General features: G+C 42.5%; 3 protein-coding genes across 6 annotated transcripts in view; 1 reads left to right on the plus strand and 2 right to left on the minus strand.

The window, feature by feature from the left end:
• The window catches only part of lmnb2 (lamin B2), a 22516-nt gene extending 15335 nt beyond the window's left edge, over window positions 1–7181 (minus strand). Inside the window, exon 1 of the mRNA XM_078198073.1 lies at window positions 6711–7181. Within this exon, the coding sequence (XP_078054199.1) occupies window positions 6711–7060 (350 nt within the window). The 5' untranslated portion in view covers window positions 7061–7181. The remainder of the gene's footprint in view (window positions 1–6710) is intronic.
• Window positions 7182–10416: 3235 nt separating this feature from the next.
• On the plus strand, window positions 10417–42915 carry LOC144479428 (large ribosomal subunit protein eL36). 3 transcript variants are annotated; one of them, XM_078198080.1, is made up of 4 exons: window positions 10417–10514; window positions 33962–34056; window positions 41273–41407; window positions 42786–42915. In XM_078198080.1, the coding sequence occupies exons 2-4, from the start codon at window positions 33964–33966 to the stop codon at window positions 42873–42875; spliced, it is 318 nt and encodes a 105-aa protein (XP_078054206.1). In that variant the 5' UTR covers window positions 10417–10514; window positions 33962–33963; the 3' UTR covers window positions 42876–42915. The 3 variants fall into 3 exon arrangements, with proteins under 3 accessions (XP_078054206.1, XP_078054204.1, XP_078054205.1); XM_078198078.1 differs by lacking the exon at window positions 10417–10514 and adding an exon at window positions 30637–30689; XM_078198079.1 differs by lacking the exon at window positions 10417–10514 and adding an exon at window positions 30661–31076.
• Window positions 42916–43034: 119 nt separating this feature from the next.
• lonp1 (lon peptidase 1, mitochondrial) lies at window positions 43035–89891 on the minus strand. 2 transcript variants are annotated; one of them, XM_078198077.1, is made up of 19 exons: window positions 89385–89500; window positions 87969–88185; window positions 87476–87564; window positions 86142–86261; window positions 85015–85252; window positions 83244–83305; window positions 81469–81598; window positions 77190–77273; window positions 73533–73753; window positions 65961–66099; window positions 64688–64866; window positions 59853–59940; window positions 59459–59581; window positions 57705–57821; window positions 56993–57133; window positions 56035–56200; window positions 54376–54584; window positions 53370–53534; window positions 43035–47053 (listed from the first exon to the last, which is right to left on the minus strand). In XM_078198077.1, the coding sequence occupies exons 3-19, from the start codon at window positions 87544–87546 to the stop codon at window positions 46904–46906; spliced, it is 2403 nt and encodes an 800-aa protein (XP_078054203.1). In that variant the 5' UTR covers window positions 87547–87564; window positions 87969–88185; window positions 89385–89500; the 3' UTR covers window positions 43035–46903. The 2 variants fall into 2 exon arrangements, with proteins under 2 accessions (XP_078054203.1, XP_078054201.1); XM_078198075.1 differs by lacking the exon at window positions 87969–88185 and having other exon boundaries at window positions 89385–89891.
• Window positions 89892–144179: the final 54288 nt, after the last annotated feature.

The raw sequence follows: 144179 nt of genomic DNA on the forward strand, positions 1-144179 counted from the left end.
TTAGATTTTTAATTCCACATTTTTATTGAATTCAAATTTCTGTCTGCTGTGGGATTTGAACCCAGGTCCCCAGATTGGATTGCTAGTCCAGTAACACCACGACCACCCCAAAGTCTTCCCATTTCAAGCTTGGCCATCTGCAGAAGAGTCCTCACATCACTCCAACAACCACCATCTTTTACCAAGCTAACTGCACAATTACCGATTACAAGTGATTCCAACAGCAATGTCTGACAAATGTGTTGTCTGCCTTAACAGTGGTATCCCATTTTATAATGAGAGAATTTATTAGTTTCAGTACTACAAACATCACGAAAGATGTAACCACATCCCTGTATACAAATCCTTCCTAGAGGAAAATTTTCTAGTAATCCATTTGAACAGAAAAAAGTGTAAATCAAGAAACAAGACAGGTTCATTGCATTTTCTATAAGGTTTCCTTGATTAGATATGACTAAGGAGACACAAGTGTTGGGCATGTGTAGGACTTAAAGATTACAACATATTTTTCATTTCCCACCTTTGTCTACTAAAGGCCATCTCCTCAAAAGTAATACTTCAAGGCCACTTTAAGAGGCTCAGTGTCCCAATATGGGTTAAATTTGTGGCAGACAGAACATATCCAAACAGTTCTCCTCCCGCCTGAGAAATTCATGGCTTGATTGTAAGATGGGCTGAAGGAAGCCCTTCTAATGTACACCTATATCTTCCAAACGGTAAATGGAAGTTGCTGCAGAGATGGAGCCTACAGCCTAGCTGAAAAGTGAAAGTCAGCAGAAACAAACTGGCAACAGCTGTTAGGCAGACTACATACAAGTGCATACATTCATATATCCTTGATTTGGCACCCACCATGAATGGACCAGAGAAGCAAACAGTTGCCACTGACATTCTATCCACGTCCCATGAGATACCCATGTCCAAGTTTGCAAAACACATTTTATGAGCAATGCTATTAATCATGACATTCCCAAGAATGATGTGGAGATGCCGGCGTTGGACTGGGGTAAACACAGTAAGAAGTCTAACACCAGGTTAAAGTCCAACAGGTTTATTTGGTAGCAAACGCCACTAGCTTTCAGAGCGTGCTGCTCCTTCGTCAGGTGGAATGGGAGATCTGCCCCAACAGGTTTATTTGGTAGCAGATCTCCCACTCCACCCGACGAAGGAGCAGCACGCTCCGAAAGCTAGTGGCGTTTGCTACCAAATAAACCTGTTGGACATCTTACTGTTTTCCCAAGAATGCCAGATAGCCACAATGCCTGTGCCAGTTTTCTAATTATCAACCACTGGTTTGCAATTGGACTTGGGGGGGGGGGAGAATTTTAAGGCCAATGCAGCTCAAATGGGCAAAGTAACAAACCACCTTCCCTTCAAATTACGCTACCATGGTTCAATCTTTTCATCAACTTGCAGGGAGTAGGAGCTCACATTACTCATTTTATGCATATCTATAGCATCATTTCTCAGGTTTTCTTACTGTGCCCATAAGACAACCCCCCCCCACACACACAAAACCATTACATATACGAGATAATTGGTCAAATAAGTTATACATTTGTATTGCTGACTGAAAAATACACAGTGGAATAGAGTTATGAATTATTAAACAATGCTTTATGGCAATTTCCATTCCCCAGGATTACGTTCATTCACAACTTCCACCCCCAAAGTATTGGGTCCAGAGATTAGCTCTTTATATATTAGCCAAATTTGTTTGGAAAAAACCCAGAAGAAATATACTTTGTGGTTTTAATTAAGTCTTCGAAGTTTGTGGTATGGGATAGCCAAGGGCAGCTATTGCATAACTTAAGGGTTAGGGTTTTGCAGTGCAGGCATTTGTTACTGTTGGGCATTGTAAAAATTCATAAGCTGATATATTCAGTCACTACTTTTAAAAACTATTGACAATAGCTGTGGTCAACAGCTATGTCCAAACAAGATTTTAAATTCGATTAAATTATAAACCGAGAATCAGAAATAAACAGATCAGTCAGCATCTGGAAAAAGAAAATGCAGATTGACGTTTTCAGCTATGCACCCTTGGGTTTCAATAACGAGTAGAAACGCAAAATATCACGATTTACTTTGTTGAACAGTGCAGAGTGAGTTGCCTATTTCTATTATAGTCCGTTTTTACTTCAACATCCACTCTAAGGGATCAATCCGTCTGCACAGGTTTCAGGAAAAAACAAAGCAATCGGTAAAGATAATACTTGCAATTAAATCGCGAACATGTTGGAATAAAAGTGAAATTTGATATTAGAAACCAGTGGGATTTGAATCACGCTGCGGCCGCCCTCCCCATTCAAATCGTCCATTAAAATTAACGCGCTTTAGAAAGGATCCACCTTTCAGGGACGCAACTAACGGCAGGAAGCCAATGCAGGTCTTCGATGGCTATCTACCAAAGCCCGGAGAGAAAAAAAACAAGCACACAAATTTGAACGAACTAAACATGCTTCTGATTTCAATTGGAGTAGCTAAAAAAAAGTTCAGTTGCAGTCCTTTAAAAAATGCTTGCCACGATTGAATGCACGGTTAACAACTGAAAAGATACAAAATTATTTGAGACACTCCTTTTCCTCCTGAAGAATAGCCAAAAAAAGCCGGAAACGCCATGTTGAGTTCAGTTTCATTGCGTTTCCTGTTATAGCGTGATCTCCCCAACATCAAAGTCACGAATGCAAATTAAGTTTACGCTGCTGCATTGAAGCAGATTGAAGACATTATATTTGTATCTATTATTCGATGGATTGCATCAATATTTCAGATTTTCGAATTGATTTCGAATGAGAAGCAGGAAGACGTTGCGTTGTTTTTTGAATTTTATCCACGAGTCTTGTATACGCTGCACACGACTTTTCAGAAATATTAAAAACTGGGTCCGTTAAGAGGAGCAGATTTTTTCCAAGGACATCGCGATATCCGGAAAGGACTGCGATTATGATCGAACCCTAGTGAAATCCTAATGACTTATCAAATCGACCAGTCTTAGGTACATGTAAGTGAACTCAAACACGTTCTAATTACTCTCCATATGTATTGTTCCCAGCCAGCATGGAAATATTGGGCGTGATCATTCACTACTACTGAACGTTAGATCTGGAACACAAAAGGATTAAGGCGCCGATATCAAGACCACTACCAGTACAGCGCTAGGGGGCGGGAGAAAGGAAGGCAGATCAAATCAAGTGAAATTTACAGCAGTCATCCAGATGTGTTCCAAAAAAAATTAATAAAAAACATGCAGTTTTTGTTGAATCTGAAATCAAGGAAACGTCATCTCATCTCTCTGTGGAATAACCATTCACATTTACAGTTCAAATCTGAATCCTATCAAACTCGGCCAGAGTAAACAGATGTGCATCGACAATGGAGCCTCAAAATGGCGATTTTCATAATGTCTGACAGATCAGCAAGGATAGGTCAGAAAATTAAAAGATGCTGAGCTGGTTCAGTATGTCGTTACAGTACCATACAAACAAGGTTGGTTCTCCATTGGTAATGAAATAAAGCACTTTAGGTTTCGTCAATTTTCAACTGAGAGAGAAATGTCTGTCCAGCAACTCCCATGTTTACATCTGCCTTGTTTCAGCAGTAGTACCATTTTCACAAGCTTGCAACTTGCTGTTAAAATAAGGGAGAGACAGCAATGCAACAGAATTCCCAACTTGCAACCAGGGTGGTCACTTCTCCATTTAGAAGGCCAAGGGAGAGACAGCAATGCAAGTGCAGGAAACCAGTAAAATCTCCTGTCAAATGCAGAAACAAATGTGAAAGGATTTCCCAATTGCAGCCAAAATGGCCATATATCCATTGGGAAGTAAAAGTAGTAGGTACTGATCATTACTTGTTTAAGCAAAAAGAATCAGATTCAACCACAGCATACATTTTTGTGACACTGCTAACAATGCGACACATTTAATGAATCTCTATTTTTTTCCTCACACCCCAAGTCCAGCGTCCATTTTCATAACCTTCCAGGCACATGTTGCTGATGGAAATGATGAAGCAGACCAAAACATATTGACTTTGAAACTGATCTACATTTTAAAAAATGAACCACGACACTTGCATAGCGTTAGATTTTGACAGTCTAATGAAAGAGTTATTGATAATGAATTATACTTTAGGTTTCCTAATTTTTTAATGTCCAAGATGGCTAGAACTGCTCCAATTTCAGACACAACCAGCCAAAATGGTTCTTCGAACCGGATCTTCCCAGATGGCAAGACCAAGAAACAAAATGCAGAATCACAGACAAGAATAATCGTCCTTAAAGCATATTGGAAAGAATGGCATTGTCTCTGATAGTAATCACATGATTCAAGTGTACAGAAGCACCTCTGTCAAAGTGAGAATTGATTTTATGGGTTAGGATATAGTTGGCGTACAGATGCTTAATCAGACAAGAGTAGGTACAAAAACGTTCCCACCTGACTACACATTTCAAATCAGAAACTCATTTTTGGATACAAATCCCAAATGTTAAAATGCAGTGAAACCCAGAACATTACAGTAAGATATGAGATATTTGAACGAACCTGAACTGGCATGGGATTAGATTTTAAAATTTCTCTGAAAGTCCCACCACCACCACCCACATGGTCAAAACTGATTCATTTAAACCATCTCCCATATTCATTAACTTTAATTGTGCTGAAATACAAAAAGGAAATTGGATATTGAAAAGCTAACAGATTGCATGTGGGAAACAAAATTCACTAGGTAGAACAATTTATGTCGTCTGCAGGTTCTACAGCATCAGCTGCTGCCTTCACAGCTTGACAACACTCACTGTCTAAGCTAACCAAAGAATAGACATTTCACTAAGAAGGCTCTTGCACTGAAGTCTTAATTCCCATCTTTATACAAAATAAAAGGGCTGCACGAATTTTTTTAAAGAATCATTCATTTCAATTTGTCTTAACTCTTAAAAGTCAGCTGACATGGGGTCAAAGGTAATTGCATCACAAAGCAGTGACCAGCACTTGAATCTTTCACTGATTAGGAGAAGAAAAAAAGGCAAAAAGCACCATAAACCATTCACCAACACGCATTGAAATAGAAATACAGAATTGTGCAAATATTTTATAGCACTACTATTACATTCCGGACATAACTGCCATATCCTCATTGAGAGTACACCATATGATGCTGTACACCTCACCCTCCAGTCCCAAAAAAAACCCGATAATTACATTCATGTGGCTCCAATTTCATGCAGATCATACTGTTGTACAGAAAAGGGCTTACAAATTCTGATAAGTAGGGTTAGACCAGACAACATATACTCAAACAACAACCACTATTGCCATATTAATACTGTCAAATCTCTAGCAAGCTGATATATTTCTAATGACCCTAATTCTTTATATGTAACTTAGTATCATCAAGAGTGCATCAGGTAAAACATTGACCTTTGGTTCAGTTTTTTGACTCATTCATAAAATGCTGTGATAAAACATCTTTAATTCTTGACAGAATAATGAAGCTGCATGGAGCAAAGAAACCTACATTCTCAGGGTTAAGAACGAGGTGTGATCTCACTTGCTTGACACGTTAGACAGAGGCAATGTCCTTTGACTGGAGGCACTAAATCTAGGAGTTATAAACTCACAAGGACCAGCACTCACAAGGACCAGCCATTTTAAAAAAAAAATCATACAATAGGACAACACAGGAGGCCATTTGGCCCTAGTTGCACCACTCTCTCAAATAGAAAACCATTCATCCACAAATCTTTATCTACACCTGCATTTTCCCCAATTTCCTTTTGAAGGCTAGGTTGCATCTGTATCCACCACCCTTCTAAGCAATACATTCCAAATTCTGACTACTCATTGTGTATAAATGATCTTACCAATTCCCTTAAATCTGTACCTTTTCAAATGGGATTCTTCAGTCACAAGAATAAATAAAAGAGAACTACCTAAGGCTTTAGGACTAATAAGAAATCACTGCACTTATGGGTTGTAAATCAATTCAATACTCAAGGGCTGTTCAAATTCAGTTATTATACTTAAGACAGGAGATCAACAGATTTTGGTCACCATGGAACAAAGGAATATGGGGAAAGGGTGGGATTATGGAACTGAGGAAGATCACCATGATCTTATTACTCAAGAAACTGCTAGCCTATTTCTTATACTATCAAATACACATCACAGGGAAATGAACAATGTTTGTCAACGTTTAACGACAGTCAATACTACTTCAACAACAGTAATAATGACTTCAGAAAGATGGGGTATCAAAACATTCCTATAGCTTACACAATTAGCAGTTAAAAGGAAACTGACCAATACTGTTTCGTAAAATTATCAATTACACTAGTGTAACTAGTATAATCAATTAGTTATTACAATAAAAGTCAGGATTAGTTCAGAGATCTGTACACGGAGTGCGTTTCCTTTTAGGGAATGGGAAATTTCAAGTGTCAGTCATTAATGTTAATGGGTGACTTAAACATAAAAACTAAATTTTAAAAGGTTAAATAACCAATTACAAAATAGTGTAGGATTAAAAACACAAACAAATACACAAGAATTAACAAACTCAATTACCCTCTTCCCATAAAACAGTTGCACTGCAGATTGACAACTGAACGTCAATAAACGGTATGGGGAAAAACACGTGGATAGATGTAGTTTTACATCCACAGATAATTAGACAAGTTCGCGTTAAGGTTGCATGTTCTACTTTACTTTTTGCCGAGTTCGTCCAGCTCCGCCTTGCTCTTGCCCAGTTCGATCTGCAGCTTCGCCTTCTCCCGGGCCGTCTCGTCCAGCAGCTTCCGAGTGTCCGCCAGCTCCGTCTCGTACATCGCCTTGATGCCGGTCAGCTCACGGGTCGTTACCTCTTCCTTCTCGGAGATCTTGAGCTGCAGAACGCTATTCTCGCACTCCAGGGAGCGCACCTTGTCGATGTAGACGGCCAGGCGGTCATTGAGATTCTTCAGCTCTTCTTTCTCCTGGATTCGGGTGATTCGAGTCGGGCTCAGGGGCGTCTGGGCCGCGCTGGCCCGCGTATGCTTCTGGGCCGGAGTGGTCGACATGGCTGCCAAAAAACTTTCCTGTAATTATTGGTTTAATGATAGTTTAGTCCCGTACCGATCCGTGAAGAACCGCGCCGCCAAACCCCTTTTATTCAATGAAGTAGAAAATGGCGCCGATATCATGTGGCCTTCAAGCAGGGTCGGGGTGGGGGGGGGAGACACCCGTGTGCACTGCACGCCGGGAATCGTAGTCCTATCGATTTACCCCTTTAGGGCCATTTGCGAGGACATTGCCAACCGGCTTCCTCAGATCGCGACTCCGTGTTCTTGCCCCACGTCGTCGACGTCCATGAATTTTCCCCGTCAGTTGAAGTTTGTGTTCTGCGGCCACGGGGTCGAGGCCAGGTAGACTACAGATCCCAGAATGCTGGTCGCGGGGGCCCATCCCCCCCAGCCTGCTGCCAACCCCGGCGCTGAGTGGTCCAGGCGCCGGCGGTTAACCATCAATCATAGGTGACCCCGCCCCTTTCCGAACAGCCCGCGCCTCCAACCCAAAGCGCGATTTTCAAATTTTGGCGCGCGCCGAGAAACCGCAAACAGCTTGAGGGAGCTGTCTGGGGAATTCGAGCTGGAGGTGAGGTCATTATCAGATCCAGAAACCAACCCATTATTTCATAGCAAGGAGATTTAAATGTGTTTTTAAAAACTATCTTAAATTCACTCACTTCTAATTTCCCCTTTTAAAAATAATATAAATTGAATTAATCCCTGCCTAAACCGTTTTTTCACTTGTAAAATATGCTAAAGCTTATTTTTTTCCCCCCTGAAATATTATTCTTCCTTTTCTGTACAGGAGTAAACCCCAAATTCGCAGCCGACTGGTTATTTTATTATTGTAAGAAGTTTCACAACACTAGGTTTATTTTTAATCCGTTTTCCCTAGCTTGAACCAGAACGTCTGACTCCGAGGTGGAAACCCTCTGCAATCAACGGGCACTGTAGGCTTGGATTGTTTATATATGCTAGTAATGACATTGTTCACTCTTGATTTGTAATCTCGCATTTCCAAAATATATATTTTTTAATTATCTTGTGCTGCGCAGTCCATTAAACCAATAGCAGACTTTTATATCTGGAAATCAGCTGATCCCCCCCCCCCTACTGACTTGTTCAAATTTAAATCACCTAACTGTCTACATTGGCAGTGGGTCAGAAAAATTGAAAATACACAATTCAATCAAGGTAGAATGAGAAGGCAGTGAGGAATGTTGTACTGGTACACAAGTTAATCTTCCCTCTTAGCTTTCGCTACTCCACCCATCTTTCATTTTCCTATCTAATCCTTCTCTAATTCCTTCCCTCTTCGTCTTTGTACCCAGTTTCTCAACTCTTACCCTGTTCGTTCTATAAAGAAAACTGAAGTTAACCCATGTCCGTCTGATATCAAGAGACACCAGGGAAGGGAAATATACCTACCTGATATTTGTGGGAATTAGGTTCACAAAAACACATCCTTTCGCCCTCCACATACTAAAGTTCTGAAGTGTCATAAGGACGTGAAACGTTAGCTGTTTCTCCCTCCACAGGTGCTGTCAGACCTATTGAACTTTGTCAGCGTTTGCTGGTTGTATTTCAGATGTTCAGTATCCACAGCATTTTGCTTCTAAATTATAAATATCCTTGGTCCTTGGAGATATGGAATACAAAGTACTGGAAAAACTCAGCAGCTCGGGCAGCATCTAGTGAGAGAAACCAAGTTAACGTTGAGTCCTATAGAGAAATAACAACAAATACTGGAAATACTCAGCAGGACCCCAAGCATCAGATGCAAGGTCATCGACCTGATATGTTAACTCAGTTTCTCTCTGCGCAGATGCTGAGTATTTGATGCATTTTTATTTCTATTTCAGATTTGCAGTATCAGTAATTTTGCTTTTTTATTAGGCAAACGAGAAATACTTTGAACTACTTCCCAAGTATAGATATTTTGCAATCGCTAACAAAACAAACTCTGGTCTGGAATGGGGTGGGGTGGGTGGGGGACAAAATACTGCAGATGTTGGAACTCGACAAATAAAAGTAGATTGGGACCTCAATTTAAAATCTCAACTCGTGTGATTGGCACCTCCAACAATGTAGTACATTTGTACCACTGCTGAACCGGAGTGAGCACGCAAAATGCTCAAGTCTTGGAATATGATGTAAAATAATGGATTTTTACCTTTGTCAGTGCTTGTTCCACAACCCAAAGCTTTATACTCTAATCCGTTTTCCCTAGCTTGAACCAGAACGTCTGACTCCGAGGTGGAAATCCTCTGCGACCAACAGGCACTGTAGGCTTGGATTGTTTATAGATGCTAGTAATAACATTTTAATTGACTAAAATTAATTATTTTATTTGCACTATTCGTTCATTTATTAATGGTGTCCCAAAAATGTTGTGTTTGTTCTTGTGTGGTGGCACTTGGGCAATTTAGTGTCCAACGATAAGGGCCAAATGAAATCGACTCAGGTGAGAATGCAACTGCAAAGCATTCTGACACCTAATTGTTTAATTACTGTAGTCAGTAACGTTAAGCCAAAACACAGCTGTCATCTCAAGAAAGTGACAGAAACCACACGTTTACAACTGGTCATGTCTTTGTGTGGTGGGGGTGGGAATAAGAGATCCTTATCGACCACTGAGGAACTTTGAGTTTGAACAATCTTTTTTTTAATGAAATCTGTATAGTTCAAATAGACAAGTATGGTTTTACTTCTTGCTATTTCTACCTAATAGATTTTGTGTTTCTAAAGACTTGCTTACTCTTGTACTGTAATTTGGTTGGCTGACTGCATCAGTGTACAGAATGCATGCTGCGATATTATTTCTCTGGAAATACTTGGTAGAGTTTCAATAACTAAAATTAATTCCCTGCAAACCAGCAAGAAATAAGTCAAATTTGGGTATCCCTATTGAGTATTGATAGCTGGAGCACAGAATAGGCAATAAGGTTTGAACTTCAAACTTTGGCATATTTATTGTGTTATCCATGTCGTGAGTGATCCAGCAGCAGGAAAGAGCCCAGCTAAAAATGTTGGGGAGCAAAAATGAGTGTATATCTGAGTTGCAATTTAGCTGCCGCTTTCTCCATATATATTTTGGCCCCAGAATAGCACGGGCGAAGTTGTCCAAATATCAATTCAATTGTATTCTGGAATGGAAATGCAACTATGATGGGAAGAATCGACAGTGGCAAAAGTGGAATGAAAAGTGCCATGTGGCGTGGTTCAGTACGACAATAGCGAGTTTTGAAAAGGGTGTGACGGTAGAAAATATGAAATAGCGAAAAAAGTGCATCTGTAACTAGCATGACAACAGGATCATGTTGCCTATTATTTCCTGTGTTGATTTTGTGTTCAAACGTCAAGAATAGGTACTGGGGCCAGGTAGTGGAAGCTGTGCCGCTCTGGAACTCGGAAGGTTCGACTCTTCAGGTTAGGAGTGGAAAAATTGTGAGGAAGCAAAAAAAAGGTAAATTATTATGCCATTTATCATTTTGCGTTTTAAATTGCAATGTAATTTATCGCTCTGCTGCAACGAGGCTTTTTTAAATTAAATCCTGATTTGTTTTTATAGTGACCTTGCAGCATTCCAAAGTACAGTTGTAAGTTTCTCCTAAAAAGGGAATGCTTGCAAAATAGTTTCATCTATTTCCTTTTGTTTATAAAGTGAATTTGCGGCCCTCTGGTGGACAGAATCCAGACTTTTTTGACTATTCTGCGGTTCGGCTTTGAATGTAGCTAATTAGATTTGTCAATTTCTATATGAGTAACAATGAACATCCTAAAATGAAAACTTGTGAACACACTTAAATCCTTTATTTGTAGATTCTAGTTTTGGGGAAACTTCCTGTTGCAAACAAATCGGTTTACATTTTAACCGTAATTATTTTTTTGATGTGGTTATAATATTTCTTTTCTCAATCTTTTTCTTCCTCTCCTGAAGTTGCTGACCCATGTTTAAATAATGTCCCTCTGATATTTCCCCCAGTTATATGTTCAGTAATTTGACTTAGGATGCATCACACTCAAGTTTGATCCTATTTTCACTAAGCACATTTCCAGCACAAGTAACTGAATAATGACCAGGAGCAGAGGCCATGAATGCCAACCCCTGCACAAGGCAGGGCGAAGACAAATTCTAGTACCCTGATGCAAGCCTAATTCAGTAGTTCTCTAACTTCTAGCAGAATTAATGGGAATAATTACACAGCTTTTGATGAGACCCCTTGAGGTAATATCCAGTTCTAAGATGGAAGGCTTCAGGCTCCACAAGCAGCTGGTTCCTCTTGTTTTTAGACCCACAGCTGCTCTATATTCAGTTGCTTGGGGATCAAACATAGCCCAGGTCATGCAGCTTCCTGATTGAAGGTGGGGGCTTGAATGTGGAAAAGTACAGATACAACAAGCCTGCACACTGACATCCATAACCACTCAGTGCTATATTTAAATTCAGGTTGAGGCTGATCATCTTGGCAACAGAGATGAAACTTCTATAAACAAAAGCTGTTGCTAAGTAGGATCAGTAACTTTGAAGGATACTAAAAAGGGCCGTAAATAATGTTTGTAAAACTATTGTTTAGGATGTAAATTTCTAGTGCTATCAAATGTATTGAACTAGCTCCTGTGGTTACTCATTTTCCAAGTTTGTGGATGTAATTGAACTTGGAAATATAGTAACAATGAGGAGGAGAGAACAGCTTTCAGGAAAACGTGGACACTTTGGTGAAATCGGCAGACATGGCAGATGAAATTTAACATTTTGATTGCAAAAATGAGTAGACGCAATATAAATTAAATGGTACAATTTAAAGGTCGGGTGGTGAAGAACAAACAGACCTGAGAGTGGTTGGACCCATAAATCTGAAGGTGGCAGATCACATTGAGAAGGTTGTTTAAAAAGTGAGATCCTTGACTTGATTAATAGGAATGTGGAATTCAAAACAAAGATGTTATACAGAACCTTTTATAAAACACTGATTTAGGCCTCAGCTGGAGTATTATGCTCTATTCTAGACAGAACTCCAAGAAAAAACAGTCACCTGCACTGGATGGAATGGGATCCTACGTTATGCAGGGAGATAAGGGTGGAAATTGTGGGACAAAAACAGAAAATACTGGAAAGTCTCGGTAGGTCTGATAGCATCTGTGGAGAGACAACAGAGCTAACATTTCAAGTCTGGATGACCCTTCGTCAGAGGCATGGATTGCGGGGACTGACCACAATTTTCTAATTGGTATTTTAGAAAGTATTTTATCAAGACCTTAAAGAGGGTTAGGAGTAATTTACTAGAATGGTAAGGAGGAGGAACTTCAATTATTTGGAGAGACCTGGGGTGCTTAAGTTGTTCTCCTTCGACCAGAGAAAGTGAAGAAGAGATTCACCCTGTTGGGAATTTTTTATAGACCTCCAAAAAGTTCCAGAGATGTAGAGGAAAAGATTGCAAAGATGATTCTGGATAGGAGCGAAAGAAACAGGGTAGTTGTACTGGGGGACTTTAACTTTACAAATATTGACTGGAAAAGCTATAGTTCGAGTACTTTAGAGGGGTTGGTTTTTGTCCAATGTGTGCAGGAAGGCTTCCTGACGCAGTATGTAGATAGACCAACAAGAGGCGAGGCCACATTGGATTTGGTACTGGGTAATGAACCAGGCCAGGTGTTAGATTTGGAGGTAAGTGAGCACTTTGGTGACAGTGACCACAATTCGATTACGTTTACCTTAGCAATGGAAAAGGATAGGTATATACCAAAGGGCAAGAGTTATAGCTGGGGGAAAGGAAATTATGATGCGATGAGGCGAGATTTAGCTGGCATAGATTGGGGAAGGAAACTGCAGGGGATGGGCACAATTGTAATGTGGAACTTGTTCAAGGAACAGCTACTACACGTCCTTGATAAATATGTACCTGTCAGGCAGGGAGGAAGCAGACGTGTGAGGGAACCATGGTTTACTAAGGAGGTTGAATCTCTTGTGAAGAGGAAGAAGGAGACTTATGTTAAGATGAGACGTGAAGGCTCAGTTAGGGCACTTGAGAGTTACACGTTAGCCAGGAAGGACCCAAAGAAAGAGTTAAGAAGAGCCACGAGGGGACATGAGAAGTCGTTGGCAGGTAGGATCAAGGAAAACCCTAAAGCTTTCTGTAGGTATGTCAGGAGTAAAAGAATGACTAGGGTAAGATTAGGGCCAGTCAAGGACAGGAGTGGGAAGTTGTGCGTGGAGTCTGAAGAGATAGGAGAGGCACTAAATGAATATTTATGGATGAGCCAAAGGTAAGATTTAGAAAAGGGAAGGGGGTAAAGTAAGGAAAAAGAGTGGAGGGGAGGAAGAAAAATGAAGAAAGACAATAAAGAAATAAAAGGTAAAGAACAGTAAAAAAAATTAGATAAAATAGAATGAATAAACAAAGGGATCAAGGTGGGATAGAGCAAATCATCTGAAGTTGTTGAATTCAATGTTGAGACCGGAAGGCTGTAAAGTGCCTAGCCAGAGATGAGATGCTGTTCCTCCAGTTTGCATTGAGCTTCACTGGAACATTGCAGCAAGCCAAGGACAGACAAGGGAGCAGGATTGTGTGTTAAAATGGCAAGCAACTGGAAGGTCAGAGTCCTGATTGTGCACAGACCAAAGGTGCTCAGCAAAGCGATCGGCCAGTCTACGTTTGGTTTCTCCGATAAAGAGGAGGCCACATTGGGAGCAGCGAATGCAATACACCAAATTGAAAGAGGTTTAAGTGAAATACTGCTTAACCTGGAATGAATGTTTTGGACCTTGGATGGTGAGCATAGAAGAGGTAAAGGGACAGGTGTTACACCTTCTGCGATTGCATGGGAAGGTGCCATGAGTGACGGGAGTGGTGTTGGGTATAGTGGAGGAGTGGACTAGGTCATTCTGGAGGGAACGGTCTGTGTGGAACGCTGACAGGGAGCGAAGGGAAGATGTGTTTGGTGGTGGCATCACACTGGAGTTGGCAAAAATGGCGGAGGATTATGCTTTGCATGCAGAAGCTGGTGGGGTGAAATGTGAGAACAAGGGGGACTCTATCCTTGTTCTGGGAGAGACAACCCCCATCCCTCCCAGAACAAGGATAGTCCACTCCTCCACTATACCCAACACCTCTCCCGTCACTCATGGCACCTTCCCATGCAATTGCAGAAGGTGTAACACTTGTCCCTTTACCTCTTCCATGCTCACCATCCAAGGTCCAAAACATTCAATCCAGGTTAAGCAGTGTTTCACTTAAACCTTTCAATTTGGTGTATTGCATTCGCTGCTCCCAATGTGGTGGGCTCTATATTGGAGAAACCAAGCATAGACTGAGTGGTCGCTTTTCTGAGCACCTTCGGTCTGTGCACAATCAGGACCTTGACCTTCCAGTTGCTTGTCATTTTAGCACCCAATCCTGCTCTCATGCCCATATGTCTGTCCTTGGCTTGCTGCAATGTTATGATGTGGAGATGCCGGCATTGGACTGGGGTAAACACAGTAAGGAGTCTAACAACACCAGGTTAAAGTCCAACAGGTTTGGCTGGACTTGCAAAATCTCACTGCTGTCCTGTCTGGAGACAATACACATCTCTTTAACCTGTGCTTAATGCTCTCTCCACTCACATTGTCTGTACCTTTAAGACTTGATTAGCTGTAAAGACTTGCATTCCATTCATTATTCTGTAAATTGAGTTTGTGTCTTGATGTGCCTGTTTGCTGTTTGTTAGCAGATCTCCCACTCGCCTGACGAAGGAGCAGCGCTCCGAAAGCTAGTGGCATTTGCTACCAAATAAACCTGTTGGATTTTAACCTGGTGTTGTTAGACTCCTTGCTGCAATGTTCCAGTGAAGCTCAATGCAAACTGGAGGAACAGTATTTCATCTCCGGCTAGGCACTTTACAACCATCCGGTCTCAACATCGAATTCAACAACTTCAGATGATTTGCTCTATCCCACCTCGACCCCGTTGTTTTCTTTCTATTTTATTTAATTTTTTACTGTTTACCTTTTATTTCTTTATTGTCTTTCTTAATTTTTCTTCCCCCCCACACTCTTTTCCCTTACCTTTCCCTTACCTTTTCTTCCCCTTTGCTTCTCCTTTTCTAAATCTTACCTCTGTCCCATCCATTTCTATCCCCCCCCCCCCCCCCAAAATCTTCATTTTAGCTTCTCTGCCATTTGGCCATTCACACCCTTTATTCTCTCTGTGGACAGCTATTAGCTGGTTTCCCTGGTTTCTGTGGCTATGACTCATCTTTCATTCTCTCCCCCTGCAGTATAAATATCTCCCTCTTTCTATGCCTTTTAGCTTTGACAAAGGGTCATCTGGACTCAAATCGTCAGCTCTTTTCTCTCCTTGCAGGTGCTGCCAGACTTTTCCAGCATTTTCAGATTCCAGCATCCGCAGTAATTTGCTTTTATTAAACGTTGTTATGCAATGGGAGAAAGATAATTGGATGGAAGCTGATAACTACTGATCGACAGTCAAAATGAGGAGTCCCCCCCCCCGCCCCCCCCCCCCCCCCATTCCTATATGCTTTGGACACCTGGACAACTTACAACATGAACCTCAAAGCACTGGAGAATCACTCAAAACCAGCTAGCAAAGCAAAATATTAGGAAGGTAGATGGTATGTTACCTATTATTGTAAGATGGAGGGAGGAAGTCGTTGAAGAAGAAGAATGAAGTCTTGCTGCAATTGTATAGGACATTGGTGTGAACATATCTTGAGTACCGTGTACAGTTTTGATTTTCATTCCCAGGGAAAGATAGACTTGGCTTTGACTGGGTACAACAAAAGTTCTCATTGATTCCTGGGATGAGGAGAGATTGAGTTAAATGGGCCTATATTCTTTGAAGTTTAGAAGAATGAGATCTGATTCAAACATTTCACAGAAACATAAAGCCCTTTAAAAGCTTTTCAGGGGTAGATGCTGAGAGAGAGTTTTCCCTGACTGAAGAGTATAGAACCTGCGGTCATAGTCTCAGAATAAGAGATTGGCCATTTAGGACTAAGATGAGAAGAAATTTCTTTACACAGGATTGTGAATTTTTGGAACTCTACCCCAGTGGGCTGTGGATGCTCAGTATATTCAGCAGTGATAGAAATTTATATAGTAAAGAAAGTTAGCGATATGGGGATTAGACAGGAAATGTAGTTGAGGTAGAAGATCAGCCATAATTTAAATTATTTATGGAGCAGGCTGAAGGGGCCACATGGTCTACCTGTTCTCCTTTTCTTATCTACTTAAACTGTTACCAATGGTGTTGGTAACCAATGAAAACAGATTCAATGTGCTTGGCGGAAGAACAAGAGGTGATATGAGCAACATGTTGTCATCTCGAATGTACTGCCTGAAAACTGATTAGTTGTAATCTATCAAAATTCACTGGACTCTGGGGAGGTGCCAGCTGATTGGAAAACAGTTAATGTAACGTCACTGTTTAAAAAAGGAGGCAGACAAAAGGGAGGTAATTACAGGCCGGTTAGCTTAACATCCGTAGTTGGGAAAATGCTGGAATCTATCATAAAGGAAGAAATAGCAGGACACCTGGATAAGAATGGTTCAATCAAGCAGACGCAGCATGGATTCAGGAAGGGAAAGTCATGTTTGACTAATTTACTGGAGTTTTTTGAGGAGGTGACGAGTGCGGTTGACAGGGGGGAACCGGTGGATGTATTGTATTTGGATTTCCAGAAGGCTTTCGATAAGGTGCCTCTCAAAAGGTTACTGCAAAAGATAAAGGTGCATGGAGTTGGAGGGTAAAGTGTTAGCGTGGATTGAAGATTGGCTATCTAAAAAAAAACAGAGAGTAGGTATAAATGGGTGCTTTTCTGGTTGGCAATCCGTGACTAGTGGCGTGCCGCAGGGATCGGTGCTGGGACCTCAACTATTTACCATATACATAGATGATCTGGAGGAGGGCACCGAGTGTAGGGTAACAAAGTTTGCAGATAACATGAAGATGGGTGGGAAAGCAAATTGCGTGGAAGACACCGAGAGTCTGCGGAGAGATTTGGATAGGTTAAGTGAGTGAGCGAGGATCTGGCAGATGGAGTATAACGTTGGTAAGTGTGAGGTTATCCACTTTGGAAGGAATAATAGGAAAAGGGACTATTATTTAAATGGTGAAAAATTACAACATGCTACTGTACAGAGGGACCTAGGGGTCCTTGTGCATGAATCACAAAAACACAGTTTGCAGGTGCAGCAGGTGGTCAAGGCAAATGGAATGTTGGCCTTCATCGCGAGAGGGATGGAGTATAGAAGCAGGGAGGTCATGCTGCAACTGTACAAGGTGCTGGTGAGGCCGCACCTAGAGTACTGTATACAGTTTTGGTCCTTTTATTCAAGAAAGGATGTATTGGCTTTGGAAGGGGTGCAGAGAAGGTTCACTAGGTTGATTCCGGAGATGAGGGGGTTGGCTTATGAGGAGAAATTGAGCAGACTGGGCCTGTACTCTTTGGAGTTTAGAAGGTTATGGGGAGATCTTATAGAGACATATAAGATAATGAAGGGGCTAGACAAGGTAGAAACATTGAGATTGTTTCCACTTACAATGGAAACAAGAACTAGGGGGCATAGCCTCAAAATACGGGGGAGTCAATTTAGAACAGAGTTGAGGAGGAACTTCTTCTCCCAGAGTGTAGTGAATCTTTGGAATTCTCTGCCCAATGAAGCAGTAGAGGCTACCTCATTAAATGTGTTTAAGTCACAGTTAGATAGTTTTTTAGCCAATAAGGAAATTAAGGGTTATGGGGAGCGGGCGGGTATGTGGAACTGAACCCACTATCAGATCAGCCACTATCTTATTGAATGGCGGAGCAGGCTTGAGTGGCCAGATGACCTACTCCTGCTTCTATTTGTTATGTTCTTATGAAAAGGTGGTGGAAGCAAGTTCAATAGTAACTTTAAAAAATGAATCAGATAAACACTTAAAACTTAATAAAAGAAACAGGGCTCTGAGAAAGATGAGTGTGACTAACTGAATAGCTCTGCCAAATATTTGGTACTGGGATAATGAGCTGAATGGCTTCCTATTTTAAATCTTCCAATGATTATATGGGTTATGGGTTGCAATCATTATTGGGACTGTATCCTGACCAGAGAGAGGATGAAAACAAATATTTGAGGACATTTGAAAGCTTATTGAGTTCATGTAGTGAGGTTGAGCTGTACAAGTCAGGAATGGTTCCAACTTAAATCTCTGGTCTGTGTTGAATTAACTGATCTCAGCTGAGTTGATAGGAATTATAGTTGACCTTGGTGCTCCTGAGGTCTGAAGTAATAAATTTCCAAGGGTGCGCTGTCATGATTACTCACTACTGGAAAGGATATGTGTGTGTGTAAACAGCTGTGAGGGCAAGTTGGGGCTTGGCTGTGATTCATTCTTGAGTTGTAAAACTTGTCGACATTCCCTGGATAAACTCGAATATGAATAATGACCACTTGGGCGGGGTAGCATATGATTGTTAACTCTACAGAACTATACTGCAAGCAAGCAGTCAATACTTTCAGGAGAAAGTTATCAAGGGAGAAATTCTTTTTTAAAAAATGACTAACCGTATAGAAATCATAGAATCTCTACAGTGCAGAAGGAGGCCATTTGGCCTATTGAGTCTGCACTAAACACAGTCCCACCTGACTCTATTTCAGTAACCCCTCCTATTTGCTCTGCTAATCCCCCTGACACTAGGGTTAATTTAGCATAGCCAATCAACCTTACCTGCACATTTTTGGAGTGTGGGAGGAACCTGGAACACCTGGAGGAAACCCATAGAGACACTGAGAGATTGTGCAAACTCCACACAGATAGTGACCCGAGGCCGGAACTGAACCCGGGTCCCTGGTGCTGTGAGATAGCAGTGTTAACCACTGTGCCACCGGGTTTTATTTGGTTTAATTTCATCATACAGCATGGTTTAATCCACAATTATTTTCTTTTGCTTGCAATTGTATCTGTTTTCATTACATTTCAAAATCAATGTGAAGTAGCCTCTTCCAGTAAAGAAAACAAAAAGCTGCAGACTGAATAGCAATCCTACACTTGAATGTATCATATCGCTTTGAGTTTTATTCAGTTCCACATAGAGATTCTAAGTGACCAAAAAAAAAATTATTGCTAAGACATCCTTTAACACAAATACAGTTACAGCAAAATTAAAAGAGAAAGGCTTGAAGCAAACTATCACAGTTAACACTGCACATGCATTATCTCAACCTATAATAGTTTAAGAGAACAAACTAAACACAAATATAACACATTCTGGCCTACCTGCAGAGTTCAAACCTCCAGACTCATGGTACAGTGCTGGTAAGAAATAACAAATCCTTTACATTTCTGTCAATATACTCTACTGACAAAAAAAATCCCCAAGAATCTCTGAACCAAATCTAGTACAAATAAAAAGAAAAAAAGTGTTCTATCAGCAAGGGTTTAAAAGTTAAGGACAGCCCCAAGCTCTATATCCACATAGGCAGTAGTAGTAGAGTCTGATGCAAAAAGAGTTAATGAGGGACTGAGTACAGGTACCACCCACACAGTGCTGTAAGAAGACACATGATGTGGAGATGCCGGCGTTGGACTGGGGTAAACTCAGTAAGAAGTCTCACAACACCAGATTAAAGTCCAACAGGTTTATTTGGTAGCAAATGCCACTAGCTTTTGGAGCGCTGCTCTCCGAAAGCTAGTGGCATTTGCTACCAAATAAACCTGTTGGACTTTAATCTGGTGTTGTGAGACTTCTTACTGAGAAGACACATGAGCCAGGGTCAGTCTAGAGATAGAACATAGAACATAGAACATTACAGCGCAGAACAGGCCCTTCGGCCCACGATGTTGCACCGACCAGTTAAAAAAAAAAACTGTGACCCTCCAACCTAAACCAATTTCTTTTCGTCCATGAACCTATCTACGGATCTCTTAAACGCCCCCAAACTAGGCGCATTTACTACTGATGCTGGCAGGGCATTCCAATCCCTCACCACCCTCTGGGTAAAGAACCTACCCCTGACATCGGTTCTATAACTACCCCCCCTCAATTTAAAGCCATGCCCCCTCGTGCTGGATTTCTCCATCAGAGGAAAAAGGCTATCACTATCCACCCTATCTAAACCTCTAATCATCTTATATGTTTCAATAAGATCCCCTCTTAGCCGCCGCCTTTCCAGCGAAAACAATCCCAAATCCCTCAGCCTCTCCTCATAGGATCTCCCCTCCATACCAGGCAACATCCTGGTAAACCTCCTCTGCACCCTCTCCAAAGCCTCCACATCCTTCCTGTAATGTGGGGACCAGAACTGCACACAGTACTCCAAGTGCGGCCGCACCAGAGTTGTGTACAGTTGCAACATAACGCTACGACTCCTAAATTCAATCCCCCTACCAATAAACGCCAAGACACCATATGCCTTCTTAACAACCTTATCTACTTGATTCCCAACTTTCAGGGATCTATGCACACATACACCTAGATCCCTCTGCTCCTCCACACTATTCAAAGTCCTCCCGTTAGCCCTATACTCAACACAACTGTTATTCCTACCAAAGTGAATTACCTCACACTTCTCCGCATTAAACTCCATCCGCCACCTCTCGGCCCAACTTTGCAACCTGTCTAAGTCTTCCTGCAGACTACGACACCCTTCCTCACTGTCTACCACACCACCGACTTTGGTGTCATCAGCAAATTTGCTAATCCACCCAACTATACCCTCATCCAGATCATTAATAAATATTACAAACAGCAGTGGCCCCAAAACAGATCCCTGAGGTACACCACTTGTAACCGCACTCCATGATGAATATTTACTATCAACCACCACCCTCTGTTTCCTATCCGCTAGCCAATTCCTGATCCAATTTCCTAGATCACCCCCAATCCCATACATCTGCATTTTCTGCAGAAGCCTACCATGGTGAACCTTATCAAACGCCTTACTAAAATCCATATATACCACGTCCACTGCCTTGCCCCCATCCACCTCCTTGGTCACTTTCTCAAAAAACTCAATAAGGTTAGTAAGGCACGACCTACCTGCCACAAAACCATGCTGACTATCACCTATCAATTCATTACTCTCCAAATAACTATAAATCCTATCCCTTATAATTTTTTCCAACATCTTGCCGACAACAGAAGTGAGACTCACCGGTCTATAATTCCCGGGGAAGTCTCTGTTCCCCTTCTTAAACAATGGGACAACATTCGCTAACCTCCAATCTTCTGGTACTATACCAGAGGCCAACGACGACCTGAAGATCAGAGCCAGAGGCGCTGCAATCACTTCTCTTGCCTCCCAGAGAATCCTTGGATAAATCCCATCCGGACCAGGGGATTTATCTATTTTCAGACCCTCCAGAATATCCTGCACATCCTCCTTATCAACTGTAATACTGTCTATTCTACTCCCTTGCAACCCAGTGTCCTCCTCAGCTATATTCATGTCCCCTTGCGTGAACACCGAAGAGAAATATTGGTTCAATGCTTCACCAATCTCCTCCGGTTCCACACATAACTTCCCTCTGCCATCTATAACTGCCCCTAAACTTGCCCTAACCAACCTTCTGTTCTTGACATACCTATAGAACGCCTTAGGATTCTCTTTAACCCTATCCGCCAAAGTCTTCTCATGTCCCCTTTTAGCCCTTCTAAGCTCGCTCTTCAACTCCCTCTTAGCCAATCTAAAGCTTTCTAGTGCACTACCCGAGTGCTCACGTCTCATCCGAACATAAGCCTCCTTTTTCTTTTTAACCAACAAAGAAACTTTTTTGGTGCACCACGGTTCCCTAGCCCTACCAATTCCTCCTTGCCTGACAGGGACATACCTATCACAGACTCGCAGTAGCTGCTCCTTGAAAAAACTCCACATGTCGGACGTTCCCAGTCCCTGTAATCTCCTAGTCCAACCTATGTTTCCTAATTCTCTCCTAATAGCCTCATAATTACCCTTCCCCCAGCTAAAACCACTGGCCCGAGGTTCATGCCTATCCCTTTCCATCACTAAGGTGAACGTAACCGAATTGTGGTCACTATCACCAAAATGCACACCAACTTCCAAGTCTAGCACCTGGTCTGGCTCATTTCCCAGCACCAGATCCAATATAGCCTCACCTCTAGTTGGCCTGTCTACATACTGAGTCAAAAAACCTTCCTGCACGCTTTGAACAAAAACTGACCCCTCTAACGAGCTAGAGCTATAACAATTCCAGTCAATATTAGTCAAGTTAAAATCCCCCATAACAATTGCCCTATTACTTTCACTCCTAAGCAGGATTGACTCCGCAATCCTTTCCTCAACCTCTCTAGAACTTTTAGGAGGTCTATAAAAGACTCCCAACAGGGTGACCTCTCCTCTCCTATTTCTAATCTCCGCCCATACTACCTCAACAGATAAGTCCTCATCAAACCTCCTCTCTGACACTGTGATACAATCTCTGACCAATAATGCTACCCCTCCCCCTCTTCTACCTCCTTCCCTACTTCGACTAAAACATTTGAACCCCGGGACCTGCAGCATCCATTCCTGCCCCTGCTCTATCCATGTCTCTGAAATAGCCACAACATCGAAGTCCCAGGTACTGATCCACGCTGCAAGTTCACCCACTTTATTGCGAATACTCCTGGCATTGAAGTATACACATTTCAAACCCTGCTCCACCCCACCTCTGCAATGCCGTGCATTGCAGTCCCCATCCATGCATCCCTCACTTTCAGCCCCACTACTCAGGATCCCTCCCCCCCCCCCGAATCAGTTTAAACCTCCCTGCATGGCCTTAGCAAATTTACCCCCCAGGATATTGGTCCCCTTCTGATTAAGGTGTAGACCATCCTTCTCATAGAGGTCACACCTTCCCCAGTATGGATAAAGATTTGTAAAGACCTTGGATGGAGTCAACTCGATACTTGCTACTGTATATAGTTATGAATTGTGAATAAAAACTGGTTACACTCAAGATGCAAAAGTCCACTATGTGTGTCCAAAGCAAGATTCTTCGTGGTGGCAGCATCTAGATCAAAAACCTTATCCTCACCAGAATGCAGAAAAACTGAGGAAAAAGGACAAGCACAACGGATTCTGAATTGAAACAAGCTCTCACAAGATACGGACAGAGCAATGTCACCAGAAAGAAAAAGCTCCAAAGACAGAAGAGCTTGGAAGCAAAAAGGTAAATGTTTTTGCCATTGAATCTTCCTTGGAAGTCAAGCGTCAGCAACAGAGCTCACAGCCTGAAAAGGCGAGTTGAAATGTTTCAAATTCATAATAATGTACTATTGATTAAAGCAAGTTGACAGGTGGTTAATGAACACAGCCAATGTGGCCTTCTTCAGAGCCACTGCTGCCATTTTGAAACGCCCACCAAAAATTGTCAAACGTTGTAAGATCCATTGTTTGGCTGTGAACAGCGATGCCATCTTGGAAGCCTGCAATCTCTGACAGCTGTATGCAAACTGTTAAAAACTTTCAAACTGGATCACAATTCCATACTTCCAGCTTCGCCGTGATTCACCCATGTCCAGGACCAGTCTCAGATTTGCAATTTTCGGAGGAAATGAATTTTAAGATATAGCAATGTATCTAAATAAAAAATCAGAAGCAGAACAAGCCAATACACACTTCTTTGCTTGTTTGGGTCACTTGTAGACAACGTCATTGCACGATAAGCTGTTGAGGAATCATCTGTCAAATTTGATGTTTTAAAATCTTACATTTATTTCAATGTAAAATCCAATAAAATCTTTGAGAGAGCCAAATTTAATAAGAGAGTCCAACTGCCCTAGGGGTGACAATACTGTGTCTTTAAGAAATGTATTTGTGTCATGTTTCTTGTGCCGGATTTCTTTTTGCAGTCACTTCTATTTATCGGTGCAGCTTTGTCTATAGCCGGCATCCCCAGTTGTTCTAATAGGGCATAATTGATCTTAATTGCTGGAATGTTTGTTTTAATCTGGACTAACGCAGGGTTGTTATGTTAGTGTTTTCCCCTGGGGTTTTTCAGAGTCGAGCTTGATTCGGATTATGATAGGAAAAGCCATGTGACTGAGCGGGCTAGGCTCTGAGAGAAGCCAGTTGAGTTACTGCTTGTAGAGAGAAGTAACTCTTTCCCACTCTGAAGATTGGAGACTGGGATCTGCCAGGAAATAAGCCTCTTTCTCTGAAGTTCTGCTGGTTGAAGTTAGATCTTTCTCTGGAGCCTACTGTATAGGAGTCAGAAGACTTTCTGAATCTCTGTCCAGAGATGTTAAAAGGCTGGAAATCCGCATGAGCATGTCTGTTTTTGTTAACTGGTTCTGAAGAAGGATGTATGTCTATGGGGAAAATACTTAAATTAGAACTATAGCAATAGCTGGCAGTTAAGAATTATAACTTGTCATGTTTAAGCATTTAAATTTGTAAACACTATGCTAATTATTTTGTTATATTCGAACTGTGTTCTTAAATAACGTTTGTTTTAAATAAAAACTACCTAGTGGGTCAATGGAATCACACCTGGAGCAAAACACCTTATAAACGCACTAATACCAAAATCAAATAAAGCTTGCGTGTCTAGGCTAACTTCACAATATACCTTGGAGTTTCTGATCTGGTCTCTAACACAAGACCCTGTTGATTTCTTCATAAACAATCTCTACAGGCTGTCAGATGATTTTTGAAGTCTGAGCTCATCTGAGACAGAATCGTGATGGGTGTTGTAGATAATTCACTCTGACCTACAAGCTAACAATGATTTTACCTTAGACAAGGCAATCCAGTTTAGACTCGCTGAGCTGTGTGAACAACATAGGGCCATCCTAAGGAGAGAGAACAGATGTATGAGGTGGACAATAGCCCTCAGTCCACCATATCGGGCCACAAGTCAAGGAAAACATTTTTTGAATTGCCCAGCAGAGCAAGCTTGCCAGCATTATTCCCCCATATGAAAGATTAGTGTCCTGAAAGCACTCCCAAGTGCTTCAACTGCAACTGACAGGGATACTTTGGTAAATTGTGCAAGTCAAAACTCTAGCACCATACAGCCATACTGTTTAGGTGACATTAAAGAATGCAGCTTTTCGTTTTGAAATGCTGACATATGGTAAAACGTCATCTAACAAATTCTAAATTAGATTCAGGTGTCAGTGTGACAGGCCTGTCTAATGAAGAACCATGACTCCAAAGCTTTTGGATTCTTTATGGCGCAGGGGGAATCCCACACTGATCATCGGCATGGTTCTTGAGCCATTGAGGTATGTGACTTGTCTGGAATCAGCCTTTCTCTTTTCAGAGCAGTAGCCTAGATCTCCTCCAGATGGCAGAAGATGTCAAGATGACCACTCTTGTTAGCCAGCCAGGACAGCATGGTCCTGAGTCTCCAAACACTAAAGAGTATTCAGACTGATTTCATAGAGGATAGAGGTTTGGGAGGTCTAGTAGTAGGCTTTGGACCAGATTGGGTTAATGTGACTGTCTACAGTACTGCCCACACAATGATGTAAGAAGGCACATGACTCACATCCACACCAATCTAGAGATGGACAGAGATGTGTAAAGACCTAGGATGGAGTCAGATCCATCCCTGTACCTTCTACTGTATATAAATGAGTTAATAAAGACTTGCTGTTACTATAATCAAGGTTACAAATCCTACTTCATGAAGTAGGATACTTCAGTAGTGAACAAGATTGTATAAAATAACAATCCTCAAACCCAGTGCACCATCCTTCTAAGGATGGCGTCTTGTTCCCTCAAGAAATCTATTTTCAACTTTCATTCCTTTGCAATTAGTTCCCTATCTCCAGCTTCCATTTACTTTTGAAAACCTTCAAATTTAGCCAGCCAGCTTCATGCCACCTCCCAACGCCCGTGCTTTGAATCTTTCATTTTCCACACCATCCACAGTATCAAGATCAATTTTTAAATAAATGTATTTTTTATGACTGCAAGTCTGGCACACAATCTCTCTTCACTCTGCTGGTCTTCATGTCATGTGAAACAATCATTCCACTGCCTTTGTGGTACAACTCATTGGCAGTGCGCTAGTCAGGTTATTTGCTAACATGACGACTCCAGGTTTTCCCCCCAAATTTTCTTTTGCTTTTAGTTTTTCATTTTGCCTCGATTGAATATTTTCAATAATGATTGCAAACACCCCAAGTTAGCAGTTGTATCTAGACATTCTCTTTCAGAGCCGAAATGAAAAGCACAGAAGGGGTGCTATTTTATGACTTTTTGTCCAAGTGTCGGGCAGGCGTGGAACTGGGAGAGTTCCAGATCTGTTGTTTGGGCGGATTCTCAGCCCCACACGCACCCCCCGCATACGCACCCTGGCTGCAAAAGTCCGTTGCTCGTCACTGCAGAAGCCTGTGGGCGGGGCCTAACACACCCGAGAGCCTGCAGCTCCAATCGGAGCCTTCAACTGCACATGCACAGCGCAAAAATAAAATAAAGCAGCTCCCCTGCCAGATCCCTCCCTGGCCTCACAGATATTGGACATGCCTTCCAACATTACTGACCACCTTATCCCCCCCACCCGACCAATCATGCCCCCACCCCTGCCGATTGCATAGTGGCAGCTTATGCATCAGTGTGGAATCAAGTATAAACTCCTTGGGTGGAATTTTCGGGCACGAAAATCGTAAAGTGGGGTGTGAAGTGATTAGTGCGATTTGTGCCCGTTGCGGGGGAGGGAGGGGGGGGCCGCTGCCACTCTGCTTGCGATTGGCGGGGGAGGGGAGGTTGCCACTGCCACTCTTCCTGCAATCGGTGAGGGAGGGCTGCAGCCACTCTGCCTGTGATTGGCAGGGGGGCGCTGCCACTCTGCCTGCGATTAGCAGGGGGGTGCTGCCACTCTACCTGCAATTGACGGGGGAGGGGCCGCTGCCACTATGTCTGCAATGTAAAATCTTTTTTCTTATATTCAAACACCATCTTCCTCATTTTACCCTAAATTATGCTCATGCATCACTCACCAAATGTTGCCGTGGTTCCCCGTGGACGGCAAGAAGAATTCATCAATCAGAATAGAGAGTCTGAGTCTTGATCTTCCAGGCAGCAAGGCTTTATTAGCTAGTACATTTCAATAAAGCCGGGATTCCCAGGCAAATCCAAAAAACCAGTGCTCTCACAGTCCTTTTTATCCACATTTAGCTTCATTCTTATCTTACAGTCAAGGTTTTTTTGTTGCAGACCCCAAGGCCACTTTTCGTTAGCCACCATGATTTACTAGACCTACGTTATCTGCCTTCTTTCTGTTTTTTCACTAATGAATGTGCTATGATATCACTGTGGTTACATCCTGCCTTCTTATCTGAAGTTTATTGTCTAATCTATGCCAAGTCTTTTTTCCCGTTGTCTGACTTTCTCACGTTTATTTAAGAAATTACTTTCAGCTTCTATGTTCATTTATGCGAGTATCCATGTGTATGCTTAATAAGATATGTGATATATATGAGAACTTCTTAAGTAGTGATTATCTCTTCTATGTTAATTATTATCTCCTACTTGTTCTAATAATTATTCCTTCCAATATATGTTGTCTTAATGATTATTCCTTACAATGTATATTTAGTTTTTTAATTTCATTATGTCACAGAATCATGGCAATGAAGAACATTCAGCCCATTAGGTCGATTGGCCACGCTAAATTTTCCCTTAATGTCTCAACATGTTTAGGTTAAGGGGATTAGCCATGGTAAATGTGTGGGGTAATGGGGATAGAGCTGGGGGGTAGAATGTTTTGTCAGAGTCGGTGCAGACATAATGGGCCAAATGGTCTCCTGCGCTGTAAGGATTCGATGTTTCTATGTAGTCAATGCTGACTTTCTATAGAGCAAAATGCAATCTGTTTGCTAGATCCTGCAGCCCTGGAAGCTTATTTGCCTCAAACATCCATCCAATTTATTTTAGAAATTATTTACTGTCTGTGTTTTCCACATCCTTGAATTTCAGGTCATTATCACTTGCTGTGCCACTCACATCCACTCTACATCACTTGCCTAAAACTATAAATTTGTCCCATGGTTCTTGTGTCATTAACTAAAGAGATTTTCTTTTTTGCCTATCTTATCTGACAACACGGTGGCACAGTGGTCAGCACTGCTGTCTCTCCATGCCAGCAGCAAATACAATAAACCAAATTGAAAGAGGTGCAGGTGAAATGTTGCTTAACCTGAGTGTGCAGGAAATGGATTGAACCTGGATGAGTGCCCTGTCAATCACAGTGTGGGAGAAACTTCAGTTAAGCAAAAATGCAGATATATCAGAGCACCATTTTTGAAGGTGGCATAATTGAAACAGAGGTGGAAAAATTTGGAGAATTGGATAGAGTCCTTACAGGAAGCAGGTGTTGTCATTGAGGTAGCTGTGGGATCAGTGCACTTGTAATGAAAATTGGTTATTCTATCACCAGAAGTGGAAACAGAGAAATCAAGGAAGCGAAGCATCTGAGATGGACCATGTGAAGGTGAGAGAGGGGGGAAATTGAAAGTGAAATCTCATGTTCCAGATGAGGGCATGAAGCAGCAGATACAGTCATCGATACAACAGAAAGAGTTGCAGGAGTGGGACTGATACAAGTAATGTTCCATATAACCGAAAAACAGACATAACTTGGATTTTTATGAAGATGTGACGAGGGCGGTTGATGGAGGAGAACCGGTGGATGCGGTGTTTTTGGATTTCCAAAAGGCGTTTGATAAGGTGCCCCATAAAAGGCTGCTGAAGAAGATTAGGGCACACGGAGTTGGGGGTAGTGTGTTAAAGTGGATTGGGGACTGGCTATCCGACAGGAAGCAAAGAGTCGGAATAAATGGGTGTTTTTCCGGTTGGAGGAAGGTAACTAGTGGCGTGCCGCAGGGATCGGTACTCGGGCCGCAACTGTTTACCATTTATATAGATGATCTGGAGGAGGGGACGGAGTGTAGGGTAAGAAGTTTGCAGACGACACAAAGATAAGTGGAAAAGTGAATCCTGTGGAGGACGGAGAAGATCTGCAGAGAGATTTGGACAGGCTGAGTGAGTGGGCGAGGATATGGCAAATGGAGTATAACGTTGAGAAATGCGAGGTTATACACTTTGGAGGAAATAATAACAAATGGGATTACTATCTCAATGGAAACAAATTAAAACATGCTACCGTGCAAAGGGACCTGGGGGTCCTTGTGCATGAGACGCAAAAGCCCAGTCTGCAGGTACAACAGGTGATCAAGAAGGCAAATGGGATGTTGGCCTATATTGCGAGGGGGATAGAATATAAAAGCAGGGATGTCTTGATGCACCTGTACAGGGCATTGGTGAGGCCGCAGCTGGAATACTGTGTGCAGTATTGGTCCCCTTATATGAGGAAGGATATATTGGCATTGGAGGGAGTGCAGAGAAGGTTCACCAGGTTGATACCGGAGATGAGGGGTTTGGATTATGAGGAGAGGCTGAGGAGATTGGGTTTGTACTCGTTGGAGTTTAGAAGGATGAGGGGGGATCTTATGGAGACTTATAAGATAATGCGGGGGCTGGATAGGGTGGAGGCGGAGAGATTCTTTCCACTTAGTAAGGAAGTTAAAACTAGAGGACACAGCCTCAAAATAAAGGGGGGTCGGTTTAAGACAGAGTTGAGGAGGAACTTCTTCTCCCAGAGGGTGGTGAATCTCTGGAATTCTCTGCCCACTGAGGTGGTGGAGGCTACCTCGCTGAATATGTTTAAAGCGCGGATGGACGGATTCCTGAGCGGTAAGGGAATTAAGGGTTATGGGGATCAGGCGGGTAAGTGGTACTGATCCACGTCAGATCAGCCATGATCTTATTGAATGGCGGGGCAGGCTCGAGGGGCTAGATGGCCTACTCCTGCTCCTATTTCTTATGTTCTTATGTGAGTTACCCATGGCCACATATTTTATTTGTAATAAGTAAAACAAGTTAAAGGAGAAATTATCAAGTGACAAATACAACCAGGCAGAGTGGAGTGCACATGATTGTTTGTGCCTCCACTCAAGAGCCCTCGGTCTCTCCTATTTTTTCTCTGGAGCGTAGGAGGCTTAGGGGTGACATTATAGAGGTCTATAAAATAATGAGGGGCATCAATCAGCAAGATAATCAATATATTTTCCCAAAGGTAGGGGAGTCTAAAACTAGAGGGCAGAGGTTTATGGTGAGAGGAGAGAGATACAAAAGGGTCCAGAGGGGCAATTTTTTCACACAGAGGGTGGTGTCTGGAACAAGCTGCCAGAAGTAGTAGTAGAGGCGGGTACAATTTTGTCTTTTAAAAAGCGTTTACATGGGTATAGAGGGATATGGCCAAACGTGGGCAAGTGGGACAAGCTTAGGAGTTAACAAAGGGGCAGCATGGACAAGTCGGGCTGAAGGGCCTGTTTCCATGCTGTAAACCTCTGACTATTAAGACTCAAGTTAGTGGTTTAAGGTACATATAAATTTCAAAAACCAACAAATTTTTGTTCATACTTAGTTTAAAATCAAATGATACACTAATTGAAATTAGGAGCTATTCACCACACTGGGCATATGGAAACCCTGAATACTCTTGTACATTATATAAGCTGTGGTTGACAAAAAGGCTGGTCAGCACAAGATGGCGGTGAGTCACGTGGTTAGAGACGGAAGTACTGATATCCCAGCATTCCGCTTCTCGCTCTTTCCGGTTTACGCGACTTAACAGAGAAGCGGGTAAGGAAATAAATGTCGGGCTGATGAAAGTTAAATCGGGTTGTTATCGGGACCATCCTGAGCCTGGTTAACTCTTATTAGATATGAATGTAAAGAGCAGCGTTGTGTGTGCTAATAGGATAGGTTATTTTATGCTGAAATGTCTCATTTGAGTCATTCTTTGCGGAAGAACCGGACGAGGCCTTTAAGCAGCGCAGCGGGAATGAACCAAATTACAATGCCACTGAAGATGTGTGTTGTCCCCGGGATCTGTGATATTTCAGATGATGAATGAGTTTTTTTCTGAAGGCCCAAACTCCACTGGGGGCCGGCACTGTTGCTGGTCACCCTGGGAACTTCACCAGAGTTCCCGTTCTGCATTCAGCATGTGTAAACCTGGACAATGCTGTGAGTTTCATTCTGTCCTTGCCTGACGCCCAACAACAACTTGCATCTAAGATATAAAATGTTCTGAGCGCTTCACGGGAGTGTTCACACTCCAATCTTACAACGAGCTACATGAAGAGGTACCCCGACAGATGACAAAAAGGGCGATCAGAGAATGTTTTAAGAGTGTCTTAAAGGCGAGGTTTAGACAGGGACTTCCAGAGTTTGGGCTATGGGCAACTGAAGGTGCAATCATTGAACAAATAAAATCAGGGATGTTAGAGAGCTTAAGTTAAGGAACACATAACTTGTAAGGCCCGATATGATTACAGAAATGAGGACAACAGCATGAAGGGATTTGAGGGAAAAAGCTGGAGGCGTTATGTAACAAGGAGCCACCGTATCCACTGAGCACAAAAGTGATGTGTGATTGTGTGTGAGAACAGGCAGAGTTTGGATGACCTCAGGAGGCCAGTGTTGGAATAGTCAAGAGGTAACAAGAGGCATGGATGAAGGTTTCATTAGCAGATTTTCAGTCATGAGATGACACAAGTTCAAGGTGAGGGGCAGGAGGTTTAAGGGGGATGTGAGGAAAAACATTTTTACCCAGTGGATGGTGACGGTCTGGAATGTGCTGCCTGGGAGGGTGGTAGAGGTGAGTTGCCTCAAAACCTTTAAAAAGTACCTGGATGAGCACTTGGCACATCATAGGGTGGCACAATAGTTAGCATTGCTAACTCACATGCAAGGGACCCGGGATCGATTCCTGGCTTGGGTCACTGTGTGGAATTTGCATGTGTCTGAGTGGGTTTCCTCCAAGTGCTCTGGTTTCCATCCACTTGCCAAAGATGTGTGGGTTAGGCGGATTGGCCATTCCAAGTTGCCACTTAGTGTCAGGGAACTAGCCAGGTAAATGTATGGGGTTATGGTGATAGGGCCTGGGTGAGATTGTGGTCGGTGCAGACTCGATGGGCCAAATGGCCTCCTCCTTCTGCACTGTATGATTTTGTGATAACTTTCAAGACTATGGGCCAAGTGCTGCTAAATGGGATTAAGTGGGACGTCAAGTAGTTCTCACGTGTTGGTGCAGACTTGATGGGCTGAAGGACCTCTTCTGCATTGTATCATTCTATGAGATAAGCTGAGACGGCGTAGATTCGAGCAATGTTAGAGGTGGAAATAGTCACTCTTGGTAATGGTGTGAAAAGAGTATGTGGTTGGGTGATCTCAAGGCCAAATCTGCTTCCTTGTGAGGGGAGGTTTAGGGTTAATCAATGTGTAAGTTGTAATCATCTTGTGGGTTGAAGGTCCATTTCAGAGACGTAGCACAAAATCTAGGCTAACCTGCAATGCTCAGGGAGTGCTGCATTGTGGGAGGCCATTCAGTTACATTATTTTGCAAGTAAGGTTTTCTTTCCTGCCCATTGTATGTTCCTCAATCAGCTAAAAAAAACCATTGCATTTCCTATTTGTGAGAACTTGCTACATGCATATTGGTTGCAGTATTTCCTACAACCATGACAATAGTTCAAGAGTACTTGATTTGCTGTAAAGTACTTTGAAGTGCCCTATAGTTGTGGGAGGTGCTATATAAATGCAAGTTCTGTTTTCAGGTTTGGTTTATTTATTAGTGTCACTAGTAGGCTTACATTAACACTGCAATGAAGTTACTGTGAAAATCCCCTAGTTGCCACATTCTGACACCTGTTCAGGTACACTGAGGGAGAATTTAGCATGGCCAATGAACCTAACCAGCACGTCTTTCGGACAATGGGAGAAAATTGGAGCACCAGGAGGAAACCCACGCAGACACAGGGAGAACGTGCAGACTCCGCACAGACAGTGACCCAAGTCGGGAATCGAACCTGAGTTCCTGGAGCGGTGAGGCAGCAGTGCTAAACACTGTGCCACCATGATATGTAAGGCAGTGAATAAAAATTTGAACTATTGTTTAAAGTCTCCAAATTTGGTTGTGGAGGTATGCCTAAGTGTAGTGCTCTCGTATGTATATGTAAACAGATGGAACTGTTTACATATGTGGTAATATTTTTGCCTGCATGCAATAGTGTGGGCATTACAAAGCTGTTTTGATGTATATAAAACACTAACAGTACTGCTCTCCCTGAACAGAGGTTGCCCAACATTCTGAATATTAGATATACTCTGTTTTTGATTTTGGATGTGATGTAGGGCTGCAAATGATTTTATCCAGCACATTTAGTGTCCAGTTTTGGTTTTGTGTACTGCTAAAATGTGGGGAGACCCAGCAGGATCCCAAAACTTCTGTTTCACATCTTGAGCCAGCTATAATTTCTTGATAGGATTTGCACAATCAATGATGCTGTGGGCAAATAGCGTACACAATACAAACATGGCTTTAGTTTCTAATGGGCAGTGGAATTTTGTGTTGATGATTGGAGTGTGTTCCTATATTGTCTATGGTCCAGAAATAGAAAAATAGTTAGAAAATCAAGCTTGTTTTTATATAGCACATTTCCCCAAACCCAGTATTGCCCATTGAATTACTTTTGAAGTGGAAGCCAGTTTGCTCAGTAAGCAAGTTCAGCACAAAGTCCCACAAAAAGCAATGTTTTGGCTGAGGGATGAATGTTGCCCAGTGCATTGGAGAGCTCACTGTTCTTGTGAGCTTTCATGTTCACCTAAACAGGTAGATATAACATTTATCAGACTGCACCTCTATCAATGCAACACTCCCTCAGTGTTGCATGTAATGTTTACCTATGTTGTGTGCTCTGTAATGGAGTGAGGCTTATATATACAACCCCCTGGCTTATCACACTGAACCCAGCTACTACTGACATTAAAGAAATTGCATTGCATTTTTGAGAGTAATATGTAAATTCTAATGCGTCAACTGCTAAATGTAATTGCCTGGTTCTTTATAGAAATGGCGATCAGGTATCCCATGGCAGTTGGCCTGCGCAAAGGTCACCCTGTAACCAAGAATGAAACCAGCCCAAGGCAGTGCCGTAGAAGAGGGGTGAGTACAATATATCGAGTTAAAGACGCTGTTTGCATTAGTTTAAAAGCCCTTTATTATGAAGTTTTGCCTCTGCTACTGGCATGGTGCAATATAAAATAGACTGGGGCTTATTTTGAGTCTTGAACAAAAGTCAGGAGGTGAGGAAAATAACTTTTTTCTTGATCTTCCATTCAGGAGTGCTGGCATGTTGAGCCGTGCCCAGCTGTCTTGAGTGTCTTGTCCTGAAGTAAATTTTTAAGTTGAGGGTTGGGGTGTTTAGCCAGAGATCTAAAATTGTAACTTTTTTATTTTAAATGATAGCGCGCACAGATTTTTGCTGTACAATGTACAGGCGATAGCAGCAGGACACTTAGAAAATCATAATATTATCAGACAGAGTCAACATAGTTCTGTGGAAGGAAAATGTTTGACAAATTGATTAGACGACTTTTGAGGAAGTTACTAGCAAAGTGGGTAAAGGGAAAGCAATAAATGATGTGTATTTGGATTTTCAAAAGCTGTTTGAGAAGGTTCCATATAAAAGTTTACTTCACAAAATAAAGGCTTATGGTGTTGGGGGCGATATTAGCATGGATAGAAGGCAGGCTAGTGAACAGGAAATACAGTTGGGATAAATAAGTATTTTCAGGATGTAACTGGTGGAGTGCCATAGGGATCAGTGCTGGAGCCTTAACTGTTTATGATTTAGATAATGACTGTGATGAAAGGGCCAAATGTGTAGTTGCTAAATTTACTGATCGCACAAAGATAGGTAAGAGAGTAGGCTGTGAAGCGGACATAAGGAGTCTACAAAGGGATATAGATAGGTTGGATGAATAGGCAAAAGTTTGGCAGATGGAGTATAATAGAAACTAGAAGCAGGGGTAGGCCATTCGGCCCTTCGAGCTTGTTCCGCCTTTCATTTTGATCATGGCTGGTCATCAAATTCAATATCCTGATCTCCTTTCCCTGCCACCCTCTCCCCCCATATCCCTTGATACCTTTAACCCCAAGAGCTATATCTAATTTATTCTTGAAATCAGACCATGTTTTGGCCTCAACTGCATTCTGAGGCAGTGAATTCCACACATTCACCACCCCCTGGGTGAAGAAAGTTCTCACCTTAGTTCTAAAAGGTTTACCCCTTATCCTCAAATTATGACCCCTAGTTCTGGACTCCCCCCACCATTAGGAACATTCTTTCTGAATCTACCCTGGCTAACCTTGTTAGAATTTTATAAGTTTCTGAGATCCCCTCTCACTCTTCTAAACACTAGTGAATATAATCCTAACCGATTTAGCCCCCTCCTCAGATGACAGACCTGCCATCCCAGGAATCAGCCTGGTAAACCTTCTCTGTACTCCCTTGAAAACAAGGACATCCCTCCTCAGATAAGGATACCAAAATTGCACACAATATTCCAGGTGTGGCCTCATCAATGCCTTATACAATTGCAACAAAACATGCCTATCCTTTCGCTATGAAGGCCAACATACCATTTGCTGCCTTTACTGCCTGCTGTACCTGTGCGCTTACTTTCAGTGACTGATGCACAAGGACACCAAGGTTTCGCTGAGTATCCACCTCTCTCAATTTACACCCATTCAAGTAATCTGTCTTCCTATTATTGCTACCAAAGTGGATAACCACATTATACTGCATCTCCCATGCATATGTGCACACACTCAGCCTGTCCAAATCGTGCTGAAGTATTTCTGCATCCTCCTCTCAGTGGACCCTCCCACCCAACTTCGTATTGTCTGCAAATTTGGAGATAATACATTCAGTTCCCTCTTCCAAATCATTAATATATAATGCGAACAGTTGGGGTCCTAGCACAGATTCCTGCAGAACCTTACTAGCCATTGACTGCCAATCAGAAAAAGACCCATTTATGCCAACTCTTTGCTTCCGAACTGCTAACCAGCTTTCCCTTTGGGCGGGATTCTGACTTAGAGGCGTTCAGTCATAATCCCAAGGATGGTAGCTTTGCACCATTGGCTCCTCAGCCAAGCACGTACACCAAATGTCTGAACCTGTGGTTCCTCTTGTACTGAGCAGGATTACTATTGCAACAACACTTTGTAATCATCAGTAGGGTAAAACTAACCATCTCAAGACATTACCTGCAATTCCATGTAGGGTACTTAGATTTCCAAAAGACGTTTGACAGTGTGCCGCAGGATTACTATTGCAACAACACTTTGTAATCATCACCAGAAGGGTACCAAAAGATTGCAAAACAATCTTTGGAATTCTCTGCCCCAAAGGAGCAGAGAATCAAATCAAATATTTGATAGCTTGAGGAACAGAGGGCTATGGGGAAAAGGCACAGAAAAGGAGTTGAGGCTAGTGTAGATCAGCCATGATCATATTGAATGGCAGGGCAGGCTTGAAGGACCTGGTGGCCTACTCCTGCTTCTATTTCTTGAGTTCTTGTGAGATTGGTTCAGTGGCAGGAAACAATGAGTTGCAATCAATGGGTATTTTAGTGACTGAAGGGCTGTTCCAGCATGCTTCTAGTGTTCAGTGCTGGGATAACAGCATTAGAAATAGGAATAGGCCATTCAGCTCCTTGAGCCCGTACCATCATTCAATAAGATTGTGGCTGATCTGATTAGAGCCTCAACTTCACTTTCCTACCTGTACCCAACAATTCTCAATTCCTTTGACAGTCAAAAATCTATCCAACACGGCCTTGAATATATTCAATGACCGAGCCTCCTCCACTCACTTGGGGAAAGAGAATTCCAAACACAAAGAACCCACAGAAAAGAAATTCCTCCTCTTTGTCTTGCACGGGAGACCTCTTATTTTTAAATTGTGCATTGGTACATTGGTGAGACCACATCTGAAGTACTGTGTACAGTATAAATCTCCTTATTTAAGGAAGGATTTATTTGTGATAGTGCAGAAAAGGCTTAGTCAACGGAGTCCTGGGATGAAGGGGTTAGCTTGAGAAAACATTGGACAGGTTGGGCTTGTATCCATTGAAGTTAGAAGAACGAGAGGAGATTGTATTAAAAGATACAAGATCTTGAGGGGACTCGACAAGGTTAATGCTGAGAGGATGTTTCCCCTTGTGGGAGAGATTAGAACTAGCGCACAGAGTTTTAAAATAAGGGGCTGCCCATTTAAAATTGAAGCTAATTTTTTAAATCTCAAAAGGTCATTAGTCTTGAATTCTCTTCCCCAGGGAGCAGCAGAGGCTGGAGGGGGTGTGGGGTGGTGCTAAACAGGGAAGTAATGTTGAGGCAATAATCAGCTGTCATGATCTTATCAAATCATGCAGCAGGCTAACGGGGCCAAGTAGCATACCCCTGCTCCTAATACTTATATAGCTCTGGATTCATCCATGAGAAGAAATATCTTTTCAGTGAACCAAACGTGAGTGCTGGGGGAGTTGCTGGAGTCCATTATCAAGGATTTCATAACTCAGCATTTGGAAGACAGTGGTATAATCAGACAAAGTCAGCATGGATTTACAAAGAGGAAATCGTACTTGACGAATCTATTGGAATTCTTTGAGAATGTAACTAGTAGAGTTGCCAAGGAGAACCAGTGAATGTTTATTTAGACTTTCAGAAGGCTTTTGACAAGGTCTCGCATAACACTACTGAGTAAAGTTAAAGCACATGGAATTGCAGGAAATGTCTTGAGATGGTTAGTTTTACCCTACTGATGATTACAAAGTGTTGTTGCAATAGTAATCCTGCGGCACACTGTCAAATGTCTTTTGGAAATCTAAGTACCCTACATTTAAATAGACTACATATTAGGGATATTTGCAAAGTCTTCCACAGTGCAGACTGCAAAAGAAAATTAGAATATCCACCATTTTTGTTTGCTCTTATAAATTCACTAGTCTCGTTCAGTAGAGGTCCCACATTTACCTTAGCCGCCTGCTTCCTATTTATATATCCATGTAAACTCTTACTGTTTGTTTATTGCTGCAAGTTTTCTCTCAAAATTCATTTTCTCTTTTATGAGCTTTTCAGTCTTTTGCTGCTGAATCCGAAAAACTTCCCAGTCCTCTGGTCTACCCTATCCCTTGCCACTTTGTATATTGTATATCCTGCTTTTCAATAATTTCATCCAAATCTGGTGACGTATCCATTTTGAAGGATGGTAAATACTAATATTCCTCCATCATTGTGCTTATCCCATCCAATATTTCATACTCCTTAACTACAGTGGTTGTTTTGTCGCTTTCTTTTGTGAAAGCAGGCACAAAGAATTCATGAAAAAACAGATCCACATCTTGTACCACTCCTGTTACCTTTTGGTCTCTTTCGCTCTTTATGTATTTATAAAGCATCTTTTGGGTTTTCTTTGGTCTTACTTGCCAATTTTCTGTACACTCTAGGCTTTCTGCAATAGTGAACTTTTGGCACATGTCGAGTTTCTTTTTTACTTTATTCTAACTTCTGCTCTTTAACATCCAGGAGAGTCGATTAGTATGTGTTTCTCACTGCTCTGACATTATTTCCGGTCCACTCTTTATAAATCACATCTCCGCTTAGTAAAATTAATGTTTTCCCCTTGATTTATCTTTATCCTTTTCCATGACTATCGTAAATTAATTATCACCATTGCAAAAATACATTCCCATTAATACCTCGCACAGCTACCTAGATTAATTCTCTAAACTAAGCCCAAGTTGCCTCTTCTGTTGACCCATGCTAAGTACCAGCTAAAAAGCTCTCTTGAATGCATTTTAAGAGATTCTGTGGCCTTTTGCACTGAATTTATTCCAATTAATATTAGGAAAACCAAAATCCCCAACTGTTATTTTAGAACATAGAACAGTACAGCACAGAACAGGCCCTTCGGCCCACGATGTTGTGCCGAGCTTTATCTGAAACCAAGATCAAGCTATCCCACTCCCTCTCATCCTGGTGTGCTCCATGTGCCTATCCAATAACCGCTTAAATGTTCCTAAAGTGTCTGACTCCACTATCACTGCAGGCAGTCCATTCCACACCCCAACCACTCCCTGCGTAAAGAACCTACCTCTGATATCCTTCCTGTATCTCCCACCACGAACCCTATAGTTATGCCCCCTTGTAATAGCTCCATCCACCCAAGGAAATAGTCTTTGAACGTTCACTCTATCTATCCTCTTCATCATTTTATAAACCTCTATTAAGTCTCCCCTCAGCCTCCTCCGCTCCAGAGAGAACAGCCCTAGCTCCCTCAACCTTTCCTCATAAGACCTACCCTCCAAACCAGGCAGCATCCTGGTAAATCTCCTCTGTACTCTTTCCAGCGCTTCCACATCCTTCTTATAGTGAGGTGACCAGAACTGCACACAATATTCCAAATGTGGTCTCACCAAGGTCCTGTACAGTTGCAGCATAACCCCACAGCTCTTAAACTCCAACCCCCTGTTAATAAAAGCTAACACACTTTAGGCCTTCTTCACAGCTCTATCCACTTGAGTGGCAACCTTTAGAGATCTGTGGATATGAACCCCAAGATCTCTCTGTTCCTCCACAGTCTTCAGAACCCTACCTTTGACCCTGTAATCCACATTTAAATTAGTCCTACCAAAATGAATCACCTCACATTTATCAGGGTTAAACTCCATTTGCCATTTTTCAGCCCAGCTTTGTATCCTATCTATGTCTCTTTGCAGCTTACAACAGCCCTCCACCTCATCCACTACTCCACCAATCTTGGTGTCATCAGCAAATTTACTGATCCACCCTTCAGCCCCCTACTCTAAGTCATTAATAAAAATCACAAAGAGCAGAGGACCAAGCACTGATCCCTGCGTCACTCCGCTAGCAACCTGCCTCCAATCCGAAAATTTTCCATCGACCACCACCCTCTGTCTTCGATCAGACAGCCAGTTACCTATCCAATCGGCCAACTTTCCTTCTATCCCACACCTCCTCGCTTTCATCATAAGCCGACCATGGGGGACCTTATCAAACGCCTTACCAAAATCCATGTATATGACATCAACTGCCCTACCTTCATCAACACACTTAGTTACCTCCTCAAAAAATTCTATCAAATTTGTGAGGCACGACTTGCCCTTCACGAATCCGTGCTGACTATCCCGGATTAATCCGCATCTTTCTAAATGGTCGTAAATCCCATCTCTAAGGACCTTTTCCATCAATTTACCAACCACCGAAGTAAGACTAACCGGTCTATAATTACCAGGGTCATTTCTATTCCCTTTCTTAAACAGAGGAACAACATTCGCCATTCTCCAGTCCTCTGGCACCATCCCCGTGGACAGCGAGGACCCAAAGATCAAAGCCAAAGGATCTGCAATCTCATCCCTTGCCTCCCAAAGAATCCTAGGATATATTTCATCAGGCCCAGGGGACTTATCGACCTTCAGTTTATTCAAAACTGCCAGGACATCCTCCCTCCGAACATCTATTTCCTCCAGCCTATTAGCCTGTAACACCTTCTCTTCCTCAAAAACATGGCCCCTCTCCTTGGTGAACGCTGAAGAAAAGTATTCATTATTTTAGCCCTTTTGTTTTTAACACTTCTCAGCAACTTGTCTGCATGTTTGTTCTTCTTTTTCCCTCTGACTGCTTGAGGATTTATCGAACACTCCCAGCAGTGTGATTGTCACTTGTTGTTCAATTCAAGCCATATGGTTTAATTCAATGTTCCGTCTGACGCATCACTCCGTCTCACACTGTTTGTTCCTTTAATGTGTTTCCCCCACCCCCTTTCCCATTTTCACTCAATTCTTTGCATTGAAGTGTGTAAACATATGCACAATTAATCACAAATCATTTCTCTATTTCCTAGCCTTTATTTCCTTGATGTTCCTTTTTCGCTTATTGATTTTTCTGCTTTCTGTTTCCAGTTTGACATCACTTCCTTCTGAATCCAAGATCAGGTTCTGCTAGTTTAACTCTCCACAATATCACAAGCAAACTTTACCACCAAGATATTAGTCCTGGGCCTGTCAAAGTGCAATCCATCTAGCTTGTATAGATCCTTCCTACCTCAAAATGATTCCTATGCCACAGAAATATTAAACTGCTCTGTCGTGGACCATCCCTCCAGCCCCACATTCAACCGTGCTATCCTCCTATTTCTGCTCTCATTAACACATGACACAAGGTCCAATCTGAAGAATACTGCCCTGTTTTTAGTGGACATCTGGAATTGTGATTGAACATTTGTTATTGGGAGCTCTTGAGATCCTGAGTTTTCTTTTAATTCTTGGTTTGGTTATCTTTTTTATTTCCTCAGCGTCTAACCAAGCACACCAAGTTTGTCAGAGATCTGATCCGTGAGGTTTGTGGTTTTGCTCCCTACGAAAGGCGTGCAATGGAATTGTTGAAGGTTTCTAAAGACAAGCGTGCACTCAAGTTTATCAAAAAGAGAGTAAGTAACAAATTTTAGTGCCAGACATCTATTGCATGTGTTCAGGTCTTGTGCACAAATAACTGAACAGTTTCAAAAGTTTTTAGAGTGGGCAGACTGCCTGTCAGGACAAATGGTGATAGTTTAATAGATTCTTATTGTTGCTGCTTGCCTTGCAGTTACTCATTATCCTATGTAGTAAAATGGCAATATAAACTCAAATTGTAATAATTTTCTGTGAAGCGCATCAAATCTTCTCAGATGAAGGCATGTCAATGTTGTTTGACAGCTCAGAACAGAGATTTGTGGAATATGGGAGATGCATCCTGCATATATTTTTTAAAAAGTACTGTATAAAGGAAATGTCGTAAGAAGTTTAACAACACCAGGTTAAAGTCCAACAGGTTTATTTGGTAGCAAAAGCCACACAAGCTTTCGAGGCTCTGAGCCCCTTCTTCAGGTGAGTGGGAATTCTGTTCACAAACAGAACTTATAAGACACAGACTCAATTTACATGAATAATGGTTGGAATGCGAATACTTACAACTAATCCAGTCTTTAAGAAACAAAACAATGGGAGTGGAGAGAGCATCAAGACAGGCTAAAAAGATGTGTATTGTCTCCAGACAAGACAGCCAGTGAAACTCTGCAGGTCCACGCAACTGTGGGAGTTACAAATAGTGTGACATAAATTCTGATTCTAGGATCGCATGATAAAGACTCAGGAGGAAAAAAGCAGAAATACTTATGTGAAATAGTGTGACATAAACCCAATATCCCGGTTGAGGCCGTCCTTGTGTGTGCGGAACCTGGCTATCAGTTTCTGCTCCGCGACTCTGCGCTGTCGTGTGTCGCGAAGGCCGCCTTGGAGAAGATTTGCATAAAGGAAATGTCCCATGAGTTGCGAGTGGGCTGAGCTGCATAGACTTGCATGTAAAGTTAGTGAAATACAAAAATTCAGAATAATTGGTTGATGAAATTATTCATAATTTAGGCTCCTTAGACAGCACCTTCCAAATCTATGAGCACTACTGTCTGGAAGGACAAGGACAGCATACATGGGAACACCATCACCATCCTGACTTGGAAATATATCACCGTTCCTTCACTGTCACTGCATCAAAATCCTACAACACCCTAACAGCACAGTGGGTGTACCTACATTACAGGCAGTGGCGTAAGAGAGCTATCTTCTCTAGGGAAATTAAGAATGGGCAGTTAATGCTGGCCTACCCAGTAAAGCCCACATCCCTTGAATGAATAAAAAATACCTTTACATGTAAGGGGCTAGAAATCTGCATCTGTTGTGTACTCAGTATAATTGGAGAACAGTTATAAATTACATGATTTCTCTGCTATTAAGTGCAGCTCAATACTAACTGGTGTTCATTCTTTCCAGGTTGGCACTCACATCCGTGCAAAGAGGAAGAGAGAAGAACTCAGCAATGTGCTGGCAGCAATGAGAAAGGCAGCTGCGAAGAAAGATTAATCTGTACAAAGTTCCTACTATTAAAGTTATTTCAAAATTATCTGCTGTGCTTGGACTTGATTTAGTCTATTGAACTTCATGTTCCATGGAACCATAGATTGAGAATAGTAGAAAGCTTAAGGATTGAGGTGAATTGGCTATGCTAAATTGCTCCCTAGTGTCTGAAGATGTGTAGATTAGCCTTGGCAAATGGACGTGGTTACAGTTTAAGGTTGGAGTAAGATGTTCTTTGATGGACCAAATGGACTCTTGCACGGTAGTGTCAAGGTTCGTTTTTCAGAAACCCTTATGTACTTGATGCAAGAGCAAGACACTGATCTATAAAGAAAATGATATGGAGATGTGCTTAATGCTCCCTCCACCTACATTGTCTGTATCTTTAAGATCTGGTTGGCTGTAGGGATTTGCATTCTAATCAGTATTCTGTAACTTGATTTTGTGTCTCTGTGCCCTGTTTGAGAGCACATTTCCACTCCATCTGACGAAGGAGCAGCGCTCCGAAAGCTAATGGTATTTGCTACCAAATAAACCTGTTGGACTTTAACCTGGTGTTGTTAAAACTCTCACGATAAAGAAAACCCAGTCCTTTATTTTCAAGCAAGTACAAGCTTTTTGGAGAATCGCTTTTCTAACTCAGCACAGTGTTCTGAGTCTAGCCAAGCGATACTTTAATGGGGGAAAGTTCCTCCCTTTATACTATTTTTACAGCAGTTAGTCACGTACACTGTTACTTCATCCAAATCACATGCAAGAGTAAAATAAAGACAGTATGAGAAAAACCATATGTTGAAAACCCACCCCCTATTGCCATCGAAACTGCACGTCCACCATTGTTCGAGTGTGAGATAGCAACCGTTTCCTATATATCTTGGGACACTACTTTGTACATAAAGCGAATGTTATTTCCCTCAAACAAGGACACATTAGCAGAGTCCAGTCTAGACCGGTCTGTTCGAGCAGGAGTTTATCTACAAGGTCAGGAGCAGTTCAGAATAGGGAATATGTGCTGATTGTTCACAAATTGTTCAAACCAACAAGATGTAGTTAAGTTTTTCAAATGGCCAAGATCACAGGAAATTCATGGGATGTTAACCCCTTAACATCTCAGTCGGGATTCTGTGATTTCACAGAAACCAGCAAAGGGGGATCAGAAAGCAACAAAGATTGTAAGAGCTCTTTCCATCCATCCATGATGAGAATTGGGCCAAATGTATTTCAGTTTTTTGTGCTGCTGTCATTTTTATTTGAGCAGTTCTGATATTCACCTGGTCTGTTCTTTCCTTGTACTATCACAAACATTCTTTTACAATTGTATATAAAAATGAGTAACTAAATTACCCTTAGAAGCAGAGACAGCAAAACTTACTTTAATTCTAGGATCTGATAGAACCCTTGAATGTAGGCCAAAAGAGGCTGCTGCAGGGGTAGCGAATGTGATGATTGATTTTTTTCCCCTAAAATTTTCCATATTCTGGAGGTCCCAGTGTATTGGAAGTTAATGAAAATGAGTTAACTCCATAAGCCCTCATCCTGTTTATGGTTGAGGAAGCAAAATAGGAAAATGTGGGAGATTTTCAAGTTGAACCTGTTGAAGCATACAAAATTCCAAAAAGGATTGACTAGGTAGGTTATTTCCCTGGTTGGGCCATCATAGAACACATTTCTCAAGGTAAGGGACTAATCGTGTATATTAGAGATTGAGAAATTTGAAAGGGTTATGGATGTTCCATTGTTGAATACAATCAAGGCTGAGAGATTATTGGTCTCCGAATCAATTGATATGGGGAATGGGTGAGAAAGTGAAGTTGAAATCAAAGATCAGCTGTGATATTGAATAGCAGAACTGGTTTGACAACCTGTATGGTCTAGTCTTATGTTTTTGGTTTGTTTTAAGGATAGGAAGCAAAGTAGGGTAAAGCAGGCATTTGAAGCTGCAAGAATCGATGCTGGGTTTCAACCATTTACAATTTCTAACAATCTGTGAAGGGACACACTGCAGTGATAGAAACATTGCATGAGAGGACAACAAAGACATCGTAAATGTTGATTTTCAGAAAGATATGAGTAACAGCATACAGATACAGCAAGGCAAATTGTATATTGGTCTTTATGGAAATAGATGTAGTTACCCTATCTGAAGAATCAAAAACACAGGAGCACAGTTTGAAGACTGGCTGATCATTTAGGACTGAGATGGGAAATATATCTTCACTTGAGTTGTGAATCTTTGGAATTCTCTAAGAGTTGAAACAAAAGGTCAGTCATGATCCTACTGAATGGCTCGCAAAGGGCAAGTAATAATTAAGCCAGTCTATGCAATTGTCAGCAACAGATTAGGAGATGCTGGCATTGGATTGGGATGGGCACAGTAAGAAGTCTCAACACCAGATTAAAGTCCAACAGGTTTATTTGGTAGCATGAGTGTTCAGAGCGCTGCTGGTGAAGAAGCGGCATTCCGAAAGCTTGTGCTACCAAATAAGCCTATTGGACTTTAACCTGGTGTTGCAAGACTTCTTACTAACAGATGTTTAACCAAAATCTGTTTAATTCATATAAACAGTTGAGAAAGTTAGAACAATTGATTAAACAAATGCACCTCAAATAAAAATTTTGTTCTAAAACTGACCAAACTTGGAAGGGACCAAATGAAGGCACTTCTGAGGGAGAGCAAAACTACATGATGTCAACAGAAAAGATTAAGTTTAATTTTTGAAATTCTTTTAATGGATTTCAACAGTGTCACAGGTTTGCTGTTAGGTGGAAAATCCTGTAACAAAATTAACTGATTGCATGAAATTGTAAAGTGAATGGCTAGTGAGAAACAAAATAGCATTCATATTTTGAACCATGAAGTTAGAAATATATAGAAACTTGACTTCAAAATCTTCCAAGGAAATAATTAAACTTTAAAATTCAACTGGAAGTTACCAGTTCCCCATAAGAGGTGTGGTATTAAAAAGTCTTGACCTTCAATTGCAATAATTTTACAAATATGTACCTGTTCTCCCAGCTTCCTTTAATAGAAGCATTTTGATGGCAGAAACATGACTGCATGGAAAATTGGCAAAAGCTAGACCTGCAGTTTCAGCTGTGGGAGTACTAGGCAGCGTATGACAACCAATACAAATTTATACCCATCTGAAAGATGGCAAGTTGAAACTATTGCTATCCACTTACTAATACAAGAAACATTGTTGCTGCAAGGATATCCATTAATGGGAAAACATGATGGTGAAAAGTGCAAAGAAAAACTTACATACTTGTTCTCATGTCTTTCACTTACACGTGGAATTTCTAAGAGTACATATATGTGACTGTTAGTAACTTCAGTGGAAATCTTGTTCAGGTCTTGTAGCACAAGTCTTGAAATTGCTGGAATCTATCCAAGTGGAAATTGAAATCAAACCAAACTATTTTACCTGTACTGAATCATGCCGGGATAGGGCTACAGATGCCAGACATGCACTTCCATATTAGTGCGTGTCCATAGTCCATACAAGGCCAGCAGTTTGGAAGGGATCTCAGCTAAAATTCAGCCTGCTTGCAATCACCTATTGGTACAGGTCAGTAAATCACAATATAATTTCTGCTTTAATATTCTGTAGTGCCACAGCGAAGTATAATGCCTAAGCTGTTGCCGCAGCTAACTTGGCACAAATCAGATTTAGAATTTAGAGCCTTGCTGGTGATCACCCCATCTGACAGTTGATTTATTTAAAGTAACCAATAGATGACAATTGGATCAAGCTTTGATGATTTCAATAGATTCTAGAATTACTTAATGTTTATTTAAATCAACATTGATCAATTTGACTGAGAATATGATGCCAGGATTGGTTACAATACTATTTCAGTAAAATGACCAAATATATTTGATCAGATGTTCTCCATTGGCTTTGCGGTTGCAAAGACTGCAGCACTGATACAGTTCCTCCAGGGCTGGCACATTGCATCTGATTCTGCGTCTACAGAATGTACTTCTCAGAAATGTGTTGTGGTCAGTTCTATTATTTGTCCGCTGCTCAATTTCATTTATCTGGAAACACTGTACTGTACACATCCTGGTAATGTTCAACAAAATGCGCTTCAAGACCCTCTGAAATAAAATTTGGTAGATCGCAAAAGTCCTTTTTGTTTTCCATTGGTAAAATGATGCAGTCGACACCAGCTCGTTTTGCCTATAAAATAAAATATGGTTGCATTTAAATCTCTTCCGAAGCGAAATTGTTGTATTGACGTTGTTAAACTTTCAGGTTTCATTAAGAAAATACCCATCAGGATGTCAGGGAGAATAAAATAGTTTCATCTTAACAAGCAAGAAACAAGAATTGAAATGGGTTTTCCATCATGTAAAAGACTGATCATGGAACATGGGCATTCAGAGCAGAAGTAGGCAAATTTGAGCCTGCTCCGCCAGTCAATCAGATCATGAATGATCTCTCCCTGGTCTCAAATCCACCTTCCCACTTGTTCCCCATATCCCTTTAACCTGCCTTTTATTAGAAATCTATCTCCTTGAACTGGTTCAACGATTCAAACTCCACGACGCTATGGGGCAGCGAGTTCCACAAATTCCCTACTCTGCGAGAAGTAATTCCTCCTCATCTCAGTTTTAAATCTACTACCTCTCAACCCATACCTGTGACCTCTTGTTCGAGACTGCTCCATAAGAGGAAACATTTGGTCTACATTTACTTTATCAATCCCTTTTAAAATTTTATATACCTCGACCAGATCCCCTCTCATCCTTCTAAACTCCAGTAAATATAAGCACAAACTTTAACCTCTCCTCATATGTCAACCCTTTCACCCCCGGAATCAATCTGGTGAACCTCCTCTGAACTGCCATCACATCCTTCCTCAAATAAGGAGACCAAAACTGGGCACAATACTCCAAATGTGATCTGACCAGCACCCAATGCAATTGCAACAACACTTCTCTACTTTTATACTCCAGAACTTTTGCAATAAATGCCAACATCTCATTTGCTTTTTTTATTACATGCTACACCTGCATACAGATTTCCTGCAATTCATGAACATATGGACATCCAGATTCCTCTGCCTGGACACATTTTGAATCTGCTTTCCATTTGGGTAATAATTTGCATATTTTTTCTGCCAAAATGGATAACCTCACACTTATCCACATTAACTCCATCTGTCAAATTTTGATCCATTCTCCTAGCCTATTTATATCCATCTGTAAAATCTTTAAATCCTCTTCACTGGCTGCTTTCCCACCTATTTCAGTATCATCCGCAAATTTTACTATGTTACACTCTGTCCCTACATGCAGATCATTTATATAGATTGTAAACAGTTGAGGTCAGAGGACTGATCCCTGCGGCACCCTGTAAGTTACATTTTGCCAGCCAGAGAAAGACTCATTTATCCTGACCTTCTGCTTTCTGTCAGTCAGCCAATTCTCAATCCAACCTAGCACTCTACCCCCAATTCCCTGCGTTCTAATCTTCTGGATTGGTCTTTTATACAGCACCTAGTCAAACGCCTTCTCGAATTCTAGATATACCATATCCACAGTTCCCCATTATCTACCTTGTTGATTATGTCCTCAAAGAACTCAAGCAAGTTTGTTGAACATAACTTACCCTTCATAAAACCTTGCTGACAATGGTGGATTGAGCTTTGTCTTTCCAAATGCTCAGTTATCTCCTCATAGAGTCATAGAGGTTTACAGCATGGAAACAGGCCCTTCGGCCCAACTTCTCCATGCTGCCCTTTTTTTTGTTAAAACCTCTAAACTAATCCCAATTGCCCACACTTGGCCCATATCCCTCTATACCCATCGTACCCATGTAACTATCTAAATGCTTTTTAAAATATAAAATTGTACCCGCCTCTACTACTACCTCTGGCAGCTTGTTCCAGACACACCACCCTCTGTGAAAAAATTGCCCCTCTGGACGCTTTTGTATCTCTCCCCTCTCACCTTAAACCTATGCCCTCTAGTTTTAGACTCCCCTACCTTTGGGAAAAGATATTGACTATCTACCTTGTCTATGCCCCTCATTATTTTATAGACCTCTATAAAGTCATCCCTTAGCCTCCTACGCTCCAGAGAAAAATGTCCCAGTCTATTCAGCCTCTCCTTGTAACTCAATCCATCAAGTCCCGGTAGCATCCTAGTAAATCTTTTCTGCACTCTTTCTAGTTTGATAATATCCTTTCTTGACAGAAGCCAGAGGGTGGTTGTAGAGAGTTGTTTTTCAAACTGGAGGCCTGTGACCAGCGGTGTGCCTCAGGGATCAGTGCTGGGCCCACTGTTATTTGTCATTTATATTAATGATTTGGATGAGAATTATAGGGGGCATGGTTAGTAAGTTTGCAGATGACACCAAGATTGGTGGCATGGTGGACAGTGAGGAAGGTTATCTCCAATTGCAGCAGGATCTTTCTATAATAGGGAAGGGTAGGGGGTTTTAGTTAAATCAGGCAGCATGGTCGGTACAGGCTTGGAGGGCCGAAGGTCCTGTTCTTGTGCTGTAATTTTCTTTGTTCTTTAGGTGACCAGAATTACACACAGTATTCCAAGTGTGGCCTTACCAATGTCTTGTACAACTTTAACAAGATGTCCCAACTCCTGTATTCAATGTTCTGACCGATGAAACCAAGCATGCCGAATGCCTTCTTCACCACTCTGTCCACCTGTGACTCCACTTTCAAGGAGCTATGAACATGTACCCCTCGATCTCTTTGTTCTGTAACTCTCCCCAACGCCCTACCATTAACTGAGTAAGTCCTGCCCTGGTTCAATCTACCAAAACGCATCACCTCGCATTTGTCTAAATTAAACTCCATCTGCCATTCGTCAGCCCACTGACCCAATTGATCAAGATCCCGCTGCAATTGGAGATAACCTTCCTCACTGTCCACCATGCCATCAATCTTGGTGTCATCTGCAAACTTACTAACCACGCCCCCTATATTCTCATCCAAATCATTAATATAAATAACAAATAACAGTGGGCCCAGCACTGATCCCCGAGGCACACCGCTGGTCACAGGCCTCCAGTTTGAAAAACAACTCTCTACAACCACCCTCTGGCTTCTGTCAAGAAGCCAATTTTGTATCCATTTAGATACCTCACCCTGGATCCCGTGAGATTTAACTTTATGCAACAACCTACCATGGGGTACCTTGTCAAAGGCCTTGCTAAAGCCCATGTAGACAACATCAACTGCACTGCCCTCATCTACCTTCTTGGTTACCCCTTCAAAAAACTCAATCAAATTTGTGAGACATGATTTTCCACTCACAAAGCCATGCTGACTGTCCCTAATCAGTCCTTGCATCTTTAAATGCCTGTAGATCCTGCCTCTCAAAATACCTTCCAACAATTTTCCCACCACAGATGTGAGGCTCACTGGCCTGTAGTTCCCAGGCTTTTCCCTGCAGCCCATTTTAAACAAAGGCACAACATTTGCCACTCTCCAATCTTCAGACACCTCACCCGTGACTATCAATGATTCAAATATCTCGGCTAGGGGACCCGCAATTTCCTCCCTTGCCTCCCACAACGTCCTGGGATATACCTCACCAGGCCACGCAGATTTATCTACCTTGATGTGCTTTAAGACTTCCAGCACCACCTTCTCTGTAATATGTACACTCCCCAAGACATCAATATTTATTTCCCCAAGTTCCCTAACATCCATGCTTTTCTCAACAGTAAATACTGATGAGAAATATTCATTTAGGATCTCACCCATCTCTTGTGGATCCCCACATTGGTGACCTTGTTGATCCTTTAGAGGCCCTACTCTCTCCCTTGTTACTCTTTTGCCCTTTATGTATTTGTAGAAGCTCTTTGGATTCTCCTTTGCCTTATCTGCCAAAACAATTTCATGTCCCCTTTTTGCCCTCCTGATTTCTCTCTTAACTCTACTCCTACACCCCCTATACTCTCAAGGGATTCACTTGATCCCAGCTGCCTATGCACGTCATGTGCCTCTTTCTTCTTCATGACCAGGGCCTCAATATCCCGAGGCATCCAGGGTTCCCAACTTCTGCCAGCCTTGCCCTTCACTCAGAGGAATGTTTTTACCCTGAACTCTGGTTAACACACTTTTGAAAGCCTCCCATTTACCAGACGTCCCTTTTCCTTCCCACAGACTCCGCCAATTAACGCTTGAAAGTTCCTGCCTGATACCATCAAAATTGGCCTTGCCCCAATTTAGAATTTTAACCTTTGGGACAGACCTAGCATTCTCTATAGCTATCTTAAAACTAATAGAATTACGGTCACTGGTCCAAAAGTGATCCCTCACTAACACTTCTGTCACCTGCCCTTCCTTATTTCCCAAGAGGGGGTCAAGTTTTGCCCCCTCTCTAGTCGGGCCATCCACATACTGAACGATAAATTCCTCCTGAATACACTCAAATTCCTCTCCATCCAACCCTCTAATACTATGGCTGTCCCAGTCAATGTTGGGAAAATTAAATCTCTGACTATTACCACCCTATTTTTCTTGGAGCTATCTGTAATCTTCTTACATATTTGCTCCTCAATTTCCCGCTGACCATTTGGGGGCCTATAGTACAACCCTATCAATGTGATTTCCCCCCTCTTATTTCTCAGTTCTACTCATATAGACTCAGTGGCCGAACCCTCGGATATATCCCCTCTCAGTACGGCTGTGATGCTTTCCCTAATCAAAAGTGCAACTCCCCCTCATCTCTTACCTCCTGTTCTATCTTTCCTATACCAACTGTACCCTGGAACATGAAGAACAAAGAACAGTACAGCACAGGAAACAGGCCCTTCGGCCTTCCAAGCCTGTGCCGCTCATTGATCCAACTAGACGATTCGTTTGTATCCCTCCATTCCCAGAATGCTCATGTGACTATCCAAGTAAGTCTTAAACGATGCCAGCGTGTCTGCCTCCACCACCCTACTTGGCAGCGCATTCCAGGCCCCCACCACTCTGTGTAAAAAACGTCCAGTAAACTGCCAGTCCCGTCCCTCCCTTAGTCATGTTTCAGTAATTGCTATAATATCCCAGTCCCATGTACCCATTAATGCCCTGAGTTCATCTGCCTTGCCCGTCAGCCCTCTTGCATTGAAATAAATGCAGTTTAATCTGGACTTCCCTTGCTCTCTGTCTTGCTTTTGCCTGATCTGTCTGGTACTAGGATTACTGTAAAGAAGTCTCACAACACCAGGTTAAAGTCCAACAGGTTTATTTGGTAGCAAATAGTATTTGCTACCAAATAAACCTGTTGGACTTTAACCTGGTGTTGTGAGACTTCTTACTGTGTTCACCCCAGTCCAACGCCGGCATCTCCACATCATGACTAGGATTACTGACACTGTCTTTACTAATTAATGTGCTCTCTTTAACTTCTGTGCTGTCCTCAAACTTCTCTTCTGTCCCCCTACTGCTTTGGATCCCATCCCCCTGCCAAACTAGTTTAAATCCTCCCGAGGGGCTCTAGCAAATCTCCCCGCCAGGATGTTAGTCCCCCTCCAGTTCAAATGTAACCCATCCCTCTTGAACAGATCAGCCCTTCCCCAGAAAATATCCCAATGATCCAAAAATCTAAATCCCTGCCTCCTGCACCAGCTCTCAAGCCAGGCATTCATCTGCCTAATCCTCCTGTTCCTACTCTCACTAGCACGTGATACCGGTAGTAGTCCTGAAATTACTACCTTCAAGGTCCTGCACGTTAACCTTCTGCCTAACTCTCTATATTCACATTTCAGGACCTCATCCCTTTTCCTACCTATATTGTTGGTACCAATATGTACAACGACCTCTGGCTGCTCACCCTCCCCCTTAAGAATGTCCTGCAATCGCTCAGAGACGTCCTTGACCCTGGCACCAGGGAGGCAACACATCATCCTGGAGTATCGATTGCGGCCACAGAAACGCCCGTCTGTGCCTCTAACTTGCGAGTCCCCTATTACTACTCCTCAAATGATTAATTCCAGCAACTTGCCCACCACAGAAGTCAAGCTAACCGATCTATAGTTTACTACTCTTTGCTCCTCTCTCTTTGAATAGGGGCATCACATTAGCATGTTTCCAATCCACCAGGACCTTACCAGAATCCAAGGAATTTTGAAATATCACAAAGAGATAGTTGTCCTGATAGCATCCACTATCTCTGCTGCCACCTCTTTTAATACCCTAGGGTGCAGGCCATCAGGTCCCAGGCATCCTTTATCTGCCTTTAATCCCATTAGTTTATTCAATACCTTCTCCCTAGTGATGGTTATTGCACCTCTGCATTAACTACAGTTTTTGGAAAATCTTCATTATGGGCAAAGTTTAAGCTCAAGCAGTAAGTGTTAAAATGGACTAAGAATTGAATAATTCCTATTTTTTGGCCTTTGTATTATTCTATTGTTTACTGCAAGCCTGATTTTTTAAAGGAAAAGAGCACTTCAAAAACAGGACTTTGGTTTTCTGCGCGCAGTTATATCTCCTTATTAAATCTACTCTTCCAGAAGCTTCACGGTAACTTACAGCAATGGTCTTCTCCTTAATTCCACCAACAGGCAGGATTTTTCCAGTAAGTGATACCTCTCCAGTCATAGCTAAGTTTTGCCGTGCAGGTCGATCCATTGCTAGAGAAAGGAGTGCAGTTACAATTGTACAGCCTGCACTCGGACCGTCCTTCGGTGTAGCACCCTAGAGAAAGTAATTCAAGCAATCAGAATATTTAAACAGCCTCCACATTACTGACTCATTGAGAGTTCCTGCATTTATTAAATTCAATTTTCATCTGTGATACAGAATAAAGTGGGGAAATGCATAAAGCTGCTCACATCACAAATTGCACATCTTGCCTCTCATCATTTGGGTAAAAACATCATTGGGCAAAAGAGGGATGTTGCTACAGTTGGTTGCTGTGACTCACTAATGTAACATGGAAATGACACCTGGCTTACATAACTCTGCATTAATAGGGGAATGACAAATACTTAGCCACACTGATTGTATATACCCAAAGGAGTGCTATGAATCTACAGTAATATATGCATTTACTACAGAGCTACTGTATGGTGTGCATGTTCAATGCAGAACTGTGTATATATTCATGATATACATATGCATTTAATAGAATTATACAATGAAACACAAACTGAACAGTGCTGACTATATAGTTATGTATATTTAGTATAAGTGAAGATTAATTTGTTTTGAAATCAAGTTGATATTGCCAATTCAGTTCTTTATATAAAATATTCAATGGTTAAAACCATACCAGAAGACAGTCGCTATGAAGTTATGAAGAAATTCACGATGCAGGGAGTTAGGAGGTACAGAGTGTGGGGAGGGGAGAATTAATACAGTACAGTTGCACTGTAGGAGTTGGAAATACAGAAATACAGGCATTTTGATTGGTCAATGTATTTTCTTTATATATAGAGGAAGAAGTGATGTATGCTACCTTTTTTTTTGAAGCTGCAGTATAAACTACACAATAACCAGTTTACTAAAGCTCTCAAACAGTGTACTCAAAACTTACCTCAGGCACATGGAGGTGAATGTGGGATTGAGTCAAAATATCATTGGTAGCATCCTTCTGCATGAGAAATGCCCTTGCATACGTATAGGCAATTTTTGCACTTTCCTTCATCACATCTCCCAGTTGACCAGTCATTTCAAGAGAGCCTTCTTTATTTTCCTTGTCCCTTGGTCGACGAAGAGAAGTTTCAACAAAGAGAGTTGACCCACCTGATTGTGAGGATTATGAAGAACAGTTAATTTAACAGTTTCTTGTTATGCAAGAGTACAAAATCCTTTTTATTTCCATCCCAGTTCCTCTTGAAGGGCAGGTGGGGGGGGGAGAAATCACATTATATAGAACTGAAATACTAAAACATATTCATGCTGATGATTTATTGTTTGTATATAGGCTGCAAATTTGTTCTGAAAATTGAAGTAAAATTGAAACTTGGTTCACTGAAGTTTCCATGTAAAAGTTCCCAACTAGTTTTTATCATTATGAAAACATTCAAGTTGGATTCTGCAGGGTAGGCATCTGGGATTTTTAAAAAAAGCGTCACCTAGAAGCTACTCTTTCCCAGTGGCCAGTTTAGGATCACCCTTGGTTCTCTACCCTTGCTGGTACAGTTCACATTCATCCCAGAGCAGACGGAACAGTAGAGTTCATCCATTCTCAGAAATGTTGCATAATCAATATCCATTTTTAGAGAACAATTTATTCCCACTCACTCCTATTTAAAATTTGTTTTTAAGTGCTGATTACATAGGACTGCCCTATTGAAAGATCAGAATCTGATCTTACAGCCATCATTCTTAGGATTTCAGCAATCACATGCCTTCAAGTATGTATTAATTCAGCTCTTTCACTGCAAATCTGCCAAGCCAATTTTCAACAAATGTGATTAAATGTAACTATTCAAGTGAGAATAGTATTAAGACAGAAAAATATAGTAATATTTTTGGGTATTCAAGACATGACGAGAACCAAATGTTACAAATTCAGAAAAAAATGGTAAATGCAGTTGAATGTACGGAAATGTAGGATAATGAGATTGTGCAAAAGTAAAGATATCGTGCAACATGTACTCATAGGGAATGTATTGGAGCAGGAGAGAGTTTGGAATATTGGAGGACAAGTTGATGGTGCAGTAGTTTGAGTAATTTTAAAATGTAAGCTGCACATTTGATAAGACCTTGTTGTCAAAACAGGATGGTGATTTCAGGAAAGCGTTTGTAATTAATTAGCAACGGAAAAGCCAAATTGTTATTATTTGTAAGATTGATAAACCCATCTTTTAAATGTAACAAATCACTGATTGGTCATGCCCATTCCTACCAGAGTGACATTAATATGAGGGTGAAAATTTTAAAAAGTACAAGAATATTTTTTGTGAACTAGAAGCTTATGGAGGTAAGCAAGTACAAGGGTGATGGGTATATGAGATTTAATGTGAGTTAGGATGAGGATAGCAAAGGTTTGGACAGTCTCCAGTTACCTACAGAGGGTAAAAAACAGGAGGTCATCCAGTAGAGCACTGGAATTGTCAAGTCTAGAGGCAACAAGCATAGACAGGGGCATCTGCAGTACATAAGCTGAGGCAGGGTGAAGAGATGTAAGTAGGTGGAAATGTCTCATTAGGTTGCTCTGACTTGATCAATTCAAAGGTCATCCACTTACCCATTGCTGTCCAGGCTAAACCCATTACAACTCCTGGAGGAGTGACATCATACATCCTGTCCACTGTGAAAATAGGTTTTCCGACAAAATCCTGGAGGTTCTCAGGGGTTGCCACTACTGTCTCAGCCTCCTTGTGTACAATTTTATAAGCAGCCTTGCGAAGCACCTGCAGAAGAGAAATTCAATCAAATGGTAAAACATGCTCACAACATAAAACTGAGGTTGAAATGCAAGCCCAACTGCATGATGCATCCGGGCTTTGAAAGCAGTATATAAAAGGAATGTCATGCAACATAACCAGCTCACCAGAACAACCTGCAATGCACCAGTCATAAAAAATCCTACTTTCTGAATATGGGGATAGGGATAAAATAAACAACTTCAAACAAGAGTGACTACAAGAGGATGTCAAAGTTTATTCAGTGCCTACATGTGTGTAAACACACACACTCATTAGGGGTCATTGGATTTGCCCAAAAAAAGCATCTCAGATAGCCTTACTATTGGAATGCACTAAATGGTGTGAAGTCACTGTCAACAAGCAGATATAAACTAAATATGCCATGGTCACGTAATTTCAATTGGAAGGATTCTAACGTGACAGAAGTTGAAAACTGTCAAGCAATCGCTCCAGTACTGGAAGTTAACTGTTTCCCCCCACCCCCAAGTCCCACTGACTTCAATTTTACTATGGCTCAATGATGCCACACTCTGTCAAATGTTGCCTTGATTGGATCAAGAGAAATCACTCTCACCTCCCTGCTAGCATTCAGTTCTTTTGCCCATGCTTAGATCAAGCCTGCTATGAGATCAGGAGCCGAGCCATTCTGGCAGAATTCAAATTGAGCACCTCCAAGTAGGTTATAGCAGCTGAGAAAGAGATCAGTTTAGAGATAGGCTATTTTGTTGGACATCAATGCTGAATATATTGTTTTGTCTGTACCCACAGCGCACTCACCTTCTCCACCTGTTTTTGCAGATTGCGAACCCCACTTTCTCTGCAGTACTGTTTAATCAGAACAGTAAGTGCGTCAGATGTGATCTGCACACTCTCTTTGGTCAGACCACAGGCATTCATTGCTTGAGGAACCAGATAACGCTGCAATAAAATGAGAATAAGTTTGCAATCCATAAAAAAAAAGAAAATTCATTAGTAAAGAGCTACTTTTGAAGTGTAACATCTACTTTTTTGTAGCAAACACAGCAGCCAATCTGTGCATAGCAAGGTCCTATGAACAGCATAGGAGATCAGTAACAAAATCATCTGTTTTTGATAGCATTGGTTAAATGATAAATATCGTCCAGGGCACAAACAGAACTCCACTGTTTATGAATAGTGCCATGGGATATTTTATATCTATTTGAGCAAGCAGACTTCATTTAATTGATTTAATGTCTCAACCAAAAGACCACATCAGCAACAAAATGGTACCTTTGTGTGTTGCAGTACCAGAAGTAAGATTTGAACCTCATGACCTAACTCAGCATTGGAACATAATTAACGGGAAGCTATGAACACAGATGCACGCAAAGAGTTTATAGTCAAGTCAGCAAGACACTCTTCACCTACAATTCAAAGTCCATTTCAGAATTATGGAAAGCAACTTCATGTTCAAAAAGATCTGACAGTTTTTCTTTAGATCTATTGTATTTATTTCTAAATGATTTACCTCAGCAATCGCAAGCTTCTCTTGTGCTACATAGCCAGAAATGTTAATCATCTCCATTCGATCCCGGAGGGGTTCTGGAATTGTTTCAGTCACATTAGCAGTGCAGATAAAAAGTACCTATCAAAGAAAGAGACACAGGATTACAGTAGATCACTCAACAATACAGCCATTTTCTCCCCTCCTATCAAAAAGGATGATTCTCACTGGGTGTGTTTTCACAGATTGCAACTGCTTGGAGACGGGTACTTTTACCTGCAGCACTAGTCCTTACATGACCCCTGATCTCTGGTAACCTGGCCCAAGAAATCCACAAAATCTCATCTTCTTTGTGCCAATATTTCTATGATGAATTATATCTCTTTGAACAAGCAGACTTCATTTAATTGATTTAATATCTCAACCAAAAGACCACATCAGCAACAAAATGTACCTTTGTGTGTGTTGCAGTACCAGAAGTAAGATTTGAACCTCATGACCTAACTCAGCGTTGGAACATAATTAACGGGAAGCTATGAACACAGATGCACGCAAAGAGTTTATAGTCAAGTCACCAAGACACTTCTCATCTACAATTCAAAGTCCATTTCAGAATTATGGAAAGCAATTTCATGTTCAAAAAGATCTGGCAGTAGTTTTTCTTTAGACCTATTGTATTTGGCGACACAGGAAGTTCAGAAAGGGTTGCTTTAGTGTGGTTTCCAATAAGACTACATAACTACACTTTTTTCGCCAAAAACGTATTTGCTTATACGCCCAGCTCCGTGGTATCTCTCACTCACTTGCACATCTGTGTTCATTTCAAGACCAAACAGTTGGAAGCACTATCTGCATTTGAAGAGCATCACAGCTGACCCCAAACTTGTCCCTCTCTAATGCCCACACAGGCATTATGAGAAGGTTACGTGTGAAATCACATTTGGGACTCCCACATTTAATCTTCAATCAGAGCTGTTTTCATTCAGATTTGCTGTATAGGTGGTAAAATTGATCTTTTTAAAATTGGTATCTTTTTGTACTGATCACAAGTCTAGCTGGAAGATGCATGAGAGAACAAGATTATATTTGGCTGGGATATCCTCTACGGTTACAATATTTTCGATGCACTGCAGCCAACAATCATTGTTCAGACTCAGAATAGTCACTCCAGCCAGGCATTGGAAAGCTGTTAAATCATACGGAACCATATCTGAACAAGGGGATTAATAGTCAAGATAAATTCCTCCAGTATACAACTGATAATTCTATTCATTTTTTGTAATCCAAATGTTCATTAATTCAAATTATAGGTTAACTCTATGTAACTAATAGCACAAAGTGAGAATGCATAAAAAATTGATCATTTGAATTAGTGACTTTAAATTAAGCAAGAAAGTGTAATACTGTAACAAGAACAGAGGATGCTGGAAAAATTCAGCAGGTCTGGCAGAATCTATCAGGAGAGAAACACAGCTAACACATTGAGTCACGGACCCTTTGTTGTTTTCTTGTTTCTGAATTGGGGGAATCATCATTTTGGTTCCTAAAATGTTAGCCAGAATTGAGATCTCAGCATCGAATAAAATATGACAAAATAGTGTTTCACTTATAATTTATGAATACATCCCAAAACAGAACTGGTTGTGTTGAGAATTTATAATGACATGCAGAACTTGTAACTGAAAATTAGAACCCATGACACAAGAAAAAGTAAAATCTTGCAGGAGGATCTCGAAAGCAAAGAAAAGGTCGAGACAGGTAGGGAACCCGAAACATACCTTTGACAAGTCAACTGGCACATCAAGGTAATGGTCCAAAAAGTTAAAATTCTGTTCTGGATCAAGTAGTTCCAGGAGTGCTGATGATGGATCGCCCTGGTAACCACGGCCAATCTTATCAATCTGGAACAAGCACAAGCAATTGTACAGGATCAGACATGTGAAAACACGCTGCGAGCAACATAACCAGCAATGGACAAGAAAAAAACCAATTCATTCGTAATTCCATCATTACAGATCAATTAAATGTAGTGCAATATAAAAATCAGAATATAGTGAAATGGTTACCATGAGCTCAAGTTATAGTGAACTATAGATCACCACTGGGATTTTGCAAAGGCTGTCAGAACTCAGGCCTCTGGTACTAATTACAACTATTTTTAAAGAATCTTACCTCATCAATAAGAACCAATGGATTTTCAGTCTTGGTTTTCTTCAGGCACTGAATGACTTTTCCAGGCATAGCTCCAACATATGTCCTCCTATGAGAAAAGAAATACAACATGCAGCTTACTATTACTGTCAACACTTCGGCATTGAGCATAAATGTATATTCTAGCTGACAGCATAAATGGATGAAGATGGAAAATAAATACATTAATAAGCAGGAGTGATATACAGTAGGTTGCCTGTGACAGTACATAGATAGGCCAGCAAAATGGACAAACAAATAGACGGATTTCATGCAGAGAAGTTTGAAGATGCATTTTGGCAGAAGGAATGGGGAGAGGCAATACAGACTTAATGGCACAATTATAAAGAGTGTGTAGGAGCAGAGGGACCTGGGGGTGCATGTGCATCAAAGACAGGACATAGAGAGAATGGTTAGCAAAGTATATGGAATCTTGGGCTCCTTAACTAAAGGCATTGAGTACACAGCAGGGAAGTAATGCTAAACCTATATAAAGTTCACATTGGGCCCCAACCAGTGTCATATTCAGTTCTGGGCACCGTACTTTACCAAGAATGTGAGGGGGCTTGACAAGCTACAGAGGATACTTAGCAAAATGGTTCCAGGCATGAGGGAATTTAGCTACAAGGTAGGTTGGAGAAGCCAAAGTTGTTCTCCTTGGAGCAGAGGAGGTTAAGGGGAAATCTGATACAAGTATTACGATAGGTTTGGGTAAGGTAGACAAAGAAAAGCTGTCCCATTAGCTTTTGGTACAAGGACCTGGAGCCACAGATTTAAGATTTTGGGCAAAAGATGCAGAGAGAATATGGGGAAGATTTTTTTAATGCAACAAAAGCATTAAACCTGGAACTCGCTTTCTACAAGTGTGGTGGATGAAGAAACAAACAATCAATGATTTCAAAAGGAAACTAAATGGGCACTTGGAAGGAAATAAACATGCAGAGCAAGGTAGTGGGACTGGTCGAGTGCTTCACCCAACCAGCATGGACTTCGTGGAGCCGGATGCTGTGCTATAAATGATTATGGGTGGGATTTTCCGGCCACGCTCGCCCCAGGACTGGAAAAATCCCGCTTGAGGTCCATGTCCTGCCTGCTACAAGTCCCACCTGTTACGATTCCTGGGGCGGGCAGGATGAGAAAATTCCACCCTATGACTCTATAAAAGGTTATGTCAACATAAACAATAAAAGTAGTTACGATATAGATAGCTGCTCAAGGCAAGTCACTTCATTACCCGCTGCAATGCATATGGGAGGGAGGACTTTCAAAGTTTGATAAAACGCATTAAGGTTTAAGAATCCAAAACTTCCCAGCTGAAGCTACAATAGTTTTGTATTAGGTTCTGCAATCAGTATAAAACACGAGGCTGAGTTTAGCTTTTTAATCCTGAATTCAGTAGCTCAGACCCAGGTGTAATCCCACCCAATTGCATGCACTAACCATAATACTGGGCTCCTAACTATTTCATTTTATTCTGTAAATTGTACTTTAATAGAACTGCCTCTAGTCATGCACCAGAAAGCTGGTCTCACAAAAAGAACAGTGGGCTAACCAAGCTCATGGTCTTATAATTATTTGCAGAAGTCTGAGCACTGGAGAGAAGGGATGGGAGAGTTAATATACTGATGAGATCAGCTTCAATGAGTGAGGTAGGATTTTACAGGTAAGTTTCAATGGGCCAGGTGATCTGTTCCCATGTCTGATTTTTTGTTTGTTCTTTATGATTCTAATCTCAGCAACAGGAGCACTTCAAAATCCACAGCATTAATTTGTTCATCTACTAAACCTGTTAGGACTGTACTTAGAGCTGTTGCTATAGACACATTGTAAATTAGAATAGCAAGGTTCATCAATAAATAGTGAATACCTCATTGAATTAAATTAATACATTAATACCAAATACCTAATGTTTATATTGAGGTCAGCAAACTGGTAACAGTTAGTTTGACAATTTAAAAAAATACTCATCAGCATTAAAGGCCTTTCAGTACCGTCCACATCAACAGGTTCTCATCTTCCTTTTGGTACGAGACAAATCTTCCAAAACAAGATGAAGCAGAAACACCAAGTGTGACACTACACAAGCATTATTCTGGGGTTGTCATTTTATATGTCTACAACTCCCAGGGTTCTGGGAGATCCAGCAACTTTAGTTAACCTCAAATGTAAACATTTCACTGTTAATCCTCCTTCCTTCTATAATTCACATACAGAACAGACTTAACTGGTATCCTGTGATTAATCTATACAAAGTATAACTTTCAATTTTCAGGTTCAATCATGCAAGTCCTTTGAAGACTTGGTGGAAACCTTGTTCCTTTATACACCATGTTTTGCCTACACCAAAAAAGCATTCACCACCTCATGGCGTACACTCCTGAATCTTTGAAAACAGTCTTTTCACATTTTACTTACTTCAAGAGCAACTTATCTCAAACAAATGATATCACCTCAGCAGCCCTTGGCAAGACAAAATTTAAGCACTTTTAAAAAATCAAACAAGCTCCTTTCTGGCAATATTCAGTCTTCTCAGATTCCTTAAAAGTCAAAAAATGAAAGAGATTGCTGGATAGTTATGAGCTGTACACATTTGTTATCCGTAGTATTGCTCAATGATGAAAGGGTTAAAAAAAGCTTTTCTGGAAGACTTTGCTCTAATCAAAAACGCTGAAAGTGGGAATACGCACAACCGCTTAAAAAAATGCATTACTTTAGTACTTCTCTCCGCATGTAGCACTATTTACATAAACTCCATTCCTCTTATGTTATTCTTTTCACAATATCATTATGGTAGTTATTGTAATTTATCACCACCAAGTCCCCAGCGGATTATGGTTGACAGCAATCAATAAGTAGCACCCCCTGCTGAAATTCTTTTCAAAAAAATCAATTCGAGTGAACAAGTCTGAATATATATTTTAGATATTATGAGCACAAGCGAAACAGCAACCAGCAGTACTATCGCAATCAGTGTACAGCCACAGGTTGGATGGCAGAAAGAAGACATCAACCAGGATTTCAATTTCTGACCACCAAGCGTGGATAATTAAATGTGGCTGATAGAAAATTAACAGAAAAGAGACAGTCACAAAATCCATTGTTATGATGTTAAATGAGAGAATAGCCTAAAACCCAGAGGGGTAACTTGTAAGACTGGTTCATGGTGGCGTATGTGTTTTATTGGTATTGCATGAGGAATGATGTACAGCCCAGTAAGAAAACAGTCCAGTTGTTGTGTGAACAATTATAAAGAATATTTATCAACTTTAAAAGAACAAATACACATATGACAAGGACTATGATACTCCATGACACTTAAGATGGTTATTCACACAGTTTCCCCCTTCGTCCCCAAAACTACTGACACTTTACCTGAACTCTTGAGACACCCCTTTCCGAAACAACATTAAGTTACTCATGAGCTGAATCCAGCAAATAATTACCACAACCAGGTTAAGGTGGCCAAATCTGGGAAATCTTCCATTTCAGCTGTCGCTCTCCCTTGCCTTCCTGTTTTTCTGTCGTTAGGGTTCTACAGTTATACCATTTCTTTCCCTTTGATTTTACTCCCCTATGGAGTCTGCTTTTGGCAGGTATGTGTCAATTTCCTTGGCTGGAATTCTCCCAAAAAAATTCAAAGTGTCGAATTCGCATGAAAACTGGAGTAATACACGCTGTTTTTTTCAGTGGGAATTCAGAGAAGACTCGCCCACATTCCGTGCACTGCAGAGGTCACTAGCACGTATATCATTAAAAAAATCAGGGGGCAGGGCCTATTCTCGCTGGAGAAGTCGGCAGCATAGCACTGAGTGAGCCATTGTGCATGCGCCGATCTGTCAGCGCCAAGATTGGCACATGTGCAGTAGGCCCGCACTGCCAGCTTCCCAATTGCTGGCCAGCCCCACGATCCCCGCATCAACGACCCTCCACCCCCACACAGCCCAATTGCTGGCCCCCTGACTATTCTTGGGCCAGCCCCAAAGACCACCCCCGGACTCTTCCCCCCCATGCAGTACCGACCACTCGAGCAGGCTGACCCTCCAAATCGTTGGCCACCCTTCTTCCCCCACTGATCCTGTCTACAGAGTGACAGTGGGACCCCCCAACCCCACCAATTGCCCCACCCCATCAGGCCCCGACCCCTTTGGCACTGCCCCATGCCTGATGGGTAGCACCAAGGTGTCCCCTGGGCAGTGCCAGGCTGGGCCCCCTTGGGCAGTGCTAGGGGGCCCAGGCTGGCACTCCCAAAGTGCCATTGCCTAGGGAACCCCCCACCGTCTAACATTATGGGAGCCCCCCTCCCCTCCGATTTCTGGCGTGGATGTGAAGCTGCCAGAAATCCGGCTCTGGGAGACGCTTTCGGGGCAGAAACGCATGCACGAACTCCGCAAATCGGCCGATGCAAGAATCTCCTGGCTCGCTGCGGTAAAAAGTTACCGCAGCGGGATGGGAGAATCGCCCCCTCTTATCTCCACTTTGAAGTTGCCATTTTTATAGCCCCATTGTTCTCTTTAGTCACATATGTAAAATATTTATTTCCTACTGATTGGTTAATTCGCATCTCATCAATTCTTCAGCTGTCTGCCTCTAACTCACTGCTTTGACGTTTTTAATTTTTCCCAATTTTGAACACCATATATTTTTGGCTGGATTATGGGACCTTTAAAAAAAAACTTCAACTGGGATATTTATTTAATATCAATTCAGAACCTGTGCAGGACATGGCATTCACAAGCTCTAACTATAGTTACCATCTGCTGCAAGTACTCACAGTACAGTAATGACATGGTTTAAATGCAATCAGAGGATTACAATACCTGTGACCCTTGATTTCTGCTACATCAGTCATTCCTCCAACACTAAACCGGAAATACTCTCGGTTTAATGCTCTTGCTATGGAGCGCGCAATGCTGGTCTTGCCAACTCCAGGTGGACCGTAGAAGCATAGAATCTTCCCTTGGGTTGTGCCACGCAGTTGGCTAACGGCAATAAATTCCTGGAAACAGAACAGATGTACATTATGAACTCAGGCGTACGGATTTATCCCACCTGACAGGAGCTCCATGTTGGTGCTGCGATGAAATAAAATAGAGAATTCAGAAGAAGCTTTCTTTACCTAAAGAGTGGAGAGTACTTGAGACTCAAAATCATAGGGTCAGGGGTATAATTAGGGGAAATTAGATAAGGAGAAGCACAAAGAGAATACTGAGTTATATAGATAGAGTTTGACCAGGAAAGATGGAAGGAAGTTCAAGTGGAACATCAACACAGGCATGAACTGATGGAACCAAATGGCCTGTTTCTGTGTTGTATAGCCTAAGCAAGTTTAGCATCAATGTGAACTGCAGGACATCAAGGCCCAAACCCGTAAGTGGCGAGATCCCCTGGAGAAGACACTCGCACCATTTTAGATTTGACACTACACAGCTCCAGTAACTTCATAATTCCAATTACAGCATTGTCTGAAATTAAACAATCGGGGCATCTTTTAAACCCATTTGGAGTTAATTTTAAGTGCTTAGACAATGCTCTAAATACATGTCTTAATGTTAGGTAGAATAGCACACAGGCACACTTTATCCTCTGCAGAGCAGCAGTTTAGAGCAGGCTGCAAGAACAAGCTGGTAAAAGCAAATTACTGCGAATGTTGTAATCTGAAACAAAAACAGAAAATGCTGGAAAATCTCAGCAGGTGGAGAGACAACAGCTAACGTTTCAAGTCTGGAAGATCTTTCGTCAGAACAAAGTGGTGTCTGGCTGGAACCCACACTCCAACAGAAGATGGAATCTTGTTGATTCAGGCGTTAAGTGCACCATGAAGGATAGGACACGTTCAGAACATCCTGAGCTTAAGCCCAGTCTCAGCCAAGCCAGTTTCAAACAGGATCTGTAATAGACCTCAGTAACTTCCAAACAGAAAAAGGAAATCTGGGACAATTTATCCAATTCTCTCCTTCTCCGGGGAAGTATGTTCGATCTACTCCACACTGTTCCTAAGCTAAATGAGCATGGGGAGCAAATTATATGCTGGAAGGGCACAGATCATTAGCCATTGAATGTGTACAGAACTGACAATTAGTCAACTCATACCAGGATGCGTTTTTTGACCTCCTCCATGCCATAATGATCCTCCTCCAGCACCTCGTTGGCTCGTTTCAGATCCATGTTTTCTTCACTGCATTTTCCCCAAGGCATTGTCGTCAGCCAGTCCAAGTAATTCCGAGTCACGCTAAAGTAGGTGAAGGGAAAACAAAATTCAGCAAGAGCAAAAGTAAGTATAACCAAGCAACTCAATGGGTAGAATCTGCCAAGCCTGTCAGTGGCTGAAAGCTACTGGGGTAGCTTAATTTGACATGAGGCTAAAAAAAAAAATCAGTTTCCTGACGGTGGATGAACTGTAGCAATTCTGACTTTAAGGGGGAATTTTAAGGGGGGGGGGGGGGGGGAAATGGTGAAGGGGGTTTATAAATAAGAAGCCTAGCATTAATTAGACTTAAAATTATGGTAGTTGAGCAGAAATGCAAATTCCAGGTCAACTTTTCCACCACAACAAATAGGTTGAAACGTTTTTTCAACTTTGTTCCTTAGCAGAAAATCTGCAAAAAGTGGCAATCTGCAATATAAAACTGAAAATACAATGGCCAAACAGAACAGAGGTGAGAGCCACGAAAAGGAGTGACAGAGAGAACAAAAGAAAAATCAGTGATGTTAGAAGATAGCAAATAGCTGACCGGTTGGTGAGTATTACAACATTATTTTTGTCTGTTTAAGTCACGGCAACTGTTTAAAGTAGAAAATGAGAAATGACATTTATTACTCTATTGTTAGATTTTAAAAATAAATGAATTAATATATAAATATTCATTTAATTAAATTCATTCGGGCCATCATTAGACAAACAGATAATAAAAGAGTAGTGATGGCAGGGCAGGTTATGTGCCTGGACTGTAAGATGTGGGAATTTGAGGACAGCAAGACTGCCTCAGATTTCCACCTCAGCCTTCAGTCTCTCTGGCTCAGAGTCAACTACAGTGCAAGTTAGAGACACTCCAAAACATAAGGGACTTCTGTATAGCTTTATCAAGGACACTGTCAGAGCCCAGGGGAAAGCACAGATTCAGGAAAGGGAATGAATGAAGCAGGATAGTGGGGACTTGGGGAGAGTTTGAAGAGAAGGTCCCAGACACACTAGTCTAGTCCAACAGGTTTGATCTGCTAGTTACTTGGAAGGAGAAAAAGTGCACAGAGGGCAATGCAGACTTGCTCAGAACACTGTTCAAGGATTGGGGTGAGATGAGAGGAGAGCAGAAAGGGCAAGAAATAAAGAAATGATAGGGGATTCCATAATCAAGGGATAGATAGCATCCTCTGCAACCACAAACAAAAATCCCATAGAGTGTGTTGCTTGCCAACTGCTAGGTTAGGGAATATCTCATGGTGGCTGAAGAGAAATTTGGAGAGAGATAGGGGGAGATAATCCGTTGCCTTAGTCCAAATCGAAGGAAACAATATTAGATAGGAAGAGGAAATAAGTCCTTTTGCTGGAATATTACGAGTTAGGAGCTCAATTAAAAGGTGACACTTCTAGGATAATAATCTCCAAATTATTGTCTGACCTGCATGCAAATGGGCATAGAAACAAACCAACAGCCAGAAGAGGAGAACTGGCAAGTGCCTAAAGAGCTGCTGTGGGGGGGTCCCTTTTCATGGGACATTAGTGGCAATACTGCAACAGAAAGGAGATGTGCTGAGGCAGCCAAAAATACCTAAACCAGGGTGGGACATGGCCTAATGGAAAGTAATGTACTTGAAATTAAAATCAGCCTACATACAAATGAAATGGGAAAGGAGAAAATAGGAAAAAATAAACTAGATGGCTAGGGAATAAGTAGAATTATGGAACAGAAAAGAAAATGGGTAAAAATAAAGTAGGAAGAATTGCTCTTAAAATTAGTTAAACTCTGTACAGTGATGCACAGTGTGTATTAAAACATGAGAACTGGAGTCAATAATACATTATGAGAAATCAGAGACAGTAGGGATTATTGAGACCTGGCTACAGAAAATTCAGTGTTGGGAAAGCACTTCAATATATAAAATATTTAGAAAAGATAGAAAAGGGAAAAAGGGGAGGGGAGTAATTGTACTTATTAGGGAAAACTTTGGTAGCAGAAAATAAAATTATGTTGCTATCAGCAACACAGAAATAGAATTTTTATGGATAGAGGTGAAAATTAAAGGATTAGCCACACTAATTGGGATAGTGCAGAAATCACAACCAGTGGGAGGAAGGTGGGGAAAGAAATATATAAACAATTTAAGGAAATAAGTAAGAAATATAGAATAATCATTTGAAAGTTCAACTACCTTGATATCAATGTCAGAAGAGGTAGGTGAAAAGGATAAGAGAATGGAGTTCCAACAATTAGTACAAGACTCCTTTCCAAATCAAAATGCAAGAAGCCCAATAAGGAGTATTCAATAATGGGAATGAGCCAGAGCAGAAAATGGAAACCAAAATATTATATGCCATGATAATAATTGAGAAAGACTAGTATGATAAAGACCAGAGTAATAGATTAGAGAAAACAATTTTATGGGGATGAGAATATAACATAGCAAAATAAAAAGAACAACAATATGGGCAAACAATAATGTAGAGCAGCAATGGAAAACATTTAAAACTGGTGTTCAAAGTCCTAGAAAATTATACCTTGCAAAACAAACAAGAACAAGCTAAACATTATTAGTGTGGATGAATAAGCAAAATAATTGAGAAAAGACAGACTCGAAGTACATGCCTAGCAGGGGAGGGCTTGACAAGGGAGAATACTAAAAAGAAGTTTTTAAAAACAAAACAAAGGGTAAAGAGGAACTATGAAACTATCAAGGGACATAAAACAAAAAAAAAGTAAAATATTTTATAGGCACAAATAAACAAGAGTAAAAACAGCATGGGAATATCTCCCTTCTTGAATATAGGCAAAACATTAGTTAGCCCTTAGCTCTCTAGCACTACACCACCTTTCTCTAATGAATTAATGGAAATTCACTGTCTCTACCATCTTTTTTCTAGTTTCTTTTAAAATGCCAGAATTAATCTTTCCAGACAAAGAGAGTTATTCTCTAAGTTTGATTAGTTTATTTAACATTTCACTTATTTTAATGCAGTTCATAGAATCTATACAAGGCAGAAGGCGGCCATTCAGCCCATCAAGTCTGCACCAACTTACCCCACTAAGCCCCCTAACCTATATATCTTGGGATAGATACTAAGGGGCAATTTAGCATGATCAATCAACGTGACCTGCATATCTTTGGACTGTGGGAGGAAACTGGAGCAGCTGGAGGAAACCCACACAGACACAGGGAGAATGTGCAAACACCACACAGACAGGGTTAGAATTGAACCCGGGTCCCTGGCGCTGAGAGGCAGCAGTGATAACCACTGTGCCACCGTGCTGCCCCACCACGGAGTGAGAGAGATTAAACATGTCCAGGAAACTAGAGACCCCTCAGCTTATCAGCGGTAGGATAAATAAATAACGGAATCCCCGTTAAAAATGAGAATAGAAGAGCAGCAAGAAACCATCAATATATTGAATTGTCAGCATGGATTTGAACAGGAAACGTCATGCTTTACCAACCTCATTGAATTTGGGTAAACAGTAAATAGAAAAGGGAATGCATAAATAACGTATCTAGATTTTCAAAAGGCCTTTGAAAGGGTATCACATAATAGATGAATGAATAAATGGAGTTTAACCCTGACAAATGCGAGGTGATTCATTTTGGTAGGACAAATTTAAATGTGGATTACAGGGTCAAAGGTAGGGTTCTGAAGAATGTGGAGGAACAGAGAGATCTTGGGGTTCATATCCATAGATCTCTGAAGGTTGCCACTCAAGTGGATAGAGCCGTGAAGAAGGCCTATAGTGTGTTGGCGTTCATTAACAGGGGGTTTGAGTTTAAGAGCCGTGGAGTTATGCTGCAACTGTACAGGACCTTGGTGAGACCACATTTGGAATATTGTGTGCAGTTCTGGTCACCTCACTACAAGAAGGATGTGGAGACACTGGAAAGAGTGCAAAGGAGATTTACCAGGATGCTGCCTGGTTTGGAGGGTAGGTCTTATGAGGAAAGGTTGAGGGAACTTGGGCTTTTCTCTTTGGAGCGGAGGAGGTTGAGAGGAGACTTGATAGAGGTTTATAAGATGATGAGGGTGATAGATAGAGTGAACGTTCAAAGACTATTTCCTCGGGTGAATGGAGCGGTAACTAGGGGGCATAACTATAGGGTTCATGGTGGGAGATATAGGAAGGATGTCCGAGGTAGTTTTTTAATCAGAGAGTGGTTGGTGTGTGGAGTGGACTGCCTGCAGGGATAGTGGAGTCAGAAACTTTAGGAACATTTAAGAAGCAATTGGATAGGCACATGGAGTACTTCGGGATGATAGGGAGGAAATAGCTTGATCTGGGTTTCAGACAAAGCTCGGCACAACATCGTGGGCCGAAGGGCCTGTTCTGTGCTGTACTGTTCTATGTTCTATGAATAAGATCAGAGAATCCAGAGTCAGGGGGCAAGAAGCAGAATGCATAGTCAGCTGGCTTCAAGACAGAAAGCACAGAATAGGTGTAAAGGGCATAAAAACAGAAAATACTGTGGAAAGAAAAGCTCAGCAGGCCCTACGATTTTCTTTAACTTTCAAATTTCTAGCACCCACAGTATTCTGCCTTTATTTTAAAGGACAAAGCGTAGTTGTTAAGAAGGTGGGTGTGGGCAGTGGTGTCCCACAAGGTTCAGTACTCAGGCCATTGTTATTCACAATTTATATTAACCATTCAGGCTTTGAAATCAAAAACACAATTTCAAAGTTTGGAGACACCACCAAATTTGGGGGTGTGGGGTTGTTACCGAGGATAGATTGCATCAACAAAATGCAAGGAGATAGCAACAAATTTGCAGAATGGGTATACAAAATTGGCAAAAAAATGTAAACAGAATAGTTTTCCAAAAAAAATTAGGAGGTTGTGTATTTTTTAGAAAATGAGAATCTGACTGGGTTAAAGGAATAAAGCTACCCGGGAGAACCAATACACAAATCCAAAGTAGCGACACAAGTTAACATGGCCATAAAACAGGTAACCAAACACTAAAATCTATTTCTGAAGGGACAGTACTAAAAGGAATTAAAGATGTTATACTAAAACCACATCAACTTTTTGTTACACCCACACCTATTCTTATTTTATTAAGAAAAGATTTAGATGTACTGGAGAAAATGTAAAAACAATTTACAAAAATGTAGGAATATCAGGAAAGGAGGAACAGGCTCGTTCTCTTTGTATCTCTTAAAACACTGTGGGATGATCGAATGCAGGTCTTTAAAACTGTGAAAGGTTTGGATAGAGTGGGGAAAGGCTGCTAAGTCAGTTACCAAGAAATCAAAATGGGGAACTCAGGAAACTTCTTTACCCAGAGAATGTGGAACTCAAGTACGTGTTGTGGTTGAAGTCAATAGCATAGATGTATTTAAGGGTAATCCCAATAAGCATAATGGAGAGAAGGGAATAGAGGATTATGCTCAGAATTAAACAAGAAAGATGGGAGGAAACACCAACTGGACCTCCAAAACCTGCATACTCAGCTCAGGCTGGATGGTTTGTTTCTGTGCTATACATCCTAAGTAACATTTCAGGTGAGTAACCCATCATCAAAACTCATCTAAAAAAAAAAGTGTAGTGAATTCAGAAATTTGGAAAAGAACTTGTTGCTCCTCTACAGATTTTAAGTCACCATTAGATTCTTTTGGTTTCGTTACCATCAAGTAATTTATAAGTGGGTCTCACATACCCAGTTTACCTTGTACGGCACAATATCTGGTCATACTACCAAAGATGTATGAACCACAACACCAAATGTACTTCTCCAACCTTCTGTCATAGACTCACTGTTTACTTGACATGAGGTCAGATATGAATTGGCAAAATGTGCTATTTAAACACACCATAATTGAACAAATGTATGCTTTACAATAAAGTTAACCTTATTAAAACTTATTTCATTTTATTTGTTAATGGGATGTGGGTGGCACTGGCAAGGCCAGTATTTATTGCCCTTCCCCAATTGCCCCCCAAAAAGATAGTAGTGAACCATCTTCTTGAACAACTGCAATCCTTGTGTCGTGGGTACACCTACAGTGCTCTCAGGGTGAGTATTCCAGGATTTTGGCCCAACAACAATGAAGAACTACAATATATTTCCATGTAAGGATTGTGTGTGACTTGGAAGAAAACTTGCAGCTGATGTTACCATGTGCTTGCAGCCCATGTCCTTCTGGGGATAGAGGCAGAACCATTTTAGAGATGTCAAAGGATCCTTTGCAAAATGCTGCAGTGTACTTTAAAGATGGCACATGCAGCTGCTACTGGTGGTGGAGAGAATGTTTAAGGTGATGGGCAGGCTATCGATCAAGCAGGTTGTTCTGTCCTGGATGTTGTTCAGATTCTTGCATGTTGTTGGATCAGCAATCATCCAAGCAAATGGAAAGTATTCCATAACACTCCTGACTTAGGCCTTATAGATGATGAACAGGCTTTGGAGAGTCAGGAGATGAGATCACGTGCTGCAGAATTCACAGCTTCTGACTTCCTCTTGAGCACAGAATTCATATGGCTGGTCCAGTCAAGTATCTAGTCAATGGTAATCCCCAGATGTTAAAGGGGGAATATTCAGTGATGGTAATACAGTTGAATGTCAAGGGAATTGGTCATTACCTGGTACATCTGTGGCAAAAATGTTACTGATTGCTTATCAGCCCAAGCTTGAATGTTGTCCAGGTCAGGACTGCTTCAGTATCTGAGGAATTGCAAATGAGCAATGCAATCATCAGTGAATCATCGTGGAGGAAGGTCATTGATGAAGCAGCTGAAGATGACTGGACCTAGAGGCCTAGGCATTGATGTTCTGGGGCCAAGATGATTGGCCCAATTAGCTTCTGCAATTATTGAATTAATAGATCATCCAGACTTTGAGTCTGGATAATTTATCGGAAGATATAAATGCCCTCCATTGACCCAAGTTGAAGATGTATGAAAGAAGTCTCATTTTACAAATTGGTTCATCTGGCTTCTCCCCACGGCATAAGAGCTATATTTATATTAAAATAGTACTATTACGTTAAATTATACCCAGATACATCCATGGGAAAAATAGATCTAAATCCTAAATTGTGACACACACTCATGAATCATAATGATGAATTAAAACATCACTGAATATGCCACCTTATTCTTATCATGGTACTTTAAAACATTAATGATCTTTTCACAGCACTCATCATATGCATTATTAAGTGCTCTTCATACCATCTTGCCTGCCAGCTCTGAAGTTTACCTTCATGGGAACACTCAATATTTCAACCCATTGTGAAATTTCATAGCAATTTAACTGGTCATCTGCCCTTTTCCCTTTCTCCCCAGCTACACTTCACTCCTTCAACAACTCATGAGCTAGCTCCTTCACAAGCAGTCATTTTTAAACTTCAAGCTATACATTTTTCAGGTCTACAAGTAACTTAAGAGCTCAAGAAACTTTGTTTCCTTCTTAAAAACACCATGAGGTATTTGATCATGGAAAAGCTGTATTCCACAGTATTCTCACTTGAACTCAGAGGAATGATTGTCGAGCAAGTTGAGTTTGTTCAGCTCTTCATCAATAATTTCCATGACGTGCTTTGGAACAACTAGTTCCTTCAGTCGCTCCCGAAACTTCTCCTCAATGGCATCTTTATCTTCCTTCTCCAGCCCGAGTTCTTTCTTAATAATCTTCAGCTGCTCCTGGAGCAAGTACTTACGATGGGTCTGCTTTATTTTCTCTTCTACCTAAGAATTATAACACATGCACTGAGCTTTGCACAAGGTTCAGCTTTGTAATTCACTAATGCAATAACAGCAGATTTTAGAGGGTGCTTTTAGTCAGAACTTGCATTTGTGTTTTTAAGTGACAACACAATTTAAAATATTACTAATTTTTGTTGAAGAATCGCATCAAAAGTTCCTGGCAGACGTTTGTAAATACTCTGCCCTGTGTCGCATCAGGAAAGTCACATGTTCCATATCCAGTCTGGGCTGGATTAAATTAATTTGAGCCATACTAGATGCTACATTTGGCTTGAAAGTCTCTAGTTAAGAATAACATAAAAATTACACATAAACAAGTGACGTCAGGATGCCCTTAGTGATCTACACTTACACAAAAGTAAGGGCCACCGTTGCAAGGATCAGCTCTAACAGTAACCCTGGTAAAAGGCATCATCTTCAGGAGATTAGAAAGCAGGGGAACAAGATAATAAGAACATAAGAACTAGGAGCAGGAGTAGGCCATCTTGCCCCTTGAGCCTGCTCTGCCATTCAATAAGATCATGGCTGATCTTTTCATGGACTCAGCTCCACTTACCTGCCCGCTCACCATAACCCATAATTCCTTTACTGTTGAAAAATTTATCTATCCTTGCCTTAAAAACATTCAATGAGGTAGCCTCAACTGCTTCACTGGGCAGGGAATTCCACAGATTCACAACCCTTTGTGTGAAGAAGTTCCTCCTCAACTCAGTCCTAAATCTGCTTTCTCTTATTTTGAGGCTATGCCCCCTAGTTCTAGTTTCACACGCCAGTGGAAACAACTTCCCTGCTTCTATCTTATCTATTCCCTTCATAATCTTATATGTTTCTATAAGATCTCCCCTCATTCTTCTGAATTCCAATGAGTATACCCCCAGTCTAATCAGTCTCTCCTCATAAGCCAACCCTCTCAACTCGGGATTCAACCTAGTGAATCTCCTCTGCACCCCCTCCAGTGCCAGTATATCCTTTCTCAAGCAAGGGGATCAAAACTCTACACAGTACTCCAGGTGTGGCCTCACCAGCACGTTATACAGCTGCAACATAACCTCGCTGTTTTTAAACTCCATCCCTCTCGAAATGAAGGACAAAATTCCATTTGCCTTCTTAATTACCTGCTGCACCTGCAAACCAACTCGTTGTGATTCTTGCACAAGGACACCCAGGTCCCTCTCTTCCGAGAGGATCCCTAACTGCAAGATCATTAATTATTCCTGTCTCATTACACAGGAACAGATCTAGAATAGCTTGCTCCTCGTAGGTTCCATTAAATTTTTTACCATTTAAATAATAGCCTATTTTGCTGTTATTCCTACCAAAATGGATGACCTCACATTTACGAACATTGTACTCCATCTGCCAGACCCTCACCCACTCACTTAGACTATCTATAAACCTTTGCAGACTTTCAGTATCCTCTGCACACTTTGCTCTGCCACTCATCTTAGGGTCATCTGCGAATTTTGACACACTACACTTGGTCCCCAACTCCAAATCATCGATGTAAATCGCAAATAATTGCGGTCCCAACACTGATCCCTGAGGTACACCACTAGTCACTGATCGCCAACCAGAAAAACACCCATTAACCCCCACTCTTTGCTTTCTGTTAGTTAACCAATCCTCTATCCATGCTAATACATTACCCGTAACACCGTGCACCTTTATCTTATGTAGCAGTCTTTGGTGCGGCACCTTGTCAAATGCCTTCTGGAAATCCAGATACACCACATCCACAGGTTCCCCATTGTCCACTGCACATGTAAAGTTCTCAAAGAATTCCACCAAATTAGTCAGAAATGACCTTGCCTTCATGAACCCATGCTGCATCTTACCAATGGGACAATTTATATCCAGGTATCTCGCTATTTCTTCCTTGATGATAGATTCAAGCATTTCCCTACTACAGAAGTTAAGCTAACCGGCCTATAGTTACCCGCCTTTTGTCTACCTGCTTTTTTTAAACAGTGGCGTCACATTTGCTGTTTTCCAATCTGCAGGAACCACCCCAAAGTCCAGCGAATTTTGGTAAATTACCACTAATGCATTTGCTATTTCTCCCGCCATCTCTAAGTATCCTGGGATGCATTCCATCAGGACTAGGAGACTTGTCTACCTTTAGCCCCATTAACTTGCCCAATACTACCTCTTTCGTGATAATGATGGTTTCTAGGTCCTCACCTGCCATAGCCTTCCTGTCATCAATTTTTGCATGTTATTTGTGTCTTCCACTGTGAAGACTGACACAAAATACCTGTTCAATGCCTCAGCCATTTTCTCATTTCCAGTTATTACATTCCCCTTCTCATCCTCTAAAGGACCAATGTTTACTTTAGCCACTCTTTTTCATTTTATATGTTTATAGAAACTTTTGCTATTTGTTTTTATATTCTAAGCTAGTTTGCTCTCATAATCCATCTTAATTTTCTTTATAGCTTTTTTCGTGGCTTTCTGTTGACCTTTAAAGATTTCCCAATCCTCTAGGTTCCCACTTATCTATGCTACTTTGTACGCATTTTCTTTCAATTTGATATCCTCCTTTTTTCCTCAGATATCCATGGCTGATTATCTATTTTTCTATAGTCCTTCCTTATCATTGATATATACTTTTGCTGAGCACTATGAAAGGTCGCTTTGAAAGTCTTCCACTGTTCCTCAATTGTCCCACCATAAAGTTTTTGCTCCCAGTCTACCTTAGCCAATGCCTCCCTCATCCCTTTGTAGTCTCCTTTGTTTAAGCACAAGATGCTGGTATTGGATTTTAACTTCTCACACTCCATCTGTATTTTAAATGCAACCATAATGTGATCGCTTCTTCCGAGAGGATCCCTAACTGCAAGATCATTAATTATTCCTGTCTCATTACACAGGAACAGATCTAGAATAGCTTGCTCTTCGTAGGTTCCATTACATACTGTTCAAGGAAGCTATTGCGGGTACATTCTATGAACTCCTCCTCAAGGCTGCCTTGACCGACCTGGTTTGACCAATTAATATGCAGATTAAAATCCCCCATGATAATTGCTGTACCATTTTTACATGCATCAGTTATTTCTTTGTTTATTTCTCGCCCCACCATGATGTCATTTGGTGGCCTCTAGACTGCACCCATCAGTGACTTTCTCTCCTTACTATTTCTAATTTCCACCCAGATGGATTCAACCTTTTTTTTCATAGAATCTATATCATCTCTCACTACCACCCCGATGTCATCCTTAAATATCAGAGCTACACCACCTCCCTTACCTTCCTGTCGGTCCCTCCGAACAGTCTGGTACCCCTGGATATTTAACTCCCAGTTGTGACCATCCTGCAACCATGTCTCTGTAATGGCCACCAAATCATATGCGTTCGCAGTGATTTGTGCTGTCAACTCATTTACCTTGTTAATAAAAGCACAAATAAAATGTCCAGTTACCTCTCGCCCAAGACGTTGCTGCAGTTTGCTCAATTCAAACTCTTTTTTCAACAGAGAGAGTGCCTTGTAAAGTCGATTTGGAATCTAAAAGAAAAAATACACCCACCCAAGTTATTCATTTGCAGGATTTCTGCAAAATGACTCCAATAAAACCTTCAGGTCTGTATCTGCAGATTATTTTATTATTCCACAATTTGTCTTTAAATGAGGCTTTATTAGCAGAAGGAAAGAAAAAAAAAGTTATTTGGTAGTACAGAGATTGAGTATTGCTGAAAAAGACATTTTGTCAAAGCTATTCATGTTGCACTCATCTGGTCAATTGCAATAATACCAACGTCTGGGAGAAATAACAACTTTTATATTGTATGTGAGTGCTGAATAAAAAAAATAGACAATTGTGGTAAGATTGTCAAGTCAATGATAAAAGCTTGCTTTAGAAAATGTATTTGGAGACAATTTTTGAAAAATGAAAAGAGAAAAGGTGAAGAGCAGAGGTTTAGGAGGGAAGTCCAGAAAGTAGAGTTAAGACAGAGACTCTGACATCCAATGTTGGATGAAAATGGAGGAGGAGGAAGTGGACAACTGAAGAGTGCAGCACAAGCTGGAGAAATTGCATAGGTGATACAAGAACATGGAGGGATTTGAAGGAGAGGACATGAGGAAGGGGGTGGGGAATTGTGGAGAAGGAAGAAAGAGAATCAGTGGAAGACAAGTGGTGGATAACCAGGCCAGTTGAGCAGACTTTTGTATAATTTGAAAGTTTATGAAAGGTCGAGGATAGGAAGCCTGCAGAGGGGATTGTTAAATTTTAGAACTGTCTCAAGGATGAGGGAATCACCGTTATGTGGTTGGACTAGAGAAGCTTGGGTTGTACTCCTATGAGCAGTGAAAGAGATTTGATAGAGATGTTAAAATCATGCAGGATTCAGGTAAGTGTAAATAAAGAGAAGTTGTGCTAAAGAATCAGAGGTGCCATGAGGAAACATTTTTTATGCATGGAGTAGATATGATTTGGAATGCGCTGCTTGATAAAGATTCAACACTAGCATTCAAAGGGTAAGTGAATAAACACTCGGGAATAAAACATTGCAGGAATATGGGGGACAGGGGAGTTGGACTAACTGGACTGCTCTTCAAAAGAGTCAACACAAACTTGATGTGCTCAATGATATCCTTCTGTGCTGTATTGTTCTATATTTCCAGGAATTTTGATTTATATTGTAGGACTGTGTTATTGAGGTGCTGCATTTTAAAACACAAAAAGCCACTAGCTGCAACGGGGGGGGGGGTGTTGTTGATTGTTTTAGAAGATGGAAAGGATATGGCATTTGAAGCTCATTTTTAGGTGGAAGGAAATGATGTATGCAAAGGTTCTGCTTATACTACTAGTAGGAAAGGAAGAAAAGGTAATGAAATTTTATTGGGGCACCTGAAAACAAAAAAATAATTTTTTCCCAATATTTAGTTGGAGGAAGTGCTGGACTCATTTATAATTCGATATTGGATAGACAGTCTGATAGCCATGGACTGCTAATCCTGCTGAACAGTCTCCAACATAAAAATGACCATTGTCGGAGTACACTCACCTCACAAATCTTCTTCCTCTCTAATTACTTCTTCCTAACTTGTCATCTTATATTCTATTTCCAGCATGTAGAACCATAGAAAATTACAGCTCAGAAACAGGCCTTTTGGCCCTTCTGGTCTGTGCCGAACCATTTTTTGCCTAGTCCCACTGACCTGCACTTGGAACATATCCCTCCACACCCCTCTCATCCATGAACCCGTCCAAGTTTTTCTTAAATGTTAAAAGTGACCCCGCATTTACCACTTTATCCGGCAGCTCATTCCACACTCCCACCACTCTCTGCGTGAAGAAGCCCCCCCTAATATTCCCTTTAAACTTTTCTCCTTTCACCCTTAACCCATGCCCTCTGGTCTTTTTCTCCCCTAGCCTCAGCGGAAAAAGCCTGCTTGCATTCACTCTATCTATACCCATCAAAATCTTGTACACCTCTATCAAATCTCCTCTCAATCTTCTACGCTCCAGGGAATAAAGTCCCAACCTATTCAATCTCTCTCTGTAACTCAGCTTCTCAAGTCCCGGCAACATCCTTGTGAACCTTCTCTGCACTCTTTCAACCTTATTTACATCCTTCCTGTAACTAGGTGACCAAAACTATACACAATACTCCAAATTCGGCCTCACCAATGCCTTATATAACCTTACCATAACACTCCAACTTTTATACTCTGTATGTGTGTGTCAAATGTCCCCAAAAGCCATCACAAGAAGTGTGGCCTCCTCTTCAATGCTAACCTTTGATATAAAGCCCAGTTCACCCAAAACTTGGAAACAGTCCTGTATCCATATCTGAGGAAACTCGTATACCATCTGCTTTGCATCGGAGACGATGCAAGGAAACGTTAGTTTGTACAACCACCCCCACCATCAAGAGCATTTTAACATTGTGTTTCTCTGAACTATCCTCTCTTGCTCACAAGTTTAATGTATATTGTTCTATACCATCCTCCCTATATCCTTATCATAACGAAGCAGTGCATGCTCTCCAGGTTGAACTCATTCTAAGAACTGTGAAGTTCCTAACCTTCTACAGGATTTTTAAACCTAAGCAATATTTCACCCAATCACTATCTAATTTAGTTCAGCTTCTCATTCTCTTAAATCTTAATGTCCTGTACTGCAAATCATGCTCCTTTATTTCAGATGCTCAATTTAAATTTAAAGGAAAAAAAATGGTCCTCTTTCTCACATTTCTTGATTACTCTAATTTCATTTATGCTGTCTGCTTCAAAATCCTTCCCTGGACACATGCACCACAAATCTATTAACATTTGGAATGGAAAAGTTCTTTGACTTTCCTTCTTACTCAACTTCCTCATTTTAACTTGTGCCCCATGAGATTGGAACCTCAATGACAACTTTGGCCAACTCACTTCTTCATCTTGATAACAACTGATTCATCTTTATCCAGATGAACTGGCTATATGTGACGCCAGTTCCAAAACAATGTGGTTGAATAACACAATCACAGAACTGTAACAGCACAGAAAGCCATTCGTCCATCCCGTTTGCACTAGCTCTCCAAACGAGCATTATGACTTCCTGCCATTTTCTTGCCTTTCCCCATACCATTGCACATTGTTTCTATTCAAGTAATCATCTAGTCTTAACATCCACCTGAAATGGCATAACAAGCTATTCTATTGCATTAAACCATTATGGTTGTTCAAGACAGATGCCCATCATCATCTTGAGGTAAACTGAGAACAGGCAATAAATGCTGATCTTGCCAGCAACATCCACAATGTGACTCGTGTGCCTCTTTAAAGAGCATTGAAAGCAGAGCAGCAGAGTGCTCCTGCTGAAATTTAATCAATTCTTTACAAACATAAATAAAATAGGAAATTGGGAAACCTGGAGATGATGGCCATGATTCTCCCATCGCGACCCGCAACTTTTCTGGCGGGTCACGGTGGGAGATGTGCGTCACCGGCCTTATTCCGTGTGCATGCGTCGGGAATGCATACGCATCTCACAGAGCCGGCGAACAGACCGCGCTGGAAACAGTGGGAAGGCAGATAAGTAATTTGAATCTTTTTTTTTTTTTAAATGTTTTAAATGTCGTTTAAATCTAATTATCGGGAACTTACCAGTCCTGATTGAATCTCCCACCCCGCCAGGAGTACTTCATTCCGGCGGGGTTTAGAGTAGCTCCCCACGTTCGGGGAACTAGCAGGAGACCCCACCAGAATGAAGGGGGGGCAACTGGGGCCCCCCTGGGGGGAGGGGGTGTTGGGCAGCAGGGGTGGTGCTCCCTGGGCATGGGCACTCTGGCAGTGCCAGCCTGTGCCCCCGAGCACTGCCCGAGTAAAGTGCCCATGCGTACCGGCAGTGCCTATTGTGGGCAGGGCCAATCAATGGGGTGTGTGTGTGTGTGTGTGGGGGGGGGGGGGGGGGGGACCCAGGTTGGCCAGCGATCGGGCTGGCTAGCAAATGGGGAGTCTGACAGATCGGGGCCACTGCGCATGCGCAGAGTTCCAGAACTGTCAGACTCTGGTGTGAATAGGCCCTGCCCCCTGGGTTTTTAATGATATTCATGACTGGGACCTCTACAGTGCACAGAGTGGGGAGATTCAGGCGAGAAGCTGAATTGACAAAACAGTCAGGATCTAGAACAGTTTTCCTGCCAATTCAGCGCTTTTGGGAGAGTTGCGGCTGATTTTTCTATCTGAACAACCTGAACTGACATCTTACATTGGTCTCCTCCAGCACTTCTTGTAGCTCATGTGATTCTGCACCTGTGAGTGCTGCTCCCATGTCACTCAAATAAATCGGGTTGTCCACTACCCTCTGTCCGGCCTGCATCATCTGAAGCACTGACTCTCTGAAAAGAAAGTGTAGAAATGAACACTTTTTTTTTGAATGAAAGTAAGTAACTTCAAATTAAAAACCATTAATGTTCCAACAAATTCTGGAGAACATGCAGCAATATTTGCAATTAAACAATTTACCATAACTATTTGCATCAATAACAATAACAGTACCTCGTAATACACATGTACAAGAGAATAGCTTCCACTATTAAAAGCACAGGAGCCAAATGTTCTATTGACTTCATCTGTCTCATCAAAATGGCCAGGATTTCACTCAGTGGCAAAGCAACAGCACTCACCACTGACCTCAAAGAAAGCCAGCCACAAAGATCTGTGATCTCCATGGCATAGAATTTCCTTTTCCTGATGTTGGTTTGAATCTGGTACCAAATTCAGGGGATGCCCAGGAGCACAGTGCCATCACCAAGCAGAGTAAGCAGCCAATCACCTTAAAAGTATTAGAACAAAGAACAAAGAACAGTACAGCACAGGAAACAGGCCCTTCGGCCCTCCAAGCCTGTGCCGCTCCTTGGTCCAACTAGACCAATCGTTTGTATCCCTCCATTCCCAGGCTGCTCATGTGACTATCCAGGTAAGTCTTAAACGATGTCAGTGTGCCTGCCTCCACCACCCTACTTGGCAGCGCATTCCAGGCCCCCACTACCCTCTGTGTAAAAAACATCCCTCTAATATCTGAGTTATACTTCGCCCCTCTCACCTTGAGCCTGTGACCCCTCGTGATCGTCACCTCCGACCTGGGAAAAAGCTTCCCACCGTTCACCCTATCTATCCCCTTCATAATTTTGTACACCTCTATTAGATCTCCCCTCATTCTCCGTCTTTCCAGGGAGAACAACCCCAGTTTACCCAATCTCTCCTCATAGCTAAGACCCTCCATACAAACCTTCTCTGCACTCTCTCTAACGCCTCCACGTCCTTCTGGTAGTGCGGCGACCAGAACTGGACGCAGTACTCCAAATGTGGCCTAACCAGTGTTCTATACAGCTGCATCATCAGACTCCAGCTTTTATACTCTATACCCCGTCCTATAAAGGCAAGCATACCATATGCCTTCTTCACCACCTTCTCCACCTGTGTTGCCACCTTCAAGGATTTGTGGACTTGCACACCTAGGTCCCTCTGTGTTTCTATACTCCTGATGACTCTGCCATTTATTGTATAACTCCTCCCTACATTATTTCTTCCAAAATGCATCACTTCGCATTTATCCGGATTAAACTCCATCTGTCACCTCTCCACCCAATTTTCCAGCCTATCTATATTCTGCTGTATTGCCCGACAATGCTCTTCGCTATCCGCAAGTCCAGCCATCTTCGTGTCATCCGCAAAACAGAGCAAACCACAAGTAAAATGCACCAATTATCCTTCACTTTCAATTAAATTTTTAATTCACTTAACTTTAACTTCTCTCCTGAGATTTTAAAATTGCTCACGTCCTCACCTCCCACAGTCTTTCTTTCCTCCTACAAGCTATTGAATTTTAAATCCCAAACTTGGCATGATCTAATCACTACTTTTCAACTTAATTCCTCTTTTTGAGTAGGTTCTCAATTGCAAAAAAGTCTAGAAAAGGCATGAACAGGAAGTTTAAAATGATGCCGTTGTCCGATTATGCACAAATGTTCGAACACTTACCTATAAAGTGGATTCAGAGCAATGATGTCACGAATTGTTTTCACAATTTCAGCTGTAAGTGCCTGTTAAGGAACGTCAGACATTATTCAATGTATGCTCGTTGAAAGTTATTATTTCATATTGCAAAACAATTAAACTATGATTTGTACACTTTTGCACTTTGCAATTTAAATGCTTCGATGTAGATTGTGTGGTGAGAGCAGACTATGGAACCACAGAGCAGGGACATCTGTGCTGAAGACCTCAGCCACAGAAGCAATTAATCATCTGTGCCTCTGGGCTAGTAAGGGAAGGGCAAGTCAAATCAAGAGTTCCTGCAATCAGTGTGATGGGTGACACGTGGCACAGCGGTTAGCACTGCTGCCTCATAGCACCAGGAACCTGGGTTCAATTCCCGCCTTGGGTGACTGTATGCGGAGTTTGCACATTCTCCCCGTGTCTGCGTGGGTTTCCTCCGGGTGCCCCAGTTTCCTCCCACACTCCAAAGATGTGCGGATTAAGTTGATTGGCCATGCTAAATTAACCCTTAGTGTCAGGGGGATTAGCAGGGTAAATACGTGGGGATATGGGGATAGGGCCTGGGTGGGATTGTTGTTGGTGCAGGGCCGAATGGTCTCCTTCTGCACTGTAGGGATTCTACGATCTATGATTCTAGTGTATTTGAAGAAATGGTGTTTGCAGATGTCAGGTGAGCACAAGATAAAGCTCAGTTCTGATACCTTCGATGGCCAAACACACATATACGATTTCACTGACATCTCCACAATTTGTCCAAAATTCTGAAGGTTGCTCGGTATCGTGAATTCACAAATAGCAAGACATCATACATAGGAAATAGAAGCAGGAAGCAGTCATTCGGCCCTTCGAGCATGCTCCACAATTCATTTTGATCATAGCTGATCATCAAATTCAATACCTTGATCCCACCTCTCCCCCATATCCATTGATCCCTTTAGTCTCAAGAGCTATATCTAATTCCTTCTTGAAATCACATAACATTCTGGCCTCAACTACGTTCTGCAGTAGTGAATTCCACGGATTCACCACTCTGTGGGTGAAGGAATTTCTCCACACCTCAGTCCTAAAAGGTTTACCCCTTATCCTCAAACTATGACCCCTAGTTTTGGACTTTCCCACCATTGGGAACATTCTTTCTAAATCTACTGTCTAATTTTGTTAGAATATTATAAGTTCCTATGAGATCCCCTGTCACTCTTCTAAACTCCAACGAACATAATCCTAACCAATTTAGTCTCTCCTCAAATGACAGTCCTACCATCCCAGGAATCAGCCTAGGAAACCTTTGTCACACTTCTTCTATATCAAGAGCATTCTTCTCAAATACGGAAACCAAAACTGCACACAATACTCCATTGGCTTCACCAATGCTCTATATTACAGTAAAACATTCCTATCCCTATACTCAAATCCTCTCGTTATGAAGGCCAACACACCTTCTTTACTGCCTGCTGTACCTACATGCTTACTTTCAGCGACTAATGCATGAGGGCACCAAGGTCTCATTGTGTATCCAACTCTCTCAATTTACACCTATTTAATTAATCGGTCTTCCTATTTTTTCTACCGATGTGGATAACCTCGCATTAACCTCATTACTTCAGATTTTTATTCGCTAAAGAAGTTAATTGAAGGAAAACATGTTTAAACACTAACATGGGAACCCTGTATTAAGAGAACATAACCGAAGATAGCATACTTAAATGATTTTGGAAAGATTTGTATCACCCAAAGTTTTCCTTTTGCAACTTACTTTGACCTGTTCCGTGACCTGAAAGTCCTCATGGATAACATTTTCCACTTCTACCATCAGCAGTTCACCCAATGGAGGTATAAGTGACTCTACTGTCATATCCACTTCTGAGAGTTTGCCATCTGATTCATCAATACTGTGATGTTTTTGTTTGCGCTGAGCTTTGTGTTGATTCTGCTCAAATTCTGCAGGAACTATTTCATCAGCACTTACTTCCAGCTGTCTATTTAATTGGATTCTAGGGAACAAAATCAAGAATCTTTTGGGTCCAATGCATAGGTCAAGAAAAAGCATCAAAGAAACCAATAATCTAAAAACTGACCAGTTTAAAAGCAGCAACTTTGGTTTGGTGGTAATACACTTTCCTCTGAAATCAGAAGGCTGTGGGTTCAAGTCCCATTTTTAACATTTCACTAATGCTTCTTTTGGCTTTTAACACTTAGACACACTCAGTGGTTGCAGCTGTATAAATGCAAGATCTCCCCTAACACCGCAACAGGATTGGGAAAATGTTCCAATCTAAATTGGAGCTCGAAATTGAAACAGAGAAATGTGTTTCGGTGGCAGAGAGGGCAGACGATTAAGAATTTAAGAGTATACACAGTTGTAATGTTAAAGCTATAAAATTAAATTAGGAAATTTAAACAAAAAACTTGTTTTCCAGGAATTGTAGAATAAATCCAAAAGTGGTGATGGAACAGAAGAGGTCATTCAGAAAAGGGACATCATACCAAGGAAACTGATTGGCAAGGAAAGGTAGTCTAGTTCAGCCATTAGTTTTTTAAAAATCCAAACTTTAATCCATTATGTTTACATATATGAGGAGATCCTAATGCAATTTGTACTAATATTTCTTGTATGTATTCTACTGTCTGCTAGAATTATTGAGTAAACCTGATTGCAGATTGGATTTAACCAATAATTTTATCATCATTGATTAGGACCAATTCTGTACAAATTTTATTTAACTACTCCAATGGGGGAAATTATAAATTAAAATATAATCCACACTACTTGACTTGGTGGTTTATGATACATCAGTTAGTAAAAGACAATTGTAAAAGATGCAAATTTTCAGTTCGTCATACGGTTAGAAATCAAGGAACTTAATCTGACGTGTAACTTACCTTCTGTGTCCCATTACTATCATCCGCAATCTATCTCCCAAATCTTGCATCTCATGGATCTGGACAAATGTTCCTATCTTGTAAATCTCAGCCAAGCTTTCAACTGTATCAGATTCATTGCTGTGAATTTACAGAATCAAAACAAAACTTAGCAACACTACAAGCTTCTCGGTTTCGTACTGTTCTTTCAGACCAAAAGCAAGCTGCAACAGAAATGTTAAGACAGTTTGAAAATAAATCATTGGCTGTACTCTATTAAAAGGTTACTTTATATTCTTTATTTAAATACTGATTGCAAGTCAACTTAATCCAAGGGTCAAAGTGAAAGTCAAAGTACGACTTCAGGAGAAGTGGGAAGAAAGTTGTAGAAGTAAAAGGTCAAGGAAAAATACTGTTAGTTTCATTCCACTTTGACCCTTGGATTAAGTTGTAGATAATCACAAACCAATCACCCTGGGCCAATTGTCATGTGAGCTGGATGGTGCATTAACAATTTTTCAACTACACTGCTAAGGACTGGAGTGAGAGGAGGATTTACGGATGGCAACACAACCAATTGTCCTCATCGTAGAGGTAGGGAACTTTCCAGCAAAAATCACTGAATGAGGATCAGGAATGAAAACTTAAAATTGATTTCCTCATCTCATCTAAGACACGTATTGCAACTTGGCACCAGTTGAGATCAGCCAATTCAACACAGACCAGGGGACACACATGGGTTCATTATGATCTACCAGGCTATTCTAACTCACTGGATAAACTTACTGAGCGTTTAGGGGAGTCAACACAACTGAAAAACACAGAGTTAATTACTATATTACTCTTATCTGTGCTAATATTAATTCTGTGTTCAAGGGGGAGTTAGTAAGTTAAGTTTAAATCGAAAATAGTAGAACAGGAAGTGGTGGTCTATTCATTTTAGTTGAAGACAAGTGTTTGTGTAAAATAGATTTCATATCTATAACCAGATAAACCATTAAAAGGGCTGACCAACTTGTAACAAGACTGCTCAGACCTTCTCAGTGCAAATGTTTATTGTCCTGTATTGCTAGCAATGATCCATTTTCTATTTTTACAGCCCTACATGAATCTTAGAATCATACAGCACATTTGGTCCATCATATTTGTGCCAAATCTTTAAAATCCAATTATTCCCACACCCATGCTTTTCCCATAGTTCAGCAAGTTTCAGAGTCCGGGTACTAGAACTGTAATTTAAATAGAACTTCTCTTGTAATGCTGTTTCCTCCCTCCGTTACACATTACAGGAGCCTGTGTAATGTCTAAACACATTGATGTTAGTGCAAACTATCAAGGGCCAAAACATCACTTACTTGTCATCTTTTTTAAGAAATACGCCTGCGTATGGCTGAGTCAAACGTACTTTTCTTCGAAGGAGTTCCATTAACTTTTTATTCTTAACCTATAAAAAAGGGAGTGAATATTCATATTACTGACTCACCAGTTCAAAAATCTAAGACATGCAGTTTAATCTCCAAATAAAAACAGCAACATTTCATTAACTTAATTCTAAAAACTGTCAACCACTGGTCTTCAGAAGATATATTTTGCAGGTCGGTAAGCACACATGGGGCATTTGTCGTATTAGCACTTGCTACAGTATCGCTTTATAAGTGCTAGATCAGACAGGTTTACCCTAAATGTGAGCTGGAATTTGACCCTCACACACTCTAATGATCATCTTTATTAAATGCTCAATATTTTAAATGATCTATTTATTGTTTTAATTTTGCTCAGGAGGCTGTTTTTATCTTCATACCCGAACATCTTATTGAAATTCATGTTTTAAATGTGCCCAAGCCTCACCTTTATGAAATGTGCTCATCGGACTCTGTAGTGAGAAAAAAAATTGAAACGTGGCCCCTCATACAAAAAGGCTCAACAAGTCTGTCCTAGATGCTTTTAAGTAGCTCAACTTAGCAGCCATTTTTCCTGTGTGACTCAAATGCTTTAAATGGCTATGTGCCAGAAGGCATCACAATCCTCTCTTCACATGGATAATGATCCAGATCACTCCTTAATACTGGAATGACAAAGACAATAAATTCAGCAGAGACCAAAGATCACACCTGCTTCCCTGGTCTGTATAATTCAGTCGTACAACGAGTACTTTATTCAGCTGCATAACTATCTTGAATGTAATACAATATGTTCTAAACTATGGCATATTTGATAACACATTTTCATTTTAAAATTTAAATCAATGTCATTAAATTATTTAGATGCCATTGCTTATCTCCAATTTTGTTGTCCTTTGAAAGTAACTTTCATGCTCATCAGTTGGGATGCTAAGTTTAAAAAGGGAATACTAGGAGAAAGATTGGACGACTGTTCATTTTAGCTGGAGATATACAAGTTCTTGCACAAGATAGATTACATGGGCAGATAAATCGGCTATTCACAAGGCTAGCCATAACTCACTTGTAGACTCAAAGCTCTAGCCAAGGGCAATGATCAGCTCATCAGCAAACAGGAATTTTTCACTGTTCATTCAACAACAATGGCTGTCTTCTTCTAATTTCTTAGCAAACGGATTACGAAAAATATTGCATGAGTCATCAGTCCAAAACTGGAGAATAAGGTACTGGCCATTAGGGAGGTTGACTAAGCGTTTCCACATTTTACTCATTGTGGATTACTGCAACCGATTATTTGTAAAGGAATTAGTGCAACATTCTACCAAACATTATTTGCATTTTTTTAATTAGAGATATTCGAATCAATTCCCATGGACTCGCAATTGCTCGTCAACTGCGCATCTGATGCAACTCCATGTAAAGTACACTCTGTACATCATTGCGTCACAGCAACTTTATTCAGTTAAGGCAATGGATACAATCCCTCCTTGCTGATGCCAAGTCACGTTTCCCACCGAAAGTGATTAAAAGGATGTTAAAATGTGCGACATTGAATCTCATATTAAGAATAATCAAAAAGAGATCTTTAAGTTTCAAAATGAAAATTATATTGGGAATTGTTAAATGCTTAAAAATAGTCTGGGATGAAACCATTATAGGGTTTCCCGTTTAAATCTACTCAAAGAAATATTTTGCATCTAATGTTTATTAGTGCCATTGTGTCATGCCCACTAATAATTGTGCCTGATAGATCACATATAGCAAAGCCACTGTCTAAAACTTAGTAAAGCCAAAAGAATCCCACCAGAGAAATAGAAGCGCACGATTTAAATTCTAACTTGCTAAAACGCCATAAGATTCCTACCTCAATAATTTTAATAAACCTGGGGAACACCGGGTTCCTGGTGACTGCGATCAGGGGGACATTGGGGAAAACATCTGGTACGATCATAGGAGAGAGGGCGGTCATGGCAGGGGCCATACCAGCAGCCCCTTCCCCACCCCCGCCATCCCCGGCCCCGTCTTCCACACCATCGTCGCCAGTGTGGACCGAGTCGCCGCTGCCCTTCTCACTGAAATCCTGGAAGCTGCGGGCCTGCTGGAATCGGGGGTGGAACTGGAGTGGCAGGCTTGCCTTCTGGCCACTGGCGCAGGCCGCTCTGGTCACCCTGGTTACCGTCCAGCGCCGGCCGCAGTGCCGCAGGCCCTCGGGCGCCACCGAATGGAAGCGCTTCGTTGAGCGGGCAAGGCCGACTGGAGCCGAGCTGGTAACCGTGGCGAGGGATCGGAGCGCCTGTCTGCGACATATGAAACCCAGCCGCATGTAGGCTGACATCTTGGTTACAACTCAATTCCCACCCTGCGTCTCGGTGAGGAGGAGAGAAACCTGATTGGCTCGATTCTGATAGGCTGCTTGCAAGCGCCGCAGGAGGCCACTCAGCCCAGCGAGTCGCTGCTAGCTCGCTGCAAGGGTAACTCAGCTCGTCCCACTTCCCCGCGCCTATCCCCTCCAAATCATACTTCTTTTTTTCTGTTTAGGTCATCTAATTCTCCTTTCATACCCACCATACAACTTTCAGACAAATATAAAGGCTGTATATATACTGTGGATGCTGGAATCTGAAACAACAATAGCAAATACTGGAAAAGCTCAGCAGGTCTGACAGCATATGTGGAGAGAGAGTAGAACCACCGATGCTGTAAGAGCTGCAGAGTTTTTTCAGCATTTTCTGTTTTCGGCCGTTGTAATCAAGGAATACAAGTTAATCATTAATGGTGATTTCGTCCTGCAGGCTGGGGGTACCTTTCAGCCCCTCTAGTCGGAACAATTGTATACTGGTTGTCCCAGCATTAGCGTCAAATTAATTAATAGTAACAAGATTGTGCCATTGTACTGTGCACTTATGGAGTCTGTATCCTACCATTCCCATCCTATTCATGTATTCGTCTAGTTGCCCCTTAAACGCCACTATCATTCCTGCTCCCACCACCTCCCCGGGCAGCGTGTTCCAGACATTTACCACCTTGTGTGTAAAAAAACTTGCCTCACACATCTCCTCTAAATCTTTCGCTACGCACCTTAAACCTATGCCCCCTAGTACTTGACTTTTCTACCCTAGGAAAGAGCATCTGACTATCCACTCTGTCCATGCCACTCATAATCTTGTAAACCTCTATCAGGTCAACCCCTCAACCTCTATCATTCCAGTGAGAACAAACTGAGTTTATCCAACCTCTCCTCATAGCTAATGCTCTCCAGACCAGGCAACATCCTGATAAACCTCTTTCGTACCCTCTCCAAAGCATTCACATCCTTCTGGTAGTGTGGCGACCAGAATTGTACACAATATTCTAAATGAGGCCTAACTAATGTTCTATATAGCTGCAGCAAGACCTGCGAATTTTCTACTCAATGCCCCGACCGATGAAGGCAAGAATGCCATATGCCTTCTTGACTACCTTATCCACCTGCATTGCCACTTTCAGTGATCGGTGGACCTGTGCGCCCAGATCTCTCTGCCTGTCAATACTCCTAAGGGTTCTACCATTTACTGTATAATTCCTACATGCATTGGACCTTCCAAAATGCATTATCTCACACTTGTCCGGATTAAACTCCATCTGCCATTTCTCCACCCAAGTCTCCAACCGGTCTACATCTTGCTGTATCCTTTGACAACCCTCTTCACTATCTGCAACTCCACCAATTTTTGAGTCATCTGCAAACTTACTAATCAGACCAGCTACATTTTTCTCCGGATCATTTATATATACTACGAACAACAAAGGTCCCAGAACTGATTCCTGTGGAACACCTCATTACCTTCCATTCAGAAAAGCACCCCTCTACTGCTACCTTCTGTCTTCTATAGCTAAGCCGGTTCTGATCCATCTTGCCAGCTCTCCTCTGATCCCGTGTGACTTCACCTTTCATACCAGTCTACCATGAGGTACCTTGTCAAAGGCTTTACTGAAGTCCATGTATACAACATCCACTGCCTTTCTCTCATCTATCATCTTCGTCACTTCCTCGAAAAACTCAACCAAGTTAGTGAGGTACGACCTCCCCTTCACAAAACCATGCTGTCTATCACTAATAGTCCATTTATTTCCAAATGTGAGTAAATCCTGTCCTTAAGAATCTTTTCCAATAATTTTCCTCCAACTGACATAAGACTCACCGGCCTATAATTTCCTGGATCATCCCTGCTGCCCTTCTTAAACAATAGAACAACATTGGCTATCCTCCAGTCCTCTGGAACTTCACCTGTAGTCAATGAGGATATAAAAATTTCTGTTAAGGCCCCAGCAATTTCCGCCCTTGTCTCCCTCAGTATGATAGGAGTCAAAGTTAGCAACAAATGTGTGATTGGCAAGCAGAACTTGGTGAGATAGTTATGGTAGCAGAGTTGTGGATGATCTGAAGTTTATGGCTAGTGGCGGATAAGTAGCAGGCTGGGAAAGTATTGGAATATTAAAGTCTGAAGATGCAGAAGCATGGATGAAGGTTTCAGGCACAGATATTCTTAAGCAGGGTCTTTATGATGGACAGTACATGGGACTAATAACTGAACTAAGGATTAAATATGATGCTCTCATTGGAAACAGTCAACATGAGACAATGCTCTGGGAGGGTTGTAAGAATCAATGGCAAGCCAATGGAGTTAGTGACAGAAGCTATATTGATCACCTTGGTCTCCCCAAAGTTATCTAGAGGAAATGGTGGTACATCTGAGGCTGGATGTAAGACAAGCAGTCTGACAGTACAGAAGTGCTGACAGGTCAAAACGGATGGCTGAGAAGTGGAGCTGAATGTTATCAGTGTACATATTTTACATGACCCCATGTCAACAAGGGCAACATGTAAATGAGGAAATTGAGGGAGCCAAATAAAAATTATTCAGATGACTCTGGAGGTAATGAGCTGGGTGAGAAGAGAAGTCATTGCTCTAGATGTGCTGGTTAAGATTGGATAGGGGAGTGGAGCTAAGTAAGGGCAGTCCTGCTGAGATAAACACCAAAGGGGAGGCAATGGAGGTGAATGGCAACATTGACCCTGTCAAAGGCTGCAGAAGGATGTGTATTCATAATGCACCAAGAAACAGTCACACTTGTATACTTTAAAATTGAATACTAATAAAACAGGGAAATACGAATACTGGTCCAAACTCTTTTTCCTTCTGGGAAGGAGGTGGGTGTTTTAAGGAAAGGGTGATGATGTGGTTGATTTCAGAAGGATACTAGACAGTACCTGAGGAGAGACAATCCTTTACATTGTTAGCTAATATGGGAGTCAGGAAGTGAAGTTGGGTGATTAGCAGTTTAGTGCAAATGGAGTCAAGAGAGTAAAAGGTTCACCTCATTGATGAGATCAACATGGCATATGGCGAGATAGGACAGAAACCAGAGAGATAACAGGTGAGAAACCTGAGACAGAGATTTAGCTTGGTGGGCAAGAGGAAACGATAAAGGGAAGGAAGGAATGCAATAGAAGCAGCTGACTATGTTGTCTTAGGCACAGTGTAGCATTGCTGCCTCACAGTGCCAAGGACCCGGGTTCAATTCCTGGCTTGGCTCACTGCCTGTGCGGAGTTTGCACGTTCTCCCCGTATCTGTGTGGATTTCCTCCAGGTGCTCCGGTTTCCTTCCACAGTCTAAAAGATATGCTGGTTAGGTGCATTGGCTATGCTAAATTCTCCCTCAGTGTACCCAAACAGGCACTGGAGTGTGGCGACTTGGGGATTTTCACAGTAACTTCACTGTAAGACTACTTGTGACACTAATAATCTTGTTGTAGGAGATGAGGGTGGAGGAGCAGGGGTGGAGGAACTAAGGTCAGTAGTGAAGTAAAGAAACTTTTTTGGATGTTTGGATTCCAGGATGATCTTGAAGGTGTGAGTTGCCTGATAGTACTTTTAAAACATTAATTAATGGGATGTGGACGTTGCTGGCTAGGCGAGCATTTATTGCCCATCGAGGTTGTCCTTGAGAAGGTGGTGGTAATCTGCCTTCTTGAACTCTCCAGTCTCTGAAGTGTAGGTGGTCCAGTCAGATTTGGGGATGGAGGGTTAATCTATATATGTGGCAGATACACTGATTTCATATCATAGAATGATACAGCACTGAAGGATGCCTTTCAGCCCAATGTGTCCATGTCGATTATCCACTTAATCCTCCCTCTAGTGTGAAGAATAACTGTCATTGCTCTATTCCTTTTGTGTATCCATGCTGTCACTACCTGGTCTTTAATTTAACACCTTTTGAAAGTCCATATACACAATTTCAGCCACATTGCCCTCAGTAATATTTTGTTGACTAATTAAATAATTTGATCAATTCAGACATGATTTGTTTTCAACAAATCCATACTGACTTTATTAGCCCATATTTTACCAAATGCCAATTAATTTTATCCTGGATTATTGTTTCTTAATGTTTTCCCACCACTAATGTTGATTGTTTGGGCTATAGGAGCTGGTTATTCCCTCTCCTCTGTTTTAGACAAGGATGGAACATTCGCTATTCCTTGGTCCTCTAGCACCAAGGAGGATCAGACGATTCTGACCAGAGGCTCCACAATTTTCACCTTTACTTCCCTCAGTAACATAGGATGCACCCCATGCAGACTGTGGCTTTTCTAATTTGAGAACTGTCCACCTTTTAACTATATCCTCATAATATATTTTTTATCCGATCTAACATCACTGCTGCCCCGTCCTTAACTACTACTTTGACAGCATTCTCTTCTCCAGTGAAGACAGATGGAAAGTACTCCTTTTGTACCTCAGCCATGCCCTCTCCCTTCACAAGAAGATCTAAATTTGATTCTTAATCAACCTGACCCTTCCTTTGAGTTCCTCTTAATTATTTATATGTTATGAAAACATTTTTGGTTCCCTTTTATGTTAGTCATTAATCTACTCTCTTTTAGCTCTCCTTTGTACTTCTACAAACAGCTGGGTTCTTATGATTGTTAAAATGCTCAATTTTCCATCTTATTTTAATCTATACATTTGCAATCATCAAGGGTCCTTGAACTTTGGATGCCCTTCGTTTCCACTTCTTTGTCTGTGAAGCATTTTGGGATGTCCCAAGGTCATCAAAGGCTCCATCTAAATGGAAATGTTTTATTTTTTTCTTTTTAAATGCAGAGGAAATTATGATCACTCTTCTCCAAAGCTTTCTAACTGAAACATAAGAACATAAGAAATAAGAGGAAGAGAAGGCTATTGAGCTCTTAGAGCCTGCTCCACCATGCAAAAGATCATGGCTGGTTTTCCACCCCTGCATTTTATCCCAAAAATCTTAATTTTACTAGTGTTCAAAAATTTACTGATCTTTATCTTGAACATACTCAACCACTGAGCACCCTTAGTTCTCTGGGTTAGAGAATTCCAAAGATTCACAACCCTTGGTGTGAAAAAAATTCTCAACATGCATTATCTGCTCAATTCATCTGCCAGATAACTAGGTCCAGAACTGCTTTCTTCCTCATTGAACTGGAAATAGACTGACAAAATACATTCTCCTACATTTTTCAGGAATTCCTACCCCTGTTTTGTGCTATGACTATTCCAGTGTATACTCAGATAACTGAAGTTGCAAGTTTCTCTGCTCTAGTTCTTGATTACTTTTATAAAATGTCTGCAAATTTGCTCCACTATCTCCTTCCCACTATTTGGCAACCTGTAATTGGCATCCAGTAGCTTGACATTTTTCTATTATTTTTTACTGATAGCCAAATGAATGGTGTCTTTGACCCCTTAACTACATCATCCTTCTCCAGTATTATCATAGTTTCTTTGATCAATATTGTTCCACTGTCTCCTACTTCACCTTCCATATCTTTCCAGAATAGTTCAAGAATATTAAGTCTCCAATTGTCTCCTTCTTTGAGCCATGTCTCTGTTATTGCCACCATATCATAGTCCCATGTGGCAACTTCTGCCTGCAGGTTATCAATCTTATTTACTATGCGCCATCCATTCTTGTATGTGCATTCAAAATCCACCTTAGCCTGCTTTGCATGTGCCCAATGTGTGGCCCTTCTATTTCTTAACTTTTGTCCTGGTTCTGTCTTCCTCTCCTAGTTGCCTGGGCACCTTGTTTCCCTTCTCTATTTCTCATTCTGCTGCCCTCCCCCAACATCTCCCTCCCTGCCAAATGAGTTTAAATCCTACTCCACTCTACTAGTCCCGCAAGGACATCAATCCAGATCTATTGGAGTGTGACCTGTCTATCTTGAGGTCCCTCCAGCCCAAACAAATCCCAATACCTCAGGAATCTGAAGCCTTCTCACCTGCAAAATTTCTTTTGATGCTTATTAATCTGTTTTATCCTCCTCTTCCTATAAATACTAGTGCATTGCATTGGGAGTAATCCAGAGAAAATCACTACAACTGTGATCCTGCTTTTTAACTTCATAATTCCTGCGGTCCTTGGGCTTAAGGAATTTAAAAAGTGGGATCATGCCAGCAATGGGGGTTGGTGACCAATAAATACCATGGATGTTGTTGTATAAGTCAACATTTGAAGACTCAAAATATCCTTCCAAAATTGAGGGGTTGACTTATATGACAATTGTAAAAGTGAACCAATGGTGTGGGTGGGGGTGGTTGCCATTTTGAAATGTCATCGGCATCAAGTGCAAAGAATGAGCCTGTCCTAAACTTCTACCCAGTCTTGCAAAACAGTCCATATTAACCCCTTGCTCTTAGTTGTAGGTACAGATAACTAAAGCATGCATTTGTAGGCTGACTACTAATTCAAGTTGGTTTAGCTCAGTTGGTTGGACAGCTGGTTAGTGATGAACAACTCCAACAGCATAGGTTCAATTCCTGTACCAGCTTTTTTTATAAAGGCCTCACCTTATATATATATTTATATTTATAAAGGCCTCACCTTCTCAACTATGACCCTTGACTGAAATGTGGTGATCCTCAGGTTAAATCACCAGCAGTCAGCTCTTTTCCCTCAAAGGGCAATCCAGCCTATGGTCATCTAGGACTATCGTGGCTTTATTTACTTACTATTTCAAGTATGGTATGTCATGGCTGAAAAGAGGAGTTGACTTATATGCTGAGTAAATGCAATCAGAGGAATTTTAGGGTTGGAAAAATGGGGTCATATATGCAAGGTCAACTTATATATTACGGTGAGGATTTAAGCAATAACCTAACAGGTAGATCAATTCATGTGAAAACTATTAACCTCACTTTACTATTTTCTCTCTCTCTTTCTCTAAAATCTTATATTAACAATAAAATACAAGATATTCATACGTGGAATGATGATATTTTTTCAACATTTTATGATCCTGTTGTCTCATTTTGCTGGCGAAATCTTATAATAGCATAAAACCAATTTATGAAAACATTGCAACCAATTTTAAATAAGAGAATATTAATTAGTCACTTGGCAGTGCAGAACTTCCAGATTGCTGAAAAAAAGAGACATGAGCCAGAATTTTACCGCCCCGCTCACCAGAATTTTCAAAACCTTCTTATTTTCTATCAAAGTATTTTCCGAGGTATGCTCGATTGTTGTCTCACATAAAGATTTATTTTCTTAAAAAGTAGTTGTGGCTAGTTTTTTAGAGAGGATATTCCCTAGTTTGAATGCATTAACTCTTTTTAGCTGAGTTTAAAGGAACCTGTGGATTGCATGGTTTGGAAACAAAATAGGGAATGGGATTGAACTGGCAGTGAGTTTAACATCATTAAAAAAAATCATACATATATTCTTTTGAGTATTGCTGAAAAAGAAATATGGTTTTGAAGTGTTTCATCATTAGGACAGAATACCAAATTTCAAAGAGATCAACTATTTATACTGCATGTGGAAAAGGTGTTGATTAGTTGGCAAGTGGACTCTGATTTGTTGACTGGTTGTCATGGAGAATGCACCAGGGGGCAGTTGTCCCCCATGCCTTTGTATAATTGAAAGAGGCACAATGCCTGGGCATGTTCTTTGTGCTTGCAGGGGCTGAGGCTTCTGCCAAGCATAAGTCAACCACACTGCAAACAACACCTTGACCAATCCGAGTTGACTTCCATTTTTTTGAATTTAAACAAAATCTTGGGGGATTACTGTTGCCTGGTGTATTCTCCATGGCATCACCTTGACCAATCAGAGTCCAGTGTCAAACAATTAACACTCTCTTCTCATGCACTATAAATTGTTATTCCCTTTCAAATGTGATATTTTTGTGTTTATCCAGATGAATGCAAGATGAAAAGCTTTAACAGGATGGGTAGGATTTTATGGCCTTGCTTATCCTGAAACTGTAAAATACCAGCCGAGGTCAACGGACCTTTATATGGTCCGTCCCTTGCCCATGGTGAGCGGGGCGGTAAAATTCTGGCTCATGTCTCTTTTTTTCAGCAATCTGGAAGTTCTGCACTGCCAAGTGACTAATTAATATTCTCTTATTTAAAATTGGTTGCAATGTTTTCATAAATTGGTTTTATGCTATTATAAGATTTCACCAGCAAAATGAGACAACAGGATCATAAAATGTTGAAAAAATATCATCATTCCACGTATGAATATCTTGTATTTTATTGTTAATATAAGATTTTAGAGAAAGAGAGAGAGAAAATAGTAAAGTGAGGTCAATAGTTTTCTCATGAATTGATCTACCTGTTAGGTTATTGCTTAAATCCTCACCAGAAGTCCCACATGGCAGGTTGGTTAAGAAGGTTAAGGCTCATGGGATACAAGGAGAAGTGGCTAGATGGGTGGAGAACTGACTTGGCCATAGGAGATAGAGGGTAGTGGTCGAAGGGTCTTTTTCCGGTTGGAGGTCTGTGACCAGTGGTGTTCCGCAGGGCTCTGTACTGGGGCCTCTGCTATTTGTGATATATATAAATGATTTGGAAGAAGGTGTAACTGGTGTAATCAGCAAGTTTGCGGATGACACGAAGATGGCTGGACTTGCGGATAGCGAAGAGCATTGTCGGGCAATACAGCAGGATATAGACAGGCTGGAAAATTGGGCGGAGAGGTGGCAGATGGAGTTTAATCCGGATAAATGCAAAGTGATGCATTTTGGAAGAAATAATGTAGGGAGGAGTTATACAATAAATGGCAGAGTCATCAGGAGTATAGAAACACAGAGGGACCTAGGTGTGCAAGTCCACAAATCCTTGAAGGTGGCAACACAGGTGGAGAAGGTGGTGAAGAAGGCATATGGTATGCTTGCCTTTATAGGACGGGGTATAGAGTATAAAAGCTGGAGTCTGATGATGCAGCTGTATAGAACGCTGGTTAGGCCACATTTGGAGTACTCCGTCCAGTTCTGGTCGCCGCACTACCAGAAGGACGTGGAGGCGTTAGAGAGAGTGCAGAGAAGGTTTACCAGGATGTTGCCTGGTATGGAGGGTCTTAGCTATGAGGAGAGATTGGGTAAACTGGGGTTGTTCTCCCTGGAAAGACGGAGAATGAGGGGAGAACTAATAGAGGTGTACAAGATTATGAAGGGGATAGATAGGGTGAACAGTGGGAAGCTTTTTCCCAGGTCGGAGGTGACGATCACGAGGGGTCACGGGCTCAAGGTGAGAGGGGCGAAGTATAACTCAGATATCAGAGGGATGTTTTTTACACAGAGGGTGGTGGGGGCCTGGAATGCGCTGCCAAGTAGGGTGGTGGAGGCAGGCACGCTGACATCGTTTAAGACTTACCTGGATAGTCACATGAGCAGCCTGGGAATGGAGGGATACAAACGATTGGTCTAGTTGGACCAAGGAGCGGCACAGGCTTGGAGGGCCGAAGGGCCTGTTTCCTGTGCTGTACTGTCCTTTGTTCTTTGTTCTTAAAGAGCTTGAGTATTTTTTCTGATTTCTTTCCATAATAGTTTAAAATCAGTTGACTATTTTTTCACAGAGATGAGTTTTAAAAAAAAGTCAACTCATTAAGAGATGTATTAATGCTAACAGTATGTTAATACCAAAAAATGGCTAAGACTACAGGGATGGACTGGGGGAATGGGACTAACTTGATTACTCCAATGAGACCCAGCATAGACTTGATGGGCCAAATTACCTCTTTTTGTGCCACATATGATTCCCTGACTCTTTAAAATGTCAAGACTGTGGGGATAATATATGAGCATGAATTGTAGATTGGTTAGTATAGGTGTGCTCAACCTTTTTGCTTCCGAGGCCCATCTCCTTTGTTGTAAAATGTCATAGAACCCCGATGGCATAACACATGTATTTTCTATAAAATTAGAAAATTAAACATATAAAAAAGAGCATAAGGATAAACCCAACAACTTTAGACCAGTCAGTTTAATTTTGGGGAAACTTCTCAAAACTATAATTTGTGACAAAATTAATATTCACGTGTACAAATGCGGGTTAATAAGGAGAGCTAGCATGGAATTCTTATGGGAAAATCATATTTAACTAACTTCCTGGGGTTATTGATGTGTTGCACATGAACTTCCAAAAGGCATTTGATACAGTGTCACACTACAGACTTGTGAGCAAAGTTATAGAAACACAGAAAATAGGTGCAGGAGTAGACCATGGCCCTTGGAGCTTGCACCACCCTTCAATATGTTCATGGTTGATTATGCACTTTCAGTATCCCACTACCGCTTTCTCTCCATACTCCTTGATTCCTTTAGCCATAAGGGCCACACTGGCCCCAACAACTTCCTGTGGTAGAGAATTCCACAGGTTCACAACTCTTTGATTGAAGAAGTTCTTTCTCATCTCAGTCCTGAATGGTTTACCCCTTATTCTTAGACTGTGACCTCTGATTCTGCACTTTCCCAACATTGGGAACGTTCTTCCTGCATCTAGCCTGTCCAGTCCCATCAGGATGTTATATATTTCTATGCGATCCCCTCTCATTCTTCTAAATTCCAGTGAGTACAAGTCCAGTCGATCCAGTCTCATCATATGTCAGTCCTGCCATTCCAGGAATCAGTCTGGTGAATCTTTGCTGGACTCCCTTAATGACAAGAATGTCCTTCCTCAATATTGCACACAATACTCAAGGTGTGGCCTCACCAAGGCCTGTATAACTGTAGCAAGACATCCTTACTCCTATACTCAAATCATCTTGCTATGAAGGCTAGCATGCCATTAGCTTTCCCCACCAGCTCATGGAATAAAAGGGATAATAGCAATATGGATACAAATTTGGATGAGTGACAGAAAACAGAGTGTAATCGTTAGTGGATATTTTTCAGGCTGGAAGAAGGTTTGTAGTGGGGTTCCTTAGGGGTTGGTATTGGGACCCTTGCTTTTTCTCATATATATTAATAATCTAGACCTTGGTGTACAAAGAACAAAGAACAGTACAGCACAGGAATAGGCTCTTTAGCCACCAAGCCCGCGTTGACACATGCCACTGTTAGTGCGAGTGGGCGAACACGACCACTACGGACCCAGAGTCAGGTTCAACAATGGCACAGCTGTATTGCTTTTATGTCGACGGAGGTACAATCAGGACACACATACAATAACAGTCCCGAAGGTACTCTGCAGGCCCGCCAAAAACAGGCTATAGTTATAGTCCTATTCTGTGGTTGATGTGTAAATGGTTTGTTTATGGTTTTCTGATATGGTGGTGGTCATAGGTTCAAGGTGAAGGGAGGGAGGTTTAACACAGATATCAGAAGGACATATTTTACACAGAGGGTGGTGGGGGCCTGGAATGCACTGCCAGGCAAGGTGGTGGAGGCGGACACACTGGGAACGTTTAAGATTTATCTAGATAGCCATATGAACGGAGTGGGAATGGAGGGATACAAAAGAATGGTCTAGTGGACCAGGGAGCGGCACGGGCTTGGAGGGCCGAAGGGCCTGTTCCTGTGCTGTATTGTTCTTTGTTCTTGTTCTTTGTATGGTCATCCTGTTTAATGGGTTTTTAGGTGCGGAGTTGATGTGTTAAGTCTGGTGATTGCCCAGTCTAGGGAGGTGATAATTGTCTGAGATCTCCGGAGTTTCTTATACAATAGGTGTTTTATCAGGAAGCCTTTCATGTCTAGGAGACCTTCTGTTTGATAAGGGCTTCTTGATATCCTTGGAGCCAATTTAATTCAATGGAAGGTTATGCTAATGTGAGTTCCTGAGTCCCTTTGTCAGCCTTGTTTCTGCATTTTAAAAGACCTGCTTGTCTGTTCACACTTTGTGCCTGGGTGCTGCTTTGTCCTGTTTCATTTATTTGATTTTATTCTAAGAAATATTTAATCTAAGGAATCACAGAAATTTGTGTCCGCTTACACCACCTTTCTAAACTAAAGACCTTTTGTGTCTACATGGTCCATATCCCTCTATTCCCTGCCTATTCATGTATCTGTCAAGATGTCTCTTAAACATTGCATCCCCTAAACAGGGAATAGTTTCAAAATTTATAGCCAGTACAAAACTTGGAAACATTATAAACTGTGAGGGAGACAGTGTAGAACTTCAAAAGAACATAGAGAAGTTGGTGGCATGGGCAAATAGGTGGCAGATGAAGTTCAATGTGGAAAAATGCAAGGTCATACATTTTGGTAGGAAGAATGTGGAGGAGTGTAAAACATAGGGTACTATTCTAAACGACAGGGATGGGGGGGAGGGGGTTGCAAGACCAGAGGGACTTGGGTGTATATGTGCATGAGTTAGTAAAGGTGGCAGGACAGGTTGCAAGATCAGTTAATAAAGCACATAATATCTTTGACTTTATTAATAGGGGCATTAAGTGGAAGAGCAAGGAGGTTATGTTGAGCTCACATAAGACACTCGTCAGATCTCAGCTGGAGTTTTGGGTATCACATTTTAAGAATGATGCGAAAGCATTGGAGACAGTGCTGAAGAGGTTTATTAGAACGATTCCAGGGATCAGAAACTTCTGTTTTGAAGGTAGGTTACAGATTGGGATTCTTTTCCTTGGAGAAGAAGGCTGAAAGGAGATTTGATAAGATTGTTCAGAATCATGAAAGGCTTGGACAGAGTCAATGGGGGAAGGACTGAAAACGAGAGGGAACAAATTTAAAGTAATTGGGAAAAGAAACAAAAGCAATATGAGAAAAAAACATTTTCACACAGAGAGTGGTTAGGATCTGGAATGCACTCTTTGAGAGTGTGGTGGCGACAAGTTCAATCGGTGCACTCAAGATGGAGCTGGACTATTGAAAAGGGTGGCATGGTGGCACAGTGTTTAGCCTCACAGCGCCAGGGACCTGGGTTCAATTCTACCCTGGGTGACTGTGGAGAGTCTTGGAAAAAACGGGTTTATCATTTAGAACTGAGATGAAGAGAAATTATTTTGTTCAATGGATTGTGAATCTTTCTTTCTATTGCAGAGGGCTGTAGGTGCTCAGTATATTAAAGGCAGAGATGGATAGATTTTTGAATACTAAGGGGATGTAAGAATGGTGCAGGAAGAACTGAAGTAGATCAACTGTGGTCTTATAGGTTTGATGGCTTACTCCTGCTCCTATTTCTTATGTTCACCTTTTGTGAGACAAGTGAGTTTTTTTTTCATTCATGGGACGTAGGCTTCACTGACACTTATTGCCAGTGTGACCACTCATCCCAGGATCCCTACCTTTTTCCCTTTGGAGAAATTTGTCAAAGGTTACAAAAGGTGCAAAAAAGGGAGAAAAAAACCCCACCCCAACCCTAATGTGCAACGAAAACAGAAAATGCTAGAAAATCTCAGCAGGTCTGACGACATCTGTGGAGAGAGAATTTGAGCCAACATTTAAGTCAGGATGACCCTTGGCCAGAGCTGGGGAATGCTCACTTGGTTAGCACCTGATCGCCATTTGCTTTGAGTAAACAGACCCCACACTCCCAAAGATGCACTGGTTAGGTGCATTGCCCATGCTAAATTCCCCCTCAGTGTGCCCCAAAAAGGCGCAGGACTGTTTAGGGGATTTTCACAGTAATTTCATTGCAGTGTTAATGTAAGCCTACTTGTGACGCGAATAGAAGAATAAAATGATCCGCGGCTACTCTTCATTCGTCCTCCCCCTCCTCCTCCACCCCTGTGGTCAGCGCGAGCACCGGCCGTTGGAAGAAGCGGTTAACCGCGCCACGAGCTCACACCGTTCAGCTTTGAGTGATGGCCGCGAGGGCGGAGAGTTGCAGCGAGGCAGCCAGTCGGGGCTTCGAATATGGGCGGTACCAGTGAGCTGGGAAGGCGGTTCGAGCGGAGAATGAGAAGCTGGGCTTCAAATTGAACTGGTCTGTGTGCAGGTTGTTCAACGAAGGGAGGATGGCCTTAAGAACTCTTGTGGTCTTACCTGAGATACTGTATTTTATTCATTTTACTTTAGCGGATGACTGTAGGTAAGTGCCGTGATATGTTTTTTGAAATGTTTACTGACGGCTGTATAATTATTCCAGCAGAACCATGAGAATGTTAGGTCCTCACATTTCCCTATTTTATTTCATACCAGAAGACTTGCCCCATACTACGAAGGACCATCATGGCTGATTACTAATTATACGCACTTTCTTTTGCACTGATGGCTGTTTTCCTTTGAATGGTTGACACTTGCTTTGAGATGTTAGAATGGAAAATTTCCCCTATTAGAAAGGTCAACAAATGATGCCTTCCAAGGGTCAGTGCTGGACTACTTTCGTTCTCTACATTTGGACAGAGAGAGCACAATTGTGAAATTTACCATGACGGGAAAAACATGGGATTTTGCAAATAATGCAGATAGTTATAACAGACCTAAAAAGGCTACAGATCTTACAGGGGCTGGGCAGTTGGCACTTTAATGTGCAGAAGTAAAATACTCTGAGAAGCAAAACATGGAATGGGAGGGAAATGCTCTGAGATAAGAATCAAGGAATGAAAAAGATTATGAGCGGGACAGTAATCGTAATTTTGGAATGCGCTAGCTGTCACAGATATGTGCTAAATGGTCTCTTGTACTTTAATCCTCCACCAGCCCACACATATTGTCCCTTGGCCCTAGTTTCTGCATTTCCTGTTCACGTCCCTCTCCTCTGTAAAATATGGAGGGACTATGTACTCTAGTAAACCATGCAGGTGACCAAAAATCTAATTGCTCAAATCTGTTTTCCTGAACTGTTGAGAGCTGGTAGGTAAAACCATACAAAGAACAAAGGCATTAAAGTGTAAAAAGGATAATGCAATTTGGCAACAGTTAGTCTGCAGTTAACTATTACATCCGAGTTTGGGCATCTGATATGAAAAAGTAATTTAAATCAAGAGAGTGACAGGGAAGGAAATCTATTGTTCTATGGAGAAACTTGATGTAATATATCTAAGGATAGGCGACCACCAATTTTGATAACTAAATGAACTATTTAATGTAACAAATAAATTATGTACCGAGTGCATTGATTACTTCGACTCCAATCTCAGACTGACTGGGGAAACATGCGTTCAGCGTCAGGATTCACGTGCTTCGGCCCGATTGGCTGATCGGGTCATATAAGCCCCATCCCCAAAACCTCACCCTTAAAAGGGACGAGCTACTGCACCCCTCCCCCCCCCCGATGCGCTACTCAAACACGAGGCCTGAAGCTCAGTAAATGAAAGGCTTTTATTTACTGTAATGAAGCTTCCAGAACTTATATACACTATCCCAGACTGAATGGGTCCCGGCCAGAGCAGGGACTCTTATACCTCTCCCAGGAGGCGGAGCCCGACTGGGATGTGCCACAACACTACAGTACAAAGGTGTAACAACCCCACCCTAACCCCAACAGCAACAATAGCACAACCCAACAGTAACATATGTACATCCTTGTAGTACTGGCCAGCCCCTGGCTCAGTACTATCCAGTGGGAACCAACGATGGTTCACCACATTCACCCCTCCTTTGAGAACAAAGGCCGGCGGGGTACAAAAAACAGAATAAAGTGTCAGCAGTCTATAAGTTCAGATGGCCAGGGGGACCCCACCGTCGTTGTGACCTCCTCAATACCGGCGGTGACACCGGAGTAGGCACTTGCGGTGGCGTTCTCCCCAAGGCGGCGTCCAGCTGTTCTTCCACGGACTCACAGGCCAGTTGACCCTGAGGTGACGGTAGTCCATGGGATCCTGACACGCCCTGCGGTGGCCACCATCTTCTGGGCTCAGGCAAGCTGTGCATGGGAGTAAAATGGTTAAGCAATGGTCCCGATGCTGCCCGCGCCGTGTCCGGGGAAGAAACAAGAGATAAAGGGTTTGTTACAGGGGGTATGGGAGCGACAGGGGTTGCTACGTCCCCTGCTGACGCCAGGTCTCGGATCGAGACCGTGTCCTCTCGCCCGTCAGGGTATGCCACATAGGCATACTGAGGGTTGGCGTGGAGGAGATGGACCTGTTCGACCAACGGGTCGGACTTGCGGGCCCTTACATGTCGCTGCAGGAGGACGGGTCCTGAGTACGTCAACCAAGACGGTAATGAGGTCCCCGAGGAAGACTTCCGAGGGAATGAGAACATCCTCTCGTGGGGAGTAGCATTGGTTGCCGTACACAGGAGGGAGCGAATAGAATGGAGCGCATCAGGGAGCACCTCTTGCCAACGGGAGACTGGAAGACCTTTTGACTTCAACGCCAGTAAGACAGCCTTCCAGACTGTAGCATTCTCGCGTTCCACCTGTCCATTACCCCTAGGGTTGTAGCTCGTGGTCCTACTGGAGGCAATCCCGTATGAGAGCAGGAATTGCCTCAAGTCATCGCTCATGAACGACGAGCACCTATCGCTATGGATGTAGCCGGGGTACCCGAACAATGTAAAGAGATCACGGAATGCCTTGATAACCGTGGCAGCGGATGTATCAGAGCAGGGAACAACAAAAGGGAACCGAGAGTACTCGTCAATGATATTGAAGAAGTACACATTCCGATCTGTTGAGGGAAGGGGGCCCTTAAAATCAACACTCAGTCTCTCGAAGGGACGAGTGGCCTTGACTAAATGTGCCCGGTCAGGTCGATAAAAGTGCGGTTTGCATTCCGCGCAAACCCGACAGCTCCTTGTTACTGACCTGACGTCCTCCACCGAGTAAGGCAGGTTGCGGGCTTTTATAAAGTGGTAGAGCCGAGTGACCCCAGGATGGCACAGGTCATTATGGAGGGCGTGCAAACGGTCCTCCTGTATACTAGCGCATGTTCCACGCGAGAGGGCATCCGAGGGCTCATTGAGTTTCCCTGGACGGTACATGATGTTGTAGTTATAGGTGGAGAGTTCAATTCTCCACCGCAAGATCTTGTCATTCTTGATCTTGCCCCTCTGCGTGTTGTTAAACATGAACGCCACGGACCGCTGGTCCGTGATCAAGGTGAACCGTTTTCCCGCCAAGTAATGGCGCCAGTGCCTGACGGCCTCCACAATGGCCTGGGCCTCCTTTTCCACCGCTGAATGCCGAATTTCGGGGCCTTGGAGGGTGTGGGAAAAAAATGCGACGGGCCTGCCCGCCTGGTTAAGTGTGGCGGCCAGGGCAAAATCAGATGCATCGCTCTCCACCTGAAAGGGGATGGACTCGTCTACAGCGTGCATCATAGCTTTCGCGATGTCGGCTTTCAATTTATCGAAGGCCAATCGGGCCTCTGGCGTTAAGGGAAAAGTCGTGGACTTAATGAGCGGACGGGCTTTATCCGCGTATTTGGGAACCCACTGCGCATAATAAGAGAAGAAGCCTAAGCATCTTCTCAGTGCTTTTGCACTAGCAGGTAAGGGAAGTTCAGAAAGGGGGCGCATACGGTCTGTATTGACCCCGTTTTCCACCACGTATCCTAAGATGGCTAAACGGCGCGTATGAAACACACACTTCTCCCTGTTGTAGGTCAAGTTCAGGCAAGATGCAGTGCGTAGGAAGTTCAGGAGATTCGTGTCGTGGTCCTGCTGGTCATGGCCGCAGATGGTGACATTATCCAGGTACGGGAAGGTAGCCCGCAGCCCGTTCTGGTCCACCATTCGGTCCATAGCACGCTGGAAGACCGAGACCCCATTGGTGACACCAAAGGGAACCCTGAGAAAGTGATACAAGCGACCATCCGCCTCAAAAGCCGTGTATTGTCGGTCCTCTGGGCGAATGGGGAGTTGGTGGTAGGCAGACTTGAGGTCTATGGTGGAGAACACCCGGTACTGCGCAATCTGATTGACCATATCAGATATGCGCGGGAGGGGATACGCATCCAGCTGCGTATATCGGTAATGGTCTGACTGTAGTCAATGACCATCCGGGGTTTGTTCCCGCTCTTGACCACCACGACCTGCGCTCTCCACGGACTAGCACTGAGTTGTATGATCCTTTCTTTGAGGAGCCGCTGAACCTCAGATCTAATGAAGATCCGATCCTCAGCGCTGTAACGCCTACTTTTAGTCGCGATGGGCTTGCAGCCTGGCACAAGATTCTGGAACAAGGAGGGTGTGGTGATCTTCAGCATCGAAAGGCTGCAGGCGGGGCGCGTTGGGCAATTTGGAGGCTGCTGCTGTTTTCCCACTGCCAGTGAAGGGAGTGGCCCACCGTACTGTAGGATTACACTCCTCAAGTGGACCATGAAGTTTAGTCCGAGAAGTATTGGCGCGCAAAGATACGGCAACACAAGGAGCTTGAAACGCTCGTAAACTGTGCCTTGCACCTTCAAGGTTACCACGCAACTCCCTAGCACGGCAACAGACCGGGACCTTGCTGCCATAGAGATTGTCTGTTTGGCAGGTTGAATCTGGAGTCCACACCGCTTCCCAGTGTCTGGGTGGATAAAGCTCTCAGTGCTCCCGCTGTCAAACAGACAATAAATCACGTGGTCATTTACCTGGATATTCATCATAGATTTGTCAAGTCTATGAGACTTGGCCTGGTCCAGGATGATCGACGCCACCGTTGGTTCATGAGCGCCACTGCAGGCAGCTGAAATCGATGAGGAGGACCCCTGCTGGTCGTTCGTGGTCAGTGTCGACCAACATGGCCGCTCCCATGAGCCGCACGTGGGTGAGGGCGCCAAACTCAGCGACCCCTGGTGGTCATACTCCGTCGACCGTAATGGCGTCGTCCTGGTCTCGCACGTGGACGAACCCCGCGATGACTTCGACGACAAAGACCCGAGCTCTGAAGAATCGCAGGCCGCACTGCTGTTCCTGGGTTTAGATCGGCACACTTTTGAATAGTGCCCTTTTTTACCGCATGCGGTGCACAACACAGCTTTAGCGGGACACCGTTGCCGAGTATGCTTCGCTCCTCCACAGAAATAGCACCGCGGCCGCCCGGGGCTGCTGCCGTCGTCTGGCCCGAGTGTGAGCACGCCATTACGCAGCATTTCGAACCCGAGGGACGAGGAGAGATTAGCGACTGCTCCTGCCACGTTGTCTCCACATGGTCCTCCGGATATAATACTAAGCTTTTGGAGGCCGTCTTGAGCATCTCTGCTAACTCGATGGCCTGGGTAAGATTAAGGTTACCCTTCTCCAACAGTTTAAGTCGAATGTACGACGATCCGACCCCGGCCACAAACGCATCTCGGGCGAGGTCGTACATGCTCTGCTCAGCCGACACAGCTTTGCAGTCACAGCCCCTGGCTAGCTGTAGGAGCTCGTTCGCATATTCCTCCATCGTTTCGCCAGACTGCCGTTGTCGAGTGGCTATGAGGTAACGAGCGTGTATCTCATTGGGTGGTTTGATATAGCGCTTCTTCAGAAGCTCGAGGGCCTTAGTATAATTGGTGGCCGCACGGATCGCGAGGTAGACAGTGTCGCTTACCCTCGCATGGAGGACCCGGAGTCTGTCATCATCTGTGGTGACCGCTGCGGAGGCTGCCAGGTAGTCTTCGAAACACTTCAGCCAGTGGTCGAAGGTGTTAGAAGCGCCCACCGCACGTGGATCTAGCGTAAGGCGTTCCGGCTTCAGAATTTGCTCCATACTCTCTTTTTTTTCTCTTCTCGATGAGAGTTTAACGACAGTAAATAAAATTGATGCGCTACTCAAACACGAGGCCTGAAGCTCAGCTATAGATAGGCCTAGAGGTGGGGATGTGATCGGCGCAACCTGTGGGCCGAAGGGCCTGTTTGTGCTGTGGCTTTCTATGTTCTATGTAAATGAAAGGCTTTTATTTACTGTAATGAAGCTGCCAGAACTTATATACACTATCCCAGACTGAAGGGGTCCCGGCCAGAGCAGGGACTCTTATACCTCTCCCAGGAGGCGGAGCCCGACTGGGATGTGCCACAACACTACAGTACAAAGGTGTAACAACCCCACCCTAACCCCAACAGCAACAATAGCACAACCCAACAGTAACATATGTACATGCTTGTAGTACTGGCCAGCCCCTGGCTCAGTACTATCCAGTGGGAACCAACGATGGTTCACCACACCCCCCAAATCCCTTATTACCATAAACAAACAATAGTTAAATCAATAATAAATAAGTTCTGTCTGTCAGGAAACTTTCTCTTCCTCTGGGAGTGATGCAAGTGGTGTCTCCACAGCAGAAGTAATTGGTTTGACTTTCAGAAATTGAACTCTCAACTTGGAAGGATACATCCGTGCTTATTATTTGATCACGGTAAGAAGTCTCACAACACCAGGTTAAAGTCCAACAGATTTATTTGGTATCACGAGCTCCTTCATCAGGTGAGCAGCGCTCCGAAAGCTCATGATACCAAATTAACCTGTTGGACTTTAACCTGGTGTTGCGTGACTTCTTACTGTGCCCACCCCAGTCCAACGCCGCATCATGGCTATTACTTGATCAGTTCCTGCAGGAATGTTATTTGGTCCTTCCTCAGATTGACTTCTACTTTCCCTCAACAACAATACTGGTAGGCATAAGCGCAGCAGACTGCCCCACTGGTTCTCTGTGATTCCCTTCTTGTGACGACGACAATACCTGGGACCAGTTGGACCAGTCCCAAAATTTTTGACATATACTAGATCATCCTTTTTGAATGTCCTCTCAATCCTGGTTGAATCGTGATTCTTTTAAAAAAAAATTAGCCTTGCCTCCACCCTCCCCACCAAATTAAGAAACACCTGGTCCTCAAATGGCTACTCATCAGCAATTTGGCAGGAGATACCCCGGTTGTCATGTGTGGTGTCATCCTATAGTTAATGAGAAAATGTGCTAATTTTGTCTGCAGGGAAGCTGGTGATTGCTTTTTCATGGCTGCCTTAAAGTTTTGTGCAGTCCTTAGTCCATTCGATAAGGGATGATCAGGTACGGTACGTATATGATTGATGCCATTTGACAACATGAAATGTTGGAACACCTCGCTGTTCCATTGTCTGACAACCCGTGGGTGGCAAAGCTTTGCCTTAACCTTTCAACTGTTGCAAAGTAAATCATGGACTTCATTTCATAAATATTCAGCCATTATGAGTGTGTGTCCACTATAAGTAGGAACAATGTACCTATAAATGGGCCTATAAAATCCACATGAAGGCTCATCCATAACTGACCTGGCCAATTCCAAGGGTGCAACAGGGCTGTGGGTGATAACTTTTGTTGCACCTAGCATTGGTTGCACTGCTTAACCAGACTCCGCCCGCATTTATTCCAGGCCATCAAACGTAGCTGCTAGCCAATGTTTTCATCTTGAATGAGCGCTGTGTAATTTTTCAAGTAACAACTTCCTGCCTTAATGGAGATGACCACCCTCACTCCCTGCAGAAGTATGCCATCTTCACAGCTCAGTTCATCTTTGTTTGAAAGGGTTTTTGCTGTCCAGAAATTCTATTGTAATGCCAGCCATGAAGAATCATGTGTTTTACTTTGGATAGTATTGGATCTTTTTGAGTCCAGTATTTGATCTGCTGCATAGACACAATCTATCAAGAAAATCAAGGCTAAGATAATTTCTTGTGGCACTGCTGGGTGCGGCATACTTTCTGGCAATGAAAAGTTAAAGTTCATTTATTAGTCACAAGTAGGCCTACATTCACACTGCAATGAAGTTACTGTAAAAATCCCCTAGTCACCACACTCCGGCGCCTGTTCGGGAACACAGAGAGAATTTTGCACAGCCAATGCACCTAACCGACATGTCTTTCGGACTGTGGGAGGAAACCGGAGCACGGAGGAAACCCACACAGAAGACACGGGAGAACGTGCAAACTCCATACAGACAGTGACCTAAGCCAGGAATCGAATCTGGGTCCCTGGCGCTGTGAGGCAGCAGTGCTAACCACTGTGCCACCCTTGGGAGACAGCTTAGGAGTTTGTATTTGATACGTGTCCCTGGTTGATGTTGGAAGGTGTATTCATAGGCAGCTAGCAAAAAAGCCCAATGCTGTATCTTGTAGACGCTATCAGAGGGATTGGTGTATCTTCTCTAACAGTCCTAGTAATGGTTTATGATCAGTGATTACAGTAAAATGCTGCCCCTAAACATATTGGCGGAAATTTATTTACGCCAAGCCCTCTTTCTCGATCTGAATATGCCGTCTCTGCATCAGTTAGGATCCTTGAAGCGTAGTGTTATAATCCAGGACAGAAACTCCAAGGGCTGGATCATAAGTTTTGCACTTTGAATTTGGCATGGGTAAGCACAAGATGTTTCACTGCACGTATGATTCAAGTGACCCACTAGGAAGTTTTTATCAAAGTTTATTTAATAATACAGTTAACACAGAAAATTAGCAGTGACTTTTACCAATTACAAACAGGGAAAAAAAACAACCATGAGATTGTATATACCTAAAATACTGTCCAACACAAACATTCATCCCCATACTAGGCTTAGCACAGAAAGTAAGTATGCGCACGTGATGCTGAATTTTGCAGCTTTCCATCCCTGCTGTGGTTTACTCCTTTGGATGTTGAGTTGAAAACGTTGAGGCCTTCCCATCCTGGAATGTTTGCACACTTCAAGAAACAGAGTCACTCTTTGCCTCTAGTTACTAGCTAGCCAGTCACCAAGAGCAAACCTCCAATTCCAGGGAGAGAGACAGAAAAACACTGCCTGCATCTTGGAGCCCCAATAGCCTCTGCCGAGCCAGCAGAACTTCGAATATCATGGAAAAAGACAGAAACACTGTTTTCAGTCTGCATTCCAAACATCTTCTAACTAACCAAACTGAAGTAACTCTGGACTTCCCTATGAAGTAACCACCTGATCTTGACATTTTAGTTGCAAATCAGACAATTCAAAAGAGTCGTAAAATTCCAGGACATTGCATCAGGCTCAGATTAAAAATAAACAAAAGGCCCATTATATAATTTTAGCAGCAATAAAAGGACATCTACTCAGGCAGCTTGGTGCCACAGTGAAAAAATAAACAGGACTACTTACAATTGCAGAGAACATGCTTAAAATACCTTTCTTAAAGGCACAGTAGCCAAAACGCCTTTTTGACCCGTCAGTCATTTTATGTAATAGAACAGCTTCAATTCTATAAGGAGATGCATCACAAGTGAGCATGATTTCTTTAGAAGGATCAAAGTGGACTAAAAGGCAGGTTGATTGTAGGGCTTGCTACACTTGTCTGAAGGCTTATTTTTGCTGCATCTTCCAGTACTATCTTTGGTGTTTTAAAAAAAATAATACATATCGAGATGCCAGCATCGTAGACACGTTAGGAATGAAACTCCCATGATTTACCATTCCAAGAAAGGACTTTAGCTTGGATGTATTCTTTGGGGCTGGTGCTTCTTTAATGGCCCTAACTTTATCTTCCATTGGATGCAATCCTTGTGCATCCACTCTAAAGCACAAATAAGTTACCTTATTCACCTGAAAAATACACTTCTCTTTCTTTATTCTTACATTCTGGAACTCTTGGATGGTGTGCAGCAGAGGTGCAATGTCCTCTATCCATGGTCATGCAGACGTTCTTTCAGCAAGGTGGTCACTCCCGCCTGGGAAGCTGTGGCAGTCTTGGTGAGTGTCAGCTCACTACAGAAGAGGATGGGGCAGCAGTGCTGCATGAAGATGAATGATCTTTGTGCGATCAGGGCAAGTCTGCCTCCTCCAGTTTCCCGCTGCACCCCCTCACACACCCTCTCACCTTCAAGTTGATCTCTTGCCAAACCACCTTGGGGTTGCCAACTCCTATTACGAGGCTGTCTTCCCCCCTGCCTCCCACAATTCCCATGTTCCCAACCATTCTCACACTCCTGCTCCACTCAAAGTGCCATGCATCCCTCATAACCATCTGAAATGGCAGAACTTCTACCAACACTCTCCCCATCTGTCTCACTGCAGGACAAATTCCACCATAACAGGCATGAGTGGGCACAACCTGGCGGAGCATGCCAGAGCTCAGAACCCTCAGGCACTTTGAGAGAGCTCCTGAGCTGGCCGGGGAGGAGGAAGACCGCGCTTGTGCACAGGGTGGAGGGTCATCAGACAAAAGTGAGAATCCACAAGACTTACAACCAGTCTTCAAGCCTCAAGTGAGTAAATATTGTCCCTTCATTAATCCCCTGTAAAGCACTAGTGCCATCTTCCTTCCCTTTCAGGGCAATCATTCAATCAGACAGGAACATTTGCACACCCCTTACAGACCACAGACATGAGCAGCTCCAAAGGAGACTTCTCAGACCCCACCATACAAGAGGTATCTCAGCTGTTACCCGCACCCTCCACCAGTCCAGATACTGCACAGTGGGATTAATTAGTAGGCAGGCTTTGGGGTTGTTCACTGGCGAGCACCTCGCAGCTGAAAGTCCACAACACGTGAAGGCAGGGATGACTCAGGGAACTGAAACTCGGAGGGATGCTGGAGCGCAGCCTGGGGCCTTCCATCCAGGAGATCCTGGAGGTGTCCAGTCCATCTGACACTTCCGTGAGCGATACACCTCCAGCACCACAAACCAAGGAGGGTAGCACTGCAGTACCCATGCTGCCTGTAACCAGGCCCAGATCCTTAAGGTCCCAGGCCCTCAGTGGACGCCTGCCAAGGTCATCTCAGGCAACAGGGCTGGAAGTCTGTAGGCTTCTTCAAACTCAGCCGTGAATCCTGGGGATAAACCTTGATGTAACGGAAGAGTAAGGAACTGTAGGTACTGGTGAACCGAGCTTAGATGGGTTACCATTGTCTTATAATTATTGAATTTAAAAAATACTGTTCACCCACAGAGTCTCCATCCTGTAATTTAATGCTGCCAAGCTTTGTGACCCCTTGCGTCATGTCATCCCTGTGGACTGTAAGAATGGCAGGGCTGTCTCTCTCACACTGGTGATGCAGTAATAACGTGTTTCTGCTGGCATGCTCCCCCCTTTAGTCAATGCTCCCCACTCTCATGTTTACCACTGTCCTCCAGTGATTAGGAGGCCAAAGGCTGTTGAGATGTTGAGAGTGTAAGATGCATGTGAACACCAAGATCCCTGATCTCAGAGGTGCCTGTACTTGCTGAGGCTAGTCATCCTGCATTTCTGAGACCTAAGATAAGCCCATTCATTGGCAGGACGTGTTCAGCTCTCTGTCAGGCAGGAGTCAAATATTTCGCTGAGGATGAGAGGAGCATTGCTCTTCTCGTCAATGCAAGTCATCATCATTCTCCTGCAAAGTCCAACCAGTGACTTCAGTGCCATGAAATCAGGCAATATCACGAACATACTGCTGGTACCACATTACTAGTCCAATGACAATACCACTATGTCAGTGCATCTTCTCATCTGAGGAGATGTGCACTCTCCCATCTCCTCCAAGTAGCACCAAGTTGTGCAGAGCGCAGCAGACCACTAATGATGTGGGATACCCTCTGGGGCTGCATCGGAAAGCACTCCCTGATCAGTCCAGGCACCGGAACCCTGACTGCTCAACCAGCACGCAGGTTGAAACATTAACCTCGTTGTAATGAGTCTCAGTGGATGTTTGTGGCCTCCATACTGGCGTCATCAGCCATCTCTTGAGGGGCTACCCCCTGGCCCTGAGGAGCCATTCCTCTAGCCGCTGGCCTTCTTCAAAGACGGTTGAGATTTGAGAGTGCCCCAAGATGCAACTGTCATGGACGTTCCTGGGAAAAGGGCACACCTGCATGATGTGCATCATGTGGTTCGCAAACGAGTTGGCCATTTAGGGAGGGATATCCCTTGCACTTCATGAATGGGGCCACATGCTGCCACAGAGACTGCAGGGCCACGTGGGTGCTGTCAATCAAACCCTGCACCTGGGGCAAGCCTGATAAGCAGGCAAAGCCCATGGCCCTGTCATCTCTGTTTGCCTGGTCTTGATCCAAGTTAGTATACATGTGAGCCCTCGCATGGGGTTCAGAACATACTGCAGTTTCCCTCTCTCAAGTCAGAAGATCTTCATACCTCATGCAGCAGGGCAGCAACCCGGTTATGAGACCCCCTCCCCACTCTGCCCTTGCAACCTGACCTCTCATCACACCCAGAGACCTCATAGTCACCCCAGTATTGACCTACTGCATTAACCTCCTTCCACCCACTATTAAGCTCCCACCAAGGAAGGGCACTCGCTCAATGATGATTTGGACACAAGTCCAGCAAGGAGGATATGGGAAGCACTGCCTGCATGCCAGCCACCAGCCCACTTAAAGCAAGGGGCATGAGGGGTAGGTAAGACCTGCACGGGACTCCTTCCCCTGAATTTGCAAGTGAAACCCGGGTCCGAGGTCAACTCATCTGTGTTCCCCACGTCCTCTCAGGTGTCCCTGAGCATTGAAAAACCTGAAGGGTGATGGCACCCTGAGTGCTTACCTCCAAAATCATCCTCGTACATGAGGTCACCGGATTAACGTTTATGTAGACCTGTATGCTGGCATCTGCTGAATGCTCAGTGAGGGGAGAAGTTCCGGAGTGACTGCTGGCTAATAATATGTTAATGTATTAAAATGAAATTCCTCCGCTCCCGCAGCGTGTTTTGCATTACTTTACTGGTCAGTGGACATGAAAATCGGAAATCGCGATCTTGCCAGCGATACCGCATATGGAGAGATCGGCCTCAAAATGTTAGACACTCAGCCAGCTTTGCATACAAGTCTTCTATATAGGGCTCCTGTATAATTTCGTTGTCTTTTTACTTTTGTAGTCTCTGCATATTTGTGTGGTTTTATCAGGTTCAAATACAGGCACAATGGGAGCTGCCTATTCTGCAAATTTCATGGACTTCATAATGCCCAAATCATCTAAGTTCGGTCTCCACCATCTCATGTAATGACTAAGGCACAGATCTGGCCCTATAGAATTTTGGCGCAGATTCCGGATCCACATGAAATTTGGCTTTCAAGCTTCAGATTTTGCCCAATTAGTCCTGAAATACCTCGTACCTTCTGAGAATTTCATGTAGTCCCCCTTATTTAATTTTCAAAATTTCTAGCCAATTCAATTTAATTTCCTGAAGCCAATCTCGACCCATCAAGCTTGGTCCTTGGCTGCTACTATAATTAAGGGCAGTTGGGCAGATTGCTGTCTTGAACTTAAAGGGTTGTTTTTTCCAAGATCCGTTTAGTCTCACCTGTGTACGTAGTCAGTGTGGCTGGAGTGTTTTTTAAATTCGGGGGTTGAACCTCTCCCTATAGGTATCAATAAATTTGCTCTCCCAATACTGTGGTGGAGTCTCCTGTGTCTACTTCCATTTTGAGTGGACAACTGTTAACCATCAGTAATATTGAGATAGAGGCTACTTTGCCCAACTTAATATTATTCAACTCATATACATTTGATCCTTCTTTAGAATTACTCTCTGTGCTGTGCATGAGAGCTGGAATCCTGACCCTGCTAGCTCCGGACTGGCTCTGTTCAACTAGATTTGGTTCTTTCTGCTGCACTTCTGGGGGTGGTTTCTCTCACATCGTTGGTACTCTTCACAAATCTTGGTTTGCTGCCCAAATCTCTTGTACATCTGCACTCTTTTAGGCTCTGCATTTCTTTGCTTGTCAAACTTTCTGCCCTCATCTTGGCACTGCTGCCACTTCCAGCTTCTCTCCAAACTTGGTGGACCTTGCTGCCTTGCACACCTTGAAGCTCCATCATGCCCTTTTCTGCAAGGTCAATTTCAAAAGGGGCACAATTAGAAACAACAAAACTTTAAAGGAAACTTGTATAATTAACTCAATATAATGTTCCTGGGATCAGTCTTTCTTAATACTCTTTCAAAACCAATTAAATAAACTAGTTCACAAAGGTGACAGCTCCTTAAAGGAGCAGTGTAACAAAAAACAAATCTTTGAAAAGAAACTCATCAAATCAAAATGGTGTTCCCAGGGCCAATCTTTCTTTATACTGTTTTTAATAAAACAAAATCAATAAATTAAACAAAAATGAGAGGGGGTGACAGCTCCTGGTGTATCACTGTAACTAAAACGAAATATCAAAAGGAATTTTTTGTGCACTTAAGGTATTTAATCAATCACTGCCCATACCAGTGTATCTTTAATCTTGAAAATGCACTTAACAATTAACATGTTTTAGAATATTGCTGTATTGTTGCTGTTTTATTTATGCTGCTAAATATCAGCAACTACACTCCTGAGTTTCCAGACTATCCACTGAGCAATGTATATTTACTGGTAATTAATATAATGTATATACAGGCAGTCCCCGGTTACGAACGAGTTCCGTTTTTAAGTTTGTCTGTAAGTCGAATTTGTATGCAAGTCGGAACAGTTACGTACGGTTCACATCTAGCGTCAATTTGTCAAATGTTTGTCTTAGTATATAGTATATATTTTACCTAAAACATCTTAAATATAATACAGTAATAATAAATAGAAATGACACAAAACTTGGATTATATGTGTGTGTGTGGGTATAAAAAACATTAAAGTAATTTCTTACAAGTAAACATCAAGGGAGGCTTGAACAGACTCGCAACAAATTCTTCATCACAAGCATCTTCACTTGCTGCACGTGCAGCTTCTAAATCACTGAAAAGGCTTGGAGCCTTTTCTTGCACTAAGCCAAGGCCAATAGGAATATTACGCTGATTTTGATCCTCTAACCAAATTACCAATAGTCTTTCCATTTCGATAATTAAACCACTGCGTTGCTTAGTGATAATTGTCGTTTTCATCGGGACAGAGCCTTTTACATGCTCCATTACTCTCCCCTTGTCCTTTATAATTGTCCCGATCGTTGACTGACTGTAGCCTAACGCTTTTCCAATGTTTGTTGGCGTTTCACCTCTCTCTGATCGCTTTATTATTTCCACTTTCGTTTCAATCGTGATCGTTTCCCTTTTCTTCGATGCATCACCATCACTTGCATCAGATTTACGCTTTGGAGCCATGATTACGAGGGTAAACACACGAAAAATTTTAAGTCAAAACACAACGCACACAACAGTGTTTACGCGATCCAACTTAAAATGGTGACGACGGCGTGGCGTTGTTCTCCCTCGGGCCGACGAACCGCTGAAAACGCACAGTGTTTTGAGCGTCGCGCAATGTAGTCCGCGCATTCGTTAGTACGAACCATTGTATGTAACTCGATTTTTAAAAAAAAATAGGCTTTACTGAGGTCAGTACGTAAGTACGGGCGTTCATAAGTCGGGCGTTCGTAACCCGGGGACTGCCTGTACTGTTCTAAACTTGTAAGAACATTAAATTTTCACATTCATCTCTTAGATTGAAAAGAACACTATACTGGCCGAAATTCTCTGTCTGTTCGCGCCGGCAAGATCTTCTAGTCCCATTGATGGCTGACTCCTGCTGCAGGTTTCCTGGCAGCATGGGGTGGAATCAATTGACCAGAAGATCCTGCTGTTGGTGAGTGGCGTTCCACCTCCTGACGCCAAGAAGCATGCAGCTGGGAGACCAGAAAATCCTGCCCAAAATCTAATTAAAAATATTTTTTGCTCCCACAAATGTAATTGCTCAGTAATTCAAAACATCGATTACACTAAAATGACTAATCCTTTGTGCGATTTGAATGATCTAATAATTTATATTAAATATGATTTAACAGGAATTGGTGAATGCATTTTATTTGGATTTCCAGAAGGCATTTGATAAGGTGCCATGTCAAAGATTATTGTGAAAAGCTCATGGTATAAAACATTTTGGCATGGATACAAGATTGGCAACCTAACAGGAAACAAGGGTAGCCATAAATGGGTCTTTTTCTGGTTGACAAGATGGAATGAGTGATGTGCCACAGGGATTAGTGCAAGGGCCTCACCTTTTTACAATTTATATAAATGACTTGGATGAAGGGACCAAAGATATGGGCCAGGATTCTCCAACCTTGTCCGCAGCTAGGATTCTCCAGTCCTGGTGTAGTGAATGGAGATTTGGCTGAGCATCAAGTTCTCCATTCTCACTGGCAGCTATGACGGGGCATACAATATCAGAGAATTTTGGCCATGGTTGCTAAATTTGCTGAAAACATAAAGATACATAGGAAAGTGAATTGTGAAGAGGACTTAAGGAGGCGGAAAAGGGTTATAGATGGGTTAAGTGAGTGGGAAAAGACCTGTCAAATGGAGCAAAGTGTGGGAAAGTATGAAATTGTCCATTTTTGCAGAAAAAATAAGCATAATACATATTCCCACAGTGCAGAGGGAGACCAGTCAGCTTATAGAGCCATTCACCTACAGCAATCCCACTCAGGCCCTATCTCAGTAACCCCACAAATTTACTCTGCTGATCCCCCCACACTAAGGGGCAATTTACCATGGCCAATCAACCTAACTTGCACATCTTCGGACCGTGGGAGGAAACTGGAGCACCGGGAAGAAACCCATGCAGACACAGGGAGAACATGCAAATTCCACACAGACAGTTACCCAAGGTTGGAATTGAACCCGGTAGTAATGCTAACAACTGTGCTACCATGCTGCCCATTGATATCTAACTGGTGAGAGATTGCAGAGGCTAGTATGTAGGTACTGCAAGTAATTAGGAAAGCTAACATCATTTATTAGGGGAATTGAATACAAAATTAGGAGGTTATGCTTCAGTTACACAAGGCATGGGTGAGACCACATCTGGAGTACTGTGTACAGTATTAGTCCCTTTATTTAAGGCAGGATATAAATGTGTTGGAAGCAGTTCAAAGAAGGTTTACTGAACTAAAACCCGAATTGGGCAGGTTGTCTTTTGAGGAAAGGTTCAATAGGCTAGGATTATATCCTGTGGAGTTTAGAAGAGTAAGAGGCAACTTGATTGAAGCATATAAGATCCTGAGGACACTTGACAAAATTGAGGCAGAGAGGAAGTTTCCTTTTTGTTGGAGAATGCAGTACGAGTGGAAAAAAGGGTGGGGTCGCCCATTTAGGACAGAGATAATGAGAATTATTTTCCCTTAGAGGGTTGAGAGTCTTTGGAACAGTCTTCCTCCAAAAGGGGGTAGAAGCAGAGTCTTTGAATATTTTTTAAAGCATAGTAGTAGATTCTTGATTAGCAAGGGAGTGGAAGATTATCAAGGGTAGATAGGAATGTGGAATTGAGAGAACAATCAGATCATCAATGATCTCATTAAATGGTGGAGCAGGCTTGAAGGGCTGAGTTGCCTACCACTCCTAATTTGCATGTTTGTAACAGCAGTCAAATACAGCTACAAAATGCCCACTAAGTATCATCATGATGGCACAGTGGTTAGCACTGCTGCCTTACAGCGCCAGGGACCCAGGTTCGATTCCCGGCTTGGGTAACTGTCTGTACGGAGTCTATACGTTCTCCCTGTGTCTTTAGCGTTCCAGGCAAGAGTGTTCTCTCCCTGTTGGGGGACACTTCAGCGGTCACGGGCGTTCGGCCTCTGATCTTCGGGTAAGCGTTCTCCAAGGCGGCCTTCACAACACACGACAACGCACAATCGCTGAGCAGAGACTGATAGCCAAGTTCCGCACACATGAGGACAGCCTCAACCGGAATCTTGGGTTTATGTCACACTATCTGTAACCCCCACGACTTGCCTGGGCTTGCAAAATCTCACTAACTGTCCTGGCTGGAGACAATACACATCTCTTTAACCTGTGCTTAACCCTCTCTCCACTCACATTGTCTGTACCTTTAAGACTTGATTACCTATAACACCGGTGGATGCGGTGTTTTTGGATTTCCAAAAGGCGTTCGATTAGGTGCCTCACAAAAGGTTGCTGAAGAAGATCGGGTCACACGGAGTTGGGGGTAGGGTGTTAGCGTGGATTGGGGATTGGCTATCCGACAGGAAGCAGAGAGTCGGAATAAATAGGTGCTTTTCTGGTTGTCAGATGGTAACTAGTGGCGTGCCGCAGGGATCGGTACTGGGGCCTCAACTATTTACCATTTATATAGACGATCTGGAGGAGGGGACTGAGTGTAGGGTAACAAAGTTTGCAGATGACACAAAGATAAGTGGAAAAGTGAATTGTGTGGAGGGCGTAGAAGGTCTGCAGAGAGATTTGGACAGGCTGAGTGAGTGGGCGAGGATCCGGCAGATGGAGTATAACGTTGACAAATGCGAGGTTATTCACTTTGGAGGAAATAATAACAAATTGGATTATTATCTAAATGGAAAAAAATTACAACATGCTACTACTGTGCAAAGGGACCTGGGGGTCCTTGTGCATGAGACGCAAAAACCCAGTCTGCAGGTGCAACAGGTGATCAAGAAGGCAAATGGGATGTTGTCCTATATCGCAAGGGGGATAGAATATAAAAGCAGAGATGTCTTGCTGCATCTGTACAGGGCATTGGTGAGGCCGCAGTTGGAATACTGTGTGCAGTATTGGTCCCCTTATTTGCGGAAGGATATATTGGCCTTGGAGGGAGTGCAGAGAAGGTTCACCAGGTTGATACCAGAGATGAGGGGTGTTGATTATGAGGAGAGACTGAGCAGATTGGGTTTGTACTCGTTGGAATTTAGAAGGCTGAGGGGGGATCTTATAGAGACCTATAAGATAATGCAGGGGCTGGATAGGGTAGAGGTGGAGAGATTCTTTCCACTTAGAAAGGAAGCTAGAACTAGAGGGCACAGCCTCAAAATAAAGGGGGATCAGTTTAGGACAGAGTTGAGGAGGAACTTCTCTCAGAGGGTGGTGAATCTCTGGAATTCTCTGCCCACTGAAGTGGTGGAGGCTACCTCATTGAATATGTTTAAATCATGGATAGATGGATTCCTGATCGGTAAGGGAATTAGGGGTTATAGGGATCAGGCGGGTAAGTGGAGCTGATCCACTTCAGATCAGCCATGATCTTACTGAATGGCGGGGCTAGATGGCCTACTCCTGCTCCTATTTCTTATGTTCTTGTGTAAAGACTCGCATTCCAACCATTATTTTGTAAATTGAGTTTGTGTCTTTATATGCCCTGTTTGTGAACTGAAATCCCACTCCCCTGATGAAGGGGCAGCGCTCCGAAAGCTAGTGGCTTGTGCTACCAAATAAACCTGTTGGACTGGTGTTGTGAGACTTCTTACTGTCTTTAGCATTGACCATGCTAAACTCTCCCTCAGTGTACCCAAACAAGCACCGGAGTGTGGCAACTAGAGGATTTTCACATTAACTTCATTGCAGTGTTAATGTAAGCCTACTTGTGACACAAATAAAACTAAATAAATTTTTATCTTCCTGTGACATGAGGGTTAATGGAAAAACACCATTTAAGGCTGAAAACACAACTGAAATAGTTTTTAAACAAAAAATAACATTTCATGTTAAATTTTCAAATGTGTATTTATAAATTGTTATTGGTTTGTTTTCTTAATAGTGAAATAAAACTTGCTTACTCTTTGAGCTTTGAAGATGATGAAATCCCAAAAGGTCATGTAAGTAAACAGACCTGTTTTTTGGGGGGGTATCTTTTTAAGCTTACCAAAGTGAGTTACTCCTGAGGAAGGGGCACGATTTTCCTGGCTTGCTATGTGGTTCAAGTAGTGCAGCGGGCCAGGGGATGTCAGCCAGAGGCCTGTAGCGGGAATCGATCACGACTTTCCCAGGCCCTTATTTAGAATGTAATCAGCCTCATGCTGGAAATCAGCGAGGCTGATTACCATATGGAAATTCCAATTTCCATATCATTAGTGAGCCTGGGCTCACTAATGTTTCCCCATCCCCCCTGCCGGGAGAGGTTCCACGAGCAGGGATTAAAGCTGATGCCCATCAATGGGGACCAGGCATGATCTTCTTGTTGGTGAGGACAGACCATTAAGGCCCCCCTGGGCGGTCAAGGGCAGGGAAGTGCCCCTTGGGCAGTGCCAGCCTGGCACCCTGACAGTGCTCAGCAGGCAGTGCCAAAACAGTGGGACCTTGTTGGGGGGGTGGTGGGCGGTGGTGGGCATGGCCTCCTGGCGGGGATGGGGCCAATCGGTGGTGGTGGTGGGGGAACCCGCTATGCACTCTGCATTAGGGATTGGTGGGTTTGGGAGGGAGGAGAGCGATTGGGGCTGCTCAGGGTTGGGGGTGGGGGGGGGGGGGGCGGTCGGTGGGAGTGAAATTGGGCTGACCTTGAGGTGATCAGCTGGCGATTGGCAGAGGGGGGGGGGCGGGGAGGTGGGTCAGGCTGGTGTGATTGGGGCTGACCTGGTGGGGGGAGGGAGGGTGAGGGAAAGCTAACAATTGGACAGGTGGGGGGTCACAGAAGCTGGTGATGGGGGTGCGGGTGCAGTACACATGCGCCAATCTCCCCACTCTCAGATCAGCACATGCGGCATGAATCCCCTGGCAGAAATCAGCGGAGCACAGAAGTATTTAATGTTGACACTAGATACCTAGTGTCAACATTAAATACTTCTAATAGAACTATAGCCTACCCAGTTACATAGTAGAGTTCGTTGTGTTCTGCTACAAGAGTGCCTCTGCTCCAGCTGTAAAGGGCACTTCACTGTGGTGCAGACATCTTTAAAATGCTAATTGGTTATTGCTCCCCTGTAATCCCAAAAACGTTGCTACATATTCTCACCCCCTCCGGCTTGGGAATGCCTATTTCCGTGCCATAATTACTTCCATGATCTCTATCACATGTAAAGCAATCTCCAGCCACTTCTTTGCATCCCTCACCACCAACTTCAAAGAACAAAGAAAAGTACAGCACAGGAACAAGCCCTTCAGGCCTCCAAGCCTGCGCCCATCATGATGCCTGCCTAAACTAAAACCGTATGCATTTACAGAGTCCATATTCTTCCATTTCCATCCTATTCATGTTTTCGTCTTGTTGCTCCTTAAATGCCGCTATCGTACCTGTTCCCACCAGCTCCCCGGGAAACACGTTCCAGACATTCACCACCCTCTGTGTAAAAAAAAACTTGCCTCGCGCATCTCCTCTAAACGTTTCCCCACATATCTTAAACCTATGTACCCTAGTACTTGACTTTTCTACCCCAGGAAAGAGCATCTTACTATCCTCACTATCCATGCCACTCATAATCTTGTAAACCTCTATCAGGTCATCCCTCAACCTCTGTCGTTCCAGTGAGAACAAACCGAGCTTATCCAACCTCTCAAAGCTAATACCCTCCAGACCAAGCAACATGGTAAACCTCTTCTGTACCCTCTCCAAAGCATCCACATCCTTCTGGTAGTGTGGCGACCAGAATTGTACACAGTATTCTAAATGAGGCCTAACTAAGGTTCTGTACAGCTGCAACACGATCTGCCCATTTTTATACTCATTGCCCCGACCGATGAAGATCCTACATGCATTGGACCTTCCAAAATGCATTAATTCACACTTGTCCAGATTAAACTTCATTTGCCATTTCTCCGCCCAAGTCTCCAACTGGTCTATATCTTGCTGTATCCTCTTCACTCCCCAACTCCACCAATGTTTGTGTCATCTGCAAACCTACTAATCAGACCAGCTACATTTTCCTCCAAATCATTTATATAGAACATAGAACATAGAACATTACAGCGCAGAACAGGCCCTTCGGCCCACGATGTTGCACCGACCAGTTAAAAAAAAAAACTGTAACCCTCCAACCTAAACCAATTTCTTTTCGTCCATGAACCTATCTACGGATCTCTTAAACGCCCCCAAACTAGGCGCATTTACTACTGATGCTGGCAGGGCATTCCAATCCCTCACCACCCTCTGGGTAAAGAACCTACCCCTGACATCGGTTCTATAACTACCCCCCCTCAATTTAAAGCCATGCCCCCTCGTGCTGGATTTCTCCATCAGAGGAAAAAGGCTATCACTATCCACCCTATCTAAACCTCTAATCATCTTATATGTTTCAATAAGATCCCCTCTTAGCCGCCGCCTTTCCAGCGAAAACAATCCCAAATCCCTCAGCCTCTCCTCATAGGATCTCCCCTCCATACCAGGCAACATCCTGGTAAACCTCCTCTGCACCCTCTCCAAAGCCTCCACATCCTTCCTGTAATGTGGGGACCAGAACTGCACACAGTACTCCAAGTGCGGCCGCACCAGAGTTGTGTACAGTTGCAACATAACGCTACGACTCCTAAATTCAATCCCCCTACCAATAAACGCCAAGACACCATATGCCTTCTTAACAACCTTATCTACTTGATTCCCAACTTTCAGGGATCTATGCACACATACACCTAGATCCCTCTGCTCCTCCACACTATTCAAAGTCCTCCCGTTAGCCCTATACTCAACACATCTGTTATACTATATACTACGAACAACAAAGGTCCCAGAACTGATTCCTGTGGAACACCGCTAGTCATAGCCTTCCATTCAGAAAAGCACCCCTCTACAGCTACGCTCTGTCTTCTATGGCCAAGCCGGTTCTGTATCCATCTTGCCAGCTTTCCTCTGATCCCGTGTGACTTCACCTTTCGTACCAGTCTACCATGAGGTACCTTGTCAAAGGCTTTACTGAAGTCCATGTATACAACATCCACTGCCTTTTCCTCATCTATCATCTTCGTCACTTCCTCGAAAAACTCGATCAAGGTAGTGAGGCACGACCTCCCCTTCACAAAACCATGCTGTGTATCACTAATAAGTCCATTTAATTCCAAATGTGTGTAAATCCTGTCCTTAAGAATCTTTTCCAATAATTTCCTTACCACTGATGTAAGGCTGCCTCTTCCAAGCAGAGGTCTGGAACTGTCAGACTCTGGTGTGAATAGGCACCATCCCCCTCCCCATTCACGATTGTGACCTTCGTATTGAACTGGTGCGGCAATGATAATCTCTCCCTCAATGTCAACAAAACGAAGGAGATTGTCATAGACTTCAGGAAGCGTAAAGTAGAACATGCCCCTGTCTACATCAACGGGGACAAAGTAGAAAGGGTCGAGCGCTTCAAGTTTTTAAGTGTCCAGATCACCAACAACCTGTCCTGGTCCCCCCATGCTGACACTATAGTTAAGAACGCCCACCAACGCCTCTAATTTCTCAGAAGACTAAGGAAATTTGGCATGTCAGCTACGACTCTCATCAAACTTTACAGATGCACCATAGAAAGCATTCTTTCTGGCTGTATCACAGCTTGGTATGGCTCTTGCTCTGCCCAAGATTGCAAAGAACTATAAAAGGTTGTGAATGTAGCCCAATCCATCACGCAAAACAGCCTCCCATCCATTGACTCTGTTTACACTTCCCACTGCCTCGGTAAAGCAGCCAGCATTATTAAGGACCCCATGCATCCCGGACATTCTCTCTTCCACCTTCTTCCTTCGGGAAAAAGATACAAAAGTCTGAGGTCACGTACTAACCGACTCAAGAACAGCTTCTTCCCTGCTGCTGTCAGACTTGAATTTACTTACTTTGCATTAAGTTGATCTTTCTCTACACCCTAGCTATGACTGTAACACTACATTCTGCACTCTCTCATTTTCTTCTCTATGAATGGTATGTTTTGTCTGTATAGCACGCAAGAAACAATACTTTCACTGTATGTTAATACATGGGACAATAATAAATCAAATCAGTGTGGGAGATTCAAGTCTGAACTCCCACTGAAAAAACAATCGTGAATTACACAATTTTTCCAGCCAATTCAGCACTTAGAATTTTTTGGGGAGAATCGCCCCCAGCTTCTTTAACGTGGAACCAAACAAAGAAAAGAACAGAGAGAGAGACTGTTTCTCAGCTTGCTGCTAAAGTGCTTCCAATACCCCCAGAACAAAACTGAAAGCCCAAAGGAAAAAATCCATATCACATGACTGGCACAAACGAAACTGATAGCCCTATCGCCTGACTGCCACAGCTTAGTTCCACCCCCCCAATGATATCATTGAAGTCGAAAGCTCCATGATTTGTTTAAAAAAAAACTATCTTAAAGGTACACTCACATGACACCTGTACACAAAAAGCAGGACAAATCCAATCCGACCAATTACTGCCTCTCGATCATCAATAAAGTGATGGAAGAGGTCATCGACAGTGCCGTCAAGCAGCACCTGCTCAGCAGTAACCTGCTCAGTGACGCCCAGTTTGGGTTTCGCCAGGGTCACTCAGCTCCTGATCTCATTGCAGCCTTGGTTCAAACATGGACGAAAGAGCAGAATTCCAGAGGTGAGGTGACAGTGACTGCCCTTGACATTAAGGCTGCATTCAACAGAGGGTGGCATCAAGGAGCCCTAGCAAAACTGGAATCAATGAGTGTCCGAGCAAACTCTCCGCTGGTTGGAGTCATACCTGGCGCATAGGAAGATAGCTGTGATTGTGGGGGGGTCAGTCATCTCAGCTCCAGGGCATCTCTGTAGGAGTCTCACAGGGTAGTGTCTGAGGCCCAACAGTCTTCAGCTGCTCCATCAATGACCTTCCCTCCATCATAAGACCAGAAATCACTGCTGACTGCACAAACATGTTCAACACCATTTGCGACTCCTCAGATACTGAAGCAGACCATGTTCAACTGCAACAAGATCTGCGGCGAGTAACTCATCTCCTGACGCCCTCCCCCGCCCCCAAAGCCTGTCCACCATCTACAATGCACAAGCCAGGAGTGTGATGGAAATTCCTCACTTGCCTGGATGGGTGCAGCTCCAAAAACACTTAAAGCTCAACACCATCCAGGATAAAGCAGACCGCTTGATTGGCACCACACCCACAACATCCACTCCTTCCGCCACCAATGCTCATCTACAAGATGTCTGCAGAAATTCACCAAAGATCCATAAATAGCACCTTCCAAACCCATGACTATTTTCATCTAGAAGGACAAGGGCAGCAGATACATGGGAACATCACCACCTGCAAGTTCCCCTCCAAGCCACTCACCATTCCTTCGCAGTCGCTTGATCAAAATCCTGGAATTCAGCATTGTGGGTCAACCCACAGTACGTGGATTGCAGCATTTTCAAAAGGCACCTTCACCACCTTCTCAGAGGCAACTAGGGATGTGTTGGGTCCATTCATTTGTTTGAATAGATGAGGGGACAGCACCGATACAAGTTTTAAAATGGTTTTCTTTTATTGAACAGAACACAGAACTTAAAAAAAAATTAACATGACAAAGTGAAAAGAAAAAGTGAACTTGGAGACTGGCTTCTACTGCCAGCCCCTGTACTGAAATTGAACACACTGAACGGATCTCGAAAACAAACTGAAAAAACACACACTAAAATCCAAACTATATTTCAACCGTTATCTTGTTATTGGAATGTTTTTCCGCAGCCTGTCTCTGTTTTAGAAAAATGGTCCTTGCAGCTGTTGTTATGGGACTGTTGTTTGCCTGCATTGTGTCCCTTTCAGGAATGCAGTCAATTTCTAGCTAACCTTTGGCCTTCTGATTCTACATGTAGTCAAGTTAGCAGTCAATTTTTAAGTTTAGCAGAGTTAGTTGCATAGGCAGAAATATCTTAAAATGAAGTTTTTGCATAGACTGAAGCAAACAGAGCTAAGCATACATAGGATCGCTTCGGATGGGCAATAAATGCTGGCCAGCCAGTGACGACAAAGTCCCAGCAATGAATAAAAAATAATCATCTCCAACTGTGCAGTTGTGAATATATCTGACACACAACTGACTTGGCCATTCAATTTCAGATCTGGCCGTATCATGTCTGGAAATATTCCCTGCCAGAATTATAAATATGCCAGGGTTGCCCTGGAGATCAAAGATAATGTGAAAATACTGAACTAAAGGAGGGTAAATTTCCATTAACTGAAAGGAGATTTAGCCCTGGTGGTTTGGGATAACAGTAAATGAGCTATGGGAGATACATAGGAAACTGAAAATGAGGCTTATCAAAAATACTAGAATCATTTTAGAGAATAGAATAAAGAAACTACAGAGGAGGACAAAAAAAGGAAATAAGAGGGACAGAAAGGATGTATGAGAATGGATCAGCTGGTTACCTGTAAGGATCTCAAGCGTCTTTCATAAGCATAAATACTAGAAATATGTGGCTGTTTAGGAACCAAAGAGGTCATTTCCTAGTGGAGGCTGAAGACTTGACTAAGATTTGAATTCAATAAAAATCTGGATTTAAAAGTCGAATGATGATCATGAAATTGTTGCCGATTTAAAAAAAAATACCCATCTGATTCTCTAATGTCCTCCAGGGAAGGAGCTCTGCAATCCTTACCTGTTTTGGCCCACATATGACTCCAGGCCCAGAGCAATGTGGTTGACTCTTGAGGCCCTATTGTACCATTTTGATTCTAAGTGCTGGGCCGACTTAAAACTGGGAGTGTTTCAAATATGACTTTTAGACCCATTCTCAGGCGCCCCCATATGCACTCTGCCTGCAAAAATATCAGCGATTCCGAATCGCGCTGCAGAAGCATGTGGGCGGGGCTTAATGCACCCGAAACCCTGCAGCTCCAATTGGCACCTCCAACTACGCATACGCAGAAAAAAAAATGATAGAATGCGGCTTCCCTGCCACAACCCTCCTTGGCTGGCTAATGCCTCCCCCTGGCCCTCACAGACATTGTCCCATCCCGCAAAATTACCCCCCCCCCCCCTCCCACTGATCTCAAGCAGAGAGCCATCGGACGTTAGGCACCTACCTCCTCACTAACTGGAGCACCTGAATCAAACTTTTATGGAGCATGTCTGATTCTGGATGGGTGAACATGGTGGTAAAGGGGGAAGTGCCGGTAAAGTTGAGCGTGCAGCCCATTACGTCAATTTAGATGCATGCATGCATCACAGCGCCAGGGATCCGAGTCCGATTTCCGGCTGGGGTCAATGTCTGTGTAGAGTCTGCATGTTCTCCCTGTGTCTGCGTGGGTTTCCTCTGGGTGCTCCGGTTTCCTCCCACAGTCTGAAAGACTTGCCGGTTAGGTGCTTGGCCATGCTAAATTCTCCTTCAAAGTACCCGAACAGACACTGGAGTGTGGCGACTAGTGGATTTTCACAGTAACTTCATTGTGTTGGAATGTAACCGGTGACAACTTTGTATTGGATGTAATGTGACCAATGGGAACAAGATGCAAGGGTCAGCTGACCCAGTAAACATGGAACTAATTACAGAGTGATGTAATAATCAGCCGATTCACTATAAATAAGGGACTATGTAGAATGTGGGTAGCTTGGAATGGCCCAGGATGAGGTCCCAAGTTTGGAGTAATGATTCTTTATTAAACCCTTTGATTTATAAGTTGGAGTAAGTTTTGTTGTCTTTTCATTAGCTGCATCTTGAAGCATTCCTTCTGAAGAAACATTGGTAGCAGAAGAAAACCCATCGTTATTTGGTGTTTGTTTTTGAAGAAGTGCTACAACCATGGCAGAAGGTAGAAGTAAACTGGTGGGATTTGATTGTCCCCCTGTCTTTGCAGATGCTGAACCATAGTTGAACCATATTGACAATGGATGGCAGAGGCGGAAATGTGGAACCTTGTCACCACAATACCAAAAAAAAAAGGAAGGTATGGCATTAGCTTTGTTGCTTCCAATGAGGAGCAAGATAAGAAGCAAAATATTTTCCGATTGGACAGCAGATGCCCTGAATAAAGAAGGGCTACAGCTCCTGCTACAATACTCAGATAAGTTTTACCAGCAAGATGAGTGATGTTTGACAGGATTAGGAGACAAGACACCAGTCCATGGAAGAGTATATCATGGATTTTGATAGGGGCCGTAACGGTCTAATGAAATTTAATTTGGAGATTCCAGATGTAGTATTGGCCTTTAAGTTGTTGGACTGTGCATGTCTGTCGCATATGGATCCTCTTTTAGTAATGACTGGAATACAATTAAGGGGATCAGAGCCCCTCTTTGATCAAATGGCAGCATCATTAAAAAAGTTTTTCAGGAAACAATCCTTCCCCGCCACCTTGTTCAATGCAGACCAGAATGCCATAGCGCCCAGAACAGAAGAGTCAATGGTGACTCAACTGCATGCCAGACCAAATGGTACACAAAGGTTTTTAAACAGAGACAGTTACGTCAGTAACAGACCTAGTGTCGAAAACAGTTATAACTGATTTGAAAATGGAGAAAGAAGATGCACACGGGATACTGATAAAAGACGTTTAAATCGAAGGAATGCTAGAGGGATTGTGAATCGCTGTTTCCAATGCGATTTCCCCATACCACTACATTGTAAACTGTCTGAAAAGAAGAAATCGTGTCTTTGAAACCACATATGACACAGAATACGTGGAAACCGACAGTGACGAGGATAAGAACCAGGTAGGCATTGTTTTGGTGGCAGAAAAGTAGAGTCCCATAATGAGCATCCCGATGATCGACTCTTTCAACTGTGCTGTTTTAGATAGTGGATGTACGTCCACTGTCTGTGGCCAAGATTGGCTAGATTGTTATTTATGGTCTCTTGATCATAAAAACCGAAAGAAAGTAAAAGAACATGATAGTTCCACCTGCTTTAGATTGGAGATGACAACACTCTAACGTTTTCCAAAAGGGTGATACGTCCTTGTAAGATTGCAGGAATCAGTTTATTTATAAGTACAGATGTAGTTTCCAGTGATATACCTTTGTTGTTAAGCAGGTCTGTGATGAAGAAAGCTCAGATGACCATCGATTTGAAACAGGATAAAGCTGTGGTATTTGGAAAAATTGTGGACCTACATTTTACAAGATCCGGCCATTATTGTCTTCCTTTAAGTGAACCAAAATTATCAGACCAAAGGATTCATGAGGCATTAGTGTGGTTAACAGACAACAGCATGATGGCTCATCCAGCACCACAGAGACTGAGAGCACTGCTGCAGGATGATATAATTATCTCAAAAAACAAATGTCAGCCCAGTGTGAAATTTGCATAAAATATAGACGGACACCCCTGTGTCCAGTCGTGAGTCTACCACTAGCACAAGATTTTAGTGATGTAGTGGTGATGGATCTAAAGATATGGGACAAGGACAAAGGCATCTATCTATTGCACTTTGTAGACATGGCCACCCGATTTAGCATATCCACGGTGATTTACAGCAAAGATAAAAAGACCATTAGAAATCCACTGGATTGGAACAGGATTGAGGGCACCGTCTAAATGTTTGACAATGGGGGCGAATTCACAAAAGATGAGTTTCAAGATATGTGCGAAAATTTAAATATTGTAATAATGCACACTGCAGCAGAGAGCCCATTCAGCCATGGCCTCTATGAAAGGAATCATGTGGTTATAGATGACATGTTGCATAAAATTTTGGCGGATCAACCGGGCTGTAAATTGCAGGTTGCATTAGCATAGGCAGTGCACACGAAAAATTTGTTACAAATGGTGGGGGGCTATAGTCCATACCAGTTGGCATACGGGAGGAATCCAAAGTTGCTGTCAGTATTAACAGATGCTCCCCCGGCGTTAGAAGGGACAAGCATTAGCTCCATGTTTTCTGCACACTTAAACACTATGCATGTAGGGAAAAAGGCCTTCATCAAGGCGGAGGTTTCAGAATGGATAAGAAGGGCCCTAAGGCATCGCATAAGACCATTGGGGGTATACTTTGAGAAAGGGGATAGGTTCTACTATAAAAGAGTGGAAATTGCCCGGGAAAGTGATAGAAGCAGACGGCAAGGTAGTTATAGTACAACACGGTAACCAGACAGTGCGAGCCCACTCTTTGAGAGTAATGGGACTTGGGTATGAATTTGGAGCATCTGAGCAAGATGCAGAAGTGCAGAAGGCACCTTGTACCTCACGTGCACATACCCTGAGTTATTATGAGGAGCAGTCAACAATAGATGAGAGGGAATCTGATGATCAACAAAGTACCAGTGAAGCAGGGGATGAAGCTGCTACTTCAAAGGTTCAGCTACCCAAAGTAGGCATCGTGGTATCACACATACCCGAAGGGTCAAGAGAGTGGGCTATAATCAGGAAAGCAGGAAAGGCCTCAGGAAAGTACAAACATTGGCTCAACATACAAGAGTGAGGGCAAGAAGCCAAAGCTATAGATTGGGAAAATGGGGTGAACAGATGGAAACAAAAAAAGCGAGACCTAAGTCCTGAGGATGAGACAGTAAGCATTCGTGAACCCAGGAAAAAGTCACGAATCTGTGACCAAAGGTGTGTCAAGAGAGAACAGCGGTCTGAGAGTAGCAGCCCTGACAGAAATAGACATGGCAGTAGAGGCCGGAGCTTAATGAGGAAGGCTAGGAATCAAACAATGATAGGAATAGGAGTAGAAGCCCCATGATAAGGAAGCATTGATAGCTGCAAACAAAATGGAGCTTGTGGAAGTAAGAGAGGCCAAACAAAGGGAACTGGACAGTTGGAAGGAGTTTGGGGTTTACACCATGGTACCAGATGAAGGGCAGCCTGCTTTGTCCCATAGGTGGATTTGCACAGAGAACGTTTTGCAAGATGGAACATATAAAGCTAAATCCAGATTAGTAGCCTGTGGGTATGAGGAACATTTGGATGGGTGAGACATTAGGGTTGATTCACCCACAGCAGGGAAAGTGACACTGAAAATTTTGTTTGCTGTTCTAGCATCTCATAATTGGATGTGTAAATCAATTGATATCAAAGTAGCATTTCTGCCGGGCAAAACATTTCAAAGAAAAGTTTTTTTGAGGCCTCCCAAAAAAGCAGGTAATACACAGGGACATTTGTGGAAATTAAATAAATGTGTATATGGATTAAATGATGCATCAAGGGTTTGGTATTTCTCTGTATGATCTGTATTACTGAAGACTGGCTGTGTCCAGTTAAAAGCAGATCCAGCAATGTTTTACTGGAAGGTTAAAGGAAAATTAGCTGGAATTTTTGTGATGCATGTGGATGATTTCCAATGGGGTGGCACAGAAGAATTTGAAAAAAGGATAATTGAGAAGCTGAAAACAGAATTTAAAGTAGGGAGTCAAGCAGCTGGTGCTTTTCGATATCTGACAAAGTACTCCTGGTGTAACGATGAGTCAACAGGGATATCTAAACAGTATTGATCCCATTCCCATCACCACAGAGAGGTCAATGGAAAAAGAGGAACAGGCCAACGAAAAAGAAACAGTTGTTGAGGAGCATGATAGGGCAGCTAAATTGGTTATGCACACAGACAAGACCAGATGGGAGCTATAATGTCCTAGAGCTCAGTAATATGTTGAAGCGTGCCACAATCAGATCTTGCAGGCTAATAAAACATTTAAAAAGTTAAAACTAGAGGAGTGTGTAATTAAATTCCCGGCACTAGGAGAACCGGAAGATATGAAATTGGTTGTGTTTAGTGATGCTTCAAATGCCAATCTACCAGATGGACATTCAAGCGGTGCTGGATTCATAATATTCCTGGTAGGTAAGGAAGGAAAATGTTGGCCCTTGGCCTGGGAAGCAAAGAAAATAAAAAAGGGTAGTCAAAAGCACATTGGCGGCTGAAATCTTAGCATTAGTGGAGGCATTGGATATGGGGATATATTTGTCAGACACATTAACAGAATTATTTTTTATGGGCACATTGGGTAAGAAAGTACCAATTGAGTGTTATGTGGACAATGTTCACTCAACAAAAAGTGTAGCAGAAAAAAGATTAAGAATTGACTTGGCCAGCGTTAAGCAATTTCTGGAAAACAAGTACGTTTCCAAACTTAACTGGATCTACAGGCATCGGACTGTTTTACAAAAAGAGGTGCAGGTACTAGAAAGTTATTAAGAATACTGGAGGATAGTAGTCTTAAATTATTTTGAAAAAAAAAATTAAAAATAAAGGGAATCTGTTAGAATGTAGCCGGTGACAACTTTGCATTGGATGTAATGTGACCAATGGGAACAAGATGTAAGGGTCAGCTGACCCAGTAAACCATGGAACCAATTACAGAGTGGTGTAATAGTCAGCTGACAAGCTGATTCACTATAAAAAAGGAACTATGTAGCATTGTGGATAGCTTGAAGTGGCCCAGGGCGAGGCCCCAAGTTTTGAATAATGATGTTTCTTTATTAAACTCTTTCTTGATAAGTTGGAGTAAGTTTTGTTGTATTTTCATTAGCTGCATTTTGAAGAGTTCCTTCTGAAGAAACACATTGCAGTGTTAATGTAAGCATTGTGACAATAAATCAACTTTGTATTCCATCTCTGTTTTACTTTGAACAGGATATATTGGAGGCGGTACATGATTTGCTACAGTTAGTTAAACATCCATGTGACCAAGAAGTGGCTCTATTTATAATGTAAGAATTTATTCTGGAACATTAAATCTAGAAGAGTTTTATTTGTATGTGATATGGTGGCATTATGTAAAAAGAAAACACTTTAAAACAAATTGATGCTTTAACTTTTGTTAATATAAAACACAGGAGGTTTGGTTTTAATGCTGTAATTCCTCTCAATGGAAGCTGCACTTAATAATAGCAAGAGAGTGATTGGTGAGTGGAAGTCAGCTTCTTCTCAAAGAAATGGATGGTTATTGAAAGGGTGAAGGCTATTGCCCAATGCTAAATACTTTTTAGTTACTGGACCAGTAAACAGTGGAACTGGTTCCAGAGCTTGCAAGATGTTCTGTTCCCATTGTCCTGTCCAGTATCTTGACAGCTGGGAGACTCGAGTGTTTTTTTTCCCACTTACTTTAGGATTTGCTTGCTCTTCTTCCTCTTTTCTGACTCTCTCCTTTACCAATGTTCTTTTAAAGCCTCCTCTCTCTACCTCCTCCTGTGATAATACTGGTGACTATCCAGCAACTCCGGCAGCTTCATATATTCTGTTTTGATGCCCTCATTCGCAAGTCACTCAATCATTTACCTCTGCCACACATTCTATGCCTGTTTTGAGCAAGAGGTAAGCGAGAGCGAGCCTTCCACCTTGGAAGCCTCGGCCAAACCCGTATCCGAGGTCACCATCGTAGATGTCAGATCAACATTCTCAAAAGTCAACCTACAAGTAAATTGGCCCAAATGGGGTACCTGGACGAGCACTCAGATGCTGCACGGACCAGCTGGTGGAGGTATTCGCAGACATCTTTAACCTCTACGCCAATCTGAGGTCCCTATCTGCTTCCAGAAGATGACCATCATCCCTGTACCAAAGAAAAGCCAGGCAGCGTGCCTTAATGACTATTGTCTGGTGGCTCTGTCATCTATCATTATGAAGTGCTTTGAAATGTTAGTCATGGCACGAATCAATTCCGGCCTCCCAGACTGCCTATCGCCACAACAGGTCCACAGTAGACACCATCTCCCTGGCCCTACACTCAACCCTGGAACCCCTGGATAACAAAGACACCTATTTCAGACTCTATTTATTTACTACAGCTCAGCTTTCAACACCATTATTCCTACAAAACACATCTCCAAACTCCGTGGCCTGGGGCTCAGCTCTTCCTCTGAAACTGGATCCTAGATTTCCTAACACACAGACCGCAATCAGTAAGGATAGGCAACAACACCTCCTCCATTATCATCCTCAACACCGGTGCCCCACAAGGCTGTGTCCTCGGCTCCTTACTATATTCCTTATACTCCTCCGACTGGCCAAATTCCCCTCCAACTCTATTTTCGCCACCGTAGTAAGTTGGATCTGAAACAATGATGAGACAGAGTACAGGAATGGGATAGAGAATCTGGTGAACTGGTGCGACGACAATAATCTCTCCCTCAATGTCAGCAAAACCAAGGAGATAGTCATCGACTTCCGAAAGCATAGTGGAGGACATGCCCCTATCTACATCAACGGAGATGAAGTGGAAATAGTCGAGAGCTTCAAGTTTAGATGTCCAGATCACCAACAACCTGTCCTGGTCCCTCCACACCAACACTATAGCTAAGAAAGTCCATCAACGCCTCTACTTTCTCAAGAGGCTAAGAAAATTTGGCATGTCAGCTACGACTCTCTCCAACTTTTACAGATGCACCATAAAAGGTATTCTTTCTGATTGTATCACAGCTTGGTATGGCTCCTGCTCTGTCCAAGACCGCAAGAAACTAGAAAGAGTTGTGAACAAAGCCCAGTCCATCATGCAAACCAGCCTCCCAACCATTGACTCTATCTACACTTCCCACTGCCTTGGAAAAGCAGCCAGGATAATCAAGGACCCCACGCACCCCAGACACACACTCTTCCACCACCTTCTATTGGGGAAAAATACAAAAGTCTGAGGTCACGTACCAACCGACTCAAGAACAGCTTCTTCCCTGCTGCTGTCAGACTTTTAAATAGATCTACCTCGTATTAAGTTGATCTTTTTCTACACCCTAGCTATGACTGTAACACTGCATTCTGCACTCTCTCTTTTCCTTCCCTATGTATGGTATGCTTTGTCTGTATAGTGTGCAAAAAAACAATACTTTTCACTGTATACTAATACATGTGACAATAAATCAAATCATCCAGTGCAGCCACTCTCTGGGAGTTGCTTAGCTCAGTTGGCTGGATGGCTGGCTTGTGATGTGGAGTGATGCCAACATCATGGGTTCAATTCCTGTACAGGCTGAGGTTATCCATGGAGGCCCTTCCTTCTCAACCTTGCTCCTCACCTGAAGTGTGGTGACTCTCAGGTTAAGTCACCACCTGTCAACTCTCTCTCAAAGGAGAGACCAGCTCATGGTTCTCTGGGACTATGGGGGAGACACAGTAAGAAGTTTAACAACACCAGGTTAAAGTCCAACAGGTTTATTTGGTAGCAAAAGCCACACAAGCTTTCGAGGCTCTGAGCCCCTTCTTCAGGTGAGTGGGAATTCTGTTCACAAACAGAACTTATAAAGACACAGACTCAATTTACATGAATAATGGTTGGAATGCGAATACTTACAACTAATCCAGTCTTTAAGAAACAAAACAATGGGAGTGGAGAGAGCATCAAGACAGGCTAAAAAGATGTGTATTGTCTCCAGACAAGACAGCCAGTGAAACTCTGCAGGTCCACGCAACTGTGGGAGTTACAAATAGTGTGACATAAACCCAATATCCCGGTTGAGGCCGTCCTTGTGTGTGCGGAAGTTGCGTGGACCTGCAGAGTTTCACTGGCTGTCTTGTCTGGAGACAATACACATCTTTTTAGCCTGTCTTGATGCTCTCTCCACTCCCATTGTTTTGTTTCTTAAAGACTGGATTAGTTGTAAGTATTCGCATTCCAACCATTATTCATGTAAATTGAGTCTGTGTCTTTATAAGTTCTGTTTGTGAACAGAATTCCCACTCACCTGAAGAAGGGGCTCAGAGCCTCGAAAGCTTGTGTGGCTTTTGCTACCAAATAAACCTGTTGGACTTTAACCTGGTGTTGTTAAACTTCTTACTGTGTTTACCCCAGTCCAACGCCGGCATCTCCACACTATGGGGGAGCACATGCAGCCACTCTAAGGTCTGTACTCTCAAGGCTGTTTGTTTAACACCAGACTTGTTTGGCCATGTCGCAAGCAGCCCAGTGCATGGTAGTCCTGATCAATCACCTACCTCAGTCAGCTTAAGTGAGATGGAAGAAAGCCTTGCCTTGGTCATTCAGTGAGGTATAAGAAATTGCTTTCAAGCTTTTAGCCAGCAGAAAATTGCAAGGGTAAATGGAGAAAGGGGACGTAGAAGTTGGATCTCTGTCAAGAGTGCTTCCATGTCTCCTGTCTTCACCCCCAGTTGAGGTCCCACATACATCCTGCCCCTGTTGATTTTACCCCAACATGAGTCGCCGACATCGAGGCATCAGGACCCTGCTGATGAGTCCCCTGACAGACCCATGACCCACCCCTGCATGAACCACAACCACCACCACCACCACCCTCCCCTACCTTTGCAGAGCTCCCTCCCTTGCACAACCACCCCCCCCCTTGCAGATCTCCTGCCTTGCCGAACTCCCCGGGAGGGCAGAAGCAGCTGTGCCAAACCTAGTAATTGCGTGTTAATGTAGTGAATGCTATGTAATAGGCTTTGTGCCCTTTCTGGGCGTGAAGCCATTCTCGCTGATAAAACAAGGCCAAGAAGAGGTGCGAATTGTATTTTTGGTCTCTTGCATTATCTTCCTGGCTTGCCACAATGGTCAAACGGTGCAGCAAGCTGGTAAGATCATGCTCCTGATCAGTGAGAGCAGGGAAATGAGCAGTGCCTCTTGCTCTTGAGTAATAGGAAAAGGAAGAGCAGGATTTTATTTAAACATGGGATAATCATTTTGGCGTTTAACTCTGTTAAGTTGTTACTTTTTATGATCTGTGAACACTGAACCAGCTCTCTTGTGTCTTCCACCTCATTGTTGCCTGCCATCTGCATTCAGCCTTGAGGAAAACAACATGCTGAGTAAAAGATGAGCAGAGGGTGTCACTGAGAGATGGATTGTTGCCTGTGGGATTGCTTTGTGCTGGGTGTTTGGGATGGATGTGGACAGTTCGTGAGTCCAGGAGTAGTATGCTACTTGGCTCCATTGTTTTAGATGAGCTGAAACGTGTTTTCAGGGAGAGTTCTGGGCATCCCCGGTAGCTTGAGTAGCTGTAGGTTACTATTCTAGTCCAGTGACCAGGGGTGGCAGGAGACCATATTATCATGCAGCAGGACACTTAGTATTGAGACATTACTAGTAATAATAAAAACCCTAATGCAACCCCTTATAAGATATGCCACAAGATCCATGTCATATATGCTAATGAGCAAGGAAGTCCAAGCTGGTGAACTGGTTTCTGACTAGAAATCTCAGTAGTCCCAAGCCAGCCTACACAAACCTTATAGTTTAACCATATGTCACCACCTCCTGTATTCCTCTTCATTACCAAGAAATAGAGAGATAACCATTGGGTGAGCCATGTCCTCCGTTTAAAGATGTAATTAATACCAGAGTTGACTAAAAGCAAGAGCAAAGCCCTGAAAAACTCCAGTTCCAAATCAACATGGTGACGAAATAATACTAACTTGTAGTTACAGCAATCCAAGTACCTCCACCAAGTAATACAAATCTCGAGGGTACTTTATTGGTGCCACTCATTTTCATGTATCTAATTATTTGAGGTGGAAGTTAGAGAAAGCAGATCAGAGTCATCTTGCCATGTAATCGTGGCAAGATGGGCTCCCTGGTCTTATGATTTAAATTTTTTACAGGATGATTTTGTTGCTACATAAGCCAGACCTTTTTTGAAATGGTGTGCATTGGAGGCCTATTTTGTTTTGTTTTATGCCCCAAAATCAAATGTGTGGTAACTCACAGATAACCATAATTTTCATGGGTAAACCTTAGCTTGGGTGGCTGTATTTTATTATTTCCCTGATCTTTAATGGTATTTAGTGCAGAACTTAAATGGGCCATAAAACTGTCCGATAAGTCTCGAATAACGAGAGAGATCTGCCTACCAAACCATTGATAATTCAAGTTCTCAGTATCTAATTTCATCAGGGAAAAGCTTTGGGAAAGAAAATATGGGCCATGCCCTCCCAAAAAGTGGACAATGTTGGAGATACTGATGTTTATATTTCTTTAAAAGAAACACCGTCTTTTTTCTTGCTGTGATGTGGTCTCTTCATTTACTGATGCAAGGTTTTTGAGTGGTGGGGGTTGGGGTAGAATCAGCTGTGATTAGAAAATCATTAGAATTTTTTTCAGCGTTCCCCGTTCAACAGGCTACCTGAGTAATGCGGTATAAGGGTCTGACACGTATTGGGTTAATGTGGGACTGAGTACAGTATCACCCACAGGGTGACAAGAAACACGTGACCACATCTAGTATTAGACAGAGCAATGTGCACAATCAAGCATGGTGACAGCTCCTAGCTTGAACCCTTTACTGTATATATAATTTTTGGAGTTAATAGATACATACAGTTACCCTATTTAAGATTATATAGGCTTCATTAAGCCCTACAACATGGTGGCAGTGAATGAAAGCATAGAACCATAGAAAGATTACAGAAAAGATGCAGAAACAGGTCATTCAGTCCTTTGTGTCTGCATTGGCCAAGAAAGAGAAAAAGAAATCAGCCATTCATTTTAATCTTATTTTTCACGACCTGGTCTGTAGCCTTGCAAGTTACAGGATTTCAGACACAGATCCAGGTGCCTTTTTAAATGAGTTGAGTGTACCAGCCTCAATAACCAACTTAGCCAGTGAATTACTGACGCCCACTGCCCTCTGGGTGAAGAAGATTTTCCTCCTGTCCCCTCTATGCTCCCTGATAATTGACCTCTTAGCTAGGGGAAACAAGTCTTTTGTACACCTCAATCAGGTTGATCCTTAGCCTCCTCTTCCGAGGAGAACAACCATAGCCTATCCAATCTCTTCTCTCCCCATAGCTTCAATTTTCAATCCCTAGCAACATTCTTGTAGATTGCTTCTGCACTCTCTCCAGAGCAATTATGTCCTTCCCGTAATGTGACTCGAACTTTACACAAAATTCAAGCTGTGGCCTAACCAGTGTTTTATATGTTTCCATCATTACAACCCTGCTTTTGTATGCAATACCTCGTCCAATAAAGGACAGCATTCTATATGGTTTCTGTACCAACTTGTCCATTTGTCACTTGCCACCTTCAAGGACCTGTGGACATGCACTCCAAAATCTCTCTCTTTTTCAACCTCTCTCAGTATCTTCCTGTGGGTATACCCTTGCTATTTTTGCATTGTTTCACACTTTAAGATTGAATTCCATTTGCTACCTATGCCCACTCAACCAAACTATTGATATCATTCTGGAGCTGACAGCTATCCTCTACACTACACTATCAACTACACAGTCAATTTTTGTGTCATCTGCAAATTTCCCAATCATGCCTGCCAATTTAAGTAATTAATATATACAACAAGGAGCAACAGTCCCTTGGAACGCCACTGGAAACCATTTTCCATTCATAAAAATATCCGTCGCCCATTGCCCTATATTTCCTATCACTGAGTCAATTTTAGATCCAACCTGCTACCCTCCCTTGAATCCCATAAAATCTCACTTTTCTGATCATTCTGCCATATGGGACCTTGTCAGATGCTTTACTGAAATCCATGTAGACAACATGCATTGCACTACCCTCCTCTTCCCCTAACAAAAGCATGTTAATTATCACTGTTCAATCTGTGTCTTTCTAAGTGACAATTTATCCTGTCTCTCAGAATTGTTTCCAATAATATTCCCACCACTGAAGTTAGATTGACCAGAAACATTTTCTGACATATCCCTCGCACCCTTTTTGAAATCATAGTACAAAATTGGTAGACCTCCAATCCTCTGGAACCTCGCCTGTATCTAATGAGGATTGGAAAATGAGACTCACAACATCCACTATTTCCTCCCGGGCTTCCTTCAACAGCTTGGGAGACAATCCATCTGGCCCTGATTATTTATCCACCTTCAAGTACGTCAATTTCTCCAGTACTTCCTCTCTCACTATGCTTATTATATTTAATATTTCACACACCTACTTAACTAGAATGTCTGCATCATTCCTCTCCTTAGTGAAGTCCGAGACATTGAGAACCCTGCCCACACCTGCATCAACCCATAAGTTACCATGTACATCTCTGAAAGGTCATACCTTTTCCTTAGTTGTCTCTTGCTATTAATGTACTGGTAAAACATCGTAGAATTTTTTTTGATTTTACCTGTCACTTTTTAAAATCCTCTTGCAAAAGATTTTGAGCGAAACTGAAATCCTGCAAGACTTAAGAAAAATTTAAGGAAGCATTTGACCAGAAGAAAAGCTCAAGAAACAGACACGCAAAGGAAAATTGCCTGGGAAAAGCTCCAAAGAAAGGCTTGGATGCTGAAGGCGGAAATGCATAATTCCTCACTCCATTGATTTTCTTGGAAGACCAGCTGCAATTCCCAAAGTGCAGGATCACCAGACCTCTCGGGTGTTATGATCCTAGCTGATATGGCTGCTGAACAAGTCAGATTCCAGGATGGAACGTGGCTTGATAGATCCAAACCTTTGTTTAGATATGTGGTGGGTGACTTCAGTGCAGGAATCCCCTGTGATCTTTCCCCTGAAAAGCATATATACCATTTTGGATACTGTTGAGCAGAATGGCCTCTCAGGGGAAAGTGGCAACAGTCAAATTTGTTGCACCACAGTTGTTGCACCACAGTTGGTTTTGCTGCAGAGAGGAGGAGTAAAAAATGTGAGAATGCAATAGTTATAGGGGACTCAATTGTAAGGGAATAGATAGGCATTTCTCTGGCCGCAAACAAAACTCTAGGATGATATGTTGCCTCCCTGGTGCTAGGGTCAAGGATGTCTCCGAGCAGTTACAGGACATTCTGAAGGGGGAGGATGAACAGTCAGTGTGGTCGTGGTACATGTTGGTACAAACGACATAGGTAAAAAAAGAGATGAGGTCCTAAAAGCAGAATATAAGGAGTTAGGAAGCAAGTAGGACCTCAAAAGTAGTTATCTCAGGAATACTACCTGTGCTAGTCAGAGTAGAAATAGCAGGATATATAGGATGAATACGTGGCTGAAAAGATTGTGCGAGGGGGAGGGTTTCAGATTCCTTGGGCACTGGGACCGGTTCTGGGGGAGGTGGAGGTACTTGCTAGACTGATTGGGGAGGGTTTAAACTAATATATGACAGGGGATGAGAAGCTATGTAAGGATTCAGAACAGTGGGAATCAAGAACAAGAAGAAAAGAGCAAGGAGAATAAGAAATGTGATAGGCAGAGAAATCAAGGGTCAGAGTCAGATAAGGACACAGTAGGAATGGGACA

Source organism: Mustelus asterias, chromosome 26, assembly GCF_964213995.1.
Source record: "Mustelus asterias chromosome 26, sMusAst1.hap1.1, whole genome shotgun sequence".
Classification (NCBI taxonomy): Eukaryota; Metazoa; Chordata; class Chondrichthyes; order Carcharhiniformes; family Triakidae; genus Mustelus; species Mustelus asterias.

Bases quoted from the DNA above. Each gene is read 5' to 3' on its own strand.
- LOC144479428 (XM_078198080.1), top strand. From the start codon at position 33,964: ATGGCGATCAGGTATCCCATGGCAGTTGGCCTGCGCAAAGGTCACCCT. The intron at 34,057-41,272 runs GTGAGTACAATA...TTATTTCCTCAG, and splicing joins GGCAGTGCCGTAGAAGAGGG to CGTCTAACCAAGCACACCAA. The intron at 41,408-42,785 runs GTAAGTAACAAA...CATTCTTTCCAG, and splicing joins TCAAGTTTATCAAAAAGAGA to GTTGGCACTCACATCCGTGC.
- lonp1 (XM_078198075.1), bottom strand. From the start codon at position 89,855: ATGTCAGCCTACATGCGGCTGGGTTTCATATGTCGCAGACAGGCGCTC. The intron at 86,262-87,475 runs GTAAGTGATGTT...GTAAATTCACAG, and splicing joins TTTCTTAAAAAAGATGACAA to CAATGAATCTGATACAGTTG. The intron at 81,599-83,243 runs GTAAGTGTTCGA...CTTTCTTTTCAG, and splicing joins GCTCTGAATCCACTTTATAG to AGAGTCAGTGCTTCAGATGA.